The 108876-nt window shown below is 42.2% G+C and overlaps 6 protein-coding genes across 8 annotated transcripts; 3 read left to right on the top strand and 3 right to left on the bottom strand.

Annotated features, from left to right (window-relative positions):
• The first annotated feature begins 17847 nt into the window (after window positions 1-17847).
• On the top strand, window positions 17848-28349 carry glra2 (glycine receptor, alpha 2). Of its 2 annotated transcripts, none has more exons than XM_041950629.1 (9): window positions 17848-17933; window positions 18623-18744; window positions 21134-21201; window positions 22633-22856; window positions 23998-24080; window positions 24168-24305; window positions 24405-24619; window positions 26969-27118; window positions 28068-28349. In XM_041950629.1, exons 1-9 carry the CDS (start codon window positions 17848-17850, stop codon window positions 28347-28349), a joined length of 1368 nt encoding a protein of 455 aa, XP_041806563.1. The 2 variants fall into 2 exon arrangements, with proteins under 2 accessions (XP_041806563.1, XP_041806564.1); XM_041950630.1 differs by lacking the exon at window positions 21134-21201 and adding an exon at window positions 20996-21063 and having other exon boundaries at window positions 17866-17933.
• A 3821-nt stretch (window positions 28350-32170) lies between these two features.
• Window positions 32171-39955, bottom strand: fancb (FA complementation group B). The gene is made up of 8 exons (XM_041950593.1): window positions 38750-39955; window positions 38525-38680; window positions 38345-38434; window positions 37900-38028; window positions 37035-37207; window positions 35808-36217; window positions 35491-35731; window positions 32171-34138 (listed from the first exon to the last, which is right to left on the bottom strand). The coding sequence occupies exons 1-8, from the start codon at window positions 39668-39670 to the stop codon at window positions 33730-33732; spliced, it is 2529 nt and encodes an 842-aa protein (XP_041806527.1). The 5' UTR covers window positions 39671-39955; the 3' UTR covers window positions 32171-33729.
• On the top strand, window positions 39954-56519 carry mospd2 (motile sperm domain containing 2). The gene is made up of 15 exons (XM_041950594.1): window positions 39954-40272; window positions 40371-40428; window positions 40846-41001; window positions 42159-42245; window positions 42428-42582; window positions 43878-43938; window positions 44097-44135; window positions 44256-44380; window positions 44892-45065; window positions 49375-49493; window positions 53276-53369; window positions 53769-53865; window positions 54490-54610; window positions 54781-54883; window positions 55951-56519. Exons 1-15 carry the CDS (start codon window positions 40240-40242, stop codon window positions 56101-56103), a joined length of 1575 nt encoding a protein of 524 aa, XP_041806528.1. The 5' UTR covers window positions 39954-40239; the 3' UTR covers window positions 56104-56519.
• Window positions 56520-59835: 3316 nt separating this feature from the next.
• On the bottom strand, window positions 59836-63465 carry LOC121615796 (ankyrin repeat and SOCS box protein 9-like). The gene is made up of 7 exons (XM_041950234.1): window positions 63051-63465; window positions 62829-62908; window positions 62558-62665; window positions 62007-62157; window positions 61602-61736; window positions 60428-60634; window positions 59836-60320 (listed from the first exon to the last, which is right to left on the bottom strand). Exons 1-7 carry the CDS (start codon window positions 63133-63135, stop codon window positions 60169-60171), a joined length of 918 nt encoding a protein of 305 aa, XP_041806168.1. The 5' UTR covers window positions 63136-63465; the 3' UTR covers window positions 59836-60168.
• On the top strand, window positions 63370-73167 carry gpr143 (G protein-coupled receptor 143). The gene is made up of 10 exons (XM_041950233.1): window positions 63370-63483; window positions 66279-66551; window positions 67454-67563; window positions 67820-67914; window positions 68309-68401; window positions 68559-68668; window positions 68764-68872; window positions 70567-70684; window positions 70776-71031; window positions 72519-73167. The coding sequence occupies exons 2-10, from the start codon at window positions 66296-66298 to the stop codon at window positions 72620-72622; spliced, it is 1251 nt and encodes a 416-aa protein (XP_041806167.1). The 5' UTR covers window positions 63370-63483; window positions 66279-66295; the 3' UTR covers window positions 72623-73167.
• Window positions 72316-97891, bottom strand: tbl1x (transducin beta like 1 X-linked). 2 transcript variants are annotated; one of them, XM_041950231.1, is made up of 15 exons: window positions 97436-97891; window positions 82230-82338; window positions 81511-81656; window positions 80991-81210; window positions 78962-79094; window positions 78644-78785; window positions 78469-78532; window positions 78231-78328; window positions 77542-77602; window positions 77290-77411; window positions 77128-77202; window positions 76901-77028; window positions 75720-75885; window positions 75531-75632; window positions 72317-75372 (listed from the first exon to the last, which is right to left on the bottom strand). In XM_041950231.1, exons 2-15 carry the CDS (start codon window positions 82285-82287, stop codon window positions 75346-75348), a joined length of 1542 nt encoding a protein of 513 aa, XP_041806165.1. In that variant the 5' UTR covers window positions 82288-82338; window positions 97436-97891; the 3' UTR covers window positions 72317-75345. The 2 variants fall into 2 exon arrangements, with proteins under 2 accessions (XP_041806166.1, XP_041806165.1); XM_041950232.1 differs by lacking the exon at window positions 97436-97891 and having other exon boundaries at window positions 72316-75372; window positions 82230-82331.
• Window positions 97892-108876: the final 10985 nt, after the last annotated feature.

Genomic DNA, 108876 nt, shown 5'->3' with positions numbered 1-108876 from the left:
TGCTTCGTTCTGTGACCTAAACGAGAAGCACAAACTGACAGTAGGATAATTCTGCCGTCCGCTGAACGATTGAAAAAAGATGAAATTAGTGCACACATTTACATACAGATTTACACCACTGAAAACAAATGTAACCCCTTTTTGCATATGCACTCGCATGCATTCTCGCACATGCATGCAATATGCGGAAGATGTCCCTCATGTCTGACATCACTTCTGTGGGCTGTGGAATAAATCGCAGTCTTTCACAGAGATGGGGCCTTTACAGAAACAATGCCAATCACCGCCAATCCAGTGTGCTGGTATCCGGTATCCAAGGAGTTCTGAGCACCCCCTAATCCAAACCAGTCTATTCACTGGTGGCCAAGTGGCAACTCTCAATGGGCTGTCTCATGGCCAAACAGGGCATCTGCCCAACATGGCAAACACAAAAGCCTCCGAAAGGCAAATATTTAACTGGTCAACTTCAGCGCTACAAAGACGGTATCATCCTGTTTCCATAAATATATAGATTTTATCTTTAATCCACTGCACATATTGCTTTATTCTTCTCTGTTTGCTTTCCGTGGCACTTTTGGGCTGCGATGGGGTGAGTGTCAGCAAGTCAGGTTTTCTTTTTCAGTATTTTCACATTTGTGTTTCTTCCATCTGTAAATCTGTTTGTGTGGATGATCCAGAGGGCATATTTGCAGGAACTGCAGAAGTTCCTGCAAATATGCCCTCGACACATATCATAATCCAGATCTGTGAGTGGTCAAGATGGCACCTATGTTAAAGAAGTATATTCTTTGTATATATTCAGTGTATATGTATCTGTATTTTTTTAAAGCTTGTCTTATCATTCAATGTGAGTGCTTCAAGTGTGCATATATTTTATTCCCACATATAATATAGGCAGGTGTACAGAATACATCAGCCTGTTATTATAAGTGTGCATCTTCATAAACTGGAGCTCTGTGGTTTGCTTTCTGACTTCCCCCCCCTCCATGTACATGAGTTGCATGTCAGTGTGTGTGTGTGTGTGTGAATAGAGGGTCTGCATGGGAACATTCCAGCACTGTGCTGGCTGTTACAGCAGGCACGGCAGCTGGCAGACAGCAGGCATGCAACTGTTAACAGGGTGGGCCGATGGCAAAACAACACACATCAGACAAAGCCTTTTTATCTGACATTAGACAGTACGTTTGGCCGTACTGACGTTTGACGTTTCACTTTACTGGCGGATGTCATCTAGGAGATTTGTAATTAATAGGTGAAATAAAACACTGCAAATGTCAATTTAAGTTACATTCTGGAAGAACTTTGTGAACTTAGAAGGCTTTCCAGAGGTTTGGAGCTGTCAGCCGACCGATTTATAGAGTGTTTGATTGGTACAAACTAATATCTCAATTATCACACGTGGGCAAAGTCTCAGATACAATAATACTGTCTTTCTTAGGTGTTTTTCTTACCTAAAGGACAGTATAAGGAGTTACAGCTGAAGACCGAGCATTTCTTGAAGCAATTTCTTCTGTTCTAAGTCATGTTATGTTTCTCATTAAGAATAAGCACGGTGAAGCAGAGACGATGGCAGGCAGCAGAGGCAAATTGAGGTAATCCTGCAGCGCCTAATTGCAAATAAAGAAAAGCTGCTGAAGCGCCGTACCAAACACAACAGCCGCCATGGCTACAAACCACTGAGAAAATGGCAGACGCTGTGAGTGGGCTCGAAATGAGAGGCGGTTTAAGGCGTGCTCCCAGCAAGGTTGGCATCAGACAGAACGCTACAAGACTTGGTCGGACAATCCTGGCCTGCAAAGTGTTCCTTCGAGTGTCAGCTCATAATGCTGCCGCACAGCAGAACCTCTGCTCGTATTGGTGATGAAATAACATGAAGAGCTTGAAAAATGATCACAAAATACACCTTTTTCCAGGAGGTGTGCAGCCCAGTATTGAATTGTGATACAGATGGCTTGATTGATTACTTAAGTTTTTCCAAATACTTTTCTGAGGGTACACAGACGTTAAGAAATGCATTAGCAAACGTCCAGTTTCTGCACACATAATAAATCTCATCATACATGCACTCATGGGAAGGTTTTCGGAGAAAAGCCACGATTCAGCAAACACGGGTAAAATATTCTGATATGTTTAACATCTTAGTGGTTTTTGTGTCTCCCTGCTTCATCACAGAGAGACACTGTGTCATTTTATGGCTTATAAATGAAGATTGTCTGCAACTGATGACGTACTGGCGTGTTAAAAAAAGTCACTCCAGTATTATGTTTTCACTCTATTTGAAGTATTTGTTGCTCCTCGGTGCTTTGAGGAAATTCTAACCTCATAAAAACTTTGAACAAATGAACAACTCTGTTCATTAAAGAGTTGCAAATACCTCAATAGAAAATGAAAGAGAACGTATAGAACTCCAAGACGTGTTGCATTAACACGTAAAATAACTTCAAACTCTGAGAATACAACTGTTCCTGAGACTTTGACCTCGTAGTGAAGTGAACAACATATGAGGTTTAGTGTGGAATCAACATCTGGTTTAGCATTTGAGTGGAAGTGGAAAATAATGTTTCATTGCCATGTCAGGGAAAAACACAGAGGAAGCGTATTGTTTACCGCTGCACACAAAAGACTATCAAAAGAGTTTAATCTATTCAACTTGCCTATAAAACTAAATCCTGCTTACAAGATGAAAACACATGCCACTTAGGGACAAACATGTTTGTGATTGAGGCCTTTGTCCGGAGTTTTTCCGCTGTAATCTTAACAGGGGATTTCTGGTTATGTCAACTATTATTGAATCTTAAAATTGGCCTCCAATCGAGGCCTTGGTGGGGTTTAACAAATTAAATGTCATGTCTTGGATGGTTTTTTTGAGGTATGCTAGTGTCTGCTGGAGGTTCAGCAAACACAACACATCACCACCGCTCACGAGTCAAAACAGGCTGCAGTGAAGTGGCGGCGACCGACTCCAACAGGTCAAGGGGAGTGATGAACATGCAAGCAGCGCTGAGCTCATTTAATTTATCGCCCCCGAGGCCCCAGGCGGAGGGCAGTCAGAAAACAGCTCCACGCACAGCTGGGGGCTGGGCTGGAAGCTACATCCAGGCCGGCTATCTCCTCTAGCTCGTGCGTAAAAAGAGGGGATTTTAAAGAGAAACTTGGAAAAACAAGAAAAACTCGAGCATGAAACAGAGAGAGGAGGGGGTCCAGCTGCTGTGCTGCATGCGCTGCCCTTCACTTCTGCTGGTGTTAAGAGTGAAAAGAGCTGGGAGGGGCCGGATTGGAGGACTCGACAGACAGACTTAACTCTGGGAATGGAAAAACAAAGAGCAACTATGCACACCCTCATGACTCTGCCTCCAGAGATAACTGGGTCACTGCAGCTCTGTTACTCCCCACGGTACACAAGATGCATCATGAAGGGGCCATCAGCTGGGCGTCGAACGTTCAGATAGAAAACATTTGTTTGTGAAGGCAGTTGAAAAGGATCAGAGTTGGCTCATCTCGATTGGATGCTCTCTCAAGCAAACATTGCCTTAATGCAGTTACAAACCACTGCTGAATTCCTCCACCACTCCCATCCTCAGCTGGCTGGCAGCAGCGGCCATGGGCAGGGACCACATTACAGTAAATAATTCACTCTGGCACATCAAAGTGACGAGTTAGGCTTCATTTTACATGTTGTTTGAAACTGTTTCACTAATAAATGTGGTGTCTGAGAACATTTTTGTTGGAAAAGAACCCTTTAGATTTATTGCTACAGTAACTGAGCTGATGGCAACAGACACAATTTGACACTAGTCTATACTATGCTGCCATCTAGTGGATTATTTTATGGTGGCCCCCGAGGTGCAAAGTTCAAAACCACTGAACAACACATATTTTCTTACCTCTTCACCTCTGCTAATTGTGTTCTAACATAAGAAACACTTCAAAAGCATTCACACAATCTTGCATTGCTGTTCCCCGAAAGCCTGGTTTGAAGACAACTTACTGTTACACTCAAGTGCAGAGACTGAGAGCAGATTTCACCTCAGTCTCCTGCACACAAAAGTCTCCGTCTTGTTCCACATGAAGTTATACATTGTGGGAAATAAGTATTCAAAACGTCAACATTTTTTCATTAAACATATTTCCATTTCAGCAATTCACATACAATTGAGACCAGACATTAGTTTAAAATCAATAAAACTACAGAAAACGAAATTATAAGATGCCAATCAATAAAAAAGTGGAATGACACAGGAAAAAAGCATTGAACACAGGAAGAAAAAGCATAATCCAGCTGATTCCACTGATTAGCTCTCCAACCTGTGCTACTGTCATTAGAATCAGCTGGGTTGGTGCATGTCAGTAGGTTGACTCACCTAAAAAAAGACAAAAAGTGGAAGCACTAGTATTTCCACTTTTTGAAAAGGCGTTTCCCACCTCTAAACACAAGAAAGCAAATCATTTGGTACCAAGCTGTCCAGTAAGAAACATGTCGTGATGGGTAGAGGCCAAGAGCTTTCCCAAGACCTTTACGACGACATTGTCAAGCAGCACAGCAATGCACTGGTTGCCAGTGGATTCCACAACTCTTAATGTGCCTAGAAGCACCACTACAGCCATCGCCTGCAAGTGGAAGGATCATCGCTCCGTCATCAATGCACCACGCACAGGAGCTCCTCGCAAGACTTCCAATCAGGCAGTCAGACAGTTGGTCAGAGGAGTAGCCGAGGAGCAAAGGACCACTAAAAAGGAGCAGGTAGAATCACTGGAGAGAAAACGGCATGAAATACACTGCATGCAACTGTCTGCATGCATGATCACCCCAGAAGATACTGGAGCAAGAGCATGTTGAAGCTCGATTGAGGTTTCTTTATCAACATTTGGAGAAGCCTGTAGATTACTGGGAGAATGTAGTGTGGTCAGACTAGAGCAACAACGCAACATGTCCTGTTTACATGTGACCCTAAAACACCACACCTATCGTGAGGCTCAGAGGCGGAAGCGTCACGGCATGGAGCCGTTTCTCTTCTCATGCTACTGGCAGAATTCAGCCGTGCTGGAAAATTCTTGAGACAAATCTGTTGCCGTTGCGATGATCAGGATTATACTCGGCTAGACCTTACAGTGTCCAAAACATGCTGCAAAGGAGACGGTCAGTTGGTTCTAGAGGAAGGAAATAAAGGTGATGGAAAGGCCCACCAGACTTAAACCCAAAGAACAACTGAAGATGAAGATTGACCAGCGGGCCTCCCAGAATCTTTAACATTTAAAGACTGTCTGTGTGGAGGAAGGGGCCAAAATGCCACCTGAGCACTGTGAGAGATTAGTTTCCTCTTATGGGAGGTGTCTTGAAGCAGTCATCGCAATCAGAGGTTTCTCCACCAAGTATTAGATAAACTGGAGTTAGCAAGATTATTTCCTGTGTCATCCCACTTTATTGCACACAACATTTTTTTCATGGGTCATAATGTCACGATTTCTTTATCTGTGTAGCTTCACTGAGTTGAGGCCGAAGCCTGGTCTCAATTTGAAAAGCTGCATTGGAAATACATGTGCAGGTGTTGAAAGCTTATTTCTCCCACTGTATCTGCCAATTCCCAGTATGAAGTCACATGTAAAGAGGTGCATACCTGCTGTGTGTCAAACAAAGTGTAGAGGCGAAGAGAGAAGAATATGCAGCACGGTGAATTCAAGCCTTGTTAACAGAAGACAGTCTGACATGTCACAGCAGGAAAGAGTTCAACAGGTGACATTTTGTCATAGTTTCAGACCAGACAAACTGAGGTTTCATCAGCCTGTGGTGCAGCAGGTTCAGGAGAGTCTCTCATTCCTGAGCTCATCCAAGAATATCAACAGTTTATCTTCCAGAACAGTCTCCGTTCCCCCGAAGGAAGGAATTCAGCGCGATGATGGAAAGTTTAGCTGCCACGTGCGCTTACCGAGGTCACGGACCCGATCTGTGAGGATCACTGCAGTCATGCCAGAGTGAAGATCTTTTAACCAGGAGGGTGACAGGAAGTCTCTGCCTCAGTGTTTGAATGACAGGTAAGGTACGGTGCAGCAAACAGATCCTCGGACATATTTTATTTAGGTTTAATGACTTTTTAAAGCACCACTAAAAAAAATAAATGATATGAAAATCTGATGAGATTGAGTTGATTGTATAAAAGACCTTTAAGAAGGATTGGAAACTGTTTTTGCTGGAACTGGAACGCAGTTCAGGTGTCTCAGATTCTCAGAACTGAGCCTTTTGTTCCTAATATTTAGTTTCAGCTCGGTTATCACTCTGTTTAGTTGGTGACCTTTTTGTGTGCTATGTGTTTGTGTCGTAATTCATGTGTGACTCGGCTGCTGCAGCTCTTCTATTTCCCATTGGGGCTGTATCTGTCTAAGTATGGCTGTGTTCTGCTCTCTGGTTTGATGGTGTGTTTTGTCCGATGATAATGTGCCGCGTGTATCAAGGCCGCTGTATTATTTGGGTAGCGCATGTGACTCAGAATTCATTAGTTTTTCCACGAAAGAGCCATCCGCCGGGGGACAGGTGCTATTATGAGCGAAACCGGGAGAATAAGTACAGCAGAACAAAGCTTGACTGGTGGTTTCATCCACAAAATTAATTGGAAGCTAATGTTTCTGCAGACAGAAATCAGTCATCTGCGTTCAGCCCAGACGTTCAGCGAGCAGTGTCACTCATTAGTGGGTCTGGATCGGCCTTGAGAGGAGTCGACCGCTGCGTGTTCAAATGGCTCATACAGCCCCCACTGTCCATTCGTTCAATTAGCAACTGGCATTAATGTGATTTTTTCTTCATATCACAAACGTTGAAAGTCAAATTTCTCCAGAGGATTCCTGTTATGTTACTTGACAGATTAAGAAAGTGGTGCGCAGGAGTTTACCTGAGGGAAATTATCAACTCATTGGATGACAGGCGACTTATGTTGTTTGAATGGTATCACCTCCAAGCAGCTGCTCTCCTGTTGACTCTCCAGAGTCTGAAGTGAAAGCATGTAGTATGCACGTGTGTGTGTGCGTGTGTGTGTGTGTGTGTGCTGTACATCTCTGTCCTTAAAAGATCCGCCGGAAATTCGTTAATATTTGAGAAATATCAGTAAAATATCCAACAAAATATAACTAAGTATCTTAGAAAAAAAACAGTAAAAGATTTTTATAACTTAGAAAAAAGGGTTTGGGCACACCTCAGCTTTTCTTTACTTTTATTTTCTATATTATACGTGAACGGTGAAGACATCAAAACTATGGAAGAACACGTGGGATTATTTAATGAGCAAAAAAAGTTTTCAGATTCTTCACAGCAGCCACCTTTTGCTTTGACGACAGCTTAGTGGCCTGGAGAGGTGCTCAGTTAACAGGTGTGCTTTGTTAAAAAAAAAGCTCATTAGTGGAATTTCTTTCCTTCTTGAGACAATTGGTTGTGTTGTGCAGAGGTATTGTTGGCGTACAGTAAACAGCCTGACTGCTTTACTGATCCATATTATGGCAAGAACCAAAGCATTGTGCTTTATCTACACTGTTTGTGTCCTACATAACTGTAACTAAAGGTGTTTGTAGTTTTGATGTCTTCATTGCATTGATGGAGAAGGTGTGTCCAAACTTTTGACTGCCACTGTACATTTTTTAAAGTCATATTCAAGATATAAGCAGATTATTTCTACATTGTGAAGGGCATGATAGCATTTATTTCAGATCTTTGTCAGATATATTGCTAATATTTTACTTTTCTTCAGACATTTTGCTGATTTTTTAAAATATTTTGTATTTTTTTTTGACATACTACTAACAACTAATTTTATTAATGTTTTATGGTATTTTTCCAGATATTTTAATACATTTTGTCAGAGATTTTTGCGATACTTTTTCTGAAAAAAATACAGAATTATCCAAAAAATATTGGTAAAATATTGCCACCATAAATCTATAAAATATTTTTTAATTATTAAGAAAATGTCAAAAAAAAATTCTTAATGTGTGCAAAATATTGGTAAAATATCAGGAAAACTTTTGTCAAATATCAGGAAAGGAATCCGGACACTATCTGATGAATATCAGCTCATTAAATATGCCAAGAAATATCAATAAAATATGGGAATAATAGTAATGATAACAAATAGCAAAAGTCAGTATGCTAACGCGCTAAGCACACATGATGAACTGCCAAAGCCCCACAGATCTGTTAGCAAATGGCTCTTTATCCCTTACAGTAATTATCGCTAATAAGTACAGCATGACAGTATCGGTGGAACCGAAATGAAGAAAAACAGAAGCAGACTGAATCGTATCAAAGTTTGACCGAATGCAGTGAAGGAAGTGATGGTTTTGACAGTATTTAGATGCTTCAAACAAAGTGTTAACTGCTGCATTTGAAGCCCATCTGCTGTTGAACTGATTTGAATTCTTTGATAATTTATTCCCTTGGGTGTAATTACTTTTATATTTTCTATCATCGCTGCAGATTCTCTCCTCTCTCACCTCTTCGCCTCCCTCCCCATTCAACATAACGATGACGTGTGCTCTTATTGTGCAGGGATGAACATGCATATAGTCACCAAATCAATATATTCAATTGTTCTGCGCATGGAAAACCTTCAATACCTGCTCTGTAAACATTTGTTATCTCTGAAACTATTACCATTTCTAAAGGCAATTATGTCAAATTGAATGATCGCATCACTCAGGTTTTCTATTGAAGTAATGCATCATAGGGTCCATTTGCAGGCTGATTACTCTCCACCAGCCTAGAACATAATTTCCCTGCTGTGTCTTTCCCAAACACAATGTCAATACTAATTAGAGATAAATGCATCTTCTCATATCTTATTCATTTACAGGTTTGGTGACCTCCAAATGGGGATGTGGTTTCGCACTTACTTCAACAAACAGGACGCGGTTCTCGAAGAAGCCATTAGTACTCTGGGTCGCGCCATTAATACAACGCAGATTGCGCGCTCCTTGCATTGTTTTGTGTAATTACTTGTTTGCCAAATGGATTTTATCTACATGCTCTCCCTGGTGCTGTCACACTTCTTCTTCTTTGCTCGGAGAGGGCAGATGAGGTGAATGGCACCGGGAGAAGTGGCGGGGCCCGCCACGTTTATGTCAGCGTGACGCAGACAAACCTATTACACTGGAAAGCTTGTCTTCTTCTTTATGATCTCGTCGATACGTTTGCCTTAACGCCGGCCACACACTCTTCAGTTTTGCTTTAATATGCTGTTTATGCTGATGTTACTGTTTGTGTATTCTTGCCCGCAGCTCCTCTCCATCAAGGGAAATTGGGCTTTCGTATTGTGAACATACATGGCGGATTGTCTTTTGCTGACCTGGTAATAGCCGGCATTCATTACCATTTCCAATTATTTTACAAGTGGCTCACTGAAGCTTTTTAACGCTGTGCTGATTTTAGTGTCTGGCACGTTGGACCAGTTTGACCCAAATTTCTTTGCTTTAGATATGCCAATTTAGGATGGGAACTTTTAAAAAGAGCAAATTGTCTCATTTTGCCGATCATGCTCCCCATTTGCTCCGTTTCTTTAGCAGCATAAAATGTCTTTTCAGGATGTTTGCGCCTGTGTGTCATTAAATATTGGTGTGTTTTCCACTCACAGCACCCACTGTACGGAGGGGAGAGGGGAAATGGCCTGGCTCTCCTCGCGGAGAGAGGCCAATAGAGTGTCATTATTTTCTCTGGAGGCTGTGTTTCATTTGAAAACAGACCCATCAGACTGCCAGCGGGGAACGAGTTCATCACTGCGCCTCACCCGCATTGATCCACGCTCACAGAATGAGAAATGTAAACCTCTGAGGTGCGTGTGTGTGCGCTTTATCAAAGCTTCTCAGACAAAACAAGTTCTGCGTTAAGTAAAAAAAAAACATTGTGTCTTACTTCACCTGCACACCAATTTGCTGAATCTCACTCCATCAGCAGACGTTGGGCGCTTAATGGCAGTTGGGGTGGTTTTTCACCATCTGGGCCGCCGGAGCGCCTTGCGCACTCCACTGATCGACATGCTGTGGACGAAGCTGGCCGTTCTCAGAGGTTCGTGGGGTCTGTTTTTTTAGGTCAGCCCCCCCGTTCTTTCAGTGCAGCCCTTTCAGGTCCACGGACGCCACCGAGGGGAGACGTGCTGCTCTCAGGCAAAGGGTCTCTCTCACGACACCATTAGTCTCTGTGTGTCCTCCCAACAGCTGAGTCTCAGCCCACAACCCTGGAAGACCTGGGACGCTTTGCAAATATGGGCCCCTGGTTGCAAATTTTCTCAGTGGTTAACACTAGAGATCCACTCCAGACAATCAGAATACTACTTGGGATAATCATCTTGTGTCTTCTATGGTTTTTCCACAAAAAAAGTTCCATTACTTTGTTAAAAATGCTGAAAAGCGGCACATTTTTAAGAGTCTCTACAGAACAATACTGTAGTCTTTGTTCTGCATGTCCAAACAAAGTAAGCAGACAAGCGAAACCATCTATGCTAGAAAATTAACTCATTCATAATGTGAGTTTTTGGATTATTTTTAAAGCATGCCCGACCTTCCTATGTCTCCTTCTTCATCTGCTTAAGACTATTGACTGATGCTAAATTAAACTGTGCCTGATTGTTTCTCTCCAGCTTGATGAGAACAGCTGCACCAGATCAATATATCCATTTGTGAAGTACAATCTAATTGGAAAATGTTGCCCATTTGCGACTGCTCTCAGACGCTGAGGCAGAGCCACTGGCGGGCGGGCAGAGCCAAAGGGTGCTTTTGGCGAGAGGCAGATAAGAGTCGTTTGTTATCTGCCTCATAATGAGAAATCAAACAGATTCCTCTGCTCGTGTGGATCCCTCTCTCCGAATATATTGGCAGCGTTTTAATTGTGTTCGCCAGCTGAAACCCTCTCAGCTTTTGAGGTTTCATTCGTCATCAGAGAAATACAGCTGCTCCAATCCGCTTATCAATGTGTGTCTCGGTGATGTTTCCATGGAAACTGTGTTTACTGCCCCACAGTGTTCTAAAAAGGGTTCCAAAGTGATAACAGCGCCAGACTAGTGAGAGCGGCGCAAACACGTGACAGACAGTGACAATGATTGACATTGCAACAAGCAAAATTTTTGTTCTTTATGCGCAAATTCATCATCTAAAATGCTCTCACTTAACATTCTATGGCTCCAGATTGTTTGGTTTTGCCCATTTTAGTGCTTCTGATTATTTAAAGCTTCGAGCAAAGGCTGAATTAAAAATATCTCTCCCCGTCTTCTCCCTGCATGCCTCGTTCTCTCCTCCAGCCTCTCTCCGTAAGTCTAGCTGGCTGCTCCGGAGAGGTGCTGAATATGTTAGCCGATGAGCACAATTTAGATTAGAGGCAAATTAGAAATTGAGGTTGACCTTGTGGCAATCTATGCTCAGTGTGAAGTCCAAATAGTGGAATTATAAAGGCTAACTAATGTCATTATTTCTCTTTCTTCTAATAACAATATGGGGGTTTCTTTTGTTGGCACATTACTCAAACCTGGACACCTCCACATACTTCCTTTTATGCTGCGAGAAGATCTTTCATGAGTGCGATTTTGTGCCTGCTTCCACAGCTGTGACGGCCCCCTCCCTCATTTCAGCCTGCTGATTATTTCCCGTCGCCGCTTTCGCTCGGAGGTGAAGGACGTGACTGAAGTTTTCGAGCAAAGTTGCTCTTTCAAAAGCACACATAAACAAGCTCAATCAGCCCTTTTCTGTTGTGCTGTATCTGATTCTCTGCTCTGCGCTGTATCAACACAGTAGATGTCCCTCACACGGCGAATGCTATCAGAGGCCTTTTGAAGGAGACAATTATGAACTCTCTTAGATGGAGCACACAGTTACAGCACTGTTCCCATGGCAATCGGCTTGGAGGAAATAACTTTGCATTCACGGAGTTTAATCGCGGATGTGACTATCACTGAGGGAAAGTTGGGTTTCCGTAAAGCTCTGATATCTTCTTTAATCATGTCAGCGCGATCAGTGTGGAGGAACTTTTCTTTTTTTTTAATTGAACTTCTGAGAATCTCCCCACTCACACGGTATATGATCTTGATGAAAGGGATTTCTGTTGTTTGTCGGTATTTGATGATATGATTCATTAGCGTACAAAGCAGAACTGCCTATTTAGAAAACATTGTTGCTGGTCATTCAACGCTGTGATAAAAAAGCCTCCGAGTCCACGTGACTGTGGCAGAAAACTTTGTGACAGTTCTTATTAAATGATTCAAAGTTTAGGCCGTTAGCTGGTCAGAGATTCAGTCACCCTTTGACTTAATGAAAGCAGTTTTTCCAGAGACTCATATAAGAGCTTGAAGCTGTCAGGTTTCCCACTCTGATCGTGCCTCACCACTGGGTGATCTGACAGCTAGAACCAAAGACTTGTTATTCCAAAACGAGATCCGCTCCGTTTTACTGTCAGGTTTGCCAAATGTGATGCAGTGAGTGCAGCGAAAATGTGATTTCTCTCAATAATTCCAAACTAGTAGCTAATTAATGAAAAATGACATAATCTGTTGTTTTTTTTATTGTTTTTTAGCATTTTACATTGATCATAATCATAACGTAATAAATGTTTTATAGCTTGTAGATCAGATATAAAGCATTAAAAATATATTTTTTTGGCTTTTAGTTAATGATTTATCAGCCATTAGTAAAGCCATTAGTTACAACCTATAAATATGTCATAAAGGGTGACATATTAGACTTTGGTAGCATTTTATGCTAATATGGATCTGGAGTTTTGGAACAAAACGTTGGCGGTTTGGTGACACACATAGCCGTGATGTCTATCCTGACATATTCACTGAGCGGCACCAGAAGCATCTTTTCCGTGAAAGCAGCCTCTTTGATATTTATATGTTTTATGAGAGAATGGGACTTCAGCCGTCATGGCGCTGGTTATACGCTTTGTACTGTATCTCACAGCTTTCCACGACACACACGGTCACAGAGGAGGTAAAGATGAACTGAAGTGATGTGTGGATGATGAGCTCAACATAAACGTGTCTTCAGTATCTTTGTGTATCCTTTGTGACTTCAGTCAACGGTGGTGTGATTTGACACCGTTGTTTTCCTTGTCCCATTGAAATTCCCCTCTTAGTTCCAGGATTCTCTGTTCGAAATCTTGTTCTATTCGTACATTTTTAACATCGCCTCCAATGCATTTTCCAAAAATTCTGCATTTAAGGTGCGAACGATATTAACATTAAAAGCTCCTATCGCTGTAAATAAAAAGATTCATGAAAAAAAAAAAACAAACAAATACACAAACAAAAACAGGCCGTTTTGAGGTAGACTTGAAGTTTGGGAGGCATTTAATGATGAACTCAAGAGAAACAAACACACACGCCTGAAACTGGTCAGGTTCAGGATGAAAGACAGCTTCGGTTCAGAGCATTTCAAAGTGAATACAGCTGTTGCACAGCTGTGAACATAGTGAACTGAGGACCTCTCTGGCAGTTTAAAGCAACACGGGCGTGATGCGTTGAAGAAGAGACGTGGCGAGTGTCCGTTCAAGAAGACACTGATGCTTGATAATAGAGAGCGGTGTTTCTGTGAGCTGCCAGCCATCCTTAGCTTCAGGACAACACACACAGCAGCTCAGCTCGTGAGCTAAACACGCAGTGCTTTACCTGTAGGTTTCATTCAAGTCTGAATGCACTGCTGGGGCACAAAACAACTCTCCATTAGCGCAGTAGGTTGCTCACTTCTATAGGATTTAGTCTGACAGTCAGTCAGCTTTAATGTGTCCCTCCATGTGACAGACTGCATGCTAGTCACTTTTATGGAGCCATGTTTGTGCAAGCGCATCATGTCTCGCATTCTAACAGCGAGCCTTTAACCGTATACCTGCACATACCCCGCTATATGACAACAATGATAACGCTGCCTGTTTCGTCTGACAGAGATGTTGCGACCAGCTGCCTCTGACAGTTTCCTGCCACAGGCGTTTTCCAAGCGCAGTTTAAAAATGGTCACATTAGGGCGGAATATCAACACGCATTAATATTCAACACAAGACTCTGCATATAAGAGATTAGTTTCCCCATAAATATCTTAAAAAGCCGGGGAAAAAGCGCTGCCGGTGTTCCTCTCGTGGGTAATTGGTCCCATAACATACATCTAAGCTGCACTGAGAGGGGAGGGGAAAAAAAACTGATGCAAACCAGCTCAGCAATTGAAATTGCATTCAATCTTCAATCTATTCTTGCATCACTTTGACAGCTGCACAACTCCAGTGACAACGCTCAGTGAGACAAGCCTGCGAGCTAGAAATAGATAAATTGTGAGCCAGTGTCAACATGGAGCAGACATTGGCCGGGGAAAAGTGTGTGTGTGTGTGCTGTTTAGGGTTTGGGTGGCTGCACAGAAGCTGGAGCTCAGGGGAGACATCCTGACATGCAGATCTGAGGGAAAACATGATGGATTCACCGTTCGCTTGAAGAGCAATTGGTGAACAAATCGCACACAGTCTTAAGCGTTCGATATGATGCATGCATCCTGCAAAAAGCGATTTTTATTCAGCTGTTTGGATGTGCAGGGGCGGACTGTGTAGTGTGTGCGGGGGTCTAGACTGGGGATCAGCGGGTTTTCAGTGCTCAGTGATGGAGAAAGGCTCCGTGGCTGTCAGCCTGCTCCCCCCTGATGAAGGGAAAGCTGTGATTGACAGATGAGTCTTAGTGAAGACCAGCGCTGCTCTCTTCGCTCGGCCTAAGGAATAACATGACCTAAGGAGCAACATCCTCACAGGCAGTTAGGCTGTTGATTCAGCCGTGGTTCACATGACTCTAAAGCTCCTATATCTAGAGAGGAGCCTTTTAAACATTTGTCCCAGTATGTGTGTATAATCTCAGCATGTTTATCATTGTCTTGTGTGCCACGCAGGCCCTCAGAATAGCATCATTTTGCTGCGACAGAGAGACTATGATAAGTGCGCTGGGTGTTGTGGCACCAGAGAATTCACAAATCCTTCCTTCTCTTCAAGAATCCGCTCATTAAATCCTTTGCACTCCTCCTCCGGCATGTTGCGTTGTCTCATCAAAATAGCTCCCACCGCAAGTTCCTCCTCTGTATCCCTGCTAGGCCCCGGATCAGCTCCATGAGTTGAATTATAGAGCGAAAAAGTCATTAAGCGGGATAAAGATACAAGGAATCGATGGAGCAATAGATACTCTGCAGCCCCCCAATTGTCTCCAGCCCAGTGCACATGAGCGCCGGGGTGGTAAAGCCTGCTTGTTGTTTCCAGGTGAGCTCTCTCCAGCCGGTCCACAAGTTATTGAGGGGGATCAATGACAACAGCCTACCCACACTGCACGCGGCACCCTTCAGCCTTCTTCTTCTTAAAGAAAACCAAAACACTTACAAACCAAAATAGATTCAAATATTTCCGTTGTATGTTATTCTGGAGGGTAATATTGGCCTATAACAGAGAGATTACAAAAGAGGATTTCATTTTAGAGTTATAAATCGAGCTGCAAAATCCTTTTAGACAACACAATAAACCAGATGATGTAAAACCCTTAATTCCCCACAGAATAACGGCCAGTAGCCACCAATCTTTGTTGTGTGTGGGCAGCTTTAAAATAGCGCCTTCGCCTGTCTTGAGCCAGTAATTTTAATGGCTGTGTGGAAACTGCTGGATAAATGAGGCAGACCGGCAGCTCTAGTCAAAAAGGATTGTTCGGTTTTATTCTCTCCTTTCACAGAGCGAGAGGCGCACCACACCGCTCTCTCTCTCTCTCTCGCCTTAATGACACGCAGATTTGACTTGTTCTCCTTTAATTATGTGACCCACCTGGCCTGGAGTCTTTTCCTTATGGAAACTAATGGCCAATTGAAGCTCTGGCTGGTTGTCATCACACAGACAAGCCAACTGCAGCTGTCTCAGAGCTGGGAAATGAATGGCCTGAGTGCAAAGAGGAGTTTGCTCCTCGCCGGTTGGATATGTACTCATTAGAGCAACTTCACACAATATCTGATTTTATAGCTGTTATTTTTTGCCTTGGATCAGGCACAGGGACATTAGAGTCATCCACGTGGGTCTGGATGATGGTGACACTTACAAGACAAAGCTTAGTTTGTTTGTTTCCCTTTGTTAAGGATAAATAAATATGGATATTCAGTGCATGTGCCTGCTGGTAAATAATTCATACAGTTAGGCATTCAGTATTCATGGGGCTGTAAAAATCCCGCCGTGCACAAGACCTCTGATAATACACCAATGTTAAACCCCCAGACCAGAGCCAGCCATACATCCCCAACTACGAGATGCAATGTGACACCTGTAATTTGGAGTTCAGCTTTAAAAGAGAGGGGGGTCAGTGATGACTGGTCCCCGGGCAAAGATGATCTGGAAGCTGGTCAGCAACCAAGTGCCAGACCAAAGTGTCACAGGGCCCGGAGCCACATGATGTGCGGGGAGGAATCTCACAGCCTGTGAATGAAATACCTACAGTTTCCCCCCCCTCCTCCTCACTAAGTTTAGCTGTTTCCTCCACAGCACACGCCTGCCTGTGTGTTCATGTGGAATGACTCATTCATGCCTGTGGTCCGTGAAGCCTCACAGCCCACTCACATCCTCACACTGCCAGGTTCCCATGCAGCCTCTGTATCAATACCAACGGCTCACATGCATAAATATATCGAATACTAATGACTGAATCTGTGCGGTGGCCTACTAAACCTCAGCTCCTCCACCCTTGGGCTTTGGCCAGCCTGTAGTATATTTCCTGCCGTCTCCGTCTGTGTCTCTGTCTGTCAGTCAGCTCTCCTCCGTCTCGCTCTGGGAGGCCAACCTTTCAGCATTTCCAATGATGTGCCTCGGAAATCTGTTTCCAGGGCAACCGGGGTACCAAATACTCTCCCAGCGGCTCCTCGCTGGTGCGTCCTTTGTTTACACTTTTCATATCTCTGTGAGGATGTTGGTTGCTCTAAACAGACGGGGATGGGAAGAGAAAGAGAGCACACCGCGTACGTAAAAACGCAGCCAGTGATGATGTCAGGGCAACCCAGTCAATCCTGCGTTATTCGCGCAAAGCATAAATGCGTATTTTTACATCCATGAGGAATTATACCTGTGCGCTATTCCATGTGTGCGTTTCGTGTAACATTTTAGAGGGTGTAGATTTGCATTACACTCTAAACAATATATACTCATATAACTTAGTGTACTTAATTACACCACTGGAGAACATGAAACGTTCCTAAAGCCAGTTCATCCGGATGCGCAGCCGCGCGCAATCCCGTGAGACGAAAAGCTGCAACATTTAAAACTGACACCTTTCGTTATGTAACACACACTGGGGACAATATTTGAATGTGTTTCTCGTGATTACCGCCCTCGTTTGTCGCACTTATTGAGAACCAACTCACGTTCGCCACTTTTGAGCCGTGCGCTTGCGCGTCACGGAACCGGGAGCTGTCCAAGTGCTGAAATGAGACAAGGCGTTCCACTCCCTTTCCTCAACAGAGGACGGTGCTCCACCTGCGAGAGATTTCACTTCAGAAGTAACAACACGAGCCAGCGGGTCCGTCCTCACGGAGCGAGCTGCGGGATCTGAGCCGGCGAACAGCCTCCGGCCGCTGCGTTTTGGAGTTTTCACCCTCTCGGCTCGTCTGGCCGCACGCACTGATGTCTCTGCACACCTCCGCTCCGAGTTATCCGTTTCTGGGAGTCAGAGTTTCATGAAACTAAACTGTGATCCGTGGCTGCGTTGAGGAATGTCTCCTGTATTTTTGTGTGACAGTCGAACACCCAGACGCCCACGACCTGGTCAGGAAGAGAGCGGCGCCCCTGTTTGGATTATGTGTTTGACCAATGTAAACATATGGCAGAAATAAAAAAGTGAGCACATGGGAAACCCACCAGGAATGAATCGCTCCTTCGTTAAGGTTCTGGCAGCTTTGTTTACATATTTCATGGAGACAAACAACTTCAGGTAGGCCAATTTATTTACCAAACAGGTCGATTTTATCGATTTAGATCAAAGTATTTTTCCCTAAAGTTCTGAATATGACATATTTCCATAACTAATCATATGATTAATTAAAGAATTAATGAAATTGGCAGCGACTTTATCCTGCACGGGATAAGTTGGTAATTGCTTGAGTGCTGCTTGTGATTAGGGCTGAAGAAAGTTACTCTTTCAGATGGGAGGTTTGTCTGCATGAGTACCTCCTGAACGCTAGAATATTTTTAACAGACATTTACGCACGTATTGATGTTGTTTTTTACACTCTTGTGGATCATGACAGTATTCTTGTGATCTTCCATGAGAAATTGCAGCACGCTGCGATATGTGTGTGGCGATCAGACATGATGTGACAGAAATATAGCTCTTCCTCGATAAAAGGAGATGCCTGCGACGTCGAAATCACAACAGATTCGTCTGGTGTGTGTGTGTGTGTGTGTGTGTGTGTGTGTGTGTGTGTGTGTGTGTGTGTGTGTGCTCTCTAACGCATTTTCTAGTTTCCCTGTGCTGGTCCATCACTCCCAGGCAGCTGCTAGGCGACAGATACGGTTAAACTCCTGCTTTTCTGCCACGACTTATGTTTGATAAAGTGTGTGTGTGTGTGTGTGTGTGTGTGTGTGTGTGTGTGTGTGTGTGTGTGTGTGTGTGTGTTCCAGGGTTGCAGATGCCAAGGAGCACGATTCCAGATCATCCTCCAACATGTCTCCATCAGACTTTCTGGACTCACTCATGGGTCGCACGTCCGGGTACGATGCTCGCATCAGACCCAATTTTAAAGGTTTGTTTCTCTCTGTCTTCTGGAAATCTTCACGTCACACCGAGTCCTACATTTACCCTCCAAAAAACACTCAAGCACCACCATTAACCAACATGTGATGCACATGGTGCATTTTTGCTTGCAGAATACATTATCCAGAGCCTCCAAAGCACTTAGATTGCATCCTGTAAACCCACCAGACTTTGACATTTTGACTTATCTGCAGATCCACTGACTGTTATCTGATGCCAAGATACTGTGCTGCCAGCCTTTGATAAGAACAATCAGTCACCTCACTTGACAGTAACATGGTTGTGCTGGCTTGAATGAAATCATAAACTAACCCCTTATTGCCACATCGCACGCTTGTTTCCATCTGGTCAAATTATGTCAGATAGTATCTGTAGCTCCTTTAGATAATCATTTAGGAAAAAAAGGGCTTGTAAATGTCACAGTTGCAGACAGGGATGCCACCATGACAGGCCACATGATGGATGGTGCCCCCGTGGCACGGCTGCAGGCTACTGACTTCCTCTGTTGCTGCTGCTGTGATGTTTGGGACAGACACGGCGTCTGTCACTGGACCCGGGCTGAGTGAGGACGAGGGCCGGCCCGCCGGGGCCCGGGCCCACTCTGGGCCGGGTCAGGTGGGCTGGGATTTGTTGGTGTTTTTGGAGGAGTCCAGTTGTTGAGAGAGCCAGACAGCGCGGCGCAGGCAGGACTCAGAAACACATGGCCCAGATCCTTTTTCCTCTCCATCTGATGGGAGGAGGACAGCCTGTTTAACGCCGGCTGGCATTTTCAGGGGGAGGGATGAAGCGAAGGCAACTGTTTCTAGCTAGTAAAGAGAGGATGAGGATGAAGGCGAGGGGATTTGAATGTTGCTGGTGAAATCTGCATTCTCTCTGTATTTTAGGGCAGATAAAGCTCCCCGTCTCTGCATCTTCTAGCTGCAAAACAAACCCTTTTGCATGAACCCGCTGCGATGTAAACAGATGATTTCGGTTTCGAACCTGCTAGTCATACTTTGAAGAGAGCGTTGAACTGTAGTTCTGAAGGCTGACCTAGATTTCCTTGCTGAGTTTGTTGTGAGGAGGTGCTGCTTTATTTTTCTGCCTCTGCCGTTAAATGTGAGCTACCTGTCGACAAACTGAGGCAAATATTAATACCGAGCGCCGTGCAATATTGATGAGGAAAGCACGGGGGAAGGGCACTGGGAAGGGCTTACAACTTCACTTATCAGATCGAGAGAAAAGATTTGCTGTGACTCTAAATGGCAAAACCTGCCAGGCCTCGCAAGGAGATTGCGGTTCAGGCCACTCTGCGGAGTAAAAATGACACTACTCATTAGAGCACGCTGGGTTCGTTTAACTTACAGAGTTGGATGGAAAAGGTTAGGATTTCATACTGGAACTAACAAATTAGTGCGGGGCTGCAACTGACAAGTATTTTCATGATCAAATAAGCTGTACGTTCCTTATTTGATCCATTGATTAATTATTTCATACAATAAAATTACAGAACAACTACAGAATTACAGAAAATTGTAAAAAATCTCCATCACAGTTTCCAAAAATCCAGTTTAAAAGATATTATATTATTCATAACATTGTAGAGGGTTAAGGAAACATTAACTGTTTATAAGCTCTTTTTTTGGCCATTTTTCTGAACGATTAATCAATTATAGTCGATCCATTTTCTGTCGATCTACTGATTGGTTATTCGGCTAATTGCTGCAGCTTTAAGTCACTGTTTGTGTGTGTTTGTTTGCATGTGCATGCATCCTCTGCTGATTTTATAAAGAGAGGATGTAAAAAAAAAAAAAATAGATGCTTCCAGTACATTAACCACAAAAGCCGTTCAAGAGATCATTGCATAATTCTGAAGATTATATCAAGATAACATAGTTTGACTATTAAATGTTGTATAAGATTATTGTATTCAGTTTGAATGTAAAGCAAAAAGTAGAAACCAACGTTTCGGTCTCCAAGCCACACGAGAGTCCTCTCCTGTTTTATGTGATCTTTTCCTTTTGGTTTAACAAAGCATGCAACATGTCACCATCCCCTCCTGGAGCGCCTATGAAATAGCAAATAAGAAAAAAGTGCCTGCTGGTATTAATGCATGTTGACACACACGGTGAAACAGCAGCTTGTGCACCAACAGACCCAAATTTCCTGAAACGTCTTCACCGCCCCAAACCCGGTCGTCCTCGATAATGTGGTTAAAGGCTTTTTTTCCCCTGTCATGTCACTGTCATTCCATTTCACAGGTCCCCCCGTAAACGTTACATGCAATATTTTTATCAACAGTTTCGGCTCTGTCACAGAGACAACCATGGTGAGTTCCTCTGGCGTTTTTGGCTGATTTCTACAATGTGTCAATGTGTTATCTATCCCTCAACCTGCAGGTCCACCAGTTAATGTTACCTGCAACATATTTATCAACAGCTTTGGTTCTATAGCAGAAACTACAATGGTGAGTCGAGCGTTGACCCCTGCTCAGGAGTTACGACTGAATCATCCTGTTTTTTCTTACCTGATCTCTCTTTTTGTGAAACATTTACCATCGCCGTGTCCGTGCAGTCTCAGAAACGCTTTGTTTTTGCCTTCAAAGAGTCTATTGGCGGATCCATGAGGCACACAGACATAAATCTGTTGTCTGACCATTCAAATTCGGTTTGTGCCGTCACACACGTGTTGGTTCAGACTGACTAACTCATACAATAAATCCCTAACAGTAAGTCACTTAAAGCGCAGCCAGCAACTGTGGGTGGGGGGCCGGGGCTTTCAAACAAGCTGATCTACAATGTGCAATGTGTGAAGGCATCCAACTGCCAAAGGGGTAAAAACATAAAACCTGTGACGCTGCATTGAAACTCACCATGATCAAAGGATTCATAATGAGTGATAATAACTACTTAGATCATGAATTAAGGCTGCTAATTTGCGCAGGAGCTGCAGCTCATGAGATTGCCAGGGAATTACACAGCTTTAGACACGCATGCAAATATTTGGAACCGCCAATATGCTGATGAAATGTCAAACAACATAAGGGTCTCTCATCATCATGACATATCAATTACTCTGAGCAGCTGAGCTTTGTGGCACTCCAGTTGCACTACTAACTGCACTGTCAGAGTTTTCCCCATCTTGTAAATCCATCATTAGCTTCTATAATGGCTCTTACAAAATCACGATTAATCAGAAAAGTTATTATAAGGTCGGTGTTTTGTGAATGCAACTTGTAATCATAGATAATCATCAAACTGGTCATGTGATCACATTATATAGACACCAAGATGGTAATATTGCTTGATGATATAGATCTCATCATCCATTTTATTATTTGTCATGTGTTGTTCATGTTTGTATTAGCACATTTGTGATTGAGTGGATGTGACTATGTGGACGTATTAGCAGCAAAATGTAAGAGTAAGAGTATTGATTATGCAGACTGGTCCCTTCCAGAGCAGTGCTGTATCTGTTTTGTTGCTGTATTACTGTTATATACACATTAATGTGGAAACAGCATTTTAATGTTGAAGCAGTTGAAGTGCTTCATATACTGTCGATCATTTATAAGACTGCTTCATGTTTTTCAAGCCAACTATCTGTTGTATAGTCAAGTAAAGTAAGTCAGAATTGAGTGAGTGAGTGTACTCACATTCTTCCACTCAAGAAATAACATGGGCACATATTGGTGTTAATATTTGAAACAGATGCTTGCTCGCTGTCATCTATGATAGTTGCATTTTGGTGCATTAGAATAATCATGAAGACATTATTTTGTCAATGCAATTTTCATATTTAGCTCCCCAAAAGGATATTAAACAATAAATAATATATTTATGATCTATTAAAAACCAATGCCTTTGTCATAACCCCGAACAACTTGGCGTCTCCGCAGGATTACAGGGTGAACATCTTCCTGCGGCAGAAGTGGAATGACCCTCGGCTGGCGTATAGCAAATACCCAGACTCCTCCCTCGACCTGGACCCATCCATGCTGGACTCCATATGGAAGCCTGACCTCTTCTTTGCCAACGAGAAAGGAGCCAACTTCCATGATGTCACCACAGACAACAAGCTGCTGCGGATCTTCAAGGATGGGACTGTCCTCTACAGCATCAGGTGACAGCCAGAGGCCTCCACTACCCAAAAAATAGCGAAGATTTTGCCTCCTTGTTCTAGCTTATCAACAAACCAGATATTTTATGAGACATCACCATGGGCTTTGGGAATTGTGATTTTTTTTTTACTGCTGGTGGTCCTCAGGCCAAGTGATTAAAAGAGAAAATAATAGAAAATAATGAAATTAATTGTTAGCTGTAGCCCTAGTTTACAACATTTGGCACTGTATGTCTACAGCTGAGGTGGGAATCAGAGCTGATGGATAAAAGAGACTATAGAGAATCCAAAGCTCTGATGCACAGATCACCTCAGGACATGTTCACTTATTGCTTTTCCTACATTTCCTCTCAAACATCAAAGACCGTCAACCTAACAGATACAGTTTTAAATGGATTTTATCTCATTATAATCACTCCTTTGAAATGCCATAATTCACTGAACTCCAGTACATCCTTATGTGCGATGTAGATTTTTCATAAAGGAACACTGATTGCGAGAGGCCAAGCTAATCTCAGGGGCATTGTTGAGAATCCGAAGCGAAGATGAAAATGGGAGCCCTTCTTTGTGTTTGCGCGGAAGAGTCTGCAACACGTGGGCCGGTCAGGATGCGTGACATTTTAATGGCCTAAAATTTGAGCAAAACCCAGAACAAGATATGAAAATATGTTTCATTTCATTTCAATGCGACTTCAATCACACGCAGCATTCAATTTTCTCTGCGATGATGCAATCTAAAGCAGATCGATTTCGAGTCCATTTAAGGGAGCAGCTCGAGGCTGAGCGGTGCTCAGGTGTGGAGGCAGAGCGGGTCAACGGGAGAGATGAAAGGTGGTTAGTGACTCTCGCCATTCATGAGAGGTATGACGGCGAGAGAGGACTGCGGACCACAGCGCATCACAGACACAATAAGTTGCAGTAATGAAAGTGTGATAGGAACCTGCTGAAGGGAATCCTACATGATACTGAGTGTCAGAGGCTATCACACAGGAGACAGAAGCAGAACACAATACAGAGACCACCACCAAAAAAAGTACCAACTGTGATCTAATATTTCAAGCAAATTATTGTGTGTGAGCCCGCTGGTGCGAGGTTTGATAAATATATTCCTTCAGTGTGTGTTTGACTTTGTCTTGCATCGTAGGTTGACCCTCATTCTGTCCTGCCCGATGGATCTGAAGAACTTCCCAATGGACGTCCAAACCTGCACCATGCAGCTGGAAAGCTGTAAGCGCTCTCAGTTTGGTTTGGCTGCACTTTGAAAAGCGAGTGTCCGCTGCGCGTGTTCACCCGTCTGTTCTCCTCTGCCTCCAGTCGGCTACACCATGAACGACTTGATCTTCGAGTGGCTGGAGAAAGGTGCGGTGCAGGTGTCAGACGGGCTCACGCTGCCGCAGTTCATCATGAAGGAAGAGAAGGAGCTGGGCTACTGTACAAAACACTACAACACTGGTCAGGCGACACACACACACACACACACACAACCATATGCTGTTTGTATTTTACACACTTCTCCTGGGAGCTGAATTGCGTTTCTCGCTGTTTGAACAGGTAAATTCACCTGTATAGAAGTTAAGTTCCATCTGGAGCGACAGATGGGATACTACCTGATCCAGATGTATATTCCGTCCCTCCTCATCGTCATCCTCTCGTGGGTGTCTTTTTGGATCAACATGGATGCAGCTCCTGCCAGAGTGGCGCTGGGCATCACCACTGTGCTTACCATGACCACCCAGAGCTCCGGCTCCAGAGCTTCTCTTCCAAAGGTGAGCCTCGTTCAGTCACCTCCACGGCAGGTCTGCAACCCTGATTCCTAGAAAGTTGGGACGCTAAACAGAATGCAGTCACAATCATGTGTTCACAAAGCGGTGAACCTCGCTCCATCCTCGCTTGTGAGCGACTGAGCCTTTCCAGGATGCTCCTTTCATAACCAATCATGACACTATCACCTGTTACCAATCAACCTGCTTACCTGTGGAGTGCTTCAAACAGGTGTTTTTGGGGCATTCCTCAACTTCCCCAGTCTTTTGTTGCTCCTGTTCAAACTTGTTTGAAACGTATTGCTTCATCAAATTCAGAATAAGCAGATATTTACAAAAATCAATGAAGCTGATGAGATCAATCATTAAACATATTGTGCTGTTTTCAGTTGAGCATATGTCAAACAGGATTAGCAAATTATCAAGTTCTGTTTTATTTATGTTTTACACAGAGTCCCAACTTTTTAGGGAATCACGGTTGTACCATGCATCAAACCTTTATGTTTCAATCAAAATCACATAAAAGCTCCTACTGGTGGAGCATACTGAGACAGAGACAGAGGCATGCACCAGTGACTGTATGCGTTTATAAGGGAGTGACAGGGAATACACTAATTTGAGTGTTTAAGAAGAAGCAAGAGAATATGAATAATTTGACTCGTTTCATGTTGAACTTGAGTTCTCAGATGTTCAGACATTAAAGAGCCATACACGACTTCATGACTGTGTTATGTTGTTACAGGTTGAGGTCAATTCCGTGATGAGCAGATGATGTTCTGTGTGTAAAGTTTTTCTGAGACAGAAGCAACTTTACTAAAAAAAAAAAAAAAAGATTTAAGAACAGATGTTATTTTGACGTTTCTCTGTGTACAATAATGCCTTTAAGTCTCAAGATTGCTTTAAAGAGATGATGTGACAGCATCACCAATAGGACAGACCACCTATTTTGTTTATTAGATGAAAAGGTTAATTGGTATATTTAGGTAGGCTTTGCCCAATGGCTGTATGGTGTAAATATAGTACAAAGTAAATCTGTACACCTGCTGTTTCTAGTGGTGCCACGTTCATGTAATAATCTAATTTCAGGAAACGTGTCAAAATATATACATACACACATATTTGCATTCTGACACATTACATTTCAATAATATGCATAACACTAAACTAATGTAACCGACACTAAATTGCATCAGAGTAATCAATGTGATGACGCATTAGAATAATCTGCCTTCTCCGTGCCTGTGCCTGTGACTGTGCATTGATGCTTAATTAAAAGGTCTATACACAGCTATGGGACCTGAAGACCCGACTGTATTTTCACTGCATGACGTGGCAGCAATATTCTGCACTTGCGTGAGACATGAAGACAAATGAACGATCCAAACATGAAGACGAGAAGCATGAGCCTGCAATGACTGATAGTTTGCTGCTGGCTGTTCGACGTACTTAGAAAGAGACACAGTTTTGTCTTTTTCAAATATCTATTATGTGAAAGCCTCTGTATTGCTGATGTGGATTAGAATCACATTATTTCAGAGATGATTAAACCGTAAAGGCGCAGCTCTTTAAACCTGATTGCTGCAATTCACGCCGCTCAACATGTTTGTTCTGGCGATGAAGCCGTTGCCGCCTATAGCGTGTGTACGTTATCGACAGCAGTGGTGGTCTGCGGTAGTTTATTTCCAATCAGGGCGAATTTCCATGCGCATGTTGTGAAAGGCACTACTGGCACTGAGAGTCAGATCTTGATGATCAATCACTCTCCATTCATCAGTCTGCACGCGAGCACCGAAGGCCTCGGCCACGTCAGAGGCTCTTACATAAAAGACACGTACACTGATTAAAATTTCAAGAGGAGCCTTTGAGAGGCTCGATTCAAGAAAACAATAACTCAGGATGCCTTAAGTGCCCTCAAAAAGCTGAGTTGTTTTCTCCACATGCTAATCAGCTGTCATGAAGTTACGCGGTCACGCCGATGAGCAGGAAAGGCTTTCAGCTTCTTCCCCACTTTCTCAAAGGAAACACATCAAAACCAGGGCTGAAGACACAAACTAATACTACCGCTCTCTGTCTGCTTGGAAGTAAGGCAGGAATTATCTCCCACAGTTAACGGCCGTGCAGCCACTGACATTACTAGCTCTCATGCATCTGTTAGCAAAACATTACGTACAATTACAGTCATTTAGAAGTCCCAGTTGACTGAAATATTTAGCAAAATAAAGGGAGAAAAGCAGATCACAGGTGAATCTAACAGAAATATTTCAAGTCAAAGCACAAAGTCGTACTGCATTTGAACTGTTAATTGATGCTGTCAACCCGCAGGATCTAACAGAGGAACTCTGTTTTCTCTCCCAGGTCTCTTACGTGAAAGCCATTGATATCTGGATGGCTGTGTGTCTGCTCTTTGTATTTGCTGCATTGCTAGAATATGCTGGGGTTAATTTTGTCTCCAGGCAACAGAAAGAGTTCCTTCGCCTGAGGCGAAGACAAAGGAGGAATCACAAGGTAGGCTTTCAAAGTCTTTACAAGGTTGCTGGCTGGTTATCAAACTTTTTGAGCCACACTAATGGCTCTGGGGATGGAAATGTCGAGAGGTCAGCCGCACCACTTTGGTCCGAACCGGAATATCTGGGCAACTGCTGGATGGATTGCCACTAAATTTTGTACAGATATTCATGTTACTCAGATGATGGATCCTGATGATTTTGTGGATCCTCTGACTTTTCTTCTAGTGCCACCCACACGTTTTCACTAATGCAGTGAAGCGTCTCAACATCTAATGGATGAATTGGCACAGACATCCACGGCTCCCAGATTATGTATCCTATTGACTCTGGTGATCCTCCGGCCACCACCAGATTGATCTTTTTCAGTGGAATGTTCAATATCTATTGGGTGGGCTGCCATGATGTTTGATACAAATATTCATGTGCCCTTCAGGAAGAATTGTTAAGTCAGTTTCATTTATTTATCCCCTTCATAGAACAATGACTATCCTTAGACCCATGACTTAGATAAGGATAAGTCCCCCCAAACAACTTTAACCAGGAGACAAAAGGGAAGAAACTTCAAGAGGGGCAACACTGGATGCCTTTTCCTAGATGTACTGACATTTAGTAGATGTTCTGCATGCAGAATAGACCAAAAATACTAAGAGTTGCTTGCAGTGTTGTAGACTCATTATATTGGAAATTGAAGTGGTAGAACTTTATTATTATTAGCTGCCTGATTAAGATTCATCCCCCTGTTGTTCTAAGTGGTTTATCATTGAAGTGCATCAGGTTATCTTGGGGATTATTGTTCCAGTTTAGAAGTGTAATATCTGAATATTAATGTTTATATAAGTTCACTGTGCCACAGTAACACTGAGCCAGAGAAGTATAACAGTAAATCTAGGCTGCAGTCCTTTGAAAGGATCAGTAAGTTCATTATGTCCACCTGTGTTTTTTTATAGGATGATGATATGCGTGAAGGCCGCTTTAATTTTGCTGGCTACAATATGAGTCAGTGTCTGCCAACAAAGGACGGCTCAGCCGTTAAGAACGCCGCTCCAGCTCCGAACCCTCAACCCTCCGTCCCCAAGGACTTGGACACCATGAGGAAGAGGTTTGTGGACAGAGCCAAGAGGATAGACACGATCTCCAGGGCCGCCTTTCCTCTGGCCTTCCTCATCTTCAACGTCTTCTACTGGGTCACCTACAAGATCATCAGGCATGAGGACATCCACAAAAAGTAAAGACACTGACCTTTGACAAATCCTTATTTTCCATTTCTCAGATTGAGAAATGCTTGGCGAGCACAGTGAGACGCGATGGGAGGCTGTGCGTTGAGAGGCACCACGGCGGCGATGGCGGTGTTCTTTCAGGGATAATGTGTAATGTTCATGCCTCGTGCGGTAATGCTCATGTTCTGATAAAGCGTGAACAGCTCTCGAGACACAGATGCTTTTTTTCTTGGTGTTGTACTGCTGCGTAATATTTCCTGGCAATTCTGGGAAAGTGGTTTTAACTCAAGGCTTAGTAACATGCTGGAGAAGACGGACCAAATTTATTTATTTTTTGAATCAACCCTGCCTTGACATCAAACGAGCAACAAAGAAACATTCCATTTGGATTTGTAACTGAAAGGTAGCTTAGACACACCCTCAAAGACTTTTTGTGATTGCAAAAAGGGGATTTCTTATCAAGGATGCTTAGGACTGTTTTATATTGTACTATTGTCACGGCACTGTCTCTCTGTTTATACAAAAAAAAAAAAAAGCAGCAACTGTATAGAATATACAAGCAGAAAGCACACACAGATGCATCCTTTGGACATTAGGCAGCAGCACATGATTCAGGCATGAGTTCGAACAAAGCAGATGAAAATCTGGAATAGGGAATTGGACACTGCGTTTTTATGAAATACCTGAGGCCTTAGATATCAAAGATTTGGTGGGATGAAGTGCTGTCCTCTATTTTTTCAAGCGTCTCCTCTTGTTTAGCGGCCCATCGGAGCCGAATGCACCGTTTGATCTTTTCTACCTGTGGCCGGACATCCAAAGGTACTTCTCGTCGTTTCCTTTATCTCTAAGTGTATTATAAATTATATTCAACTGATGTCACTTAAAGTCAATGTAAGTTTATTCAGATGTTATAAAAGTCACAAATGTTCCTTTTCATTCTAAAATAATTTGTTAAATAAACATCATATGCTGTCATATATATTTCAAAGGCCAGGTTCATGGAGTATATCGGCCACTTTTGAGCAAGTGTATAGGTAAGCCTCCAAACTGTGAACACGCACTGCATTTCTCATTGTCGTCATATGCCCACAGCCACATGGATTCATTTATATTCCAGGTAAATACTCCAGGTATCTTAGATATGGTTTTAGAGTTTGAGGCTGTTTTTGTAGATTTAGTCTGATGAAATATTTATTGTAATGGAGGAAAGGTTATGTTTATTAAAAAAAAAAAAAAGCTTTCTGTATACTTCTTCAACCTACGCTGTGGACTGTTCACTCGCCGTGTTCGTTGCTAGATGGTGGCATATGTGTTTGACGATGGATTCAACAGTGAAGGACAGATCTGCATAACATTCATGGTACAGAGCAGCTAATGGTCCTTGCGCTCCTGATATACTGTGGTGAAGAACTTTCTTGAATGCTATCCATGAAAAAAAGGTTATTTACTGGTCTGTACATCAATAAAATTGACTGTGCACTATATTTACTTTATTTCCACTTCTCCTGTCATGTATGAGCCGGAGGATGGCTTTGTTTTACATTCTCATGCATTTGTTGATGAGGTCGCACTCAATGCTGCTTTCTTCTCAGATGAGAAATGAAGAGACGGATGCCTTTCAAGAAGAAACAACAGACAAAATGAGGCACAAGCACATGAGAATGCTTTATGCGCCCGGTCGCAGATCAGATCAAAGAAAACGACAAACACGGTCTCTTCTCCTCACCGAGCCCATAAGTCAGGGTGATGACACACGCCATGGATCGCTGGATGGCCCGGGGTGACACAGATATGAACTGACAGTGGGTTTCCATTAATACATGATAATGGACTTCTCACTGTGGTGCAGAGATTCCATCAGCTGGGGCTTACCTACCAGTTGAATAGAAAATACTGGTGTAGTATTCAGACAAGAGGGGACTTTGTATTGAATATAAAACAGGCTGAGATGCTTCTTAAACAGTTTCCACCTGTTGTCGCGGCATGTGAACCCAAACGACCCAAATATATCACCTGAAATAGACAGGAGTGACCACATCAGCTCTTGATCTACATATGGATAATCCTGTAATTACATTATCCTACCAATACTGCTATTCATACCTTACTGTGGGTAAAGCCAGGACCCATAAATCTTACATTTGTCATAAATATAACACATGGTAGGTTTCTTAAGAAGGCTGCATGAATCATCCTTTTTTTTAATGCTCAACACAGGGATTATAAACTAATCAATAACACTAATCCTCACATGGAAATACCATCCATTTCACCAAACACAGCCTTGCATCAAAGTCCATTATTACTGCTGTTTGAATATGGAAGGATGCAGGGGGGCCTTCACGCAATCAATTCCGTCTGACGGCATATGAAAGGAAAATTATTTGCAGCTTATAATTGCGTTTAAGATGGAAACAACTTTCCATCATTCACTAAGGTTTAGGGAAGCTGCTTTGTGAGGTCTGAGAGAGGGAGGGAGAGAGATAGAGGGGGGAGGCTAGAAATCAGGGTTGCCATAGCAACTGCACCGCAATTGAGAAGGCTAGTGTGAGAGAAAAGCGGGAAATTAATGAGAGTTAAGAACACTGTGTGTGCACGATTTTGCCAAAAGTGTCTCTTATGCCTGAACATGAATACTAGATTATATTAAACATTCTTTTTTTTTTTTTGCTGTATTTAAGTAACAACAAAAGCAGCAGCACGTCCGGCTATTTTCAGAGGATTATGCCTCCCTGGCATTCTGCGGACTACAAAACGGGCACTGTTCATGTGTTGAAAGCTTCTCAGACAAAGTGAGAGGACGCTGTGTTGAGGATTTCTAGTTGAATCAACTTCAGCAGTCTGCATAGTTCACATGATATGCGTAAATTAGTAGTCTGGCGTATTAAAGCAGTATTATTAAGGTTAAGGTCTTAATAAAAATGTGTTGCTTTGTGATAAACAAAAGGCGTAAACTCAACAGATACTCGTTTTTATGACTCCAATTAGATGCCTCTATTTGCTGAGATGTCCAACTGAGCTTTTAGGTTAAAATTTAAATATGGAAAGATTAAAATGAAATGATGTTAACTCACAGGGTTTTCCTCTTTTTGAACCGGTGTTACCTCACACAGGAGCTCTCTGTGTACAATCATACACACTGCTGTACAGTATGTTAGCCGTGCACCATGCATCAGGCTGTAGATACAATCAATGGCCTCGCACTTTGTTCGGTTGACCCACTGAGTTCCAGAGTCCAGAGGAGAGGGAACCCTCTGACCCCGATCAATAACAGTCAACTGCAGGCAAAGACTAGACCAGAGCGCTCATCAAATAATATCAATACAACATAGCCGAGCAGCGCCATTCATCATTATGGATGTCCCAAATCTGAAAGGCCCAATCTGTGATTCAAGTGCGAACAAAAAAAAGGTCGACCCACCAAAACAATTAAAACCCAACACTGGAACCTGCTGTCACTCCCAAACAACATGTTTAATACCGCCATTCACATGAGCTATACATTAAATTTAACTTAATAATGCATTTTGATGCTGTTATATGTTTAAAATGTTGTATTTATATCTCACTTAACCTCTTAAATTATTAAAATGAATATATATATATATATATGGTCAAAAAATTAAGGCCTGGGTCTATAAATATTTTATCATTCTCATTAAATACAAATGTATGGCAGCACACTTCTGCCAGAAAAATAAAGGAAATAGATGTGAAGTTAGTCATGATGAAATAAAAAAAAACTCTTAAGTGTAATAAAACTTTCATTAAAATGTAATATCGAGTGTCAAATAAATTAAACTAAGACAGTAAATAAAAATGAGCTTCTGATTTTATCACATAATTTTAACTTGTGTAAAAAAAATATATCTTGACTAACTTTTCATCCATTTTTTCTCTCCCTGGCAGAAATGGGCTTCCATACTGAAGCGCTGGTGTCTACAAAGGTGTCAAAACACACACAAACCTGTCAACTGTCAATTTGCCTGCAAGTCATATTAATAAGCCAGATGTGGCTTAGGTTTTGGCTTCTCCATGTCTGAGTTGTTCCATAACAGCAGCAACATTATTCCTCTACCACGTTTTCATTCCCCATTAAAGTGAGGGGACTTCAGCGGCAGGTAGAAAGCCTGCAGCCTTCTTCCACCACTCAGAGTTAATAGAAGTTAACAAGCAATAATGGGATGACAAACCATATATTTTACTCTGGGTGGCAGTCAGGGCTTTAAGGGAACACCAATAAAATTGAATTTTCGTTTTCACATGTGATCCAATTTACTGGTGTTATTTACTGTACAGAATCCAAAATTTTTCTTCCAGGCTGAAAGTGACGGGGTGTCTCGGGGGTTTGCCTGTTTTTTGTATGCAGGGCGTGTGAACAACTTGCATGGTGGCTGAAACTAACGGCAAAAACTAAACAGGGGCTTTAATTCCATTCTAACACAACAAAAATAGATTTTATTCTGCCGTATCATGTCATTAACCTGCAGCTGTATTACATCAAAAGGAAGATGTTAGGAATCGTTCATTAATATAGGAAACTTTCAAGGTGGGGGACTCTCATGGCAGTGAGTTCAACGGATGCTGTTTCTGATGTTAAAGGTGTAAAAGAGGGGGAGGAAAAACCTCCCCAGCCATTTCAGCAAACACTCCTGGTCAAGCTGCGACAGAGCTTATCTATCCAGCGAAGCCGAAGTCCTTTTAAAGAGGGTTTGATGTTTACTTGGACGAATGGTATTTTAACTAGCAGCACTGACAGCCTGTGCAGCATCACAGGAGAAACGGCATCCAAGGACTTTCTTATTTACATCATTTCACAGGAAAATAACTGAACCATGAGGCGAAAGTACCACTAAAAGCTTTCAGTCAACTTCCAGCCACTGAGCAGATGTATAACCCTTTGCTCCAGCATCATCTGTTGTCTTTATTCGTAACACAAACAGTTTCCCACTCCAGGATGAAAGCGGTGTCTGTCTCCCACTGAAGAGCATGCAGCAGCAAGCATTAAAGGGTGCTTTTGAACACAGAGGGTCTAAAGAGGCATGAACAGAAGAATGAGAAGTATCACATCAGTATCAGATTAAACCCAGGAGGTGATCCAGTGGAAATAGGCTGAGGCTCTACACAGCAACAACAGACCCTCAGCAGATATAATTCCCGAGAGGCTGTCTGAGAGAGAGCAGACACACAGGCTAAAGCGAGCCAGCATCGAGGGGAGCTCTCAGTCCAGGTGAAAGGTGCAGTGCATACATGATGGACTTGCCTTTTAGTGATTACACTCGACACAATACATTTTTAAAGCGCTTTCCCTCCCATTAAGGCTAACTGCTTGCCCGGGAAACAGACTTGGCGATGTGATTTTCAAAAATAACCATGTTGCATGTGCAGTATATCAGCTCCACAAAGTTCTCTGAATGTTTAAGAGAGCTGCCAAGTCCCCATTGAGCTGGACTTCGAACATGCTTTGGGTCAGCCTACGATATCGCCCCACATCCACCAGGGGGCTCAACCGCATGCTGCTCCTCTCCACGTCCCGCTGCCACACCTCTCTACACCTCTGGAGCCCCTTCGCAGAAGCTGGTTCAGGGGTCTCCTCGTGTCCAAGGCTCTTCCTCGTCTCCTCCTCTTCTACACAAAGCAGCAATGACGCACAGTCTCGGAGTGACATCACCTCTTTCTCCAGTGCCAAAGAAAATATTTGTGCTGCACCCTGTCCTCTTGTACCTCTGAGCGGCTGGACGGAGCAGGACACGGGGAGGAAAGCCAAGAGAGCATCCAGGAACTGGAGCATCTGTAACTGGCTGCAAAGGAACAACAGAGCCACATTTTACTTGTTATAAAAGAATATATGTTGTGATGAATTTAAAAAATGACTGACGTTTATTGATGTCTTCTTTAACCATTTCTGTCATTTCTCAGCTGCTTCATGCACACACCTACCTGTTCAGAGATTATTTGTAGAATTTAGCGCTCTCTGGAAAGCAGAGCACTTAAAGTGACAATCACTTTGATATTCAGTAGAACATCACACCAACATGCATCCGAGTTAACTTCAAAGCCTTGTCAACTTTGAAGCCATTAATATTAACTTAGCAGTGGCCACTTCTACTTGTGGAGCTACGTTCCTCAGTTCTTAGTTCCCTACATAAAACTGAATAATTCAAGAGTCGCTGGTAGTAGAGTTTGAGAACATGACAATCAAATTAGCAGCATATTACATTTGAAATTATGGAAACCAAAGGAGACCCTTCATAAAAAGCATGAAAATGGCATTAAGAGAGTTGAATGTAAAAGGACAAATTAAGAGGTACTCTGCACAGTTTGACCTTTAGTGGTGTCATGGAGCAGTTTTCTTTGAGTGGGCCCCCATTTTATTGACTGTCGTGCACAAGGACGCACATACTTTTGTTAGGCCTGTTTATTCAAACACTGCTACTGTTAAAGATGTTTGGTTTTGATAATTTGACCATATTCTCATTTTAGGCCTATATTGATGTTGTTTGCAACTACAGTTCAAAAGTGTTTTCTATGAACCTTTTGATATTTCATACATTAATATTTAACATTTGTTGCCTGCAATTAATTTTTGTACAAAGGTTCTAAATAAAAGGAGAAAAATAGTCAAATATGACTATTTACCTTTACCTTTACTTATCGAGTACACAATTCAAAATGTAATAAGAAATTGGGCTTTCTATGTTGTCATTTTATATGAACTATTTCTTCGTTGAATTGGATATGGATATGAAATGATGTATATTGATACATGAGATTTTGGTCATATAGCACAGCCTTAGCACATGCATGTGGGTGATGCAATACACAATCCTGCCAATGGCTTCACATTATTCCACTGATCTACAGGTGGCTGTGATGCACCAGCAAACCCAGTACATAAAAAAGGGGTTTGGGATTAATTATCTTTGTTAGATCTCTAGGATACACGCAATGTGTTTTAGTAAGTAACACTAAATGTAAACAGAAGCAAACTCCACAGGGCACCTTTAACTTAAAAATGAAAAATACATGCTTTACTTTATGAACTGATTATATGGTAACGGCCTAAACTCAATACTATCCAACCCATCAACACCTACACCTGAGGGCAGAAATACAGCCATCTTACTGGTTTCTGTAAATAAAAATGATTTACCTGGAGTAGACAGACAGTTCCCCCTGGAAAGGGGTTATCTGATGCCAGCGCAGCAGCATGAGAGCAGATGGTCCTGAAGAATTTAACAGTAGATACTGTGGGCTCACTTCTATCCTCTTACAACCCACTCTTTTCTGAATCCAGCCATCTATATCACCTAAGCTGTGATCAGGCGAGTCTATGTGGAAGACCCAGCGGTCCAGCACTGCCATCAGACTCAGCAAGTCCTCTTTAACCTCATCTGGATACAAAAAGAAGACAATTATGTACCTGTGTGTCAAATTTAAAATCTAGAGTGTAGAGATCTTTTTTTTTACCTGTTTTGATTTCGGGGGTTTTCAGCAGTTGGGTCTGGAAGTCGCTGCGGATGTCTAGAGCAACCTGACCACAACGCAGGAAAGCCGGTGTTGGGTTGCTAACAAGGGCAAAAGCATCTTGTCTCTGGACGTAATGGAGCATGACACAGCACTTGACACAGCCAGAGTTCAACAGAGGTGTCAGCCTGGTCACAGCAGTCACAGCCAGTCTGCATGTGTTGAGATCATTGTGCTGCTTGCTTCTTTTGGTTGCAGGCTCTGGGAACGTGGAGGCAGAGGAGGAGGAGGAGGAGGAGGAGGAGGAGGAGGGTGCAGGGAGCCAGAACACTTGGCTCTGGGTTTGGATGACTGCGGGCGTTGAGCTCTGGCCCGTCTCTGTCAGGATGGATATGCTCACACTGGCCACTGGTCTGGAACAAAAATAACACATCACTAACGATCAGATATCACATGGACAGTAGGTAATCAGACTGGAAATCAGATCCGAAAATACAAAGTGTGGGTGTGAACGAATGTGTGACTGTTCGTGAACCGATTAACAATGCCGATATCTCCCAGGTGGTGAAATTACATCAGCCAATCAAACCAGCATGGGCCAATATGGACTCTTGAGACAATCAGTGCCAGAAGTAGGTTTCCTCCACATGTTCTCATTTTTTAAAAAAAGGAACAGGTGAATGGAGGAATCTGATCTTGTTCTCACAAAAGGAGCTTGGAGTTATTAAAAAATGAGTTGCCATAGTGACCACCAAGCCACCTTGCATCTGTCTTAGTGAAATTCAGATAAAATTTGGAGCAATCAGAGGGGAAAAAAACATCCTTAATCAGTTCATGTTATTTGTTGTCACAGATTAGGTGTTACATTTCTTTACAAGTCTGCGCCATTGATTTAATAAAACAACTCCAAACTATCCAGGTGTGATTAACTCGACACGAGCTGTGTACTTCAACAAAACGCACTGTAATATTTAAGTTCTGACCAATGTAACCAGACAGCAATGATGCAGCTGGACAGTAGTACTTCTCGCTGCGAGTGCATATTAATGTTGCCTGTATCTACGACACACACACACATGCATCCACTGAAACAGATGAATTAATTATGCCTGATGAGACATCGACTGGAGGAGCAAGTGTTCAGATAATGTCAAGTTCCATATTTGGGAAGGCTGCACACACGGAAAATATATACAATCCACTTCAATTATAACACAAAATCATGTTTACATAGAGCTGTCAGTGGTTAGTATCACTCCCACAATCATTCGGTCCTCAGCGATACGATGCCACAGCTTGTCAACTTGAGGTTTTGAAGACACTGCTGGCATGCCTTGTGTCTTGTCATCCGAGGCCTCCTCCTTTGACTCATCATCACAGTCCCACAGAGCAATAAGGCCTTCCTGGACAGGAAGTGCAAAGACTATAATCAGTAATGACAAGTGTGTGACAGCATTGATGGCAATAGCAGTTTGTTAGATATTTCAATCTGAACAGCGGCTCAATGGGTACACATGTAATGGACTGTAACAAATGCTGTTTAAAAACAAAGAGTTGTTGAGGTGACAAGTTCTGTCAAATTGCAGCATTATTATTTATAGGATTTGAAATGTGTCCGTCGAAAGAGTTAGTCTTTGGCCACACAACACACATGCACACCCACAGTGTTTGTTGTATCAGTATGGCCTGCATGTAGGCAAGGTGAAGCTTTCAAGGTAAGGCTTACGAACACAGCACCAAATGACACCATGAGCAGCAAAGCAAACAGACTAAGAAACATTTGTGGCATTTGTTTTCATTGCCGGCACTTTGCTCCTGCTTCCTCAATGCCAGTGGCAGCATTTGGAACGCTGACTGCCTCATGTGAGCTGCCATTCTAAATACGACAACTTATCAACATGAGTGACAAGTGCTGGTGCAGAGCCTAACCAGTTGAGGGGGAGGGGGGTGGGATTAGCAATAACATAGCTCACTGTTTTATAGAAAAAAAGTTGAATATAACATTTCTCAGCCTTCTGAAAAATGAATACTGCAACAGGTTGTTTGTTTTTTTTGCAGGAAGTCATGGTTGTATATTTTCTTCCATGAACAGTACCTGCTCAGGCTGTGTGAGAGCGGTCTCTCTTTCTGAGACCACATCAGTGAGGGCTTGAACCGACTGCTGCAGAACTCTTTCCTTAACTCTCACTTCTCTCTGAAGCTCCTGCAGCACGCTCAATCCGCTCTGAATGAGAGATCAGATTTGACTGTTTAGATTGGAAACTGAACACAGCTATATGGCAAACATACGCAGCACTGCATGAAATAGACTGATGTCACACAGAATGGACAGTGTCACATTGTTACACATTAAGTCAGACACAAAAACATGGCATGCTCAGTTTCTTCATTTGCTTGGAATCTTAATTTAAATTTAGAAAAATGACAACACGGCATCTGGATACGATTCCACAAAAATACGATAACATTAAATCATTGCCCAGCCTTTCAGCATAAAGACAAATAACATACCAGTGCCGTAATAGTTCATAAATGCTCACCTGTAGTCTGGACTCTAGTGCCTGAAGAGTGAGGAGATAGTTCTCGGGCGAAGGAGGAGATGTCTTTGGTGCTTCATCGTCCTGGCAATGCTAAAACATACATTTTCTATCAGTCACTCTGCCACAAATGCATGTAACTGTGAACTACCGTAGCATGTGTGATGGAAAACGATGCCTTACAGCATATGAAATGCCACAGAGGTCAGTGAGGAGGAATCGTTCCAATGGACGTCCTGCTGCGCCGTGATCCTTAAAAACCAACAGCATCTGGTCTGATCCACATCCCAAGAAGTCGTCCACGAGCACCGAGCTGACATCTGACCAGTGGGAGGCAATCTGAAGAAAAATTACATTATAGCTATAGAACATACAGAACATAGACACTAAAACCCCATTCTTACATACCTGAAATGTTTCCTTCCACACAGCACACACATGCCCCTGGTGAAAGGTTATGGCAAACAGGCAGCCACTTCTTCCTGTGTTGACCACCTGAATGTCCTCAGGTTGCTCAAAGGGGAGCTGAAGCACATCTTTCACGGCGCCATTCTCAAAATAAACGAGCTGCTGATTAGAAGTCGCCGCGACCACAGCAGACTTCAGCACTCCAGCATCGTCCACTCTTTCAGCTGAGAGCACCAGGATGCACCGTGTGATGCAAACATAGGGATGAGGCAAAATCACAGAGCCGTCAAACGCGTGTCCATTCTCAACAAAATAACCCAGGGTCTGGCTTGTGGACAGGTTGTTCAAGCACTGTTCTTGCAATCCAAGAATGAATATCTGGCCTTTGAGGAGGGGAAGTTCTCCAGCAACAATGTGAGACAAATGAATGGATATCTGTCTCACCTCTCCTGCTTGCAGAGATGTATAGAACACATTACCTGCATGGCTCCACAGCACTGTGGGGCCCTGGAGGATAGAAACACTCTCCCTTATTTGATAAGGGAGTTTGAACTGAATGCAGGGCTCCAGCAGGTTTGAGCTGCTCAGTGTGAACAGACTATACTGGAAGCCCTCTCGTCTCTCGCTCTTCTGTGACACTAAAACAAATGGTGCGATGGCTCTCTTCTGAACATTTAGGGTACATTTACATTTCACAATGTCCACATGCGATGGTCTTTTCCCGCTGATGACAGCCGCTCCATCGGCTGCCTTCAGGAACGTGTTGTCCTGTCGTTCAAACGAGAGGCTACGGAAAACTAACTCACTTCTTTCGCTCTCATTTGTTGCCGAAGTTCGTTTACAGTTAAATAAAGTTATCTTTCCAGAGACGGAAAGCCAGTGGGGATTTTGACACAAATCTCCCAATTGCAATCTCTCCATTATGCAATAGATAAGCTTCAAATGCCTACCAGGTTCGAGTCCTCCTTACGAACAGCTAGAGTTACCCTTATTTCTAATTTGGGAGCAGACACTATCATGACAGCAGTCTGGCCGAGGTGTACAAATGGACGAATATTTGCTGAAGTTACTTGTGAAAGACAATTTTAGCTGTACTCAACGTTTCACAGCGACAGTTACGCACAGTGGTAGCGGCGCGCCAACTGAAATTAAACGCTTCCTGTTAGTCCAAGTGCATTGTGGGTGAGAGTTGGTAAACAGTAGTGAGTTGACGACATCAAGGAGAAGTGTTAAGCTTGCTAGTCGTACTTGAGCTAATCACAGTGTGTGAATGAAGACGCCTCTCTTGTGATCTTGAATACAAGTCAACACTCCCTCTGCTATTAGAGTTCAAACAAACAACACACGGAGAGGTGTGGCCACGGCTGGAACCAAAATGGCAACGACGAAACGTCAGTTTCGCACTTTGCACTGATTCCTCTGGCTAAACGTTAGCTAACTAGCTAGCCCAACAAGGAAACACAGAGAAGGAAACTCGGGGACAGTTGAATATGGCTGAAGTCGAGCAGTACGAAGGAGCGCAGGTATCGTAAACTACCGTTAGAAAGCATTTGAGATATTGTAGTAAATAAGCGGTTTAAAACGAAGGATGTGTCTAACCTGAACGAACTCTGTTTGACAGGACATCGAGAAGAAAATCGAAGAGACGAGACAGAGATTTAAGAATGAGTTCCTTCAAGGTAACACAGTTATTATGGATAAACTGACATTAACTTGCTCTCTGACCAGTCACTTGCTTTTGCATGGGTTACTGTTACGGTTAGCTAGATTAATTATGTTATTGTAGGTTAACTGTCCACTAATTATAGTTAACGGTCACTTTACTGTGTTATGTTGATTACATCATGGCCTAAATGCTCAGAGCCCAGATAAGCTCTAACAGAATAACTAGCTAACGTTAGCTCTGTATTGCCACATGTTAGTTTAACTAATACAGCCTATGGGTATAACGTTATGGCCTCCAGGTGGACTCTTTTTACAGTACAATATGATCCTTATGATTGTAACAGCATAAAAGTCAGTGTGATCGAAAATGAGAATGAGAATGAAAATGAATTTGAACGTCACGTGATTGAGCCTTTGTGTTATGTTTACAGATTTATCAGAAAAATATGACTCCAGAGATGTGGACAGGCTTCAAAGTGATGATGCTCTGGTGGAAGGGTACCTGACATGGAGGATGTATGTTGTTGAGGATACCTTGAAAATGATCGATGAAAGTCTTCAGTGGAGAAAAGAGTATGGTGTCAATGGTAAGAAGTCATGCTGAATAGTTTCTAATATGATATGTACAATTTCAAAACACCTAAAAGTAGGTCTGGACAAAACAATATTTTTTCATTTTCTTCCATTGACAAAATTTAGCACACTTTTCTTCTTCTTGAACAATGAGTGATTTTAGAACAGAAGCAGTCGTTCAGGAACTTTGCCCTAAATAAAATGGTGATTTAAATCATGAACTACATCATCAGAGAGTAAGTAAACAAGATAATCTGACCAGTCCTTACATGCCAGCTTTTGGTATATGACAATTTCTTATAGTTTGGCCTGCGGGCACAATTTCATCAGTACAAAAAAAGCTGTTGAAGTTCAATATCCAGTCTACCTAAAAGTAGAAATGATAGAAATGTTGACATTGCGATATGTTGATGTTTGCGAGCTTGCAACACACATCAGTAGTTGTCTTTGTGCTGCCCTTGGATGAACCAGACAGAGTGTCATTGTGTGTTAAACATGCGTATCCCCATGCATAGGCTAACACCGAGAACAATCCCCACTGTTTCTACTTTCTTAGGAATTTGATGTTACTATTTGTCAGCCTTTAATCCAGCAAATTCAATTTGTCAAACAGCTTTTTTTAGGAAATTTGATTTTATTCAAGTCATTAGGATCCAGGGGCCATATATTTTTAGTTCTTTTTTTTCTGTTGACCAAAGTTGATGACAAGTATGTTATTTTCTATCAACTCAAGCACTTTCAGGTTTTAGGGAAACTGAAATAAGCTTAACTGTTTAGTCATGGTAAGTAAGATACTTCCTCTAGAAACTTAGGAAAGTGCGACAGTTCAGTCGTGGTTCACCTACATGAATGTTTTATACATGTAGGAGGTACTTGAAGATACATTTGTGTTTATGGTGAACCATCTCCTGGAATAAAACAAAGTGGCTTTGCTGAGTATAGACAAGATGGAAATTATACAATTGTGAAAAATAATGGACATTTTTTTAAATTTATTATATTTTTTCCTATTGCATAGTCAATTTAAGTATTGACATAATCTAGATAATCTGTAGGAACCTGACAAGCAACTTTAGTCCTTTGCCTACAGTGCCATGTTCTGTATAGCAAATAGTTAAATTATAACACATACCGGTTAAAAGTATAATGTTTGTCTGCTTACGTGTTTCAGATCTCACTGAGAGCATCATTCCCAAATGGATGTTCGAGACAGGTGCTGTCTACCTCCACGGCTATGACAAAGAGGGCAACAAACTGTGTAAGTACATGTTCTATTACACACCTGCTTAAAACAAACTTTGTTGTTATACATTCACAAATTAGCCTGTCAGACAAGATATCTGTTCCATTAAAAGTGTGTATTTGTCACGGAAATTTACACACATGTAAACCTTGTATTACTTTAAATCATCACTCTTGCTCTCTTTTTATTGTATATAGTCTGGTTCAAGGTAAAGCTACACGTTAAGGATGCAAAAACAATCTTGGACAAGAAGAAGTACATTGCTTTCTGGCTGGAGCGGTATGCAAAGAAAGAACCTGGGATGCCACTCACTGTTGTGTTTGACATGGCAGAGTCTGGCCTCAGCAATATAGTAAGTCCACAATGATGCTGTTTCAAGGGAAAAACTTATTTTTTTAATTAATGTGTCATGCTGTAATCCAAGTTTTATTTTATCTTAATTTCTTTTAGTTATATTGTAGGTCTCAGGGAAAAAACCTGTTTTGCGTTTTCATTCCCTCCCTGTTAAATAAGCCTCACTCTTAAATCAGGAAAACACAATTTTCTTGCTGTGACTGTCATATAATACTGTTGAGTGTCCTCATATTTCTTGCCATTTGAGCTGTGGTCTTGCAGGCACTGATGCTCTTCAATGCTTTTTACACTTTGGAGATTAAAGTAACCTTTAAATCCCGTTGGTCAGTTCGAGTGTCTAATCCGTAAGACACACTGTGTCACAGGCGTTAGCTCCTTGATGAAGCTCTCTGTCAGCGAGAGTATTTCATTGGCTAGGCGCTCTCCAAGAGAAATGGCTCAATTAAATACAAATAAACCAACACAAGCACAGCGAAAAGGATAAATAGCTATGCAACTCAAATATGAAAGGAGTAGATCAGAAGATCAGTTTCAGCCTTATTGAGGCTTGTTGAACCACAGTATGAGCTAGACCAAGGGTAGTCAGTATGATCTCATTAAGGCTCAGGAGTGAGTCTCCTGCATAGCAATGAGGCTTCTAGCCAATTATGGAGCCAAGCCAAGGTAGCAGGGCTGTATCTATTGACATATCAGCTGTTTGTCTGATGATCCTGGTTAACATTAAGATTAACGTTTATCCACCAAAAAATTGGATAAAATGGAGCAGAACCTTTCTGGATATGTGGTTTCTAGATGAGATTTATAGTATGTGTTTATCTGTTAGCCAGAATTCGATTTTTTAAAATTAGATCAGTCGCAATCTAAAGCATAACTAAAATGACCAGTTTGAATCAGGAGCCCTGTATTTTTTATTTACAGAAAATGCATTTCAGTTTAAGCCATTTATGATGAACTCTCTCGATGGAAGATTGTGGCCATGAAATGTTAAAAGTTGTGAGATCTATGTGGTGCAATGAAATGGTGACAAAACAGCATATAACAGCAAACAGTAAAAACATGACGAAATAACATCTGCAAATCTTTCTCACATGTACCATTTGAGATTGTGGATCGTGTAGAGGAATTAAGAATGAATTTTCATTCTCTGATAAGTGGGTCAGTACAGATCTAGAAGTAGTTAAGAGTGAACAAACATTCTCCTTGCTGAAAATCCATAAATCGTCTTTTATAGTTAAAGCCCTTTGTGTGGTTCTGCTTTTTACGTCAGTGTCTTTTTTCCACTTTGTGTTTCAGGACATGGAGTTTGTGAAGTACATTATCAATTGCTTCAAAGTTTATTATCCAAAGTTTTTATGTAAGTAACAGACTTTGTTATAAAAGCACAACAAACGTTTATCCACATTCACGCTATATTCATTCATTCATAGCAATTCACATCTACTTTCAAGTCAAACCTTTTAATTTTTTAACACAATTCTCACTGCCAAACTTTGTCCTTTCGCGTCGTTTCAGCCAAAATGATCATCGTGGATATGCCTTGGATCATGAATGGTGAGAACTAGCATGCCTGCTCTCAGCAGTCCATACAAACTATAAATTTTATGTCCTTTCGTAACATTTCTAAATATATGTGAGTCTGACATCTTGAGCATAAGACTGTCTCTATTTCAGCTGCGTGGAAGATTGTAAAGTCGTGGCTGGGTCCCGAGGCCATCAGCAAGCTCAAGTTTGCATCCAAGGCAGAGATCCAGACATTCATAGACCCTGAGTACCTGCCGCCTCACATGGGTGGAACGGTATGTTATTATGTCTTGCTGTATCAATGTCTGTCAGACAGAAAAGAAATTCAGTAATAGTTATCATCTTTTAGTCTGATCATATTATAATGATACAATGCACAATTATGTTTTGCAAGCTTTAATCATATGAAACAAACTCTGAATATAAACCATTTTTTGCTGTCTTGAGTGGTAGACAACAAGGACGTCTTTAATATTAGTGTGCACTTTTTTGTGGTTGTTGACACTCCCCAAACTGAAAGAGATGTTGATCAGGTTTATCAGGTCACAGCTGCTTACAATAACTGTTACTTCATCACTTCAGCAGATGAGAAACATTGATTTGATTGTTTAACAAAATTTCCCCTGCATAAGCCTGGTCATTATACTTATTCATCTGCAAGTCATGAGACACTCTGGGACATTCATACTGAATGTCTTTGATGAATGAGAAATGAATCATTTAAATTGATGTACACGCTTTAAACACCATGCATGTAGTGATGTGACTTATCTGGCTACATTTCAGGACCCCTTCAAATACAGCTACCCACCTCTCCCTGATGACGACTTCCAAACTCCCATCTGTGACAACGGACCTATTGTTAGCGAGGACGAGACGGAGAGCAAAGAGAGTGAAATGGAGGTCAAAGATGCACTTGAGTCCAGCTTCAACTCTGAGGTTGCGGTAAAGCCCAAAAAGGTACATTATCTTTCAGGTTTATACATATGTAGTTATTATCAGTCCTTTCAGAATGTAGAGGCGCTAAAAAATCCTTTACTTACATGAAAACATGTCTTCACAATTTCATTTCTCTACAATATAATGCAGGACTACTCCCTGTGTGTTGAGTAAGTCTCCACTTTGGCAGGACTCAGTATTAAGTATGCGGGGGTCTGTTAATTTGATCTCACTGGATATAGATGAGTAAGTGTTATATTTTTTAATAAAATTGGCAAATTAATGTGTGATAAATAATCTAGTTAGCAGAACCAGTGTTTCTGTTGCTGCTGTCATGTGTAACATAAGCAGAGAGTGACTGAGCCATGATATATTCTGATTCTGCCATTTCAGGCAGTGGTGTCCTCCTCATACAGTATAGATGTGACACTACTCATCAGATGTTCTATGGTCGCAGATTCCTCCAGTTTCTTCTTACACTCACTTTCTTTAAGTTGAGCCTGAGCTTACAGCATGTAATCAGACCACTCTGTGGGGACAACTGTGAATTAAGTGGCAAGCAATGCTCCGATTTAGATGACATTAAGCTCTTGCTCATTGTCTCTGTGAAGGTGACTCCTAATGTCTTTGGCCAACAAAGCCGCTGCACCACCAGCGCTCTGCTTCTCTCATCCTCTCAGCTCCTCGTATGATCCACAGAGGTTGTCAAGTCAGTTATTTAAGCTCTTCCCTGCTGTAGCCAGATTCCTGTTCCCGCCGTCACTGAGACGCCCCGCAGGCTTCATCTTGAGCATGTCTGCAGCCACCGTCAACATCCCTCTCACTGTGGTGTCACCAAATTTCACCTGCTTGCAGTCAAGGTTGCAGCTTATGTCACATATTCTACTTACAAGACAATCCAGCCCTCGCTTCATAATCTATTTAGCTTCTTTTCTAGCTTGCAGCATGCAAAGAAAGCCTGCATGGAAGTAGATGGAGGGCATTAAATGAGGTCATCTCAGGATATGCCTGACATCAGAGAATGCCTGCTGAAGTCTTGTATATATGTTGTTGTTGTTTATTGCTGCAGCTGTTGTTTACAGATATCTTGTTGTTTTGCTGTCACAGTGGGGAGCAGCAGATTTGGGCTTAACCTACATTTGATGTGTGGACTAGGACATAACTGTGCTGTCATTTATAGAAGCTGCTGAGAGGTTTTGCTGCCTATAAGACACAAACTATATCTGCTGGAGTGCTGCATCACCCGAAGCTACTCCCATGAGCACGCTAAGCCCCAACAAACAAACAGTGCTCCCATTGTTAATAAACACCACATTGGTCATGCACAACAGATTTAGATTTACAAAGCAGAGATATGCAAATCAGTCCATTGTTGGTCTCAGTAGTGACGTGATGGGCACGAGTTTGGAGTTTGTTAATGTTCTTACTGTAAAATATAAAAAATTACATCACCTCACATTCTTTGTGGCATATTTATGGTGCGAGGAGCATGCACGTTCCCTGAGAAACTAACTCCACAGAAAAGGTGCATAGGTCCCTATTAGAGTGTTAGTGGCTTAGCTTCATCTCAAGATACTAAACCCAATAGCTGTGTTTTAACAAGCACTACAAACCTCTGAGGTGTTGCATGTCAAAACATTTGAGTCAGCGCTGTGGGAAAGGATAAGATGCTCTTCAGGTTAGCCGGAGAAACTAGTTAAACAACCACTCTTTAGTGAGTATGTGTGTGGATATGTCTGACTTCAATCAATGCTCCCACGGGGGATTTTCAGGGTGAGAGGATAGTGGTCTTTTTAGAAACTCCAACCTTGAAGACTGAATTGTGAAGAGTAATTAAAATGAATGTTAATGGTTATTCATGTGACTTCTAATACGGCCACTGGCTGAAGGTTACACACTAATTCTAACTAATTATAAAGTTCAGAAACTGTACAAACCCCACCCTTTGGCCAAGAGTGCAATCATCCAAGGCTTTGGTGTTCTGTACTGTTGGTTGTTTGCCAAAAAATGAGTGGAGAGTATGTAAAACAAACACAGTTATCAAGAAAGTCAAGGTTAAGGGAGAGAGGTGATGAGAGATTAATATGAGAGCTGTAGAGAAATTTGTAATTGTCAAATGAGTTGCAGTACCTATTTTCTCCTGGTATGTTTTTTTTAAATCTCCAGGACTTGCTCACTGCTTGAACACAGTGAGCTCATTTCATCAGGCATTATGAATTAGACTTCATTTCTGGTCGCCTGGGCTGTGACTAGACCTTTGGCACTGTGTTTATATACCAGCCTGCCGGCTCTTCAGTCCCGTCTGAACACATTCCACATCCAAATAAACAAGAAACCCCCACCCCCCAACCACCACCACCCATTCCAACCTAAATTCTTCTTGGTTCCAGGCGGCACTGCGGTGACAACTTGGTGGCTTCAGGAAGCTAATTGCCTTTCTCTCTGTTTTGAAACAAGGGCTGGAGGTGGTAAGGCAGTGTTAGGATCACATCCATACATGGAGCTCACAGCCTGGAAGATTTCTGCAGGCTGGGAAGGAAGGTGCACTCACGTGACTCCAATTTATTGTGAGTGCACCTCCCTCACAGTCGACTGATGTCATCACCACCCCTGGACATGTTCATCCCTTGACCTGTCCTGGACCTCACATTTCAATTTGACCCTCTAAATTGTATTGCACTGTTTAAAGACAACAACATTTCTGCCTTTGTACTCAAGGGACGTAGGCTACATGATGTAGCCTACCTTTGGCACAATATCATGTAAACACTGAACCAAGCGGGACACATTTTCACATGACACATCATCAGCTCCAAGAGAACAGCTAGCACTGTCACTACTGCCAATGAAGAAGTTAATCTTCTAAACTCAAAAAAAAAATACTAAACGTAATCACCGGTACATTACAGTAGACTGTTACTAACCTTTAGCTCTACAACTTTAATCACTATTGCCTTTGGGGAAGCTTTTTTTTTTTACAAAAGCCCTCTGTGCCTTGTCCTCTAACGTTGTGCTTTACCAGGTCTGTGACTCTGGAGAGCGCTAATCATATGTCTTGTTATGTGCCTTAATATGTACTGTATAGTCAGTAGATATTTCTTGAAATGAGCATTTCACTAATCTTTCCATACAGCATACTACAAAATCTTTGTCTTGAATTTCATATCTTACACACAATGTGTAGAAATCTTGGTAAAGTTCTCTAATTTTATATGTCTTTTTAATGACCTATTTATTTCTTTGTGCATGGATATTATAGTGTGTTTTTTAATTAATTTGTTTCTTAAAATTAATTGATTTGGTTCTTTGTTAATCTATAATGGTACTTTGTGTGAGCATCACGGAAACGATACTTTCACCAAAACACTGTACTATATAATTATAAAACCTGTATGACACAGCCCATGATTTCAAAGTTTTGTTTTTTAATTCAAGCCTGAGCGTGTTTCCCTTTTTTTTTCTAGTCACATGATTACCTAGTTGTGTTGAGCTTGCTCTTTAAATGACGAATAAATAGAGACATTTCATCAGCAGCTGATTATCTCTTGATGTCTTCATTGTGGCAGTTGCATGACAGTCAGCCATTAAATTAAGATGACATGTTTTGTTGCTTATCACAGCAAATGACACACTTCCCCACTGAGTCACAAATGTTCCCATCACATGCACAGTCCACTCACCTTTGCCCCCTTCCCTCCTTTCCTCCCATGATGTGCTCACTCTCACCATCTGTTTTAAGAAATATGTGGTGCCAGCAACACTGTGAAAGCATCCATTTCCCCAACTCACGTGCTTTATTTATTATATTTATAACATAACATTTATGCAGACCTTTCACAATTTCTATCCTGTCAGCTGTTGTGTGGTCTTCTGGTCTGTCTGCTGATGATTTGGGTCAAAGTTTGTTGATGTTTTGCTGAAGCAAAACTATCCTTGAGTGATACTATGACTTCTCGTGAGGTTGAATTACTTCCGTTCAAGGTTCTTTATTTTGTCAAAAGTCATGAGTTTCCGTGAGGGGGTGGGGGGCATGAGGCTTATTCTATGCTCAATTTTGAGACTACTAGGAACAAAGGTCAAGAATCATCACAGGGGTTTCTCAGTAAAAGAAAAAATACATTTTTCAAGAAAGATTCTATTTTGATAGCGTAACACTTTACCATTATTTCACAAGGACCATGTGTCAAGAGCTTCATTAACTGATAGCTTTTCTCCACATGAAGGGCAAGGGTCAAACAATTCATTTTCACAAAGGAGCCAGATAAGGGTCACATGGTTACATTATCAGTGTTATGAGTCTCTTCTAATTAAGTGGTCTTTGTTGTTTCAGGTGAATTTCCTGGAAGACAGTTTGAGGGCAGAGGACAATGATAAAGTAGACACAAACGCCAGGATCAAAGGTGCCAGGAAGCCACTGACCACCTTCAAAGGCCCTCTGCTGGATGTTAGGTAGGTCGTCCTGCTCACAGCCCTCTCCATCTTGTCAGCCTGTATGTCTGTACTTCACTTTCAGCTGATCACGGTCAAATTGCAGTTAGAAAGGAAAAGAGGTTGTCTGCACACACATTTTCTTTTTTTTTTTGTCTGTCAGTACAGTGTAGCTTGTGTTTCTTGTACATGGATGTTCACCTGATGGTGCATCACAAAAATATTTGGGAGAATGCAAATTCCAGTGTGCAGACAACCCCTCCTTTTCTGTTAGATGCCGTTTTTAGTAACGCTAGCAGCGTGGCTCAAGGGATGGGATCGTCAGTCTGCTGGTTGTCCGGTCAATCTTTCGACTGCTTTAGTCCATACTGAAATGTCTCAACAACTACTAAATGGGTTGCAAGGAATCTCTGTGCCCCAGAGGATGAATCCTATTGACTTTGGTGATCCCTTGACTTTACTCTAGCACCACTAGCAGGTTGACATTTTTGGCTTTTAGTGAAATGTCTTGACAACTATTGCATAGATTCCCTTGAAATTTGCCCAGAGTCCTAATGAGGTTCAATTGCCTTGAAAAGTTAGTACAGGCAGTCATGACCCCCTTCAAGATGAGTTGTAATAACTTTGATGATCCCCTGACTCCTCATCTATCACCACCATAAGGTCAAAATCTAAACTTCCAACCCATCGGGTTATGATTAAATGATTGCAGAACTAAACCGTCAGCCTCAGCTCTACTTTGTTCTTAGCGCTGATAATCAAATGTCAGACACTAAACTATGGTGGTGAACATGGCAAACATTATACCTGCTGACCATCAGCATGGTAACATTGTTGTGTCAACATGTTAGCATGTTGACATTAGCGTCTAGCTCAAAGCAAAGCTGTGCCTACTGTAAGTACAGCCTCACGCATCGCTGTTGACTCTTCAGGTCACTTTCACACCTGTAGTTTGGTTCATTTGGTCCCAACCAAGGGGGAAAGAAATGAGATATTGCTGCCTTTAAGTTCTGGTCCTGTTTCAGTTCACACATGCAACTCATTGATTGGATTGTTTTGGCGACTGTTACCTTGGGTCGTCAATGCTACATGGACCCATGTAGGGGAATCAATTTTGCAGCACTTTAATGCTTCTCATGTATATTTATGTTCTCTGGAGTCACAAGGAGCTCACTAAGACACTGATTATGAACATTAGTTGTATTATTAGACTTGCAAAGATAATAACAGAAATAACAAAAAAAAAAACCTCATCTTGAACAGCAATATTACAAGGGTATTACTGTGTCACGCACTTTGTATTGGAGTGAAAGTTGGGTTAAGTCTTTCTGGAGAAAGATTGTTGATATTTCCTCATGGTCCGCTCGCTGTCCGTTCTGTGTCCGCGCTAATGACTGTAAATACTGATGGACGACTTGTCTTGTGACCGCATTATATCCCGAATATGGGCGCTGCCACCTTGTACTGCTGTCATTTGGAACCAGAGTCTACACGGGGATGATTGATGGATGGTGCGCCAGTATCGAGGTCATGCACCTGCTCAGTCGCAGGCTGGGGTTAGCTGTCAATCATAATGTTCCACCCTCTTTTTAATAGCATCAAATAACTAATAAAAGCCAAAAAAAAGAACATTTGAGCATGCATCAGCGTGTTTAGAACTCCCTACACTGACAGAAACCATCTTTGCAAAAGATTTTCTTGTTGTATACTTAGATTTTTTATTAAAACTGCATAATTTCTAGCTAGGTGTACAAAGTAAGCTGGCAAATGAGTCTATGTGTAATCAGGAGCCATATGCATAAAGACAAATTTTAATTGCCATGTAGTATTGACAAAATTGTTCTCTTCAGTTATTAGTGAATTATTGATGTGTTTGTACCTTTGCAGCCTAATTGATCTGATCACACGTGGGCCGGAATTAAGGATGCTACCAATCAATTGTTCAGTGAGAGACACTGGCCAGCGATCAATTGAGCTTCAAGAAAGTAGCACACCTCTTGCACATGTCATCAAACATGTTTTAACTGAGCATTCATTGAATTGCAAAGGTGGTGTCAAGTATTGCAAAGGAGTATAGCAGCACCACAATGGTCTGTTTGGTCCATGAGTAAATACTACACTGTATGATATTAGCCCTCATTTTCATGAATAATGTCAGTTGAGTTCTGTTTTTTACAGAGAAATGGCTTTGATGTGAGGATTTTGACAGCTCTGGGCTGTGAATTATAGTGATAAACAGATTTAAATGAGCCTTAAATGCAATTATATTTCTGAGCTGTGTTAGCCTTAATTCGAGGCTGTGGGCTTTAGAGAGGAGTAGGGGGCTTTGATCTTGTGTTTGCCAAAGGTTTCCAGATCCTGAAGACTCACTCTGAGCTCCAGCGGGCAGCACACTCTACAGCTGTTTTACTGGGGAAAAGAGCACAGGAAGGCATGAAAAAGAAAAAAATATATCTTTGTTCTTTGCAGTTTTAGTCCATGAAACATAGCCAAGCTGCATCAATGAGAAGCTTTATACAGATGAAGCAAATATTCTAATCCATTTGCTAGCGTCTTCTTGGCAAAGTTAAAGTCCCCAATGCAGTAAGTGTTCAGTGTTCACTGAGGCTGAATTCATCAAATCACATACTATTTATAGCCAAGTTAGACTGTTGCGAACTTGGCTAGAAGAAGCATGGAGTGCACAAAAACAGCGAGCATCAGAGAACGAGGCCTCATCCCTAGATTTTAGTCCACAGATTTGCTTTGACTCTAGATTTCACAGCTGTGATGCGTGACCAGAGTCCTATCCATCTTAAAGTCCAGCTGAAATTAAATGTGTTCTCCTTTGAGACAAAATCAGAAACCAAAAGGGAGAAATGTAGGTTTTATAGTTTCTTGTTTTACGATGGTGCATTTTTTGCATTTATTTGTGAGGATACCGTTAGATAGACGTCTTGTTTCCATACAGCCAAACAAATGGCCTCATTTTGAATCATATTTGCATAAACAGCAACAGCAGCTTTCTATCGTGTTCAGACGGTCACACTGACAACAAGCCGGCCAACATCCTGTTTCTCAACACAAAAGTCACAGACTTTGAACAACAGCCTACATTAACGCTTCCGCTAACGTCTCCTCCTTATCTGACTTACAAACATGAACACGTCTTATCCTGCACCTTAACTTGTTGAAACAAGCCAACGAACAAACATTCACTGCTAACGTCAGTTTGGCAGTCTGGATATCTAATTAGCTAGCTGGTCAGCTGCGGCGCATTGAACAGCGAGTAAACATACCTGCAAATGTCACTCCTTTCCATTTAGATGCTGGTGCTGTCCTTGCTTTTCAATAGCACGAGCAACACACTGTGTGCCCATGACCTGTAAGATAGAGTGTATGTTTATTTTGTCTCTCCTTCCCCTGCCACATCTAGATTATACATGCTAGGCAGATGCAAAATATTGCTACTGTATCCTTCAGGAAAGACTCGCTGAAGCATATAGTTGGTGATGGCGGGACGAGCTGAAAGTCCCATATTCATAATCATGACACCATGACAGTGATGCACAGGAATTGTAACAGCCCAGTCTGCGTTAATAAGACACAAAAGAAAGAAACAACAAAGCATTCTGTCAACCAAAGGGGAACTCCTGTCTGCATCTAGCAGTTGTATGTGTACTGAAGTGCACAAGCAGATACTTAAAAGTGCAAAATTCTTCTATTTTTAAGACCAGAGCTTCTAGTTTCCTCCCAGACAGCTTTCTCATGTAGTTCCTGTTTCACAATGTGTGTTTTTTTTCTCTCTCTCTCTCTGCCTCCAGCCCTGCAGAGGAGCTCAGCTTTGGTTCTGGGGAGACAGAGAAGAAATGCCTCATTATCCTGAGCAATGTGACCAAAAATCAAGTGGCCTTCAAGGTGAGTGTGAAGGCGCTCACATGCTTGTGTGCTCAACTTGACACGTACAGCGTGAGTTTACAGAACAACTGCTGTACTGCCATAATAAATGAATGCTGAAATGATTTAATTAGGTCGAGAAATCTGTGAAAGAAAATAGAAGATAAACCGTTTTGACATGTGGTTAGTTGCTGAAGTCATTTGTTAAGCAAAATTGCTCCAACGTCAGTGGTTCCTGCTTCTCAAATAATTTAATTTAATAAAATGATTTGCAGCTTTTTGCCATTTTGCCAGACCATTTGTCAAACAAAAAAGGAAGCATTTTCAATACGTCAAAATGAGCTGTGGGAAGTTATAGTGGGCTTTGTCCCCTATTTCCTGACATGTCATAGTCTAACAGTGCGTCTGGGGTCTCCACAGGTACGGACCACAGCACCTGAGAAGTACAGAGTGAAGCCCAGCAGCAGCTGCTGTGAACCAGGAGCTTCAATAGACATAGTGGTGTCCTTACATGGAGGTACTGCACTTTAGCTCTGCACTCAACTCCACTCACAATAGATGCCTCCAAATGCTGAACTTCAGAATAATCAAAGGGTTCGGTCTCTTACCTTCCCAAAGTGCCGGAAACCACTTTTCTTTGCCTGACATACATATTTCAAGAGTGATAAAAGAATCATCTCCTCCAAACAAACCATCAGACAACTGACAGCGCTGTGCGAGTTAACCATTTTGTGGCCTTCAAAGTGCTTAAATGTCAGCTGTAGGTTACGGTGTGCTGCATATAACTCAGAGGAATCAGCGCTGCCTATTTCAGGGGAGCTTTTTTCTGTCTAGCTTTAATGCTGTGGTGGGTTTTTTTTCAATACAGTCATGTCTATCACTTTTAATGTTTATCATCCTTTTAACATAGTCCCTCTGTTTTTAAGTCAGCCAGCTACCTTGGTTTTATCATTGATCTAAACAGCAATTTAAATTCTTCTTTCACATTTACTGAAAAAACGTAACCCTTCCGAAATCTGTTTTTATTTTAGAGCAACATTTTCACATAAAAGTGTAGACATCTATCGAGCATTTAGCATTTTAGACCCACAAACAGCAACAACATTGCACCGACTTCCATTGGTTTCGTGTTTTTGTGCAGGTTCACAAGCCTCTCCACAGGACAGATTTTTGGTTATGGCCGCCGAGATGGACAATGTCGCATCACAAGAACTTGCACAGTTCTGGAAAGAAGTACCGAAAACCAAGGTCATGGAACATAGGTACGTATCTGTGCTCTCTTATTGCACCGTGTCAGTAAATATGTGAAAGAATTTGTACTCTCCCGGTGATGATGTTGCCACACAGTTCTCATTACAGTTGTGACAGGGGACATGTAGGCTGCATATCACCCTGATGGCCTCTGCTCATTAGATTGTGACTTTTCCCACAGATTGCGCTGTCATGTTCTGGAGAGCGCTAAGCCCACAGTGAGTCCTCTCAGGGACAGCCCTGTGGAGACAGGAGGCAGCGGGCAGCTGGAATTAAACACCATGGTGAGTTCTGCTGGAAGAAAAACCTTATTCCTCTACAATACTTACTTAACGTTAGGCTATAGTGTAGGTTTTCATCACTGTTTGAAAACACATTATTGGACAACATTATTGTATGTACTGAACACTTATTAACACTCTTTTATGAGATCAAAGACTGTAAAAGTTGGAGTGCACCAGTAAGATACATTTTTGTGTTTTTACTGCATGCTCCAAAAACAAACACCCAAGCACTGGATGATAACTTTAATTTCACTTTAACATTTATTCACATTAAGTACATGTAGTTTGAGTGTATGTACAACTGCCTGGTTTATTGTCTATGAACTATGGAGCTGGAACAGGGATGCAGTTAGCCTAGCTTAGCATAAAGACTGCAAACAGAGGAAGTTAGCCTGCCTTGCTCCAATGTTAAAAGATACACTTTTCAGCGCCTCTTAAAGTAAAAATTACAGTTTGTGGTGTTTGGTGGAGTTCTGTGCTGTTACTCTTTCTTGATGAACAATAGTTTAAGCACCCGCTCAGCGCCTCAGTGTCGCGTCTCTGCTGATTGCCTCACAATCACGGTGATGACAAGACTCTGCACTCGATTGTTTTTCATCAGGAACTAGGTGTAGCACTTAACTCCCCTTAAAAGCACAAACTCTTGTTTTTGCATTCCTGAAATGAAATACAGCATGGTAATACATTTTTAGAGGTGCTGGTTTACCTCTTACCGTCAGTCTGTATGTTGCTGCTTGTAAAAAGTGACAAGAAGTATTAGGTTTTGACAGCCGCTAGATCGGCGCATCGTCACTGAGGCAGCTCCAGGAGCTCAGGTGACATGGAGATAATTTCGGGTAGGTGGTCGGTCCTGGTGCTGACCTGCAGGTTTGCAAAACTAGACTAACTCATGGCAAGAAACCGAATAAGCATGTTTTCCAAAATGTCAAGCGTTTTTTTTAATTACTGTACATCTCTAATAGCCTGATTTGCTTCCATGACTTTCATTATCATTGCTATTACTACTTATTGCTTTGATTCATTGTGGTATAAACCAGGTCAGTGAAGCAGTTTTTTTATCCCTGCAGCTCATGCGAGTGATGGCCTGCAACTCACGGCTGGAGCAGAAGCTGAACACGTGTCTGTGGGTGCAGAAGGTTCTCATTGGGTTGGTGCTGGTCCTGGTGGTGCTGAACCTGCTGTGTCTCTTCCTGCTGGGGACTTCCCAGCAGCCATCCTGACCTGCCACAGCTCCTTCCGCCTCCATCTGCGGACCACAGACCCGTAGACGGTTCCAGCAGGGCCACAGTGGACCACCTGATGAGGGGGGGGTCGTCCTGAACTCTCCCCTCCCCTCCCCCTCCCTCCTCGCGGGCTGCTGTCAATGAAGGGAGGAGGGCTGACTTTAGGGGCACGTGAGTTGTTGTGGAGTTGACTGTAGGAAGAGTTTGTACTTGTCTCTTTTCAGGCACTTAAAGAGTAAATACAACAGAGACACTTTTACCAATATGACATCAAGTGAATAATGTTATTTTTTAAAACTGATTATGGTAAAATAAAAGTGTATTTATTGTAGAAATCGGTTATTTTTGGCATCATAATGTACATTTTTTTATATTGTATAAATCTACAGAATATAAAATAAACACCTTTTGTCAATTTACATGATTTGGTTGAATATTATAATACTTTTTTTCTTGTACATTCAGGTCAGACGGAGGTAAAAGCGTACCCATATCTGCACACCGCCTTTATCCTGAGACGTAGATGTTTCTGTCAGTCAGTAGCCCTGTTTTGCATAAGCATTCACAGTCTTTAATATAAACCCTCATTAGTACAGAGGTGTCTAATTGAAAACACTGCGGTGTCTGACCTCTCCACACTCAGACCAAGGAGCCACAGGAGATCTCAGTCTCCACTATCTCTCCTATTTGTTTTAATTACCCCGACACCGGCAAACTAAAAATACCAAAGCAATTACTGGCGAGTACAAGGACGTGGCACAACCCACTTGTAGCTTAGTAGCCAGCACTGATATCTATAACAAGATCCAGCTCGGAGCAATCAGGACGTGAGCCGTCGCACACGGAGCGATCGCAACTGGGTTATTAGATGTGTGCACACAGGGCTCGTCTGGCATCAACATCTGCAGCTCGTCCGCGGGAGGCGGCGGCGGCTGCTCGCATGCGAGGGGGATGATTAGAGTGACTCAGGCAATAACGAGTAAACTAATCCTGCGTTGATTATAAACACTGGGCCGTTTTGGTCGCCGCAGATTGCATTGTGTCGCTCGTTTTGCAACGCGCTCTATTTTAGCCGTAACCCTTCATATGGCTCCACCTGCTTAGAAAACCTCTCCATTAATAGCTGTTTCTGGAAGGTTTTAAGCGAGCGTGTGCGCTGGGTGTAAAACTTGCATTACACGTTTCCACTTTGCGCTGTTTGGATAGAAAGTGCCTAATGCGCTAAAAAAAAAAAGGGGGATGGGGGTTAATGGAGCGATTGCCTCTAGAGAATAAAAGTAAAAGCTTTGGTATCACACATAGGTGGGTTGATTTTAAGTGCATCTAAGTGCCACACAGTACCTGACTGAACCTGGGAAGTCGTTCAGGTACTCACAACTCACAACAGAGCACAACCAGTGATGCCAACATGGCTGTAGCAGTGGAACATCATTTGGGCGGTCATTCGACACTGATCACCGGACGGACATGTCTCGCCTGATTGTCTATATTTCACTCATTAAAGGCAGTGGACGCTGTGTGCGAGCATGTCCTCCACGGTATTGATTTAACATTAAACACAGTTAAATCGAAACCCGGTTCAATGTGCGGCGAGAGGCAAATTGGAACGGTGGGATTAATGAGTGGCGCATATAATAATGGTGTGGGTGAGCTGAGCAGCTGTTGCTCTTGTCACCATGGAGAGGACGGTGGTGTTGAAGTATGGCGCCACACGCTGCCCTTTCCATCATCTGTGTAAATAACCTATTGAAATCAAAGCTCATAATACTCCCTCTCCACTGTTTTCCCTGCCTCTCTATCTACCCGCAACCTGTTTTCTGCTGCCCCTCCAGGGGTCTGTCAGCCCCACTTATTGACTGTATGCACAGACAAACACAGGTCAGAGGTCAGTGAGCCCTTGGAGAGTTTTGAGTGAGGATGGTGACAGCTGACAAACTGCTACGAGCTTTGGAAACGCTCTATTTATGCGACTTGTGCGGAAAAAACTATTGAGAGAATCAAGAAAGGATGGATGTTTTTTTGCGTTGCATGTTGCTGCTTCAGGCTGTGGATAAACAGATGATTACCATGAAATCAGCCGGCACATCGTAAATACTAGATTAGGGCAATGGAAAGAACTCAGCGACCTACATAAAACACTGCAATTTTTGGTTTCTATCATCTGAATTAATGGGAACAAAGATGTGTAGATAAGTGCTCCGTCTGTGTTGCAGTGCCCTCTCTCTTCCTCAGGTTATCATGATAAGCAATAAGGCACCGCAGGAGAAGCGGAAGCCAATGAAGCACCATCATCATTTAGCACTCTCCTTCTTGGTCAAATAGTCCTCACATATCCTGGAGGTGTTTTTTTTTTTTTTATGTCGTCCTGCTCACAAACAAATGATGTTTCTACAGAGCACAGACCAGATGGGATGGCATGTCGCTGTGGAACGCTGGGGTAGCCATGCTGGCTCAGTAGCCGGCAAAGCAGCCCCACACCATCACACCTCCTCCTCTTCCTCAATGCTTCAGGGTGGGAACCACACATGCAGATGGGATCTGTTCACTCCCTCTGTCTCTCGCGTAGAGGTGGCGGATGCAACGAAACATCTCAGATTTGGACCGCTGCTTGTTGTTGGTCTCCCTCAGCTGTGGTTTCTTCTCAGTGATTTGACCGAGCAGCTGATGGGAGATGTGTCTGCTACTTGAACTCCGTGAAACATTCATGCAGGCTTTAATCTGAAGTGCTGTTAATAGGTGATTTCTGAGGCTGCTAACTGTGACGAACTTGTCCCCTGCAGCGGAGGCGACTCTCGGCCGTCTCCTCCTGGGGCGCTCCTCGTGAGAGCCAGTTTCATTATCGCGTTTGATGGTTTTTGTGACTGCACTTGAAGATGCCTTCAAAGTTGTTGAAATTTTCTGGACTGACAGAAAGTAACGATGGACTGTCGTTTCCGTTCGCTGAGCAGTTCTTGCCATAATATGGATTACTTCAGTTGTCGAATAGGACTATTTACTGCAGCACAGCATAACTAATGGCCTCAAATGCATTAAGAAGGCAAATTATTCCACTAATTAACTTTTGGTGGTACTAGTACTGTGCAAAATATCTCAACACGCCCAACCAAAACACAGCATTCGATTCTTTAACCCTTTTTCAATAAAAACTCAACCCGTTTGAAACTAAAAACTCAAGACAACAAGAACTCTTTTTAAAAAAAAAGGAATGGAAAAAAACAGAAAGGCTTATTCATGGCTCAACCCTCTGGTGGTTTGTGTGCACTGGATGCTGACTCATGGTTATCTAGACTCTGGAATATGACCATGCTTGAAATTATTGGAAAGTACAGCCATTCAGCTACATATGACAGATGAAACACAAAGGCCCCCCTGATATATTTCCCAACCAGCCTGAAACGCCTCTTTAATTTGTAATTGATCATGTCATGGTAATCCAGCCTCTCCGCTGATATCTCTTCATCTTGGAAAATGTTTCCACCATCAGAGACACTTTGGTATTGGGTTAAACTGGAGATGGCTTAACTGTGTCATCAACTGATCTGCAAACTTTTTTGCAAATTTTTTTTTTTCCCTTTTGGACAATTTTAATATGCGAACTGCGAGGACCAAACACTAAATCACTTCCAGGCTGTTTGTAGGGACGACATGTGCAGGACATGAGGATTTAATATGAAAGTATGTCTAAAAGAAAAAAATCTCAAAAACATTAACAAAAACTATGATGTTAAGTAAATGTGGAGATTTGTGTAGCTACAAAAATATTATTCAACAAAGTTAAACTTTATTTAACATCAATTCTGACATATTTCTTAGATCTCATGAGCCCACTTGCTCATGTTAAATACGCACATCTTATTGTTAATGAATGTTTTATGACAGAAACTTGCTTCTCACATCAAAGTCCAGATTGATCTTGATCAGTTTACAGAGCTCTTACACAAAGAATTAGAGTTAATTGCTATCACAGTCATGAGCCATGATGCCCTCTCATCACTGCCAACATTGTGCAAGTGCGCCCCCTGCTGACCCAGAGGTGAAATGCTCAGTGAAAGCCTGAGTTGCTCAGTGCGTTCGCTCGCCCTCTGGGTGCGACTGGTAGAGAAGATAGTGTTTCACATCAGCGGGGAGGTGAAGGCCGTGAATCCCACCCAGCCTCTGCTTGCCCACAGTTTTCCTGATGTGCAGCCGGCACAGCTGCACGAGAGGGGCCACTCCTGGACAGGCATCAGGGGAGAGGGCAGGAGCCGTGATAGAGAGATGCTCTGATTAATGTCATGAGAATCCCCACAGTGAGGCTACTTGGATGGTTTGTCTTGAATACCTCCTGCTTGTCTCAGCAGCCTCTCCACCGGGCTGTCGGGAGGCGCGAGGTCCAGCGGCCGTTGGCCCTCTGAGTTCCTGAGGGATCGGTCGGCCCCGTGGTCGAGCAGGAGGGACACCAGCTCAGGGCTGCGCAGGCGGGCGGCGATGTGCAGCGGCGAGTCGCCACACACACTGTCACTGGACACACTGCTGTTCACACCAGCACCTAAAGGAGAGCAGAGACTAATGAGGTATGAACCTCAAATTACAGAGCCTAACTGGTGCAGGAGGAGAATCTCTGACAGCTCAGTTAAAGCAGAGCACCATTTATCCTCTTTATTGCTCACATAAAAGACTTTGGGCCATTTCTTAGCTAGACTGCATTTACTGGAGACCTGAATCAGAAAGACTTTATGCAGCATGTGCTCAGAACTTTGAGTAAAAGTAGCAATACTGCAATATAAAAATACTCCATTACAAGTAAAAGTCATGTATTTTCACTTTAGTAAAAGTATGTGAAGATTATCAGCACAATGCACTTAAAGCATTAAAGATAAAAGTACTCGTAATGCAGAAGAATGTCCCTGTGTGTCAGGCTATGATAGATTACATTATTTGATTATTACATTACTGTAGGTAGTATTTTATTGTTGTGGGTGAAGGTGGAGCTAATTTTATTGACTTATGTACTGGTGGGTAGTTTAATAATGTATCATATTTTATAAACTCATATCTTTTGGACGAAGAACCTAATTTATTAAGCAACTTATAAATATAGCTGTCAAATCCATGAAGGGGAGTAAAAAGTGCAACACTTTCCTCTGGTGTAGAAGCACAGAGCAGTCATAAAGTACTCAAGTACAAGTACCTCAAATTCCCATTCAAGTACACAACTTAAATGTATTTAGTTACTTTCCACTACTGTGCTTTTGTATTAATTGAACCACTAACAGTATATAATGTAGTTTTAAATTATAAATCTAACACTGTAACGTATATGATAATAAGAAAAATGCTCAGAAAGAGGCTATTGTGCATAACGAGTGCATTTACATCTGGTACTTTAAGTACTTTTCCAGTGAATGACCTGAGTACTTTTTCCACTACTGGTGTTGTTGTTACTCAGGTCAGTTAGAGCCCAGAGCAACACTCACACCTTCACTGGAGAAGATAAAAGATAAAGTTCCTCCTACCGAGCTGAAGCAGTTTCCTCACAGTGCTCAGATGCTGATTGGAGCAGGCAACGTGGAGAGGGAAACCCGATTGGTCGATATACTGATCCACATCAGCACCGTACTGAACAAGAGGCTCGATGCACTCTGCGTGACCTAGACAGAGTTTCCAGAATCATCACAATGAGAAGTGATGCACTTGAAAGGATCTGCTTTGAAATCTGCTCGCGCTTGCAATCCCGGGGGAAGAAAATGCAACCGTTTTGCTTTGTAGGCTACAACAACACAGACTATGTTTTAATACATTATACATTTCTTAGATGTGCTTTTCTGATGTTTTGGCACTCTTTGTGCATTTTGTAGTGCCTGACTATAATGGTTCAGCCCAGATTACCCGTGCGTATGCGGAGGTATGCGACCTCTAACCTTTTGCTGCAGCCCTGTGGATCGGAGAGCCGGCCTGGCTGGTCCCTGAGGGAGTCGCCCCATGCTGCAGGAGCAGCGATACGCAGGTCACATGGCCCCGGGCGCAAGCTTCTGACAGGGGAGTTTGTCCATTCACTGTTGAGCTGTTTACCTGACATGGACATATTTGTGACAGAAATCATTGAATTAAAAGTCATAATCATAAACGAAGGAGGCAAAAGCAATCAGAATTTTGCAGTGAGCACTTCCTGTGAGCATGAGAGTGACACTATCTGAGCGCACTGTGATAGTTTGACGAGTCAGACTTTGCATCTGCAGATTTATGTTTGTTAATGTGTTATCGTCAATGCATGTGTCTGCATGCTTGTTTGGTTAATCCCTTACTAACATGCAGCAGCAACACAAAGTTAAACCCAGCAATAACTGATGTGGTTTGCTTCCTGGCTGGACTAGAGCAGGATGCCGGCGCTTGTTTTGCAGGAAGACACAAAACACACAGCCTTCATTAAGTCTTGAATGTAGTTACATTCGCCTGATGATGCCTTACTGACATTTGCCCCGTTTTCCATCAGAAGCTTTGCGCACGCCTCGTGGCCTTGTATGCACGCTCCATGGAGGGGAGTCACCTGATCCAGAGTGCTCAGATTGACACCTGCACCCTGTGGACAGCACACAGTAATAATAAACTACCTATAACAAAATGTTGGTGGTTTATATGACGTTGGATTATGAATTATTTGATATTTCAGTGAAGAACATGCAGGTTTTTCACACACATGATGATTTTCAGGCAGTGGATAAGTTGAATGTCTCTACATCTACCTGTGCAATGAGTCTTTGCAGAGCGAGGACACGTCCATTGAAGGCAGCGTCATGAATCGGAGACCAGTCTGATTCAACATCTGGGTACAGACATTAAAAAAAACAACAGCCACTCACGGCTGATCACATGTTCAAGCATGCGTGGAAGTGACATGGTGAAACTTTAAGGCAGTACATATGCTCCAGCTGCAGCGTGAGCACGCAGCGCCGGCAGCTACTCACCACTCATCAAAGGGTTTGAGAAAAAAACAGCAGTCCCACTTTGACATGTGGAGTCTCGCGGAGTCTCTCCGTGTCCGGCAGCCATGCTTCACAGTGGTCGCTCCACAGGCTGTGCTATGGCCATAGTTTGTCCTTTAATAAAAGCTGAACTGTGTCCAACTCGAGTCGAACCCCAGCTGAGAGACGCTTGGTCCTCATCTGTGCTCAGCCCACTTGTTGCAGGTCTCTGTGCCGTGACGTCACTTCCTCTCAAACAAAGCGTTTGGCACGCAGGAAAACAGGCTGGTTGAATGTAGCGGCTGGGTCTCGGCCAATGGGGGTGCAGAGGGAGGGAGCGGGAGAGGGGCCTGTTGAGCAGGTCTGTAATTTGTGTGTAATTTGACACCGTGCATCCACACCCATCCTATCCAACAGGAGGTGGGTGGTGTTGACGGTGAGTAAAATGAAGTAAAATCAGTCAACATATGTCTTTTTTTATGTCCTTGGCGAGAGTTTCATGAAATAGTGTAACTTTATAAAAAGCAGTTTCGATACTTCAGATTGCTCAACAAAATCGGCTCTGGACTTGTTGTTATGCGCCTCAGCGGTGACATTGACGTGGCTGGCACTGCGATGTCGCAGTTTCTGCTTCCAGATATTTAAAGTTCCTCCGTCACACTGTGCTTTTGCTTATTGTTGCCTCACGCGGATGTCTGACCTTCATTATGCAGAGTGATGTTTGTGCAGAGTTTGACGCGAGGAGGCTGTTTTCCCATTCGTCTGCAGAAGGGGGAAAGTTTCTTTGTGCTCACCTGGAATCTGAGTTTGACTGTAGATGAGTTTGTGACATCACTGCTAGTTTTGACCTTGTCATGGTCCAATATGGAAATTGCATGAGTACAATGTGTACACCCGAAGCCTGTTTTCAGTGAGGTGGGAAGCAGATTGTCTCATATCAAGTGGTTAAAGCTGTGAAACAAATATTTATTTATATTCAGAATTTCTGGATTTATTGGTTTAGTTTGCGATGCTGGTGACATTTCTCTGGGATACTGAATTAAAATATGTGCACTCCAGAGAACGAAATTTCTCTCAATTCTGTGCAGACGCATGCAAACTTAATTAAAGATTCTGATGGCTTGCTTCGTAAAAACAGGAAATCCATTTATTTATGTAGACTTTATGTCGATGTGTGGCCTAATAACCAGGCAGATCCTCCTGTGAGTCAAAAAGCAGGGTTTAGCCCAAATGTAAGAGTGAGCTCTGCTTCAGTGGCTTTGAGTAAAACACTGAAACTGACCTCTGACTGACATCTGTGCCCTGATAATGAAAGAATCCAGTTTGACCTGAAGCTACCGGCTGTGTTATGAGATACACGCCTGCGATTACTGATTTAGGTCACTTTATCACACAACAACATGTAATGGTAAATGAGCAGTAGCAGCCCTATCTATTGTGTGCTGGGAGCTACAATCACACCGCGTGCAGACCGGCAGAGGGCAGCAGCAGCGAGCAGACGTTCAAGCAGAAGTCAATACTAACTGTATTCCTCAGGGCGCTGTTAATCGCTGGCAGCAGGCTACAAGCTTGCCATACAATTGACTTTGTGCCTCGTCAGAGAAGGTGCATATGGATTAGAATACCATTGTACAAACTCAATGAATGCCCCCTCTGTAGTACTGAATAATGGAAGCCCTTGATGCTTTGTTTCCCAAATAAATCTGCTTCAGATGTCCACCCGTTTCCTCAGATCTCCGTCCAAGCGGGCGGATCCAGCAGCTGCCGTGACCTCTCCCGTATCTGGACGTGGCGAACGTCTGCTGCATGCAAACTGAGAGGGGGAATTATTTCAAGTATAGGCTCTTAATCCCGGTGCAACGCTCAGCTAACTTGTGCAAGCAAAGTGCACCAAATGTCATCCTTCTTATCATGAATCTAATTATGGGACTGAGCCCGCTTTCTTCTCAGGCTTTGTGCACAGAGCATTGGCTTTAATTCTCTGTCTCACAGATTTGACCTTGTCATGACTGCGAAGAGACTGCCGGACATGATCGATCTTGCTTTATCAAAATTAGATTTCGTGTTTGTGTGCAAATCGATTATTTTCTCTGACTGATACGACAAACTTTGCACGCTGGATTAAAACTTAGTGTCAGCCTTCGACATCTTTTTGTGCCGGCTTACCTGACCTGTTTGCTCTGCTTATCAAGGCAGAACATGTGATCTTTTACGCTACAGTCCATGTGAAATACTACACACAAGTCTGATTCTGTTATCACCAAACCAGGACCCACAAACAGCACAAGTGGTAGATACAGACGGTGCAGTGGGCGTCCTGGGCCTCCAGGGTTGTCATGTGGGCGAGCACGGTCCCCGTCAACCCGAGAAGGCTTTACATGGATGTTGTGGCATCCCAGACTCCAACCACGCGCAGTGAGGCTGATGGGATGGATGGGCGGCCTTTAATCAAATCACTGTTGCTGTTTCTCTTATGGTGTGACTTCAGTTTAGAGTCCAAATAGCCGAAAACAACAAAAAGATTTAAAAGCCTTTTCAATCCTGACGTATTCAAAGAGAAATTCCACCTATTTTCATGATTTGTTTGATGATGTTTTGACTCATTTTGCACATATGACACATGCTGTGTTGTCAGTGAAGAATAAGTAATTGATTCTATTGACTGACTGTTTCTTCTATTGATTGACTGATGGTGTTAAAATAGAGCAGCGTCTACACTCACAGAGTCCTGAATCCAAGATGTACTCTCTCTTCTTCTTTCATGCTGTTGCTTTTATTCAGCGGCTTCCATCTGAGGTTGTCCTATTGACTTCCTGTATGTGGCTAAATGGGGTGTATTAAATCAGCAGTGCCTGTATGAGCCCAATAATTTTCCCTCAGTGGAAGAAGAACATCATTTCTTATTACAGTTCTGGTTTGAGTGTGTTTTCACCCTGTGCAGGCCAAGAGCAGCAACATGCTGTGCATGAGTAAAGGCATGAACATGTACTGTAGCCTGCTGAACTCACCAGACTCAAACTCTACCACACAACAGTCCTTTGTCGGCCTCCTCGCATTGTGGCACAGTTAAGCTACAACTGCAGGGATTAAATGGAAGCACATGATGATTCAACCCCGTGATTTCTCTGAGAGTTGGGTCATGTACCCAATCATTTCCTCTCCTTTCTCCGCTCTCTTTTCTCCTTTCTCTCCTCACACCCGCACTCCTTTGTCTCCCTCTCTGCCGTCCAGTCTCCTGCGCTCCGGCCATGGCATCCCCCCGGCTGGAGACCTTCTGCTGCCCGAACCGAGACGCGGCGACCGAGTTCGTGGTGACCTTCCAGCCGGTCCTGTTCGGGGCGCTGAGCCTGGGGAGCGCGGCTCTCAGTCTCTTGTTTGCCGTTTTGCAACTTCTCCCGAAGCGCAAAGGATACAGAAGACTCGGGCAGTATCCGCTGCCGAGGCCCGCGTCTTCCTCCCGGATACTGGTCATCATCAGCGTGTGTGACATACTGGGGTGCGCAGGTAAAGTACACACTGCTGGCACGGGCCTGTTTTTTTTTTTAATTAGAGCTCAGAGAAACAGAGGCGAGTGGGTTTTCACAGGGTGGTGTTGCTCGCTGGATGCAATTACGCACGCAAATATTTTGTTTTTAACCCTTTTGTTGCACTACATTTGCTTATCTGACCTGCCTCATCCGCACAAACTAAACATGGATTACTATGAAAAATGGAATTTATCTGCCAAAAAGAAAGAAATCGAATATTTCTCGATAGATTTAGATTCAGATTTTCTATAGATGAAGCCTTTTTAAGAGCTTCCCTTCTGAACCAGCTTATTATAAAACAAAAGCATGAATCACCATCCTCTCATGTGAGGAATAAAATGACTCATAACAACTGCAAACCTTTTTTTCTTGCTATTGGCACATGTTGATTTGAACGCAGCATTGTTCTTAAAGCTACAGCTGCACATGCGCACTGTTGCTCTGCGTGGGACGCTTGAGCTGTCCATTCACAGCTTTGGTGGAGGCAGGTGAGGTCACGTTTGCCCGTGTGCTCAGCGCCCAGCGAGATTCACCCACCGCTGCAAAGGAACAGCTTGAAGCGCAGTTTCCAATAAAATACGCAACGGCGTGCAGTCTGCATTGCATTAAGATTTGTGGGAGAGCTCCCCTTTTTCCATTCCACGTAGGAAGTGGAAACACCCCTATAAAACACACCTGGAGGCTGTTTTCATATTTCCATGATACAAAGCTGCTATTAAAAGGATTCCGTGGTTGAGTCTAATTAATAAATGCGCTTAATAATACCCAATTAAAATAAAGAACTTCAATTTCACATCCTCTGTTCGTTTCCACTCCTCTTCCTGGCAAAGCCGGACTCGTCTAATTTGCTGGAGACCATGTGCTGTTTTGCTCTCCCAGGTATCATCGTGAGGTCATCGGTGTGGCTCGGCCTGCCGAACATCATCGACCACATCTCGGTGGCCAACAGCACTGATGTCTGGCCGGAGGTCTTCTGCGTGGGCAGTGCGGTACGTACAGCGCTCTTTCCCCCAGTTCAGAGGGCCGACAGCTCAGTCAGGCCCTGTGTGAGTTTAGAGCTGGAGAAGGGGATGACGCGATCATGCGCAATGCTGAAAAATCCAGATTCCACAGATAAAAGGGCTCATTCGCTGAAGTGCCTGATCAGCAAGCATGTGCGAAAACAAGTCACAGTTACGCGCAATCAGAATTATTACAAGTGCGACCTGCATGATAAGAATGCTGCGTCCAATTTGTGTGTTACAGATGTGGATCCAGTTGTTTTTCAGTGCTTCCTTTTGGTGGACCTTTTGCTATGCTGTGGACGTCTTCCTGGTGGTGAAAACATCTGCAGGAATCAGGTGCTCGGAGCCTCGCCTTCCATCCACAGCGATTCATTATCACCTCAGCATCTCAGAGCTGTAAAAGTGTAAAAAACAAAAAAAGCCTCCTCTCACTTTGCTTCACTGTCTGCTGGTAGACTTACTGCTTTTTCATCCACTGCTCCATTTCCAAGTAGTAAGACACTAGTTTGAAGTTTCTTGTAATGAAAGTGCTCTGACATTGCTGTAAAAGTCAGATTTCTTTAATATGCTTCTTGTGTTTCGGCACGCTGACAGTATGCTCCCCTTCCCCCAACGTGTACTACATTTGTTGCCTGCAAGGAAAAAGAAAAAAAAAACAATCATCCTCAAGATACAGAGCTGCAGCATGTGTTGTGAGCTCAGTCTCATGACCTGTTTCTTTCCCCACCAGCACCATTATCCTCTACCACATGATTACGTGGGGTCTGGCTGTGCTGCTGTGCGTCGAAGGCGTGGCCATGCTCTACTACCCGTCCATCTCCGAGTAAGACTCTCTGCAGTTCCTTTAGACAAGCACCCAACATTAGACAAAGACGCCAAACTCTTTTTTTGTGTGTCTTTTCTCCTACGAGAACAGCCAAGTTAAAAAAGCTGAAAAATGTCATCTTCAGTGCTAATTTCATTGTTGCGTTTTCGTGCAGTTGTGAGCAAGGCCTCCAGCACGCCATCCCTCACTACGTCACCACGTACGCGCCGATGCTGCTCGTCCTCGTGGCCAACCCCGTCTTCTTTAATCGCACCATATCGGCAGGTGAGTTCCTTTGCTCTCAGGTCTCTCAGTTTCCGAGGCCTTCTCACTGGTGCACGTGTGCTTTAATAACCGCCTCTCTTGTCCTTCCAACCTAGTGACGTCTCTACTGAAAGGACGACAAGGAATCTACACAGAAAATGAGCGACGGCTGGCCAATGAGATAAAAATCCGCTTCTTTAAAATAATGCTGGTGTTCTTTATTTGGTATGTTGCCGTTCTTTATCAGAGGAATGAACCTGAAGGATTTGTTTGACATTTTGGGAAGTATGCTTATTTGCTTTGCTACCAAGAGTTAGGCGAGGAGATAGATACCAAACTGAACTTGGTGTCACTCCAAAGCACAGAGGTGACCCGCCGGCCCACCGCATCACACATGTGTCACGTTTTGCTTCATGTAGGTGTGTTGCAGACGTCAGGCAATCACTTTTGACAAAGACAAGCTTCTGAAGTTAATGTTAAAAACATAACAGTCAGGAGTGTTCCTGAAAGCGTGAAGCCATCTGACGCTGCGATGGGGCTCGACACATTGACTGCGAGCGGCGGACGTTCATCTGAAGCTGGAGAGGAATGGGTGAAGATGAATGAGCTTGACATCAGAGTCATGAAAGTAAAGCCACGCATGCATCCTAAATTCTATTCTGCTCAGAGCCCACAGTGGACAGCCCATCAACACTAAAGGCATGCGCAGCCTGGAGGTGAGAGTTCGAACAAAAGAACTCAATGTCATATTCGTAGTAGTTCCACTGGACGTGACTCACTCACGGCATCAACACCAATGCACGGACAGGATTTGGTGTCTTACCATTTCTCTGCAAGATCCAGCTAAAAGAGGACGCACGGACTGTCGTCCCGTTCGGGTTCCAGCACAGCCACGAGACAAACTGTAGGAGAACCGCAAGAACTCGACCAAACGACGCCCCTGGGAGTCATAAAGAAAGCTGAGGAGCCCACGGAATGGGTGAATTTGATGGTGCGTGTCAAGATCTGGCGGCCTATGTGAAAACTGGAGGCATCCCAGGGCTTTTGGCAAGATGAAACTGCATGAAGCTAGCATAAAGTGCTTCATGTTCCTTCCAAAGGGATGCCTTTTGGATCGACATTGTGTTGTGGGGCTCCACACCTGCAGGTTCATCAAAGGGCTGCAACCCATCCCGAAGTATGGACTGAAGCTGAACAGAGAAAAATGTCAGGAATCACCTTCACACACACAAGTACTTTTCACGCCTCGGCAAGACAGAGCATGACACTGACACACTGCCCTCTAGTGGATCGGCTGGTCTGTAAATATTAAACTGCAGCCAGTAGCCTGTTAGCTTAGCTTAGCACGAAGAGAGGAAAAAAGGGACACGGCCTGGCTCCGTCCAAACAGAATGAAATCCACACATCAGCGCCTCTAAAGCTCACAAATTTTGTAGAAAAAGTGTAAAAACATGTTGTGGTCCAGACTATCTCTTGGCCAGGCAAAGTAAATTCCTGTCGTCTTAGTTTGCTGGTTGCCCGGCAACCTCACAGTGTAATATGTAAACATAACCCCCCTGAAAAAAAACCACAACATGCTGTTTTTTTACATTATGGTTTTTAATAAGCATACTTCCCAAAATGTGGCGATACTTCTTTAAAGACTTCACGTAAAACTGAATGTGTGCCAGAGATTATTTATGATGGGATGTTCTTGCTGTGGTGTAGCATGACTCTCACATGGCAAACTAATGAAAACTCATGTGCTCGTGCTCAGTTTTCCACAGTAATTTCAGCAGAATGTGAGCGGGTCATCAGCTGCATGTTCATTTGATGGAAATTTTAATCAATTCATTTACTGCTGAAAGGCTGTTTTTCTTATTTTTAGTTTTTGGTTTAAGTTTTACTGAGACATATTCTCTTTTGTGCCGACGTTGTAGCTGGGTCCCCAACATCATCAATGAGAGCCTCCTCTTCTACCTGGAGATGCAGACAGACATCAATGACAGCAGCTTCAGGAATATCAGAAATGCAGCGCTCATCACATGGTTCATCATGGTGGGTTAAACACCGTCAACATCCAGAGTGAAGAAACTCCAGTTTCATCACTTTATACCTTAAATAATTATTCTGCACTTTTACCTTTCAGGGTATCCTGAACCCCATGCAAGCTTTCCTCAACACCCTGGCCTTTCACGGCTGGACGGGCTTCGATGTCGACCTCAGCCTGCAGCGGCGGAGGGAGCTGGCCTGGGACTCGGTTTCTACTTCAGTGCCTAACGCAGCAAGCCATAATCCCATTGTGGGAACAGCTATGCTCTACCAGAGTCATGTCCAGGAAGCCAAGAAGAACATGATGGGCAACGGACAGCACCACTCGGACGGCATCAGTGTCCTGTCAGAAGGTAATTGGGCTTTAAGTGGCAGTAACAGCTCACCTGTTTATCAGGGCTGGTGAAGCTTTAAAGCTGACACGCACTCACTCCCCAGCATGCTGTACGGCGCATGGTGTCTCCTGATGCCATGGCTGGAATGCCTCCTCTTTATGCAAAGTATATGTTTAGTTTTGTTTGCATGACATCATCCAAAAATATCTCTATGATGAATTTTTAACAGTAAAAAATGAACCAGTGTTGTAGCCAACGCCTGCTGGATGCAACAGCGAAGCATGTAGTGTTGTGGAACATGCTGCACAGCTGTCAGTTTTGATCTATGGTGCACTGAATAGTACAGTAGCATGAAATCCCATCGCACAGAAACTTTTTTTTTGTTGTTGCTAATAACGAACCGATGAAAACAGTGTTGCTACCATCCTGCGTGTTTGTTAATCCACCGTGGCACGACATGTTTGTATAGCTCAACTTCATCATGTGTGCAAATTCGGTTACGGATGCCAAGTCATTACATTACGAGCTTTTATGTGTCATCACTGATATACATTAAGATGACATGCAGAGAGCAATGAAAAAGCTGTTAAGTATTTAAATGAACCAGGTGAAATGCACTCAGTTGCCAGCTTACTCCTTGAATTGTGAAACATTGCTGCAGTAAATCCTCACAAAGGTTTTAATATTCAGTTTTTAAAGGTGTTGGTTCAATTTTATAGTCACCGGCGAGGCTGAAGTTTGCTGGGCTGTGTGTGTGCTGAGTGTAGCTTGAACACTGATGTGCATCCACCAGATACAAATGTCAATATTTATTCTTTCTTTCATTCTAGCAACACTGAGTGATGACATAGGGATTTTACACACAGGACATTTCCGTATGTCAGGGTAGGAAAAGCACAGGTGTGCATGATAAAATGAGCAATGGCTGAATTCCATTTAGCTGCTTCTCGTTCAGGCTCCCGGTTTCGTGCATGCTGGCTTCCTGCTGTCGCGGCTTACCAGAATAAAACAGAGCCATCGTTGAGGTTATCGTCACACCTGGAATTTACCACTGTGACAAGATTAAATGATTAAATGTATTTTGGGATGATTTTTGTAAAGCATTTTATAACATTTTATACAATTTTTGTAGCTGTGTTTGTGCACCATGTGGATAATGTACAAAAGGCTGTTCCGTGTTTTGTGTCACCATTCAGTGTCTCTGAAATGACAAGTCTTTAGAAATAAAGCTAATCTTTTAAAGGATTTATGTTTTTATTCATTCAAATAGCCTTCTGCTTTTCATTCAAATGCAGCTTCAATTCTAAAATTCAACACATTAAAAAAAATCCCTATTAAAAAACTGCATTTTCAGGACATATGTTCCTAAAATTCCCAAAATACATTTGTGAATCAGTGCACACATTTGCAATATGTGAATATCTCAGTAGATGAGCAGTTTGATCAGCTGTGAAGGTGTCATGTGCAGTAACACCCAGTAATCTACCCCTATTTTGTCTTGCTAGGTTCAGAGTCTAGTACAGTTGAAATCCACATTTCCAGCGAGCTACGAGACTATGAGGATGTAGACGCTGATGGAGAATCCTTGGAGAACTCTGTGAGGCACTAGCTGGGGTGATCAACAACCCGCCTCCCTCTACCACTTCTCCTGTGTGACACTGTTCTTTTGTTTTAGATTGTCTCCTCTTAGCCTCTATTGTGTCGTTTCTCAGATATTAACTGGTCATGAGATTTCATGACAGAATAAGTCTAATTACTGATTCCAAGCCTTTTATTTCTGCCTAGGCTTTTTAAATCTGTCTGCAGCACAGTGTAGTGTTACATCAACTGTACAGCAGCTGAACAGTCCCAGAGCTGCTGCAGCGTGTCTTGTAGCGGTCAGTCAACAGAACAAACATGACTTTTTCTTATTAATAACTCACGGGCTGACTTTTAAAAGTGCCTTACGTGCTTGAGGAAAGATTTCTCCCAGTAAATTCACTGAACTAGATGTGCACAGGTTTTGTCATATGCACTCTTGCCATTAAGCTCCCGAAGCCAGCAGGATGTAACGTAGTTACTGTATTCCCAACTGTCCATCTTGTATTTTTGCACACATCTATTTTATACGATATTAAATATCCAAAATATTTCTTAAGGTTTTGTTGGTGAAACTTTCTTAATGTCTTTTGAGTGGTTGCACAGCGTTGCATAGCAATGTCAAACAAAACACTGCTGAGCTAAGAAAAACACTCGATTCACACAGTCTCCGTGGTTTCTGATATCAAAATAGAGTGATTTATTTGAGACACTGAATGACTTCAACGTTTTGTCTTGGGAACAGGTGACCGCACCCTGGACCAGGATGCAAGAGAGATATTAGCTGTCACAGCACTTATTCCATACTGGGCTCCTTAGCATGCCAAGAATGGCCACCAACCCACAGCCCAAACTCAGTCTGACACAGACAATAATGGCTCTGAAATGAAAAAGTCAGAAAACAATGAACCACCCATTAACATCCAATTGTGACATAAAAACAAAAGAGGGGGGAAAAAAAGAAAAACAAACTAAAAGCATTGGCCCTTCACTTTCAGCAAAATCTGAACATTCGCTGAACCACCCATTAGAACCAGAGGAAAGTAACCAGAAAAAAAAGGCAAATCAAAGTGGTGGCGAGTTAGTTTGAAGATCTTTTTACATGAGATCCCAGTGAGCAGAAGGAGGCAGGCTTACTATGCACTGCTTAAGCTCGGCCCACGACACCGGCATTTCAAATCTGACCGAATCGGATCAGCTGGCAGCGCTGGGTAGAACTTAACAGGACCAATCTTGGCTCTTTTGCTTGTTTGTTTGGTTGGTTTTTTAGCAACAGCAGGACTTTTTGAGGCTTTGAGGCTTGACCTCAACCTTCTGGCCAAAATGTGCTCTGAATTTTCAGTAGAGCGTTCAGAGGAAAGTGCCAAAGAGGAACCATGGTAATGCGGATTAAGCTGTAGTTGTTATTCCCACTTTCCTGCATGATACTCTTAACATTGATCCTGTGATGCCCTGTTCCACATACAACACAAAGTTAAAGCAGAAACCAAACAAAGGACTGTGATGACTGTTCCCTCCCGTATTGTTGACCAGAGAAGTCCCTGAATGCAGGTGAATGAGGTGCACATTTCTTCCACGGCTTTCAGGGAACAATAGTGGAGAGCAAGGCTGCTTAACACATACGTGTCAACGCCAAAAACAAAATCATTTGATGCGTTGGATGTGGCCCAGTTGAAAAAGACTGTATTAAAAGAAGCTGATGAGACATGCACTTCATTTCAAAAGAGGTCTCGTCACGTATTGTCAGCGAAGATGTGACAGCTCTAGCCATTAATGAGCCCTACAGGATGGCAATATAGTGTACTGTATATAAACATATATACACAGTATATAAGTCTGTGTATTAATCTAATTTACATATCTTTACATTCTGAAATTTACATCCAAAAAGGGAGAAAATTCTCTTTGTAAACCACACTTTTCACATCTTGTCGACAAAATGACATTTTCTAATCTCGAGTGAATTGAGTGAGCAGGTCATTTTAGGAGGTTAGGACTGTTTCTTGGCAGGTTTTCCTTTTGTTGACCTGATGTTAAACGTGAGCTAAGAACTAACCTTGTAGCGGCACATTCAATTTTGACTTTCAAAAGTCCACCTGTGGAAAATAGACACAAAAAAAGAAGAAGCAAGAAGTACTCTTGAAACAGACTATTCTCCACTGAGAAGAAAGTTCAGCACCCTGTCAACAGACAATACCAGTGCTTCAGTATCGATGTTACTTTTACCACGACCCTCAGTTAGTTCATTTGGACGTGAAGTAACATTTGCTCAGAGGAATTCTAAAACCACAACCTTTCTCTCATTAGTTGTTGCCTTTCACAGCCAAACACGTGTGTCTCATTAACACTTTTCTCTTTGTATAAAACTCATCTTTGTGTTTCCACCCTTTCAACCCGATAACAGCTGGACCAGTGGCCCGGAGGGATCACAGCACTTCCTCATTAGAAACCTTTTAAAACATGGATGCACCCAGGGAGTTGGATTTAGTCCAGTCTTGGGGATCTCTCAACCAGATTCCATTGTGTTTCAAATAGGCGTATCATAAAACACACATCAACAAACTGTAAGGTGCACTGAAGTCAGTTGGTGTTGGCTCCTCGGCAGCTGCTGCAGTAAACTGGTTTTCCTCCTGTGAGAGGTTTTCTTTCACTGCACCTCACAGCTCTTCTCGAACAATGACAGTTTGTTTGCTGATGTCAGAAGAAGGCAATTTGCTGCACATTCCAGGATTCATCGTGTGAGTCTCCAGTCCGCTATTTTCGGAGATCAAGAACACATACCTAGAGGGTAAAGAATTAGGTAGCATTAATAACATGGTTCAAGTGGCATCTTTTTTAATGAACCTTCCCCAAGTAGAACATTTTCTCAGCTAATTTCACTTGCAACAAACCAAAACAAGTAAATAAAAGCAGCTGCAAATCAAATATTCATTGCTTACTGAGCCGTCTGACGCGCTGGCACCGACTTTGTCCCCAGTGCTGTTCCAGCACACCTCGAAAATACCACCAGTGCCCCTGTAGCTGTGCACCAAGGCTCCAGTCTGAAACAACAGTGCAAACAAATAAATGACCAACTCCATCAAGATATAACAATCATGCCTCTTGTTCAGTTTAAATCAGACTCTTACCGTGGTGTTCCAAATGTGGACACATTTATCAAAGGAGCCGCTCGCCAGGTGCTTGCCGTCGGGGCTGTAGGCCACGCTGTAGACAGGTTCCTGGTGCTTGGTCAGCGTGTGAATACAAACACCTCGCTCGACATCCCACAGTCGCACCGTCGAGTCAAAAGAGGCACTATGGGTGTGGAAAAGACAAAAACTGCACAGATCAGATATGAGAGCAGCAACAAAGATTTATCTGAATAGATCATTTTTGTGTATTTCTAACATAAAAGATTGATCCTTTCAGAAAAATTCAACTACTTTATACACTGCCTGCAAGATGCCTTTCAGCATCATAGTTTATTATTTCCAAGGATTTATGATGTAGTGAGTTAACTCCAAAAGCTCAAACAGCATGAACACATCTTTAGAAGCTACAGACTGTCATCACGTGTTCTTTTTTGCCATCAGAACATCTTGTCCACACCAACTTCACAATGCTAATATGTCAGACAACAGTATAAAACATCATTAATTGCTGCTTCTTTCAGGAGAAAAACTACACAAAAAAAGGTCACACTTCGATAGTATGCAATAAAAAAAAAAAGTGTGAACTTGTGTGTGAATCACTGCGTGCACCTGTGACTCTGAAACACTGTTAAAAAACCGACAGTGATCCAAAAGACGCTGATTTCAATTAACACATCATCTTCACCAAGGTATAAATAGGAACGTCTTATCTCCAGTGGGCGCCCTTGGCAACAAATAAAAGTGAACTCACAAGGATATTTTGTAGGGAGCAAAACTGAAGTCAATAACAGATTTATTTCACATGTACTGCTCAACATTGTGAAGTTCCTTCCAAGCAGTGGCAATAACGGTACTTTTATTTCTAATGTGAATTATAAGCAGGTGTGCTGGGTTGTCGGTAAGGACTGTAAATTCCTGTGGTATTTGAACTAGCACATTTACACACGCATGCACATCTGGGTCAGGGTTTGGGGTTGTGGGCTACTGACAATAACTAGCACTGGGATTTAGCCTGGACCATTGCTCCTCCTGAATGCCAGGATATGACAAGTGTCCCATTCCAACACACACACACACACACACACACACACACACACACACACACACACACACACACACACACACACACACACACACACACACACACACACAGTTTGTTCTGAGCACAGATTTCCCACCTGGCGAGCATGATGTTGGAGTTGGGGTTGTTTGTGCCGGGCCCTGTGGGGCTCCACTTGATAGTGTAGATCTCTTTACTATGAGCTTGGAGGTCATGGACACAGGACTCCTGCTTCATACTCCAAATCTGTGTGCAAAGGCAACAGCGACGGGAAAATATAACTGAATACAAATCTGCCACTCAGATTTGCTGTCCCTAAACTCTGAGACTGAGGACTAGTCCTACCTTTAAGGTCATGTCATCTGAGCAGGAGGCAAGCAGCATACCCGACGGATCCCACTTAATGGCATTAACTTCATTCTGCAAAACACCAAACTCGTTAGCGTGACTGTCAAGGGAGCAAGCATGGTGTAAGGTCAGACGAGCGACACAGAAAAAGCTGTTTACCGTGTGGCCCTGGAAGGTCTTGAGGGGCCGGTCGCTGCCAAGGCGACACACGTGGATGCACATGTCTGTGCTGCAGGAGGCAAAGGTGGTATTGTTCTGCCAGTCAACATCCAGTGCTGGAGCTGCGGATGCATTAAGGGTTGGGTAGGTTTATGAGCCCACAACACATCCACGGCTGAGCAGGAAACATCCAATTTATTATCTACAATGACAAGCTTGTATTGTTCTAGATACAGAGCGGACTCGCATTACCTGAGTGAAAAGGGAACTGCTGCTTGGCTTCTCCTGTGTGTGCATCCCAAATGATTGTCGTCTGGAAAACAAAATTAAGCATTTCAAACCATGAATGCAGCGTTTCTGAATGCATTACTATAAAGAATATGAAGAAGAAAAACGGTAAAGATATGAAGAAAAGGTTATTTAAAACATGCTCTAAAGGATTACCAGGGCTTAAAGTAAACACCAAGTAGGTAGGTAGAGCAAAACATAGTTACATATAACAGTGTTATTAGTGCCACACAATAAGGAATCAACAATTTCCTAATGTGTGGCCTTTGCAAGTTAAATTTCTTTTCTCTTGTCAGAATTTTCAAAGAATAACAAACAAAATAACATGTCACTGTAGCACAAAAACATGCAATTAATGTAAATAACTAGTGCAGATTTCATTTTCTTTCACTTATTATTCAAGTTTTATTCAATTGGATTTGGTTACATGCTACAAGGACGCTATGATATAATAATGTGAATAACATTCACAACACATATTAAATAATTCCAAGGTTCTCTCTCTGTCTGTGTCTGCAGTTAATACAGTACAGAAGATACGAGACCAGAAAAATTATATGTCACAGATGTAAACTTTAGCCAGTGATCAAAAAAGTGCATTTTTCTCAGAAAACATGAGGAGGTTATTAAGACACGATACGTGTGTGGCCTACCTTATCTACACCAGCACTGAGAATAGAGTTCCCCTTCTTGTTCCACTTGAGTGCAAATATGGGCCCTTTGTGCTGCCCCAAGGTGCTTGCCAGATTCCCTAATGCATAAGAGCCATATCCATTTCTTTTAGAATACATCCCTCAAAAAAATTGTCACAGATGTTGCATTATTCAATAACAATGGCATAAACCTAATGGCCAAGGAAGCTACACCACGCTGGAATGATGGAGGACATACCATCCTTTGTCCATATCCTGGCGAATCCATCATACGAGCCCGTTGCCAGGAGAGTGCCGTCGCTCTGTTGCATGGAAAGATAACAGATCTGTTACTGAACCGCCATCAGCTGCACAGTCTATTCACCACATGATAGAGAAGCAGAAGAGGACAGATGTGATCTTCAGGAACCTACATTCCAGTCCAGTGAGGTGACGTCCTTGTTGCTGGGGACATCTTGGCCACCTTCTCGGATACAGTGGCGCAGCACCAGCTGGGTGGAGTTGGAGTTATTATTCTCGTTCAGGTTCCAGATCCTCGCGGTGGAATCCCCCGAGCTGAACAGAATACCAACGCAGCAGGAGGGGGTCAAAGGATTGTTGCAATATAAGCTGTCAGCGATGGATCTTATGAAGCCATATATCTTCCAAAATAAAAGCCAAAGTGTGCATACAATATAGTATGACTCATCCAGCATGAATTAAGATCTGTCTGAACACAGGCAGAGACTCACCCTGAGGCCAGCAGATCACTGACAGGGTTCCAGGCACAGATGAACACTTCAGACTCGTGGCCTCGGAGTACTGTAGCTTTACTGGCTGGTATCTCCACATCTACATCCATCTCCATGGGCTCACTGTGGTTATCTGAGGAGAGTGGTACGGCGCACACACAGATGGGGACACACACAAACACACACACATTTATATATGCATCAAGACACGCATAAACTGCTGATGATTTTATCTGTAAAGAACACAATATTAAGTGTTACCGTGTTTTAAGAGTTTGTTCAGATTTTTTGAACTGCAGGTGTATAAGGTACTTATCCATAGTTAATGTATTACCTACTGCAGATGGTGGTCTGCACACGCCCAGTTAAGAGAGGCAGACAGGACTACTGGCATATAACCTAAGCAATGCACTGCTGTTGACGGGGGCAGCGGCAACACAATAAATAAAAAAAATAAGAAAATAAATACATGAATTGGTTTAAATATATGCTATATTTAGGATATTTTCACTGCTCACTCAGAAAGCCACCAGACTCCTTAGACAAAAACAGTAATTTAACCTCGCATAACACGGGACTTGCTGGTCTACATCTGCCTCGATTGGTTAATTTGTTTGTGTTATTGTGTGACTTTGATGTTTTCACACATTAGTTCAGATCAAAACCAAACACTGTAACGGATACTAAACAATCGAGCCAATGGTGTGTTCTGCAAGGTAAAATTACTGTTTTTGTCTAAGGAGTCTGGAAGCTTTGAAGAAAGCACAGATGAGTAGAACAGCTTCAGTTTCCCGTCGGAAAGGGCTGTCTGTCGGCAACGTAAGGCAGAGAGAATATTCTAAATATAGCCGACACTAATACTGATATTGATGTTTTAGGTGGCCATTTTCTAGGGAGCCAAAATACGTTTTTCTGCTGCCACCATCCACAGCAGTACATTGTCTAGTTCTGTGCCTGTAATCCTGTGTCTGTTTCTCCAAACGGGGGGCATGCTGACCACTACTTACTGTCACTGACTATGGATAACTACCTCATACACCCCACTTCAAAAAAAACACCTTTAAACACAGGACCATAGCAAATAAAATCAATAAAGTGTTTTTGCTGGTGTATACCAGTGCTATTTTTATTCATCTCAGTCTGAAAATACTGACCCACTTGGAGTGCACACAATTATCACAGTAAATAAGAAGCCAGTCGCAGTAAAAGATCTATCCTTAAGAATATCTGAAAGCTTCCCTGTATCCTAAACCTGTTCTCACACCCGACTCTACCTGTTGCCATCCACACCTCCAAATTAAATTTCTAGGGGGTGTACTGACACAAACATCCACTCCTCTTGCCCTTATCTAGAGCTCCACCTGATCTACACCTCTCTGGTTTCACTCACAGAGGAAGCTGCACAGCTGCTAACGATATCACATTCTGTGAAAACCGCAAGGCTGCTGTTTCTCTGTGTGATAAATTTGACAGGTCATCTGTAGTAGAAAAGCTGATGATTTGGTATAACTACTACGCTGCTTCTTTTCGAGAGCACAGAGCCAAAACACTGCACAGGAAGAGAAACTCCTGCCTGCCACGTCTTCCAATTCTCGTTCCCGCACCACACACAGATTTGTGTAATAGTGCAGAACAGTCTTCTAAAACATTAATGCAATTGGTGCATTCTTCATTACTAGTCAAAACTGAGCGTTATAATTCTGCCATGGCCAAGAAGATGGGTTCAAAGTAAAGAGAGAAAGTATAGTGATGACAAATAAGAAATAAGCTATTTGATTTTGAACTAGTGTATTCATTTCAAGGGTTATTCTTGACCATCTTTAGTAGGAAGCTTCTTTATATTTTCTCACATTTCAATAAAAACAAAGATTTCTTATGAGCTGCAAGTCTAGAAACTTACATGGAAAACAGACTTGTCTGCTTGTCCCTTTCTTTTTACCCCTCTTGATCACATAACCATCTTACAGAGTCTATGTCACTTCCGGCTGGGATATAATTGGTACACCCGTATTTCGGAGACTCAACTTACTCATGTTGTGAGTGCCGTTCTCCTCCCCATTGACAGTGGCTTCTCCATTCTTTGGTGGGTTGGACTGGTTTCCAGAGGTTGAAGCTGCCATCGTACAGGCCGCCTGCTGCTGGGCTAACTTGTCGCGGAAGGCCTGCTGCCGCGTCTGCACCACATCTGGCATGACTGCGTCAATGAGCGACAGCGACTCGATCGGCCGACCATCGAAGACTGTACCATCCTGTTAGGGCAACAGGAGGTCATAACACATCATAAGAGATGTGATGTCTACTTCGTGACTACTTAGAGTTCAATATTTCCTGCTAATGATCAATTATAGAGGTGGAGAGTGCTTCCTAATTGGCAATCTTCTACTATTTGAAAATTCACTGGTGTTTCTTCCAGTATAAGGGTCACTGAAAAAGTTAGAAGCATTTTCAGTTAACCTGGTGTGTTCTCATAAAGATCAAGGACTGTCTTTGTATTGTGAAGCAACAGAAAATGTCTGTGGGAGTCAGTAACAGCAGGTCCCTGCCCTCACCTCATTGATGCTGATTTCTGCCTCCACATACTGAAGCCCTTTCTGCAGGATGGAGATGAGGGCTGCAGGGGGCACTAGTGTTCCATTGATGTTGGACTGGCTGATGTGGCTCTCAATGCCAAAGGTGAATGCTGAGTGGGAGAAACCTGAAAACAAAACACCATTCACATTCATTAAGCGGAGAGTGCCAAGCACAAGATGTGCACAAACACAGCACAAATATTCAAAGAAAAGTCTTGTCTGATCCAAACAAAGCTAACAGTAATCGAATACAAAACCGAGTGGCATAACAAGTATGACATTTGAGAGTATAATAAGGCATGCCAATGTCAGTGTTGACCTCTCAGGGCTACGAGTAGCTCGCATTCTGCCAGATGGCTTCACAAGCAGTCGCAATAAACAGTAATGACAAACAAAGCAGTTAGGATTTCGATCAATGATTGAAATCCTATCACAGAGTGAATAGCGTGTTGATATCTAAGATGTACCCACATTAAGTAACCATGCATAACACAAAAAATAGTAGTATATTACATTCTTTGTCTTTAGAAAATTGCTTATGCATTTTCTAGACAATGGTCAAAAACATTGTGCATAGTTAGCAAAACCCTGCAACACTGAATTAAAATCCAGCAATATGTGCATCAAACCCAAGTAAATGCATCTCTTTGCAGCATGACACAGTCTAAGTGTGTTTAGCAGATACTAGCGAGACTAACCTGATTCTTGGAGGTATCTGTAGACCAAGAAGTTCACTTCGTCACTGGTAATACTCATCTTAGCCCACTGAAAGGGAGGAGGAGGTATGTTGGAAGGCTGGGTTCACTCCTGGAAACAGAATCAAAAATGGGGGTTGAGATTAAGATTTCGGTCTGTGGTCTAGCGTGTGACGTAGTCTTAAGCCATTCTAAAGATATCTCTATCACATTCTAATAAAAATAGATGCAAATTCTGCACACTGTACAAATCTGTTCCTATCCTTGTTTAACGATGCAGTCATGTGCAGACATATTTTAATAGGCACACACACAAGACAGTCCTAACACTCAGGCTCTGTGGGCAACTGTTCTCTCCTGTCTTGCCCATTACATGATTCCTTCCTTTGACAATGTCAATGGCTGGGTCACTTAACCTGTGAATCCATGTATAGCACTAAACGCAGGTATTTCTAGACTCTGTTCACGGGCCTAATGGGAGTGTCTATATCCATTTGGCTTTCACTGAGAACTCAATGGTGCTTCCCATTAGTGACCTGGCCAGCCATCTAGATGGAAAGAACCCTGATAAAGCAATAAGGATATTAAATGCCTGTCTACTGCCCATTTAGTGAATTACAGAAGAGAGCAAGAGGCAAATTATTCATAGCAGCCAGCCTGACCTTGGCTTCTGAGTTATTTTCAACAAACAGTGGTGTTTAACAGAGCTCATGTTAACATTTCAATTGAGATGGTCTCAAAACTGAGGGGAGCAGAAGAAACAAAAAGGCAATTACGTTTTTAATTCCATTATGTTTTTGTCCTCAGGCTGATGAACACCGCAAGAATACTGTGGGGTTCATAATTTACCAATGGCTCATGCATGAGCTGAACAAAAGCAGGGTAAATGGAGCTCAAACAAGATTGCTTATACACCCACACACACACACAATGTAAACACATACAAATGTACAGAACATATAAAAAGAAAGAATGGTCTATAAAGAGGTTATAGTTTGGGAACAATGCTTAAGGACAGAAACAAACTGCAACCCGAGTCATGACAAACCATAAACTATATCAGTAGAACCATTCCTGGTCTCCCACTAGAAGATAAAGGGACTGATATTTTGCAGAGAACACACAGTGAAATAAAGGGGGGTGGTGTCAGGTATGAAGACTGCATGCCTGGCTGTCCAACTTTCATTCCAAACACTGTCCAGGCCCACTCAAGTTCCCCTTTGGTAGCATAGCAACAAGAGAGATCGAGCAAAATAGACAGAGAATGGTGTTGTCCCAATTACCAGTGGGCATACAGCCAGAGGGGTTGAACATGTTACTCAACATGAATTATTCACTCTTTCACCTTGGTATATTCTTTCAGATGGAGTCTGCCTTTATTGTACCACAGCAGACATGGTAAGGGATGGAATTATAACAACAATTATAACAACCTCTGCAACTGCTGCAAAATGACGTTTCTTTTATTTCTTCCAACACAAAAAGGCGCTATTAAAAGGCGCCCTGTGGGATTTTATTGTAAACAAATGAAACTTATTTTGGCATTTACTGGTACTAGAGGCTGACTGATAATAGATTTTTTGGGCCTAAACCACAGATTCCCTAATCTATCAAGATAGCTATTAGATTCAAGGTCCAGCTTCGTTCTGAACCATTATTTCAATAGCCTGAACTCCAATCAGAAAGCGCTTCTTTCTTCCTTATCAAAACATGTCATCTCCTGCAATATTTCACTGTGAATGTATAATAGTCACAAACAACTCATGGTTCACTGCTGTCGAGTCAAGAGATGAACAGCACCTCTTTTATAAACATTCAGTGGAAACAAATCTGGTGGAAAACCAGACTTAATAATTTTGTAAATGCAACAACTATTCAGTTTGGAGGGCAAATCCTTAACAAAACAGTTTGGTGTGAATACAGTGACTGTGAATATAGCCTTTACCATTACACTCATTACCATTATCACGTATAGGCAGAATGGGTCAAGATATCATTAACTTCCACTAACGTTTGACCATCCATGTTTTCTAGTAGCACAGACAAACCACACTCAAAGGCAAATGCTCAATGCTGTTCTGCCAGCAAACACAACAACACTAAGCTCGTCTACCTCAGCCACCGTGGCCTGATTTGACCACTGCCGCCATGTTTCTCTTCAGTTTACATACACGACTAGAAAGGGGTAGCCACATCAAAGCAAGGCAGCAACTGCTCCCAAGGCTGTTACAGCTACATACCAAACAACTGGAAACGTAATTAACAGGCAGCCTGGAGGGGCTCATGTCCCATCGGAGCTGGACAGACGCAATAATCCTTCTATCAGATGGGCCCATGATGCCACCATCCATTACACAACTCCCTAGGCGTCCAAGCCTCCTTTGACTGAACAATGTGGCTTCCAGAAAACCAGACAAAATGCTAACCTGGCTCTCGGGTTTATCCACTGAAGTGATAAGTGGAGTCAAAGTCTGAAGATATGATCCCTTGGAAAAAAGAAAGACATCACACAGGGGGAAAAAAAAACACTTGCTTATAACAGGCTGCCACTACAAAAACACTGCTTACACAGCACAGATCTACCACATAGACACAACTCACAACATTGAAACTCACATATAAAACCACACATCCTTAATTATGGTAATCGTAATATCTATACATGTGATTTTCTGTCCCAATGCCCAGATGGGTTGGGGAGACACTTCGGTAGGATGCAAATAAAATCAAGAATACCCTGACAACCTCCAAACCCCACACAACAACAATCCCATGTAGTTACGGCAATACGAATCATGGCACACAGTGTCAAGGTTGCAAAGAAATCTAACAGCCATTAACTGCATGTTTGAGCCACATGAGCAACAACCAAACCTGAGAATACTGCAGCGCCTCTTTTCCCCTTTTCAACCCAACAGGAAACCGAATTAAAAATTTGTTACTGCTGAATGCTGACAGAGTATCAGTACATCTGGGGAATGAGACAATATTATGTGTTGCACCAAATCGATTCAGTTCCATCAGTGGCCAAACAAGGTATTATTCTCCCTCTGTGTGTATTTGAGGCAAAGACCAACATTAATTTAACACAGCCAACAAGCTGTTTAACTTTACTCATCCTCCCAGTGCTAAAGCTGTACCAGCAAAACGTGTCAATTCATGATTAATTTGAAAGAGCTCACCCACAAAATTCCAACTACGGAGTCGCCGTGTTACGCTCTGCAGTACATCTTGTTTACTAGCACAGTTTGTTTTCGGCCCATTTCTGGCTGAACTTGGCACTGCATACAAATAAATCTCTTTTATTCCTTCTCTTTACCCCACTTTTTTACACTTTTACTCAAGTTTTATACTGAATGTTCCTACCAAATGAACAGGTCCCTCCTTTGATAGTTGTTGCACTGTTGTTAGTTGTCTCTCAACTAGCGGACTAGGCTAATGAGTTGTCAATCACACACTGATAACAACACTTAGAAATGCGCAATTTTTCTTGGTGTGACAAAACACTGTCCCAACAGACACATTCTCCAAACCCAGAAACAAAGATGCAAACAAGTACAAAAACAACATGGGAACAATTCACAGTTGTTGGAGCATTTAAACGTGTAATTTACCAAAAGATCCTCTTCAACTTCTCTAGCTTTAAATGTTTTCATTTTTTGGTCTCTGAATTACAGATGAGTAACAATATAATATGTACTGTGCCTGTTCTGTCAATTCACATAAACATCTTTTTTGGAGTACAACCAATATTACACACATTTATAATGGTGTTAACATTTCCAAACGCACACAGATTACTGCAGAAAAGAAACAACAGACAGGATAGACAAATGGAAACCCTATTAGGTGAATGATGAGAGCCCCTGCTGTGGTCATCAGGCTCATTAGGGTTAACTGTAGGATGTTTACTGCTATATTGCTGCAATTACTTTACAATGTAAATACATCACCAGCTTTTCAGACATTCATCCTTCATTTATAGTGAAGAGGGCCTTCATACTGCAACAACCATGCTTCAAATGTGTTTTTCAGTTTTCACATCTGACAAACACATTTAAACTCTAATCGAATCTGTCTACACAAGCTATGCAGCAATACAGACTTCACTCACACAACTACAGCCTAAAGCACATTTTCAGGCTTCGAGTCATATTTTCTTCTGACTTACTTAGTATAACTACATGAACACATGGATTGTGTATTGGTCTGTAAGCACTGTCACTTCTGAGCACACTGTGGCTATACTGTGGCTGAATGCTGCCAGCATAGAAACTGACGAGACCGCAGCTTTTGCTGACACGCTGCTTTCACCACACAGCTGTAAATTTGACTTGAATATCATTTAGAGTCAAAAGAGGGGAAATAGTGTCTAATTAAGACACATTAATATTTTGTTGAAAGCATTATCTCAGGATGAATGTGAATTTTTAGAAAAAGGACAGAACACGCTGGGAACATGATTTATCATTCACCGTGAATCAGTTTAGAGACTTGCTTAACCCTGAGGCCTTTTCACTGTAGCTAATGTACAGAAAGACATTTACAGATTTAACCTGATCTAACCTGTCTTACAATAGATCTCAGAGATACATTACTGATAGAGATATATAGACTATCTATTCCAGTCAATTAATTTCTGAGTTTCTATCTATCTATCTATCTATCTATCTATCTATGATATATATAGATATATATATACAGATATCTATATATATCTATATGTAGATCAATAGATAAAAACTCAGAAAATAATTGACAGGAACAGCAAAGAGCAGTTCTTTTTCAGTGGACTGATGCCAATTCAAACACCATTTGTGACATTCAGCTAACCTGGGTAAAACATGCCACTGGAAATAATTCGTTGAACAGGCCTCTAAATGGTTCTTGTCAAGTAAAAGCATCTATCCATCACTGAAATCAAATAAAGTGCTTTCTGAACATAAACACTTGAATGCAAAAATAATGGAGCAATGAGAACTACACAACCAGCCATCTCCTCCACATGCAGGTTTTGAAAAGAATGATGTTGAAAACCAGCACACCCGGGACCCCATTTTCTCCTGAACAGTCACCCCTGACAGATGTGCAAACAAGACCTGGAAACAGCAGCCATTTTCTCTTGAACTGCTCTGCTGAGTAAAACCCGCCTTTGAAGCTTCTGGTTGGGCTGCAGTCTTGAGGGGGGAGGGGAGTGAGACAGAGTGTGGGGGAGGGGAATCTGAGAGGGGGATGGTGGAATGGGAGCATGGCGATAAATAATGATCTCCACACAGGTAATCACAACAACCATTTGTGCATTATTCTTTGCCTCTCCCAATGAGTCACTTAGCGACAGCCAATGTAGGTCGGCAAACTGTGGGTGATGGAAGCCTTCAGTCTCCAGGGGAAACACTTCTCCCACGCTTCCTATGGGTGTCAACACTTTTAATGTTTACCAGGGGTGGCCAACCGTGTGCCACGAGAGACAACAGTCTGCAGGTTTTCATTCCAACCAAAGATTCTACCCACTGATTAACACTTGTTTAAGTAGAGGGGGCGTCATACGTGAAATTACCTGCTGAGGTGATCAGATGGAATGAAAACCTGCAGACTGCTGGCTCTCCATGCACAAGCACGCACATGGTTGGCCACCAGTGGAACAAGTAGGCCCGACCTACTGGTTCTTTCAGCAGTTAACAATGAAAAAAACTCATCGGGGTAACACTTTTAATGCAACTACAGCCACTGATACTGCAAAAATGGCCCAATGCTATGAATTACGCAAATTACAGTAGGCCAAATCTTTGATGAACGCCTTAACAGAGTTGCAGAAATGTGAGTATGAGGTGTGCAATTTTGCCTTTACATAGAGAATTGCACATTCACAGGCACCACCATCAACTACACTGTCTCCCTGGGGAACGAACGGGGGATGGTGACAGACAGCAAGGATCACTGAAAGGATTCATCATGATGGCTTCTAATCAGGAACGGCAGGACCTAAGATCCACCCTCATGCTGAAACCATTAGCATCAAATAAAAATGACAACTCCCACTTGCCTGTTGGTGTCATTTAGTATTCTCTGTAGAAACCGAAGGCTATCAGCAGTCTAACATTGTTCAAAGAAGAGAACTCCTTTGCTGTTTTTCCTATTGATGTGGACAATACATTGCATACATAAGGAACAAAACATCCCCAACAATTATAGTGATGCAATGAAAACCGAAACAAAAGAACCATTGTCAGACTGCAGAAAGAGTAAAATCTTTATAATCTTTTACAGAAAACCACCAAGAGAGGGACAAAAGGACAGATCATTACTTGCAGCAGAGCATTCCTCTATTCAAAATAATTAAATCAAGACTCGTGGCTACAAATGAAATTAAAAATTTGTGCAAATGAGACGTTTTACATTGCGGCTCCCACGCCACAGATTTATTAACCACTGTGCAGAGCTGTAAGATCTTATAACCCGCAACACTAATTGATGCATTATTCCAATTAGTCTTCCTGGATAGTATTTCATCCTGCACCTGTAGCAACATGCACACCCATGCAAATCTTTGCAAATGTTTTTATTCTGATATGAACATCAATGATACTGAAATTTTTGGTCCAAACACCCAGTAACCAGGTAGTTTTGGTTGCCTGAACTTTAGAAGTACTCCACTGATTTTGCATTGTGCTCCTACAACACTGCCAAACTTGGACAGCTGAAAAAAAAAACATCAAAATCAATGCAGCAGAACCTGAAATACGGTCTCTTTCTTCCGCTTTGTCTAAACCTGGCATGACATTACCCACAATGCAACTCAACTGCTGACAGTTCAGTTGGAGATTTAGGTGTGTTATGCTAGTAGCGGCCAATGCAGCCACGAGCTGCTAGCCACAAGCAGAGAGATGAGGAGCAGGCTACAGAGGGCTGGCAACTTCATCCTATCTCACTCCACACCCCCAACCAATGCTGACTCAAGTGACATCACTCAAGGCAATTTACAAGACTTGGTGCAGCTCCCTGTGGAGCCACAAAAGGCTTTGTGCAACATTTTGTACATATTCAGCAGCACTCCCCAAGAGCCTTGTCCATTATGACAGAGAGAGAAAACCTATTTTTTTGTACAAGGATGAGGACTCATTGCATAGATTTTCAAGTCTTCAATACAATTGGCTTAAAAGATGTAGCACTGGATAGAGGAGAAAAATCTGATTATTGACCAGCTACATGTACAGACAGCTTCCACAGTAACTAGGTTATAGCATGGCATGTCAACACTTTGATTTTCTGCATTAATCTGGTTTCTCTACATAACCTGGTTTCATGTGTGCATGCACACAAGGAACCAGTCGCTGTAGGGTATGCGTGTGTATATGGCTGTGTGGGGGTGGGTGGCAAGTAAATATGTTGCGTGGAGGAGATTCTGGGACACAGAAAGCTCTTTTGATGCTCAGTGCAGCACACATATATACAGAATAAAATCTCCATCTTTCCAAAAGCTCTTTAAAAGAATACAGCAGAAAAAACAGCTTAACAGACATTCAACATGAAATGTGACTTCATACTTAGACAAACAGCAACCCTTTATTCAATACTCTGACCTTGCATTTATATCACTGCATATATAGATACAAATTTGTACAAAATAGGTAATTGCCCCATGTTGACACATCAAGACACCAAATGAATAACTGAACACATTCTCTTTTATATAACATAACTCACCATGCAACAATGACACATTTGCAAAATGAGGTGGCTTCAAATCTAGGCCAGTGCATACTTTGTATTTTTATGTTGCGTATGATAAAGAGCCACATGTTCCTGTGTATCACATCTGAAACAGAGTAAATGATCCGTACATCTGATCAAAAACAAAATACTGAACAGTACGGAGAATATCTGGTTGTCCTCTGGCTGTGCTGACATTGTAGATGCAACCATTGTCTCTACCAGCACCTTCACAGGAACTGAAACTATTCCATCTTCATGGTAACATATCATATGTCTTAACAATCTTTTCTCCAAGCACCATTTCACTAAGAAGAACAAAATGCAGAATTTTACATTTTATTTGGTGGAGTACATTTACATTTCTGCATTCATTCAATAGTTAGAGAGAATTAAGTGTCCTTGACATTGTAATAGTCCACATAGAGGCCTGGCTATTCTTTTTTCTGCAAGATGAGAATTGCACAAATAAGCTGTAAACACTGAGACACACCAGTGTGGGCAATACGAGTGTTGCTATGGTGACCAGCGGATCTTGCTTCTCTGTCAACAGCTGCTCATGCCACCCTAAATACCCCCCACTCTCCTTGAGCTTTCCTTCCATCTGACATTAGGGTCAAACAAACAAGGCAGACAAGTGAGCTGAAACTGATCTTCATTCTAAGCCATCCCTCGACTGTTTCTTTACCTAGTATTTACACAGTACGACACCAATACTACACAGCAAAGATTTCGCTCTGTGGCATGTGTGTCCTCACACAGTGTCCATCCCGCTAAGCAACTGATACATGGAATAAGTTTGGAAATGTTTCCTTCTAGTAACTAAAAGGAACTCCAGAGTGTGCACACCTTTTAGCAGTCTAAAATAAACTTTCAGCAGTTTATTTTAGAAACTGGAATTTTGTACTGCATTTATTTTAACTGAAGTATATTCCCTTCTTTCAGGGCCAAATTATACTGAAATATTTCTTTAAGACACCCTGCTGTTATCTCATTAGTATATAGTATATGTATAGGAATAGGATTTCAAGAAATCATCCGCATGTAGATGGATAAACCTGTCTTTATAGTGTCTGGATGTACCATGAATGCTGTTTGTCTTCTGGTAGACGCACATGTTCACTGCTAGTAGGGCCAGACTGTGGTTTGAAGATGACAAGTTTCAAACTACAAGGAAAAGGAAATCACGAAAAACAATGCAGCAGCAACTATGAAACTTTCACTAGCAGTCAACAGATGGTCGTTTCGCTTCCATAGCAGTGTGCTCAAAGCCGCAATTCACAGTTTCCCTGTAACAACATACTCGCACCACTGATTGACTGGTCAAAATTATACATAGATAACCTATGACTACATTTAGAATACAACTACTTATTTAAGTCCAGACAGCTACTTTAATGTATTCGTTTTGGAATCTAATAAAATAGTTTTGATGAACATCTAATGCACTAGCCTCCGCTTCAAAACGATGCAAGCTTGGCAGTACAGAAACGTGCACATGCTCTATATGAATGTATGCGTCTGTGCTGAGAGGTCGTGTCCCGCCAAGCAGTGAGTGGAGAGTCGTCTCCAGTGTTTGACAAATTTGAGCAAAATAATTGATGACAAAACACATTAAGAATTGCATTGATTGCACAGACAGGAGACATCCTCATTAGAGGGTCTACTTCAGGAAACACTGGAAAACACCGGTGGCAGAAACTTGAAGATTGCACAGTAAGCATTAAAAAGTGCTGTACTTTCCATATATGACTCACAGCTGGTTATAACTGAATGAATGAATTACTTATCTTTATTTACACTACAGTCTTCACAGCCGACGACCCATTACAAACACACACCAAAACAGGCAATGTTGTCAAACAGGCCTACGTCATATGAGGAAAATGTAGGCTATGCTTCAGCCTCACACTGTAATTTTTTTTTGTTTAAAATGTCTTAGAAGGGTTTTCTATTTTTTTGCCACTGACCAGTTATGCATACTAATGTCAGTTGCCCCAAATCACGTTTCAAAAATAATGCGATGTAATGGAAAATCCTGCAGTAATATATATAATGCAAGTATATATGTTTTTGCACATCATCCATTTTATCCATGGTTTACATTTTTGGTTATCCTGTCATTGAGGCCACCACATTTGGGCTTTTACAGTCAAAATTCTTCCACCAGGGACCCCACACAAGATGAACATGTGAAAGAAGCTAACCATCCTGAACAATAAATGACACATTATAGATAATACTTCTTCATATCAATGCAAAATATTGTAAATTCAATATGGCTGGAGCCATATATTCAGCTGTTTGGATATTCTTTCGTTGGATAGGAAATCGGCTTTCATTTTTGAGATTTAGATATTCGTTTTGTTTTTGTTTTTTATTGCTTGTTTGTTTTTTTAAAAAAAATTCTGAAAGCAGACTATCAATAAAGGCAAACTGCAAAATACGTCGTCAGCAGAACCCTCTATTCTATAAATCTTATAAATCTCAATTCTTAAATTTGTTAGAGGTAGCGTTGCTGCTTCTGTGCTTCGGTTTCAGTGTTTGTCAGCTTGTTTCAAATGTAGAGCCTATTAATATAAACACTTATGTACTTCTATAATTTATCCATGATAATAAAAATGCATAACAGTTTCCGCTATCCAGTTACTACCACGTTTTTACCAGGAAGAGCTGCTGAAGTCCGACATATTTAAATCTCTCTGATCATGATGTTCGGTGAAAATAATTCCTGAATTAGATGTGAAAATATTCTAGCTCTACATGCAGTTTCCCCCCCGCCGCTTCTATGATATCACTCTCCATGTCGCTCCTCTCCCAATATTTTAACATCTAACGTAGTGAATTAAAGGCTTATTTCAACAAAACCAGAGTTGGTGATTCAATGGAAAGACAAACCAAGAAGTTTTTGGTGAGATTTATCTCGTTTGTTTTATAACTGTATGCCCATGTTCAAAGGCAGGTGAAAGGCAGGCCTTCATAAAGAGCAGTAAGACACGATAATCGCAATAGGTCTCGGGATTTATCGGGAGGAAGGCTGCTTTACTAAAACCAGTTTCACTGTATGAACCTAGACTGTGTGTGTGACCTTCTGGATGTGTATAAGAACACAGAACATCAGCTAACATTAAATCCTGAGAGATCTGGTTGGCATGTCACGAGATTTAAATAACCAATGAAGCTACGCTGCTGCGCCTCGTGCATAAATGCGCACGGCATCTCTCTTATTTGGGAGATGCACTTAAAATATGTCTACATTTTAGAAAACGTAATTCATATTTTCCTCATTAATGATGCATTATTTCACCCACCCGCAATCCATCCACTATTAGACAGAATGGTAATCCGCCTGATCCACGGATACCCGAGAACATAGCTGTGATCCGCGCATTACTAATGTAGAAATATTCCAAGAAATACTATAGTCGTGCCTTAAAATAAATGTTATAATATGTATATAGAAGTAGTGAAGTATCATGGCAAGAAATCAATATAGGACATATCTGTCCTACACAGTTGCTAAGAAGGAAAAGCTGTATTTGTCTCCCGAAATTCTGAAAGCATAACTCCTATTCATTTTCTCAGAGGACGGTGTTAGGCGACTGTCAGATGGAGCGCTTCCATGGCTTGTATGTCTTCTGATTGAATCATCAGCACAAAAGATGACCAAGTGCGTTATCAACTGCTGAATCAGGAGGGGGTGACAAAAAAAAAAAAAAAATAGCATCCTCTTTGGTAAAGAAGTTTCACACTCTGGCATGCATGTGCTTGCGCAACTTCCTTAACCGTTATTCACCAGTGGAAATAGTGCTGTTTAAATAGGCCTACTTCAGAACACACTACACTAGAATGGTGGCGACACACGTCATAATCTTGTTCTACATTGGCTGCTTTCAACATGAGGGAATGAGTTTCTTTGTTTGTACTTACAGATTGACCACATTTGTTTTGTGTCAATTGACTAAGCATAACCTCACAGTGTGTCCTAAAACGTGAACACAGGCCATTAACAACTCACGTCAAATCTTTAAAGAGGGACACTGAATAATTAGCTATGGCAGGTTCAGACACAATAGAAATAGAAACTGACATTGTAACAGTTGAACATTTAACACACACTTAAAGGCATGTGGTTTCCTCCCACTTTAAATACAATTAAAATACACACAAGGACAGAGTTAAGGCACAACAGACACAAGCTCACACAACGATAAACAAATCCAAAATAAATCCAAATAAATAACTACAGCCTTGAACTAGCCAGTACTTGTATGGGCGTTGTTTCAGAGTAACCACTGGTCTGCCAGTTGGCTGGTAGCCCATGCACACTGTATGTCTCTCTTGGAGGGAGAGAATGGCTCACCTCCCCCCTGGCCTATCATAAATAAATACTGCTACAGAAATATTTGGACAGCCCGATACAGAGCTTTACAGCACCACAAGGCTGACATGGGCTTTCTCAGGGACTTCCTTGCCCTACTTACGAGCTGAGGATACATTTCTGTTTTGAACACACAGTCAATGTACCTTGGATTTGCTGTTGTCTCTTCTCTGCCTCGGTTCACTGAGTCTTTAGAAGTTACATTTGAATGACTTATCAAAAATCTATTGAGAGGAAAATGAGAACCAACCACAAATCTTCACATGAATGAATCCTGATTCTTCAAATATTGCAGCCCACCCAATTTTTTCTGCGCCTGGACTGCATACAGCACAGAAAACAATGGCAATAAGTCTCATCTCAAACCCTGTCACTGAACAAGAGGGAGACGGACAACCTGTGGGCCAAAAACATTATTCATTTATGCACTCCCAGTACCCAGTAAAGGTAACTGTGTGCACCTTGTGAAACAACACGTGAACAAAGTGCCAGCTAGAAATAATTCTAAGTCTATGAGGCACTGTGAAAATATACAGATACTCACTGTAAAAATGAGAACAGCTTCCAGAGCAATCAGTGAGAGGTAGTAAGATACTGACACTAAGATATTTAGGGATCAATAAATGGAAAACGTAAAGGGTCTGAAACATGCAATTAAGACATTATAAAACTCCTATTGTTCTTTAAATAAGTGGCACTAAACCTGTTTCTGTAACCACTGCAATTAGGGTTGGTTGCAAATCTTTGGCTCAGTTAACAAAACAAGTCAACACACTGGCAGGGTAAGGCAATACGGCTGAAATCAATATTATAATGTTAACAAGAAAATTTAGCAATTGACAATACACATAAAGTAGGGAAAAAGCAATTAAAACCACATAAAGTGATCAAACTTGTGTTCAATGTAATGCACTGTGTCCACTTTTGTGTCACATCAGACAAAACTCATAAAAAACCTTAAAACTTTAAAACTACAGTTTGCTTAGAGTCATTAATTAGTACAGCAGTTGTAAAACAGTAAGATCATGTGACAGTAAGGTCACTTTTTATCAAATATTCAAACTACCATTCGGACGTTGGAAAACAATGAAGATCTAAAATCTTAAAACCATAATATATCTATAGGCCTGTTTCCTTCTCACTGTCAAGCAAAATTGGCACAAACTTTAGAAATGTCACAAAAAAAGAGAAAAAGGGTGAATTAGACGCGTTTCTGCCAACTGGTGTGGAGGGAGTAAACAAGGCTACACATAGCATAGTTTCCACAAAAACTGGCGGTATAGGCTATGTCGCATGGCTGTATATACAGAGTAGAAGACGTAGGGGTCGCAAACTGGAAACAAAGCCAGTTGTTTGCCAACTACCGATAAACCTCGAAGAAGAAGAAGAAACAAAACCAGTCACTTTGGCCAATCTATGAGAGAAAAATGAAAAGGGGACTTCGGGAATTTTTCAACAGCAGAACCGGCTTCATCCTCTTCGAAACAAGTGATCAATCATGCGAGTTAAATGTTAGAACTTATTCAGAAAAGGTGTCTCCATCCCCCATTAAGCATATTAGTGCTTTGTTGAAAAAGGCAAAAACCACCTCAAGCAAGTGTAAAAACCTTTTTTGCGAAATTAAGGTTGTTTTTTTTTATTTTGCATTTTCATCAACCAATCAATTTGCATCAACCATACTTCAAAATGCACATGGAAATATGTCGATGGAAACACGACTAACCTTGACTCAAAAGCCCACTTACTACATTCTCAAATGACTTAACCAAATGCGAAATGATTATTAATTGTTCCCCAGCTGATACATATTATTTTGTTATACATAAAGCCAATGAACACAACATTTGTGGCATCACTTAAGTGATGATATTAGTTGAGAGTGCTGAGTGTCGCCTGTGGCGACCAATGGCTTACTATTCAAAAGCACGCAAAAGGTGGCTGCAAAAGTCAAAACGTCAAATCAAGTCCTGTCAGTATGTTCTGGCCAAAAGGGTTCTTTGTTAAAATGCCTCCATCTGATTTCAGTGTCCGAGCAACATTGACTGATATTGTGAACACACAACATACAGCAGCCACTGGGTCAACAAGAAAATGGGGGCATCACTTTGGCATCAATTATTTGGGCCATTGAAGCAGAATCAGGTTAAGACAGCATTCAAACAGCAGTGTGTTTCAGCTGTCATTTTCACCCTGATCCTTCTCATGTCTTGCCTTAATAGCACTAATGAACACTTTGATGCTCAGAGGTTAGGCGAGACATCTTAACTGTGTCTGTACATGCTCTGTCCCATTATTCCATGAACTGCAGACAGCAGCCAGGTCCTACTAACTGGAAAATAAGAAGCAAATATGGGTCACGCAACATTTCTTATTCTCTTCAAAACAAACTAGACTGATTTTAAGTGTTCTGTGGAAATGTGAGATCACCAGATCCTCCAGCTTCAAGTTAAGCAGGGTTTCTTTTGTGTGTCTGTAGTGCTTTCACAGCTACAACTGACATAGTCAGGAAACAGCTTAACACTGTAGCTGTACAGTAGCATGAACTGTCTCTTGAAAACTGGTGGCAATGTCTACTACAGTTGAGTGTGTGAGTGTGTGTGTGTGTGTGTCCTCACACATGCGCTTCCCAAGTCTGCATGGCATTATAAATATGTATCATTCATATTTCAGCTTGAACAAAATGACTGAACCCGCACTGGAGCAACTTAATGCGGTGGACGTTTGCTATGTTGCTATTGAGGACAAAGTAAGATACCCTGATCATTCACTAAAATGGGACAACCTTCAACCTCTGAAACTTACTATATTTTTAAAGTAGTCCACAGCTCAGCTACTAAGGTTTGATGCGAGTGTGAGGGGGGGAAAGCAGAGCATCAGAAAAGTAGGTTGTTGGGCTAACTAACGCCGACAGAAAGAAAATTAAAAGACACAAGCAGGAATTTCAACACACGTGTGGAGTCAAGGGGTGACTAAGCCGTGTACCGGCAACCTCACAACCAACGCCATAATCACCGATTTCGGAAAGTCATTATCCTCTTCGCATATAACCCACACATAAACACAGAAGCACCTGAATGCAGTCCGGGCTAAAACCATGTCTGACTTTTCAGTAGCTTACCTTTTATTGTGAGAGTGAACTCGTGGTGTCCGCCGCCACCTCTTCCTCTTCCACAAGGAGAACCTCCAACTTCAGTAAGCTAGCAACGACTTTCCTCCCATTTTGCCTACCGTCATATTTCAAGTTCCGACCGCTTGCCTCGTATGACTCACTGTCGGCTAATTTGGTGAGCTAACAAAGCGTATTCGCTCAGACGCGCTCGCAACTGGCGTTAAAGTTACAAGAAAAAAAAACGAGTTTCTGTGGCTGAGGCTGCAGGGAGCTCTGTGGAGTTTCTCCGTTCACTGAGAACAGTAACATAAAGAGACAGCAGCAGGCGCTGATCGGCAGCGGGAGAGAGACGGAGACAGAGAGCAGGAGAGAGAGGGCTAGTGGGGGATGAAGGCTAACTGACCTTAAACCTGAATAATGAAAACACGGGCGAGCGTTTAGGTTAATTAATTAAGCCACTAATAGTTTTGTATCTTGTGTATATCACGGCCCTAATTGGTTCGACTACATTCTACATGTCACTTTGTAAGCCAGCTATCTCTGCATGGGGAGGGGGGCACATCTTAACACGGAGAGATAAACGTATCCTGTCGTCATAAGACCGTTTCAACGGCCGTGAGCCGCCGTCACCACAAAGCTACTGTACGTTTGCTCTATTTTCAACGTGTCCCTAAAATGGAGCTGAGCGTGGAACAAATTTGACCGAAAATACACATTTGGTCGCACAACGTATGTCGTTAAAATAGCACACTCTCGAAAAAAACCGCGCTAAAGCGTGTTATTTGTGTGATATTTTGTTTTCAGTGTGGGCAGCAGGGTGAGCTTCACAGGCTACAGTTGAGCATGTTGCCTATCTGGCCTCTGAGCCGCTTCCCCTCCCCCCACGCTCCGCTATTTTTCGCCTGCCTGGTCACACAGCGGTTGATTAATTCTCCTTTCGCCTTGCTCAGTCATTCAGATTTGGAAAGTAAATAACAAGTTGACATCATTACGGCTCTACACTGGTGTGACACATTCCTTTGGTTACCGTACACACGGCAGTATTCGCGCACGGCATATTCCGTTCTGAAGCTGCAACTGCTCCAGCTTCACTTGCATTGCATTGTGCTGTGTGCTTGTCGCATAGCCATGAAGTATAATTTTATGCGCATATCATGTTGTATCCAAGAAAAAAAGAGTGAAAACCTAGTATTGTAGGTAAAAAAGGACAGCATAATGGCTGATTGTAAATAGGGCCATAGCTGCCAATTGGGACACTGAGGTCATGTCTGCTGTATTTTTTTCTAACAAATTAGTGGCTTTGTGGACCAGGGAGGGAGAGTTAATATTCTTCATTGTAAAATGTACATATGATGTGTATTTTACAGGCCAATTTAGGCGTTGTTTTTTTTTTTTTTTTTTTTTTTTTTTTGGCTCAGAATGCTTTATTGGACTACTTCCAGGCTAACACAAACAAAGAAATGTAGGAATTTGTAGAAGAATTCAGAGCAGTGTTTAGACCTCCTTGTTGAAAAAAACATTTTTAGAAAAAATAATTAAACAGTTAACAACCTTAATAAACAACCTATTTGACAGACTTGTTTAAAAATTTCCAAGAGGGGTGTGGGTTGTGCTGATGACTTTAGTTTTTATAAAATCATGGCTGAAGCCCTGATTATACTGTACAATTTGAAAATTATAAACTAACATTATACTGTAGGGAAACCTTAAAAGAAAACCTATGATTACCAATACATGACAGCAAAACTTAAAACTAGAATTACTGCCTCACAGTTCTATGCCTCTGCCATCCAGTCAAATTGCAGTTTACATCAATGTCTGTCTAGACTCATATATGTTGTGAAGACTTTGAGGGAAGTTAATAAAACGTATTGAGTGTCTTTTTTGGGCAAGATGGAAGTTGTCACTATATTGACATGTGGGATTCCAGTGAATCATTTCCAGTGAGAAGCATGCCGTCTTCACTTAGAGACTGTATTATAGTATAGAGGACTGAAAAAGAGCAATCACATGAAGCTCAATATCAGCAAAACCAATGATAGTCTACAATGGATGCTTCACATACATCTTCAGCTTGGGAGCACAGAAGATCCATACTGTCAACACTGTTTGAAGATGGGCACCCAAGATTAGTGTCATGAATTCAGCATCTGACCAAATGTGAAATATGATCCCAATCTGTCCATCTGTTCCTCAGCTATGGCGTTGAATAATTGTTAAATTGTTTTAAAGTGTCATCATTTTATCCTATGAGATATTTATCTGAAAGCTTGTCATAATTAGGGTATGAGTTCTTGAATTTTATTCCCAAAATGTATTTTGTTTGGTCATCGTGATCTTTGACCTTTAACCATCACAATGTAATCAGTTCATCCTTGAGTCCAAGTGAACATTTTCGCCAGATTCAGATCAAGGTGTTTCTGAGCTATCACATTCATGAGAATGGGACATACATACAGAACAGGAGGTATGTACGGATGTACAGATGGACTACCCAAAAATATAATGCCTCCAGCCAGCCGGCACAGAGGTATAAAAAGCTGAGCATGTGGGACTTAAATAATATCACTATCTCACCTTCATACCAAAGGAGATAAGCTATATTTAAAGATGTGATGAGGTCTTTGAGGTCAGTAATGAGTAGCACAGGAAGGGAAGTCCCCGTTGGAATATGACAGGATTATTACAGTGATTTTTCATTTGAGGAAGTAAGTTAGCAGCCGATAAACTCCCTCCTTGGACAAAGGATCTCCCTTTTACTTATATCTTGGGCCACAGTCATTATCTAACTCTTCCTCTGGCTGTTATGTTATGTTATGTCTCTACAGGTCACAGGGACAGTACAGTATATGGCTAAGCTAGTGCATGTGGTACTGGTTGGCATTAAGCAAAAATGCAGAGAAACCAAGGATGTCATTCAAAATTTTGGGTTAATGTAAAACACATTTCCCCAATGAGATATTGTTTATTGCTGCAATCTTTACATGCATATTCTATTACACTCATGTTGTATTTTTCTGTTATACTACATGCACATTGTATAATAATTACAACTAGAATTTAAAACTGTGGATGCTTCACACAATGGGACGGGTGAACGGACGAACAGACAGACAGACAGAAAACCGAAAACATAATGCTCTCGGTCAAGTCTCCTGGGCCTACTTGAGATGGTGCAGTCATCAATGATTTTATTAGACCTGCTGATGACCCTGTGTAATGTAGTATGTGTGTTAAAAAAATCTAACTATAGCCTATATAAAACAATGCCTTGTCGGGTTGGGCTCGGTTGCCAATCTCATTTTATTTGTGTCCTGAAACTTCAAGGACAAGGCCTCTGCTATGTCTTTTTGTATCCCATGAAGTATTACTTCTTCATTTAAAACTTCCCAGCTTCCTTACCTGGGCTTTGGAACTCGAGCCCAAGCCCTTTCACTCCTACTGAAGACCTACATGTTTAAAGCAGGTCAAAAAACATTGACTTTTTTGTACATTTGTTTTCCAAGAACAGCTTTTTTAGCAAGCGCTACTCAGACATGAGTATTTGGTGTATTTGCTGGGGATGAGTTTCAGCTGTGGATTGATGTAAATTTGATGCTCTATTAAGTATTTATGGCACCAAGATAATGTGTGGAGGCATAACTCAAAGTAAACTACGGTGCCCATGTTCATCGTAATGACGGGACATATCACCCAGAGCAACAATGTGGCTCAGTGATGTTGTTTTATTAGTCGATGGGGGTCTGTGGTATGAAGGAATAAACTATATCAGGTGAGATAAAATTGCAGGTGCACCTCAAGGCTTTGCCCATTGCAGGGCATTGTTGTCATATTTTGTTCTGTCTATATTTTTATTTGGACCATAAAATAATCACTTGAGACAGTTACAGCTAGGAATCCTAGCTATTACAGTCTAAATGAAAGATCATAAACAAGCACACAGTTCACAGAGGACATGCAGGTGTCAGTCAATCTCTGATGTGCAGATGTCGTAGGACCACATGCTACAAAGAGAGTCCACTCAGAGCTGTTCTCTAGAGCAATCCATATTTGATGAAAGCAGATAAATGGCTATATGACCTCAGCCCTCCAGTCTGCCAAAAGTACAGTTTCAGAGCCCTTTCTTGACAGTAAACTGTTATATAGATATCAGTGAGGAAGTGAGAGATCTCATTTGACAAACAAGAAATTTTATCCATTCATACATCCGGCGCTATCTGAGCCATCTGCATTTTAAAACACGCTGAATGTTCCTCAGTCAGTATTTTGCCTGTCATTGAGGTTCTTCCTCTGAATTTATGGTTTGATGGTGGTCATTTCAAATTTTTTATGCTAAAGTTCATTCAAATTATATGTTTAACAAACTTTTAAAGTAGTGCCATTATTCCATTCTGAAAAGCCCCGCAAAGGATATTCAATTCACAATTGTGTGTGTGTGTGTGTGTCTGTATAATCACATTTCTGTTAATGCCTCCATTCTCTGTAAGTGGGAATTGTTGTTTAACTAAACTTGATAATTTGCAAATCCTTTTTGACATATACTCAATCGAAAGCAGTACAAAGACAATATATTAAATATTTCACCTCATCAATGTCATTGATTTTTGTAAACATAAAACACATTCTCACTCCCATTACGTCTCATAGGTATGCTTGGTCAGGACTCCTCTGCGTCACTTTTTAAGGCACTGGGTACCCCTTTAGTGTAATTTGTCAGCATGCAGGCCTCCGTGGTTAGACATCATGTTAGCAACGTCTGGTTACACTTTCAAAATAAAGTTTATGTTAGGTTCACTACTTGCTTAGGTTTAGGAAAAGATCAAGTTCTGTACTTTACTTACATACATTAAGTTACATATTGTTACGTTAAAAAGTGGTCCTGACCAAGCAGCCGTATGTGATGAGTTGGGAGTGAGAATGGGTTGAAACGTATGCTTAGTTGTATTTAATGCCAGCAGCACATTTAAAAAAAGTTGGGACAGGGGCAATAAAAAGACTGGGAAAGTTGTGGAATGCTCCACAAACACCTAATTGGAACATTTCACAGGCTGATTGGTAACAAGTGATATGATAAATGATATATCATGATTGGGTATGAAAGGGGCATCCTGGAAAAACTCAGTCATTCACAGCGAGGATGGAGTGAGGTTCACCACTTTGTGAACACATGACTCTATTCTCATGGAAACACTTTGTAAATCCGTAAACACAGTTAGCAAATAATTGCATTGGGTTTTTATTTACTTTACACAGCATCCCAACTTGTTGGCAACAGGGTTGTACATAAAAAACCTTCTAATGTTTAGCATCTCATTGTTTCAGTCAGTAGGTTTGGCATCACAGCCCCGTCACATTCTGCTGCAAACTGCCTGAGGTTACAGCCCAATGACGCCAGAAGGACAGCATCATCTGCAAATAATAGAGAAACTGACTGAAATTCTGAAGGTTTGCTGTGCAGCTTTGTAGCTGATTGATGGAATACTGCCCCTCCACATTTGCTTTAATTTATTTAAATAACAACACCCAGTTTTTGGCCCTCTCTAGCAAAAACCCTCAAGCTACCTCTCCTAACACACACACAGCAGTTGTATCATGTATCATGCTTATATTAACTGTATCCACACATTCGAGCCCATGCTAATAAAAACAGAGACCTGGCCCAGAAGTGGCTCACTTATTTTTCTTTGTGTTACATCAGGCTCATGCCATATTAAAACCACAGGGGCTGCATTTGTCAGGCAAGCTTGAGCACTGCGCTGTGTGAGCCAGGCTCGCCTGCTCTCCACTGCGTGAAAGCTGAAAAACACAAGTCAGACGCCTCTAAACCCTCCACACTGCCTTCTGCACGTCTATTACATGCTGTGTGGTAGGAGCGCTTCCTGCCATAGAGCTGGGGCTGACCTCCTAACAAAGAACAGGTTCAATCTGCCTCCCCTCCCCCAACCCGGGAAGCTGATGAGGGTCACATGACCTTTCTAGACAGCACTGAGGCGCAATGGTAATATGTATGGGTGGGGGAAGGGCGCCGCGAGTCACACGACTCTTGTTGTGTCGTTATCAGGCCGGGGAAGCGCGTGGAAAGCTCAGTCTGTAGCAGGGGGAATATCCAGTTGGGTATCTATTCCTCATTGTGCACTGGTGTCCATTGACATGTTGGATTTAGTTCCCTAAACCCTGCTGCTTTATTTACACTGAAAAGAGAATGGGAGCATGGGGGCCAGGCCATCAAAGCCAGTCTGGAGGAAAAGGCTTCGCTATATGTGTGTGCGTGTGTGCATGTGAATGAGTCCATGTGAGTGTGTGCGTGTGTGCATGTGTGCATGTGTATGCACATATGGGCTTGTGGCATTAGAGAGAAAAAGCAAGCCTTGTGTACTCACTGTACAACACCACCCCCACTGTCTTCTTCCCCTCCCCCTCTGCAGCCATCGACACTGGCTAAACATGCAGAGGGCTTTCTGTGGTTGCTCATACTGTTATGTCATAGCATACAGACCTATTTTCCAATCAAACCAAAGCATTATAAAAGAAAATAAAGATCTCTGTTTGCGGGTGTAACTGCTTTGTTTTCACATTAGCAGAGGAAAGCAGATGTAGCGGTTGGAGTGGAAAGTATAGCTCAGCTGAACTGTACAGTATGTGAGCTGCCTCAAACATCCTGTTTATATTTTGCACTTGTTCAGTGAGTGGTGATCATTTTCTCAAAAGCATCTGAGTGTTTAAAAAACATGCCACTTTAGGAAACCACCCCCCCCCCCCCCCCCCCCACCGCCATAGTCAAATTCCTTTGACACAACAGGGGGAGGGAGAGAAGGCGGGAAAACCAGACAGATGTCAGAGATTCAAGGGTCGGGGACAGAGGTCAAAGGTCGATGACCTGGGCATCCAACAGATTCCCCTTCCCTTTCCTCCCCCTCCAGCATAATGGCAGCTGACTTTACAATGCTTTTTTTTTAAATTACAGTGACATTTAAAGCTTTTGATTACACAGTTTTAGAAATCCGTTGTTAGTCTGTAGATTGGTCAGTTTATTAGTACATTGTACTCTTTTGTTATTAGATGCTTAAATGCTTTCCATGAAAAGGCCCATGGATGAAAATGAACAGTCACAGTATGTTTAAGGGTCCTTGCAGAGAGTTAGATGTAAAGATTGATACCACTTTTACATATGCACGGTAAATACAGTATATATACAGTACCAGATGTGTATGCATATATATGTATATGTATATGTATGTATATACCACCTAGAGGTGCTGGTAGGCTTATTTTGTTACCTTTGGATGGAGCCAGGCTAGCTGTTTCCTCCTGTTTCCAGGCTTATTGCTAAGCTAAGCTAGCTGGCTGCTGGCCCCAGCTACATATTTTCTGCACAGACATTCCAGTGGTAGCAATTTGTTCTTTCAACTGTCAGCCAGAAGGTGAATAAGCTAATTTCCCAAAAGGCCAAATTATTCCTCTCATCAATAACGTTAGCGTATTTATCCTCATGGGAAAGTGAGACCACTTTTTTGTTCTATAATTTGGACTAAATGTCTTTTACATCATATTATTTGGACGTTCTCAGAGTGTGTTAAAAATGGTTCATGCTGATGTTGAAGTGGGATGGTTGGAAGCGTCTTGGTTGGGTTTCCATGGAGACCATTGTGTGTGAGTTGCAATCTTGAGATGATATGCATTATGGAAACTACTCCTGCTAGGTGTCACAATGTATTCAATTAGTAATTTGATTAGATGGCACGATGGCCGAGTTGTGCAATAAATCCTTCATGCGCCAAAAAATCTAAAATCATCTCATCTCCCCGTTTTAGTGCAAACCACCCACTTTGATGTGTAACACTAATGTGTCCAGCTTTTTATGGGGAAGTCAAATGGACCACGCACGGGCCAACTCAAAAATGTCTGCCTAAAACAGCTTCTTTGATTTTCTCAATTGAAAATACACCTATAGAAACCAGTCTGGTGAGCTTTGCTGACAATATAGGGCGGGGTTATTTCAGCATACAGCCCGAGGGCGTTTTAGAACATTCCTGCTGTATGATTTGTAGCCAGGAGAATCTCACAGGAGCTGTGATCTCCCAGTGACATTGTATTGTTAGCTTAGAGGCTGGGGGATGGGCATATCTGCTTTGCAGTGGATCACTGGTTTCAGCCTCCTGCTTTGTCATAGCAACATAATGCTGCGTAATGGGCCTCGACTCAGCTAGACACCCAATACAGCGTTGTGACATGTCACTCCACATAATCACTCTCCTGACCTCCAAGTTCAGGAGATGACATTTGAACAAGGCTGTCATGGTTCTCCTTGTTCCCTCTCGAAATAAATGATGATTGCAAAAAGGAGCGTGGAGATTTACATGTGGCTGTGAACCATGGGATTGTGTAACAGACAGGAAAGAACAAACAGTGTTATCACACATCCTGATAAAAGCCATTCACACGGAGATGTCGGGCACCTCATGATCTGACATGTAAAATGAAAAGATTCAGATAACATTACCACCTGTTAACACTTCACTACCAAATTAGGTTATAAAACCTGGATAAATCCCGCTTCACTATGTAAGAGCTGCGTGTGTGTGTGTGTAAATGTGTCAGTGTATGTGCATGCACATGTGCGTGACAGACACAGGGACGGAGAGATTACATTCAGTTTCAAAATGTGTTCTTTTTTCCATCATATCTGATAATTGTTTGCCTCAGACGAGAGAACAAAATCCTCCTGATAAATTCCCCATTGTTGGGTATTAATGCTGGATCATCTCCTGGAAAATAATGTGAGAGAAGCAGAGAGAGAAAGGGAGAGGGAGAAGTGTCAGAGCACTTGTCTGCACTGGAGATTTGGCTGTGGACACATTGCCATCTAGTGGTACAAAAAGGTACACTGCCTAGTAATAAACAGCGGTCGTGCTCATTTGGATAACTTGTTTTCTGTCTTGATACTGTGAATATGTGAGTTTAAATCGGTGCTGTTTCACTTCCCAGCCCCCTCCTGTCTTTGTCTATTATATCCAATCTGAAAATAAACAGCAGCACACTCTGTAAAAAGGTGCGGCTATTTTTATCTGCTAACAACCGCCGAGGGATACTCAGCTGTCAGTCAACCATCACTGTCTAAACTGCCTCAGAAATGTGATTTTACCTCTGACTGGGTGGTTTATATGTGAATGACAGCTTGTACTGGACTATCACCCCTGCGCCATTGCACAGCGCTGCATTGTTTGGGGACGCGGTGAAAGAAGAAAAAAAACATTTCATGCAGGACATCTATTTAGAAGCCCTCCATGCCAAGTAGGTTTTTCCAACCTCGTATACAGGACAAATATTTTCCCAGGGAATGTAGGAAATTCTTGTGAACACACCAGGAGTGAATAGACTCGAAAATATGAATTGACAAAAGCGGGGCTGTAGAGCTGAAGGGGTTTTTTTTATCAGTGAGACAGCCTATTTAGAGAGAAACACATTTTTCACATGCTATATATTTCTAGTTCCAAGACAGAACCATCCAGTCATGGTTCGCCTGAGAGGGGAGCAGTGCACGGGCATCACAACTCAAAATGAAAGAGCAACATCAATTAATTAATGTATAGATAGCACAGCCAAATCCAAATTATGAAGCATTGTGTAAATCAATATTAGCCCCTCTCTCATCTGCAGAAATGCACACAACATTTCTTTTAAACTATCCTTCCTGTGGCTTACATATCAATACTCTAAACACAAAAACCTGCTAATGGAAGGGATTAATGAACATGCGCGCAATGCAAATCCCTCTCCAGTTATCTCAAATAAAATGACAGGAGTACGACAGGCGCTGAGTGAACTTTTTAATATACTGCCTTCATTTGAAGGCTGCTACTGAAACTCTGTCTTGCCATAACACGTTATTTGACTTGGTAAAAAGGAACCAAAGAGGAAGAATAGCGATTTCTCAACTTGGCGCGTGATGAAAGGTGTTTAATCAAACGCTACCGCTGTGAGTGTTGGGGCAAGACTTCAGTGTTTTTCAGCCTCCACCTGGTGGATGACGTTGTAGAAGGTATCTGTTGCAATGATGTCATTGTTGTAGCTTGTTCATAGAGATAGACCTCATGTTTTGTTTTGTTTTGGGTTTTTTTTTTTATATAACACTGGCTGCTGATTTGCCTGAAGCCATTTTCTTCGTATTAATATTACTCAGGAATATGTAATTCATATTAAGTAACAGCCTGTGCAGATTAAGCAGTGATAATGTCAGGTGTTGTGGAATTATACACTCACTGTTTTCAGTCATCAAATGTGAGATCTTTGAACTTTCTGTCTCATCTATTAGCGGGTATCAACCTGTCCTGTGCTGTGTTACTATTAAATCTTACCCTTGCAACACAGCTTGAAATATCCGTGTGCCCATTTATTCCGTGAGCCCTTTCTTAATGTACTGCTAGAGACCGTGGTTCAGGCGAAGGCCTGTTAATACCTGTTTCATTCCGTTTCATTCAGAAGCACACAAAATGTATAGAAATTGATTCTGACGTCTACATTATTATTGTACTCCCAGTTCATAATACACAAATGATCCGTGTGGGAATCCCGCCTCCATCTGAGCTAATCTTCTCTTTTGTTTGCTATTGTTCGCAACAAAAGCTCTCTCCTCTGATCCGGGTGGCCTCGCATCAAAGCTGTGAACTGTGAGTCCACCTGCACCTTTAAGGATGAAAGGTGTCTCGAGTGTTTGATCGCCACACACACCTTCTTTCTCTGGAGTATGCAGGCTGAAAACCGATACCGCCGTGGTGTCTTTTGAGACGCCTTTTGTCACATCATGTGAGAGAAACCCATGTTTTTCCAGCTCTGGGGCAGCAGCCGGTCCCTCGCCGTACCAGCATACACCAAGGATAAAACCCCCCACTTAAAGATGATGCATATGAACTAAAAATAATATATACTGTCAGTTCATGGTTAGCACTGAATATGGGGATATTGATTGGCTGTTTTACACTGCACAGCAGTAAAATCCACTGGTTTGTTATTTTAAATGTTAGTTATTGTGCAAATGTGAGCAAAATATCTTCAAACCCAGTCACATGAAGTCATTAAGACTGGGCGCACCAATCTGAGAACTGAATGCTTTGTTACGCACATGTTTTATTGGATAATGAGTCAGTTTATGTACACACAGGTCTGTTTACATAGGTAAACACATGTTGTTAATGGTGACTCATTGTAAATAAAGGTGTGAACTAATGCAGTGACGTGAATTAGAGATGAAATCCGGTCGGACGAGCATGCCCTCTCTGGATATCTTTATGGTCTGATTTAACAATTGGAAGAGGCCTTTCCCAGTCAATGAAAGCATGGCGTCGGAGGGATGCGTGTCCCACAGGCTGCAGGAGACATGAGGACCGCACACAGACAGCGTGTTTCCTTCGCCGCACACTATAAAACCCCCCACCACACATGGCTGTAATAAG

This window comes from Chelmon rostratus, chromosome 13, assembly GCF_017976325.1.
Source record: "Chelmon rostratus isolate fCheRos1 chromosome 13, fCheRos1.pri, whole genome shotgun sequence".
Taxonomy (NCBI): domain Eukaryota; kingdom Metazoa; phylum Chordata; class Actinopteri; order Chaetodontiformes; family Chaetodontidae; genus Chelmon; species Chelmon rostratus.
This window is presented reverse-complemented; position numbering and strand designations above follow the sequence as displayed.

Bases quoted from the DNA above. Each gene is read 5' to 3' on its own strand.
- glra2 (XM_041950629.1), top strand. From the start codon at position 17,848: ATGGGAAACCCACCAGGAATGAATCGCTCCTTCGTTAAGGTTCTGGCA. The intron at 17,934-18,622 runs GTAGGCCAATTT...TGTGTGTTCCAG, and splicing joins ATGGAGACAAACAACTTCAG to GGTTGCAGATGCCAAGGAGC. The intron at 27,119-28,067 runs GTAGGCTTTCAA...GTTTTTTTATAG, and splicing joins GACAAAGGAGGAATCACAAG to GATGATGATATGCGTGAAGG.
- fancb (XM_041950593.1), bottom strand. From the start codon at position 39,670: ATGGAGAGATTGCAATTGGGAGATTTGTGTCAAAATCCCCACTGGCTT. The intron at 38,681-38,749 runs GTATGTAAGAAT...ATTTTTCTTCAG, and splicing joins TGTGGAAGGAAACATTTCAG to ATTGCCTCCCACTGGTCAGA. The intron at 38,029-38,344 runs GTGAGCATTTAT...TCTCTCATTCAG, and splicing joins CACTAGAGTCCAGACTACAG to AGCGGATTGAGCGTGCTGCA.
- mospd2 (XM_041950594.1), top strand. From the start codon at position 40,240: ATGGCTGAAGTCGAGCAGTACGAAGGAGCGCAG. The intron at 42,246-42,427 runs GTAAGTACATGT...TATTGTATATAG, and splicing joins CAAAGAGGGCAACAAACTGT to TCTGGTTCAAGGTAAAGCTA. The intron at 44,381-44,891 runs GTATGTTATTAT...GCTACATTTCAG, and splicing joins CGCCTCACATGGGTGGAACG to GACCCCTTCAAATACAGCTA.
- LOC121615796 (XM_041950234.1), bottom strand. From the start codon at position 63,135: ATGGCTGCCGGACACGGAGAGACTCCGCGAGACTCCACATGTCAAAGT. The intron at 62,909-63,050 runs GTGAGTAGCTGC...GTCTGTACCCAG, and splicing joins CTCAAACCCTTTGATGAGTG to ATGTTGAATCAGACTGGTCT. The intron at 60,321-60,427 runs GTATTCAAGACA...ATGCCTGTCCAG, and splicing joins GCTGCTGAGACAAGCAGGAG to GAGTGGCCCCTCTCGTGCAG.
- gpr143 (XM_041950233.1), top strand. From the start codon at position 66,296: ATGGCATCCCCCCGGCTGGAGACCTTCTGCTGCCCGAACCGAGACGCG. The intron at 68,669-68,763 runs GTGAGTTCCTTT...CTTCCAACCTAG, and splicing joins TAATCGCACCATATCGGCAG to TGACGTCTCTACTGAAAGGA. The intron at 70,685-70,775 runs GTGGGTTAAACA...TTTACCTTTCAG, and splicing joins TCATCACATGGTTCATCATG to GGTATCCTGAACCCCATGCA.
- tbl1x (XM_041950231.1), bottom strand. From the start codon at position 82,287: ATGAGTATTACCAGTGACGAAGTGAACTTCTTGGTCTACAGATACCTC. The intron at 81,211-81,510 runs GTGAGGGCAGGG...TTGCCCTAACAG, and splicing joins CAGAAATCAGCATCAATGAG to GATGGTACAGTCTTCGATGG. The intron at 77,603-78,230 runs GTAGGCCACACA...TTTGTTTTCCAG, and splicing joins TCAGTGCTGGTGTAGATAAG to ACGACAATCATTTGGGATGC.